The following is a 111,050-nucleotide window of genomic DNA, read 5'->3' as shown; positions in this document are numbered from 1 at the left end:
ACTGCTACTAACGGAAAATACCCAGCGTTGTCTGGCACAAAATATATTTAAAAACTTCTGAAAACTTTAAAACATTACATTCAAATGAAAATGCAACTAAATATTTCATTATTAAACCAAAGCGCGCGCCGAATCGATTATTTAAATCGCGCTAAGGAATCGAAAGGTCGGAGATTCCTTTCGAATCGCCCTATTCCCGTTTCACTTGCATGTCGCCAAGCCAACGCCAAGTTACCATTTCCAACACACACACATTCACACATTTCCCTTTTAGATATACCATACATAGCGTCACCATGTACTACTGTAGTGATAGCAGGTACAAGCACAATATGCACTGCTGTAATCATAGCAGGTACCACCAGCACAGTATGCCCTGCTGTAATCATAGCAGGTACCACCACAGTCAGTATGCACTGCTGTTATAGCAGGTACCACCACCACCACAGTATGCACTGGTAACATACCAGGTTTCATACTCTTAGTTATTTCGGCAAAGTCACGTAGGTAAAAAATGAAATTAAAATTAATAAAAATAAAACAATAAAAAACAAAAAATCACGACGTTTCGGAGGCATTCAAATCTAGAAACATACCAGGTATCACCACAGCAGTATACACTGCTGTAATCATAGCGGGTACCACCACAATATCCACTGCTGTAATCATAGCAGGTACCCCCACAGTCACTATGCACTGCTGTCTTAATAGCAGGTACCACCACATTCAGTATGCACTGCACTCGTGATACCAGGTTACACCACTGTCAGTATGCACTGCCTTTGTGATAGCAGGTTACACTACGGTCACTAGCCACTGCTGTAGTCATACCAGAAACCACCACAGTCCGTGTGCACTGCTGGAGTCAAAGCAGGTACCACCACAGTCGGTGTGCATTGCTGTAGTGATAGTGCATACCGCCTGTGTGTGCGTAAGTCCATGTGTGTGTGTGTGTTAGTCAATATGTGTGTGCGTGTGTAGACAACTAATTTTACATTAAGTTACTTATTTTAACAATAATAATGCCTGCGTCTAAGTCCATGTGTGTGTGTCGGTCGATGTGCGTGTCTGCGGTGATGTGTGTAAGTCTATGTGTCTGTGTGTGTGAGTCAATGTGTGTGCGTCGATATGTATATGTGTACGTTCATATGTCTGTGTGTGTGAGTCTGTGTGTCTGTAGGTCCATGTGTGTGCGTAAGTCCCTGAGTCCGGCAAAACAACCTCCTACCTCCTCGCGGTGCCGGACGGGCAACATTGTCGTGGGCAGTGCTGTGGGGGGAGGGCCAATGCCCATTGGCCTCTCCCCTCATGGCGTCTGTGACCGCCACAGTGGCTAAACGGGGGCTCTGGACGGGTGTGAGGGGCTGGTAACCCCTCCACCTTCAATTAACCACCACTAAACCACGAATTAAACATAAACCTGTAACAAATAAGCTTGTGCCGGAGGCCCCGGGGGGTCAGGCTTTTATGACGTCTCCTGGCCAAACCCCATTTGGCGGAGCCAGGAGATTGAATTTTCACCCTCGGGGCTCCTCCAGAAACAACAAAAAACCATTGCGGATGGCCACGTGGAATGTTCGAACGCTCACTGCGGAGGAGAGGCTGCCACTCCTCTGTCGGGAGCTGGACCGGTACCGCCTGGATCTCTGTGGCATTCAGGAGGTCTGGTGGACCGGTTCTGGCTCCTGCCACCATGAGGGGTGGACAGTCCTCTACTCGGGGCAGGAGACTGCCAAACAACAGGGTGTGGCTCTTCTTCTGAACAAAAGAATGAAGGGGGCATGGGAGCGTGGCGGTGAGGTGTGGGAAGCTGTAAGCCCCAGGATACTTTGGGCTCGCCTTCCCATCAACCAGAGGCGAGGAGTGGTGGTCGTGGTTACTTATGCCCCCACCGAAGACGAACATCCGTGGAGGGATGCAGGCAAAGCCGATGAGTCAGACGCTTTCTATGACCTCCTGTCACAGGTGCTGGCTAAAGTGGCCACTCGGGACAGAGTCATCTTGTTGGGTGACTTCAATGCCCGAGTTGGTCATGATGCTGGTACCTGGTCTGGAGTGATTGGAAGGCATGGGCCAGATCAGCTCAATAATAACGGTAGGAGGCTGCTAGATTTTTGTGCAGCCCATGGGCTTGTAATTACCAACACGCTCTTCCGGCATCGGCGCATCCACACAACATCATGGATACATGCCGGGTCCAAGCAAGAACATCTGCTGGACTACATAGTGACGGACCAGCGGATGCGAACCCATGTCCTTGACACCAGGACCTACCGTGGAGCTGATCTGTCCTCTGACCATCGACTAGTCATCTGTAAGATGCGCCTGCCTTTCTTCCACTCTGGTGGTGGGTGTACACCCAGGATCCCATTCCAACCAAAAGTGGCCTGGTCTCAGTTAGCTGATGAAAGTTGCAAGCGAGAATTTCATCATCGCTTGCAGCTGGGGTTGGCATCGTCCCCCACTCCACCTGATGTCGAGGGGAAATGGGCGAGGTTTAAGACTGTGACTCATGCAGCTGCAATGGCTGCTTTGGGTACGCGGTCCAGACCTCCCCAGAAACCCTGGCTGACAGAGGAGGTGTTCAGGTTAATTGAGAAAAAGCGTCAGGCCCACTCTCATCGCCTACAGCATCCCACGTCAGAGAATGAGGAGGTTTACCGCAGCCTTCGCTCGGAAGTTCGGAGAGCCGTAAGGCGCTGTAAGGATGGGTGGTGGTCGCGGGTTGCTGAGGAGATGGAGTCTGCCTCAGTGGCCCGTGATCACAAATCACTATTTAACTCCATCAAAAAAGTAACCTGCAGCGCCACACCTATTACCATCATTAGAGGAAAAAACGGTGATCCAATCTCCGACCCCCAGGAACAGGTTTGCAGATTTGCTGAGCATTTCTGTGAAGTCCTGGGGGAGGGAAATTCTCTCAGCCAGGAAAACATCATGGCACAAAGTGGTGATAACCCTGCTGAGGCTGCGGTGCCTCAAATATTGGAAGAGGTCACCCCCTGTGAGTGGCTGGCTGAGGTGCCAGCTGTTGAGGAAGTACTGAGGGCGATCCGGAGTCTGAGACCAGGGAAGGCATCGGGCAGAGATGATCTCCCAAGCGAAATGCTGAGGGAGGGTGGCGTTTGTGCACAGACTGCCCTATATGACATCATAACAACAGTCTGGACCACTGGACGGGTTCCGCAGGACTGGAAGGATGCCCTGGTGGTTCCCCTCTTTAAGAAGGGGGACCGTACCGACTGTAACAACTACAGGGGCATCTCACTCCTCAGTGTGCCGGGTAAGGTCCTGGCAAGGATTATTCAACATCGCCTTGCTAGGCACGCTGAGGAGAGGCTTGCGGAGCCCCAATGCGGTTTCAGGAAAGGGCGGTCCTGCACAGATGCCATATTTTCTGTCCGTCTGCTACAGCAGAGGTGTAGGGAATTCCAAAAAGACCTACATCTCTGCTTTATTGACCTGGTCAAGGCCTATGATACCATCAGTAGGACTGGGCTCTGGGTTGTTCTTCGTGCCTTCGGAGTCCCTGACCCTCTGCTCACGATCATTAAGGACCTTCATGATGGTGAGCGGGCCCGGGTAAAACTACGTGGCCGGGAGTCGGAGCCTTTCCCTGTACACCTTGGGGTGCGACAGGGATGTCCTCTGGCTCCCACATTATTTAACATCTATTTTGACCGCGTAGTTCGTGAAGCCTTCAATAGCTGTACCGGAGGAATTTCCATTTGGTACAGATATAATGGGAGGCTGATCGACGCCCGGGTGCGATCAAGGGATGGCTCCCTATTGGTCAACCACGTTATGTATGCCGATGATTTGGTAATAGCTGCTCATTCAGAAGAGGAGTTGGAGACGCTGCTGCTGAGACTGGAGCGTGCCACCAAGAGGTGGGGCCTTACCATCAGCCCCACCAAAACTAAGCACCTGCCTGGGTATTTTGTACCATCGGACACTCCACCCCCACAACTCCCAATTGGTGATGGGGCAGTTGTGGAGAGAGTGGAGAGTTTCCCATACCTGGGCAGTGTGCTTATGACCGGTTCCAGTCTATCAGCAGAGGTCTCACTCCGAATCAGTCGAGCGGCAATATCTTTTCATCGGTTGCGTAACGCTGTGTGGAAGCTACCTGGTCTGTCGCTCCGCACGAAGCTTCAGGTCTTCTCGGCCACGGTCATTCCCTCCCTTCTCTACGCTTGCGAGACGTGGACCCCCCTGGTGGAGCATCTTCGCCGGTTGGAAACATTTAGGCTGGCCTGCCTACGATCCATCCTGGGTTTAACCAGGCTGGATTGTGTGAGGAGCTCACAAATCCTTGAAAGATCTGGGCAAAGTCCCATCAGTGAGCTCCTCCGGCAGGCAAGGCTGCGTTGGCTGGGTCATGTAGCCCGCATGCCCAGCCACCGCATGCCTAAACAGCTTTTGTTCGGCCGGATCGAGGGGGCTAGACGGGCGCGGCACGGGCTGGAGAAGAGATGGAGTGATGTGGTACAGGAGGACGTGGAGCTGAGTGGACTTGCCGATGACTGGTACCAGCGGTGTCAAGATCGGCCTCAGTGGAGGAGGCTCGTGAAGGACGCTACTGGGCAGTTGGAGGCAGTCGCCCTCCAACAACAACGGAGGGCGGAGGAGCGACGCTCACAACAACGAGCGGAGCGCCGGGTGGCTAAAGCACAGCAAGTTGGCACAGTAGGGGGCACAGGTGGTGCATCAGCCAGTCATCTCGGTCATCTCGGTCAGTCGACCCGTGGCACCTGGGTCTGCCCCGTGACCTCCTGCCAGCGGGCTTTCGACACTTCACGTGGCCTCAAGGTTCACATGGCCTGGCACAAGCATCGTGGTGACGTCACCGCCACTTAGTGGCGAATGGCGGTTGTTGTTGTTGTTGTTGTAAGTCCCTGTGTGTGTCTCTTAGTCGATATGTCTGTCTTTCTAAGTCCAAATGTGTGTGTGTCGGTCAATGTGTCTGTCAGTCTATGTATGTGTGTGTGAGTCCATATGTGTGTGTAAGTCTATGTGTGTATGAGTCCATGTGTGTGTGTAACTCCATGTGTGTGTGTCTCAAGTCCATGTCTGTCTGTGTGAGTCTATATGTGGGTGCGTGCGTGTAAATCGATGTCTTTCTATGTGTGTGGGTCGATGTCTGTGTGTAAGTCGATTGTGTGTGAGGGTCCATGTGTGTGTGCTATCCTGCATCATGTACTGATAGCAGGTACCACCACAGTATGCACTGCTGTATTAATAGCAGGTTACACCACAGTCACTAGCCACTACTGTAGTAATACCACGAACCACCACAGTCGGTTTGCACTGCTGTAGTTTAAGCAGGTACCACCACTGTCCGTGTGCACTGCTGTAGTGATAGTGCATACCGTCAATGTGTGTGTGCGTAAGTCCATGTGTGTGTGTTAGTCAATGTGTGTGCGTGGTGTGCGTGTGTACACAACTACTCATTTTTTATTCAATTACTTATTTTCACAATAATAATGCCTGCGTCTAAGTCTATGTGTGCGTGTGGGTCGATGTGCATGTCTGCGGCGATGTGTGTGTGTAAGTTGATGTGTCTGTATGTGTGTGAGTCAATGTGTGTGTGTATGTTTCAGTCGATGTGCGTGTGTGCTAGTCGCTGTGTGTGCGTCGCTCCATGTGAGTCAGTGTAAGTCTATTTCTTTCTGTGTGTGTGTTTTGGTCCACGTGTGCGTGTGCGTCCATGTGTGTGTGTCTGTACATACATGTGTGTGTGTGCGTAAGTCCATGTGTGTGTGTCAGTCCATGTGTGTGTGCCTCTATGTGCATGTGTGAGTATATGTATCTTTATGTGGGAGTCTATGTGTGTCAGTCGATGTGTGTACGGCAATGCGTGTATGTGTGTGACAGTCCATGTGTGTGTGTGCGTCGATATGTGTGTGTAAGTTCATATGTGTGTGGGTCAGTCTATGTATGTGAGTCGATGTGTGTCTGTAAGTCGATGTGTGTGCGTGGGTCCATGTGTGTAAGTCCCTGTGTATGTGTCTTAGTCGATATGTGTGTCTTTGTAAGTCTATATGTGTGTTTGTGTAGGTCAATGTGTGTGTGAGACTATGTACCGTCGGACACTCCACGCGACGCTCACAACAATGAGTGGAGCGCCGGGTGGCTAAAGCACAGCAAGTTGGCACAGTATGGGGCACAGGTGCTGCATCAGCCAGTCGTCTCAGTCAGTCGACCTGTGGCATCTGGCTCTGCCCCGTGACCTCCTGCCAGGGGGCGTTCGACACTTCACGTGGCCTCAAGGTGCACATAGCCTGCCACAAGCATCGTGGTTACGTCTCTGCCGCTTAGTGGCGATTGGCGGTTGTTGTTGTTGAGTCTATGTATGTATATGTTTATGTGAGTCGATATGTGTATGTAAGTCTATGTGTGTGTGGGAGTCCATTTGTGTGTGTAACTACATATGTGTGTGTCTAAAGTTGATATCTGTGTGTGAGTCCATATGTGTGTGTGTGCATGTAAGTCGATGTATTTCTAGGTGTATGGGTCGATGTCTGTGTGTAAGTCCATGTGTGTGTCTGCCTTTTTCGCCGGGGCAACGCCGGGTACTTACCGCTAGTATCATATATGAGAAATGTTTCGAGAATCACTTACACATTAGTCATGGGTGAAATTAATGTATTTTTTCGGATGGTACAGAGAGGAAAAGAGAGCCATGAAGTGGTATTGTTGCAAATTTTGAGAAGTGTTCACTTTTTTTTTAAAGCACCCTGTATTTGAATTTCGCGAGTATCTTGCTCTTCCGCCCTACACCTCACCCAATCCGGTGAGCGCTTGCGATCATCCAAGGGCATGAGTAGAAGGATAATCTCAGCTCGGCAGACCTGTTCATTAACGCTGACGGCCTAAACGACGGGGAATTAATGGGGTCAAGTTTGGATGACAAAACCGTTCATGTATGTATGTTGAAGTACGTAGCAAACCATGCTTAGGGAAAGGAGAATAAACTAAAGACAAAAAGCAGTTCTAAATAAATTAGTTTTCAATTTAGATCTAAAAGTGCATCGCTCCAGTGGCTTCCTAATATCGGAAGGGAGAGCATTCCAGATAGCCGCAGAAGCGCATCTGAAAGCGCACGATGCAGTGGCCGTCGTTGTTCAATGGTTCGCCGAAAGCCGGTCTCTGTTGCTAGCAATGACGAATTGTTGAATGAGGTAAGTCTTCCGACGAACTTCAACATACATATATGAACCATAAAGGTGCCTAACTGAGGTACCTCGTGCAATGTTCATTTGGCACCGCGTAGCTTAGCCAACAGACACACGAGCCCAGCTATTAGGCTCGCTTCAGGCAAAGAGCACTTTGACCGTAACACTCCTGATAACAGAGGTGCAAATCAGGCGTGGCTGGTCTTTGTGCCGCGTGTGTCTGTGTGTTCTGCTTTTTCCTGCGTGCGCTCAGGCTCAAGTACCTCGTGCAAACCGTCACAGGCACTCACTAACAATGACTTCCCTCGACGGTCCATACATTGTAACACGTTGGCGGATTCTCGCGACCGAAAATATTACTTCGTATGAGATCTTTGGGTCAGATCGCCGCGTGTGTAAACATGCGCGTCATAACCCCGTCCGCCAGAATCGTTTATAAATCAGTCCATAGTAATTAATATTATTATTCTCGAAGGCTCTTCGTCTCTGCGTGCTTATCGTGGTGGGGGTGGATGTTGTGTCGTTCAGGTGGTGCAGGTCAAAGAGACATCACAGGAAACTTTCCGCCTGATAAAGACCCAACCATGGATAATTTCGGTGAGCCGAGCTGTGTCCTGGTGTACACTGCACTCACCTGTACACTGCATTCACCTGTACACTGCACTCACCTGTACACTGCACTCGCCCGTAATACCGCGCTCGCCCGAGAGCATTAGAGAACCCAGGCCTCAATGCACGCTTCGTCTTCTTCAACGGGCCACTGGCTTGACGAGGATGCTCGCGGCGTGTGAGCCTTGTAGTGCTAGAGACCGAATCGTAGATAGGTCAAAGTAGTGATGTGACTCAGGAAAAATTGCAACAGAATTCAACCATTCGCATTGAAGCTGGAAGGCTTTATTGATTCACGTATACAAAGTCCCCCAAAGTTCCAATGGTGGGAACATTTTACTAATTAGCCATAAAAAAGATTCAATAACTTTCGGTTACAGATATTAAGAAGGTTTGTAAAATGTACGTGAAACATATACTTTCGTGTCATGCATCATCGGAAAACCAATTGCATTCAATTTCGAATGCTGTTTACATTGTGTTGGTAGCATTTTATTTGTCCCAGTGATGATAATTTCCGTGTTTAAGTATGACTGTAAAACGCTATCAAACGTTGGTAATAATAATGATTCCTTTTTTGTGTTTCATTCTTGGTTTCGTTATCGTTCATCACTGATGTTATGATACCAGTGCCGGAGTAAGCTAGTGCGGGGCCTATAGCATATGTTATGAAGGGGCCCTAAATGAAACACACATATATAAAAACGCATAAATGTTTAACTTGCGGAGTAAAGTAATTGTTTCATTTGCTATACAGCCAGATAATACGACAAGTCCCTGACCTTAAACACCCAGTCGTTCATAGTAATAGAGCAAGTGCAGAATCACTGAACCGGAATTGATAGCTTGAAAGCATTTAGTGCGGGGCCCTTGAAAGTGCGGGGTCCGGATCATATGCTATTTGTGCTACTAGGATAATCCGGCACTGCATGATACGCCGTACTAAAATTTGTGTGTACGAATACTTTTTTTTTCTAAATTACCTTTCAAGAAAACCGAACGTTACATTATCAACCCGTTTGTTTAAACGTAGCAGTGTGCATTCTTGCTATGAACAATTCAGGAAATGAAAAGGTCCCTGTGACGGCAGGTCAAAATGGTTACAAACGGCTACACAAGGAGACAATGTGCACGGAACACCCGGTCAGCGTGTACGCACAGAATGCCGTCACGGTTATTGTCACCCCCCGTCAAATCCAAAAGGCATGTAGCTAGTAGTAGTCGTCTGTTGATAGAGGAAGGCACCGGCATAACATTTACACTCGGGTCCAAAGAATCAACGTTTTCCTTCAGGGAAGACTGGTTTATTGCGGTAGCCCTGCACAGGTGAACAGTAAAAACTTCAAAAGTAATAATAATAACCATTTGTAAGGCGCATTTCATCCATAGATCCTTATGCGTCGTGTATGGACAGCAGGAAATCAACAGAACCTGTAGGGAAGACGGCCAGAACTAGGGGGTGAAGGCCACATGTTACAATTATACAAACAGTTACAAACGGTTTAATGAGTTATCAAGTTTTACTAACCATTTCATAAATGCTCTATGTGCCCTCCACCTGCTGTACGGACAACATCGAGACGATAGTTGAATTCGTCCCAAAGCCTCTCAAAGTGTCTTCTTGCACTGAAGTCACCGCTGCCGTGATTCTGTTTTTGAGGTCATCCAGATCAGTCGCTAATTGTGGCACAAAAACACGGTCTTTGACGTATCCCCACAAGAAAAAGTTGCAGGGTATGATGTCTGGGGATCTTGGGGGCCAAGAGTGTAGCACCAAGTCTTGGGGTCCCCATACGTTGAGGCAGTGTGTCTTGCGAATGACTGAGGCTAGGGGCTCTTTGTGCGCTGTGAGAAGCATCTCGTGGTAATCATTTTAAACTCTATGCCCCGCCCTCTCTATACCCCGCCCTCTCTATGCCTCGCCCTTTCAAGTGGTAAGAGTTTCATTCATGGGCGGTTCGTGGTTGCAGAGATATAGCGATTTCAAATCAGGTCCATTTCTTCGAAACACCCTGTATAGCAATATATTCTAATCGTCTTGATAATTTACCTGTGACAGTAAAAGATTTGAATTAGTTTGTAAAGGTAACAGGGGGTCAATAGGGGTCGGTCTATGCTGGGCTGGCACTCACCGCCATAACGATTGTAAAGTGTCCACCACTGATCAGTCTGGACTTTCCACGGTGCTGGTTCTGGTCTGTTTTTCAAATTGATATTTGTTGATGGTGATGCACAGATGCTGAATGGAATGACGGTGATTGTACGTTTGACGATGATGATGAGGAATCCGGGAGAGAGAACGAATTCGGTTCCACCATGAGCAATTTGAACAATTGGATGCAACTCGGAGGAGCATCCGATGCAGAGTTCTTGAGTAAATATCACGGACAGAGCTAAGTGGAAGGGAAGTCCACGATCGCCAACGTCTTTTTAAAATGTTTTTATGACATGCCAGAAAGAGCTCGGTACAGAGCACAAACCGTGACGTGGGGTGGGGGGTACAGCAACTTGACTGTGCTTATGAGATAAGAGGAAGGGGGGGGGTATTGGGCTCACACGATCACTGACGTTTTTATGGAAGGGCATGGCTCACACACACGAGAAGAGACGACGACACCTTTGATGACGCACCGAAAGCTGCTGCCGATGCTGTTGATGATGACGACGATGATGGCGACGATCTCCCGGTCTGTCTCTCGAACGACGACGGTTATTGCGGCGTGTCTCATCGACACGCGCAATTGGCGCTCGCTAACAATCGCCTTCCTCCCGGGGCAGAGCTGGATGAGTACAACCAGTACGCGATGTGCCTGGCCAAGGCGCTCTGCTACGCGGCCACTCCCATCACCGTGGGGCTGTACGCGCCCTGGGGCAGCGGAGGAGGGCAGATGCTGAAAAAGATTCAAGGTGAGCGTGGTACTTAGATTGTAAATGTTGTGGCTTGGCTCTCCAACACACCGGTGTTGCTGTACGAGTGACGAATTGGCACGTTCTGTTTACGTGACAACCCTTACTAGTGAGTTGTGTCGGGTGGTGGCGGGTTTTAAAGACACATTTATATATTTACGCGATCTAACCAAAAAGAAACGCCATTGTGGATGAGCGTGGTAGTGGATGATGGTTGACAATGATGATGATGTTGAATGGACGAGTGATGGGCGTGCGTCCACCTGTACTCGCGTGAACGACGCTGACCATATCTGGATTAGCAGATCTTATTGGCAGGGTTGGCTACGCACGGTGCGAAAGAAGATGAACGTACATGCATTAACGAGGTGAATGTTTGGACCTCGCGACCAGCAACGCTATTACAGTCTCCCACCCAATAGAACATTAAAGACACAAGCCACATAAGTGCGATTGCGGACATGTCAGCGTTCTGGGATACAATTGCACGAATGACGCTTGATGAAATGAAATTATGATAGTAACTCAAACTGCGGACCGTGTAATAAACTCATAGAGACACCCAGAGATACACAAAGACCCACAGAGATACACTAAAGACAAAGCCACTGCCTAGTTTTGCTCATGCCTCTAGAACCACGGCTGTTTGTGTTAACAGTAGGGGAGCTACGATACTCAGTAGAATGAACTACGGAGACAACCACTGTCGTCTGCGCTCCTTCACCGGACGAATAGAGCCACGACACGAACTCTCTCCTGAAGCGCTCATCGTCGTTCCCAGACCTTGACATTGGCATCGAGCTCTTGAACTGATTGCCGCTGCCATCATCACACTCACGGATGTGTTGTCACCCTTCCCCCGGTACCTCCGATTGACACGGATGGCTATGTACAGTCAGTGCGAAAGAAGTTCAACAAACAGTCTGCATCAGCAGCAGCAGGCCATGCTTTCCCACCTGATGACGGACGCTTGTGTTGCGCCCGAAACGTCGTGATTTATTTAATACAAATTTTATACCTACGTGACTTTACCGAAAGAACCAAAGAGTATACATACAGTAGAATAATGCTATTGCTTTCCTTTGAACCAGCGCTCTACATGAGCTGTGCACTGGATGTCTTTTGTCTTACGCGGTGCAATTTAGACTTACGCACGTTCGCATGTCGCAGCGTAAAATATAATTTTTCTTTTAAACACAATCACAATTTGTACTTATACCGGAGGAATCCGATGGGCTATGCAGATCTTTTTCACAGATGTCCAGTAAGGTAGCTACGCTGACCCCGGGCTCGAGATGGCACGATGACGCGTGCGCAGTGAGGGCGCGGTTCTATGAGGGGTTTGCTCCTCACTGGAGCGTTTGTTGATTCTGGAATCCAAGAATGCATTCGGTGGAAGGGTAACCTCTGAACAATTCTCGTTGAGACATTTTCTCGGGCGCGTCAGAGCAAGGGGTGTATTTGTTGTTTGTTTTGGCACGATAATACCAACTTTTTGTTGTCGGATTGTTCAGAGTAACCTCGCAGTAAAATAGAAAACTTAGCTTCTGGTTGATCGATACCCCATAAGTTATATGTTTACTCATATCAAGTCTATTCCTGCTTCAAGGGTTTTGTTTCATTAAACACCCTGAAAGTAAACTTTATGTGCATTGCATCGAAACTGGGAGTGTAAATTACTCAAAAGACCTAAAACGTTATCAGGAGCATTGCCTATGCCTCGTAAATAACAACAACAACAACAATGATTGAACCCTCTTCATTACTCTCGCTCAGACTGCTTGATAAAGGGCTCTCAGCGGATCGCGGAAAAGGAATACAGGCGCACACAGACGCGGCCGCGCTCCGCAAACGGGCCGTGCGGCCTCCTCGCCCTCGTCTTCCGCCTGCTGTTCTTCATTCCCGTCGTGAGCCAGCGGCAGCGGGAACAGCTCAACGTCCGCTTCATCTTCGTCTCCTTCAACGCCTGGGAGTTCGCGGGGAGCAACCGGCTGTGGGCCGGCCTGGTGACGGCCCTGTGCGAGCAGGTGCGAAGCCAATTTCGCCCGCTGCCCACGAGCATCTACCGCGCTCTTGGCAGGAAGACGGTGCCGCGATTGGACGATAAGGACGAATATTGGAATCCGAAGATGTTCCTGTGCCTCCCTCTGTGGGCGATCACTATCATCTTTGTAATGATGGTCACGGCGTTCATCGTCGTCATCGTGGGCATTGGGTTTCCCAGCCACTACGGGGGTGACGTGGTGTCGGCCATCGAGGGCATAGCAGGGAGCGTGCTGGGCATCTCCACGTTGTTCTTCCTCAAGAGCTCCATGATGGTAGTGCGCAACCTGTTCTGGACGCAGAAAGATCAGGTGGAGAGGCTCATGGACAAGAAGGATTTCAGTGCCGAGCTAGGCTTCATGAACAACGTGAAACAGGAGGTGAACATCATCACCAATTTCCTTCGCTTCATGGAGGTGTTCGAACGCAGCAAGATTCGCGTGGTGCTAAATGTCCAAGACCTGGACCGCTGCGACCCAGAGAAGATCGTCGAGGTGCTGGAGGCCATGAGCATCCTCTTGTCCGACAAGGAGGCTCGCTTCATCTCCATCCTCTCCGTGGACCCGAGCGTCGTCGTCGAATCCGTCGAGCAAATTCGTACCAAGGGCGGCGCCAAGGACTTCAATGGCTACGAGCTGCTGAACCGCTTCGTGGACCTGCCATTCAGCATGCCGTCAATCAATAAGGGGATGAAGTCAAAGCTCCTGGACCACATGATAAAGAGCACCAGCGCGAGCGTGATGATGAGGAGCCCGGAGAAGGTCGTTTGCGTCGACGACGAGATGGATGTGGCAATCAAGATGGAAGAGTTGACACCTCTCAGAAAGGTCGGCAGCGCCATGGGCAGCACATTCACGCAGTTCCGGAGCCAGACTAAAGAGACCATTGAAGAGGCGCACAGTGCGCTCAGGGCACCGAATGGTAACCTTTGCAGTTACGTGGACGAGAACATTTTCACGATGCGCCGGATCATAAACACGGTTCCCGTGTTCATTAACCTACTCTTGGCCAACCAGGTCACCATGGGAACAAACATCACTCCTGAGAAGCTGTCGGCTTGGACTGTGCTGTCCACCCAGTGGCCTGGGAGGTTCAGCTGGCTAATACAATGTCTGGACGATAAAGAGGACAGGCAGGACATTGATGAGCAGAGAATCGTCAAGAAGGCGCAATCTTCAGATGGAGAGACGCCGCAAAGTCCATGCAGAATCACAGATGCGACCCCTCTTTGGGACATCTTCGAGGACTCTCTGCACGAGATGTGCGACCTCCTGAGCCAGATGGAGCGTCTCCTGAAGATGGATGGTGACCCCGATCAGTTTGAGAAATTCCTGTCCAAGGATTATCGCTTCACCGTGGGCGATTTTCGAATTCTGAACATCTGCACCATCAATCTGGACAGATCGCTGCAACGGAAGATGGAGCTGCTGCGTGGGAATTACAGCATCAAAATGCACCGTAATACGAAGGGAGCAGAGTGCAGGCAGCTGGGACGACTGGTCTCCGAATTCACGCGGATCCACAGCATGAGCCCCGAGGACGTGTGCAAGGAGGTGAGTTGGCACAGCTGAAAGTGCACTCCGCCGTCAGTGCGGCGTCTATGATCGGAATCGGATTGTTTATTTATACTGGCGAAATCCGATGAGCTGTAAAGCTCTTTTTAAATCCTTTATATTAAGTTCGCTTGCTTGCGTGCTTGCTTGCTTGCTTACGACCGTGTAAATCTTTCGGTCGTTTTTTAACCCACTTCCCATGATCCAATCGAGTTGACATTTTCCACACAGACTCGTTGTGCGTGACAATTAATGTTCGTGAAATTTTTTTCCAAAATTTTACACTTTATAGGACAAAAATATTATATTTAATTACCAATTGTTTAATACTGCAGACAATCATCTGACCCATAGGTGGCAGCCATCTCAAGCCAGAGGACGAGAGGACTCTAGCCGCCACGCATATAAAGGATTTAGAGTGAAAAACTTTGTTTTTACGGGTTATACTTATTATTTAACACAGTTGTCCAGAAGGGGCACGGGGTCAGGACGTTACAACAACAAACGATGCGAAAAACACGACAGTGGTGCACAGTATAGGGATGGTAAACAAATCAATTAATTTTCGATTTAAAGCTTTCGTGACTGCAGGGATTCATCTTCTTGGTTCTTTCGGTAAAGTCACGTAGAAGGGAAGTAATAAAATAATAAAAATAAACCTAATAAAACAATCAATTAATATATTTACAAATAAAACTAAACTATTTTTATCTCACTAGGTAAAGCCCACTGAGCTTTTATCTTATTTTTCAGAAGCGACCTGGCTACAAATGATCGCTCCACGAAGTGGCTTATCATGTGGACATTTATAGCAGCATGACCAATGGGAAGCAAGTTGGCCTGAAATTGGTAGGTGGTCTCCGCCTGGATTCTTACGGCAGCCTGATCAGTTCGACCTGTAGAAACGGTCTGACCCGTAGAAACGGTCTGACCCAAGCTGTGGTTACAAGAGTGTGACCAGTTCACAACAGCGAAGACACGGCCAAAACAAATGAACACCTCTTATCTCGTAGATACTTTTTGGTTTCTGGGAATTTACTTAGGGGCCGTCCATAAATGACGTCACGCACCTGGGGGGGGGGGGGGGTCAGACATCTGTGACGATGTGTGACGAGGGGGGGGGGGTGGAGAAATGTAACGTCACATCAAAATGCGCAACTTTAAATAAATATAGACAACACGTTCTACTTAATTAAATATACTTTTTAATTAATGTTTTCTCCTACAACATCAGAGTGCAGTCGCACATTAAATACGCACTACAATGACAATAGGTTAAAGCGATTTGAAGCATGTTTTATTTTTTTTGGGGGGGGGGCAGAGCTTTGTGACGTCATATTTGAGGGGTGGTCTGACTTTTTGTAACGCCGTGTGACGATGGGGGGGGGGGGGCAAAAATCGTCAAAAATCGCGTGACGTCATTTATGGACGGCCCCTTATCTCTCTAGGAGAACCATACTGAGTCGAATTACTTTTTTTAGGAGGTCCCTGCGTTGGGTTTAAAAAAAATAAAAAAATATATTCAACTAATTAATGCGTGTTTATACAAGTGGGAGGAAACCAGAGCACCCGGAGAAAATCCACCCGAGCGAGGGTGCAACGCTCTATCCCCGTACAAATGGAAACAGTGCACTTTACCGCCCTCTCCTGGCGAGCCAGGGTACGGCACCTCCTTGACGCCCACGGGAAAGGAGTTTTGCAACATCTGTCCGGTGATCCAGCAACCCTCGTTGCTGTTCGCACAACATTGGCTCACAGGCAGCCACGCGCCAGTATAGCGACCAAGCCCGGCTAACATACCTCGGATGTCTCCCAGGCTGTCTGATATGAGTGTTGCAGCCGTGTTAATGGGACACAAAGAAAAAACAATTGTTTGTTTAACACGTAGGCTGTCTGTTTGTGTAACACGTAAACGGTTGTCACGCGTTCATTCTGCAATACCCTCGAAGGTGGGGAGGGGGGGATGGGTGAATATTTGCACATTCCGACCGTAATCGGGCAACATCGTCCCCCGCCCGCAGATGGAGGCGCTGGAGCTGAGCTCGGAGCGGCTGGCCGACTACCGGAGCCGCGCCTTGGAGCACGGCGTGAGCGGCCGCGCTCTGCTCCACGGCACGGAGGAGGAGGTCAGGAGGGCGCTGGGGATGGAGGCGCTGGGCGACTGGGCCACCTTCCGGGACCATTTCCTGCGCCTCTTGGCCGACCACCAAGAGACGTCCCAAGACGCGTGGCACCGCGAGCTGCGCGACGTCTGGATGGCGCGGTGGCTCAAGTGAAGGGGGGTGGGGGGGCAGCACGGCGGTTGAGTTGCTGCTACGGCTCTACCCGCCCGCCCTGTCTTTGCACCCTTTGCAGCTGATGAGTGGGTGAAAATACGTGGGAAGTTTTGTAATCCACAGGGATGGGGGGTCCACAATGGCCAGTAATACATGTTGGTTAATATATATGCAAAATCTAATAATTATTTATATAGACTTGAGTCGTTCATGCAAATTACACCTCACACTCACTGAGGAACCACAGACCAAGTTAGAAGGATTCCAGCCGGTGAGCTGGCGCCAGAAATAGCTCTGAAGTTCTCTATATATTAAGATGTTTTCAGCCAATTCGTGTTTCTACATGTGGAAGGAACCCGGAGGGCCTGGAGGAAACCTACGCATGCGAGGGGGCAACACACTATTCCCACGCGAAGAGAGTTTCACAACATCTGTGTGAGCGATCCACCCAACCCTAGTTCCCATCAGTGAGCCGGATGACAGGCCACGTGCTTAGCAGAGGTCACAATCGGGTACTCGATACCCGTACCCTACCCGATACCCGGCTACCCGTACCCGGCCGGGTACGGGTACTCGTTTGCGACCCTGGAGCGGCCGGGTACGGGTAGGCCGAGAGTCACTGGTGAGTAACCGTTTGTCACTCATTTCCCAACGTCTTGTCTCTTCTCACAATTCAAGTTCCTAGAATCAACCCACCCGTGCCTGCAACATGGCTTCATCCCAGAGGTCGCAATCGGGTACCCGATATCCGTACCCTACCCGATACCCGGCTACCCGTACCCAGCCGGGTATCGGGTACGGGTAACCCGTACCCGGCCGGGTACGTGTACCCGTTTGCGACCCTGGTGCGGCCGGGTACGGGTAAGGAATCAAAACCCGTTTGCGACCTCTGGTGCTTAGCCAACACCACCCGGCCAGATGTGTGATGTAGGACCATTACCCGAAACGTCAAATGCAGAGTATGGTTTTAAGGCGACGATGTTATTAAATAAGTCGCGAAAAATAACAAAAACAGAGTGCAGCTTGTTCTTGGGCCTAAAAACCCATCCCAATGCTTAATGGTTCCCTGCAAATGACTGAATTGGGATCACACGTTGCAACATCGCCTGAAAAAGAATTGAGACTCGGTCAGACTCTCCTGGGCAAACAAGTGGAGCAGTAGATAATACAAACAATGACAATGATACGTCTTCTTGGTTCTTTCGGTAAAGTCACGTAGAATGGAAATAATGAAATAAAAAAATAAAAAATAAAACATAACAGGTCTGTCAAAAAGACAGACTCTGCCTTCTCGACAGACCTGTTCTCCACCTGAGGACGGCTGCTTGCGCTTGTGGCCGAAACGTTGTGAAAATAATTTTATTATGTTTTAGTTTAATTTTTTATTATTTTATTATTTCCATTCTACGTGACTTTACCGAAAGAACCAAGAAGATGAATCCCTGCAGTCACGAAAGCTTTAAATCGAAAAATGAAATGATAATAAAAACACGTACCTTTTCTTTTTCGTGCGCACAAATGTGTGTTTAATTTAATGGTAAAAACAAATACTCATTCATAAATAAGCACATTCCAATAGAGCAACACTGTCGAGATATATCTGATTATACGTACACATACTGTGCAGATAGTAATTATATGACTGTCTGATGCCCAATACTGGCAAATGGTAATGTAAAAAAAAAAATACTCCTTCAATTAACAGTGATATAACATTAATTAAAGCAACGTTAAATCTACATTTGAAGCTTTGGTGACTGCAGGAATCCATACTCTTTGGTTCTTTCGGTAAAGTCACGTAGGAAAAAATAAAATAAATCACGACGTTCGATTGCAACGCAAGCAATCATCATCAGGTGGGAACACCACAGCAAAAAAAAACATTTTTCACTTTTTTTTTCACACTTCAGCAAACAAAATTTTTTCTTGCTGTGGTTTTCCCACCTGATGATGATTGCTTGTCTTGCAATCGGGACGTCGTGATTTATTTTGTTTTATACCGACGTGACTTTACTGAAAGAACCAAAGAGTACGTATAACGTTAATCGCGTCCGTTTCCTTCACACTAACGAAGCGGGCACCGGGCGAAGTGCGATTCGGGTTCACGTGGTTACGCGTCTCCATCTCGAGACACCGACATCAAGGTGGTGTCACGGTGGCTAGGAGATTTTCACTGCCTCGCCTGGTATACAGGAGGTCGTGGGTTCGATCCCAACCCTGAGGCCTCTTGTATATTGGGAGTTATTGAATGTTCTCCCCGTGATCTCTTGGATTTTTCTCCAGGTCCTTCAGTTTTCCCCTTCACATTTAGAATCGGCGTTCGTGTGGAGTATTTGGCTGCTATAAACGACCAAGCGATAAGCCACTTTATTGAGATATAATTTGCGGTCGCTTCTGAAAAAGAGCTATATAGCTCAGTGGGCCTTACCTGGTAAAATAAAAACAAATAGTTTACAGGGGAATTTCAACAGGGTCGAGCCATTGGACGCGTGCGTAATGCCGGTCAAGCTATTCGGACGCAAGTTGTGATGTGGCGTGTTCACCGTGTCAGGTTCAGTGACCGTCCCTCCTCCACTGTGAAGCAAGAGATGTACGTATGGATGTGCATTGAACTTCTTTCATACCGTACGTAGCCAACCGTGCTAGTCAGGTGCGGTGGAAAGATAACAAAGTAAACACAAAAAAACTCTTCTAAAGAAATGAGGTTTCCATCTAGATGATTTAAAAGTGCATAGCTCCAGTGGCTTCCTAATATCGGAAGGAAGAGCGTTCCAGACGGCCGCAAAAGCGCCGCTCCATTGGAAGAGACAAAAAGCGGCGGCATTAACTTAAGTAAATACGACGTGGCCCTGACATCGGGTAGTCTCCGATCAATATTCTACTGCGGTCCTATTCGTACTGTTTTCTCGCTGAGAGATCGTGCGTACCTACGAAAGTATATTTTATACGTTTAATTCACCGCTCGCTGTCTCTTCCCGCAGAGCTGCGACTCTGCGGCTCCACGGTGATGGAGGCTCGCACAACCTGAACCACAGGAACACTCCAGTGTACGTCGCGTGTGGGGATTTTGCAATCGCTGTTACGATTAATCATTGTTTTTTGGGTCAGTTCGCCGCGTAAGTAAAACGTTGCATCGTAAACCCTCCACAACCTGACACAGCCAATTAATAAAGTTGTCACGTGGTGAATAAACGACCCATTTATTACTGAATAGGGGGTTTACGGCACGGATTTACGTCGTGATTTGAAGTAAATTATGAGTCGTCATAATTGCGTCTGATAGAAGCTTGACCTCGATTTGGCTGCTATAAATTTCCACGTGATGAGCCACTTCATTTGTGGCCACGTGACTTACGAGAATCAAGCTGATCGCTCGGTGGGCTTTACCTGGTAAAATAAAAATAAAATTTGATTTAAAGCTTTCGTGACTGCAGGGATTTTACCGAAAGAACCAAGAATAAAAGAAAAATAGTTTAGTTTTTTTTTTGGTGGTTTTCAATACTTTTCACTTTTATTGTGTTTTTGTACTGTTTGCTATTGTGACTTTTCGTCCCACTCCAACTGGACATCTCTGAAAAAGAGCTTTATAGCTCATCAGATTCATCCAGTATAAATAAAGATTCTAATTCTGAAAACCTCGTATGTTTTTATTTTTAGCGTGCGTGTGCGGTGTAATGCGTCACTGCACCTTCCAACACCGGGTCTCTTCCACAGAAACGTGTCACTATTATACATTGGGCATGTGTGATGAATCACACCTCCCCCCACCTCTCTGCTGCCTCCACAGCGGTGGTTCACAGGCAGCAGTCACGTGTAGTAGCAGTCGCGTGCAGCAGCAGCAGCAGCGCCACCGCCACCGCCCAGAAAGCAGTCGGCTTTTGTTGAGTGGCAGGCGGATGAAGGGGTGATGCGAGTGAATTGTTAAGTTCATTGTGCCGCGACATGTGGAGAGATGCCCGAATAAAAAACTTTATATGTATACGGTAAAAAGTTGATTGTAAAGTGTTCCAATTAAGCTCGCGTGGAATATCTTTCAAAGAGAAATACATATGCGGCTTATGGACTTTCTGTTTATCAATGTATGTATGTTGAACGCCTTTTGCACCAACTGTGCTAATCAGAGCCATGGGAAATTATACCTTTCGATTCGGAATTGCGCGTCAGTAAAATAAGCAAACATTTTTCGCGTAGTTTTTACCTCCCCGTTGGCATTGTTTCGCATTGGCTGCAGGCCTCGCATGAAGAATTCCGTTCACTCCACCATCCTCGACGTTAACATTTCACGCCATTTCTCATTTGCATCTTATTTGCATAAATCGCACGTGATCGATCCTTGCAGAGCACGGCTCGGTGCACGCACGTATCACAAACTTGATCATTATCGATCGATCGTGACCTTCCCACAGACGCACCATTATAGTAACAACAATAACAATATGCAGGGTGCTTCAAAATATGTTAACACTTATATGGGACTATCTTTTTTTAATGGCAAAAGAACGGATAATAATACACTGTAAGATGATAACAAATGTATGATATGAATAGCTTCAAGAAGTCAAAGAGTCTCTACTTCTTTGCCATCATTGTCAAGACACGCCTGGAATCTTCTCCAGGTAGTTTCCCAGAGCACATGCCTTGTATTGTTGCAAATTCTCAGAAGTGTTAACATGTTTTTGAAGCACCCTGTATTTACAGGAAATGTATTAATCCACTGCTGGATGAAGAAAGCTCCCCCCTGTGCCGTGTCGGGAAAAGGAGTTTTTCGGCCATACTTCTCCACGCTGGTCACTGCCCGTTGGTAAAGGCGCCGTCGCATGCCCACTGATTGAATATCGCGCCAAGTTGAACCGTCGATCTTAAATAATCAAGGCCAGCTTGAGAGAGAGGACAATGTTGCGGTGGAAAAATGAGTCAGGCCCTGCGAGGGACACCTCGCCAAGATGATCATGGTTGATGAAGAGACACGGATCAGATCAGAGACTCAGTTTCTTCAATAAATAATTTCCAGTTTGCTGGTAGAACGAAGTAGTCATGGAACTGGTAGGGGACATATCGCTACAGCGGGAGATACACAGATGACCTACTGGACATCTGTGAAAAAGACCTTCATAGCTCATCGGATTCCTTCAGTGTTAATAAAGATTTTGATTCTGGATGTTGCGTGCCTGGTGCAGAAGTATTATTTTCTGGATCGCTGAAAACGGAGGCCACGCACCGGCTGAAATTAAGCCCTGGGCCCGGAGTGGAACTCGCGCTCTCGACGAATTAGGGGTGAGCGTGGAGGATGTAGTCGAGCAGCCTCTGCGGCAGGGGCAGGGTGCGCAGCTGGCGCAGGCGGTGAGAGCCGACGGAGGCTCGCACGCTCACACGGCACAGGTGAGCGAGGGTGCGCGGGTTGTCTGAAACGAGAGGAAGTTCAGCGGACTGTGATCATCGTCGTCGTCGTCATCAGCAGCAGCAGCAGCGTCAGCATCATCATTGGCAGAAGAAGAATTGTCATCAGAAGAATTGTCATCAGTAGAAGCGTCGTCATAATGATTGCCAAGAGCTGAAGCCATCAACACTACCAATCACGAGCACTGTATCACCATGTATGTATGTCGAACTTCATTTGCACTGTACGTAGCCAACCGTGCTAATCGGGAAATCAGCGGAAGTAGACGCATAATTTTCAACAACAGCAGCAGCAGTATCAATATTACCAACCACTCGTATCATAATTATCATTATCAGCAGAAGCATATCACCAGTGTCAAACAACCAATACGGCTTGGGGAGGCCTTCATTCAGCTGTAGATAGATCACGGTCGACAATGATGATGATGGTGGTGGTGACGAATGACGAAAACCGCATTTCTGTGCTGGAAGGATGCTACGGCGCCGGAAGCGAATTGCCGGTGACAGCTTGGGAGAGGCAGCGAGGAGAGCCGCACCGCGGGCAGGGGACCTCACCCGTAGCCTGAACGATGCTCGCCCACTCGTCCCGATCGCTCAGCGACTTGCGGAGGTGGCGGCAGAGGCGGACGCTGCCCACGTAGTCGAGCAGGGCGGCCACGACCAAGGCCCCCTCGCTCGCTCCCTCACCCCCGCCAGAGAACATCTCGCAGAACTGGGGGCAGCGACAGCGGCGGCGAAGACACCGACAGTGACGACGACGACGACAACGACGACAATTTAGGATTCACGTGGAAAACGCCAGAGCGTGGATTTTGTGAACGAAATTAGCGACGAAAACTCTATCGACAGCGTCATCAACTCACGGCGCAGAGACTCCATTTACGATGCGTCTTCCGTCACGACTCTGAACGCAATTCGAATGGGGTCGGTCTGGTTCACGACGCGACTTTGGCGTGGATCTTGTGATTATTCTCGAGTATTTTTTGTGGATGTTCACCGATGAAACCCTGTTCAATGCGGCCGATAAAAGGATAAAAACACATCGGCAAGTGACGTGTCTTACCGTTTCTACTGCCTACAGGAAAAGACGGTCCAATTGTAACGTCGTAAAAGCGGGGACTGCCTGTACTGTAATATCAGGCAAGACTGACTGCGAGAGAGACTCAATGACATCCCAAGACTGGGACTCGATGGAAACTCCACGGGCTGTCGACCGCTGAGTCTGTTGCTAAAATATAAAATGTGGATTCAATTACTAAGACGGTTCGGGGGGGGGGGGGGCCGGGGGGGGCGGGGGTGGAGGAGGGGTGGGAGGCCCCAGCCCGTCCACTGGGGTCACCTGCAGGGGTCGCGCCTCTTCACGGCGGGGGTTCGCGACCGGCTCCAGGCGGCACCTGAAGCAAGCGGCGGCGTCGCATCCGGCATCCAGGAACATCTGCGCGGCACACGACGACCCACGTTCGATCATTCTCAGGGTGGATTTTCAGCCGGAGCTCAGGAACATATGCCCTTATCAACCCCACCCCCTCCACTGCTAAATTCCTAAAATAAGTAGAGAGTGGAGGGGGAGTTAGGGGTTTGTGGGGGAGAGTCTGTTGTAATATTCCATGAGTTATTAAGATCCAACCACGTGTGTCTTGAATTAAACGCCACTGTAGACGCACGGGGAAGAGATGGGGGGGATGGAGGAGTTCGAAAGCGAGCAACAGAGAACCGCTGATGACAGCTCGGAAACTTTAGAGCAAGAGACGACGGTGGGGCAGGGGGAGCAGGAGAGGGAGGGCGCCGTTGCATTACGCGGTGTGCGAGACGGAACGCAGTGGTGGAATCCGTCCTTAACATGGGCAGAGGCAAACACGCCGGGAAGTTCGCGAGCGCCAATAGCAGGCAGGGGCAGGAGCGATGCATGAGCCACTCGGAGGCGACCGGGTGACAAATGCGAGAGGGTGGTAGGAATGAGTTATGGTGCAGTGGCGTCGCTATTGAGTGTGCAGTTGCACAAATACTGGGGGGGGGGGGGGGGGGGCGCCTTACTGGACTGGCTACGAAGAGGGCTGAAACTGGACAAGGTGGGTGGAGAAAGGTGGGGTAGGGGGATGGATTTTTTGTGGAGGGAGGGGACTGAATTCCTAGCACCAGGGCCCATGCCAGCCACGCTGAGCCGCGGGGGGGGGGGGGGGGGGGGCTCGGATCAGCCGAGCCTCTCCGCCTTCAGCGGGACCTTCTCGCTGCACGTGCCTTGAGCATGGCCGGGTGGCCTCTCGCCAGCGCCACCACCACCGGGAAGGCGCAGGAACCTCCTCCACCTCCTCCACCTCCTCCACCTCCTCCACGCCCGCAACCCCCCGCTCGGGCCCCGGCCCCCCAGTCCGCGCCACCCTCCAACAACAGCTGCACGGCGCCGGCGTCGCCGAGACGCGCGGCCGTCACGACGGGCGGCTCGGGGTCCCCGCGGGGGTCTCCGTCGGGGTCCGCCCCGCCGGCCAGCAGCAGCCGGACGCAGTCCTCGCGCCGGGCGAAGACGGCGGCATGCAGGGGGCTCCGAGCCGTGGCCCCCCCACCGCTTCCGCCGGCCCCGTTCCCTGGCCCCCCGGCCCGGCCATCGCCATTGGGGCGGTAGCCGGCGGAGAGGAGCCGGCGCAGGGCCCCCGCGTGGCCCCCCAGGGCCGCGGGGAGCAGGGGGCTCGAGGGGGTCCGGCGCACGCACGCTCGCGATGTGGCGGGCAGCAGCAGGTCCAGCAGCCTGGGCGGACATGGAGGACAATCATCGCCATCATTGGCAACAGCAACTCAAGAAGAAGAATCAGCAGCAGCAGCATCATTGTTAGCATCATCATCGTCACAATCACCATCAGCAGCAGTTGCAACGCCCAGGACATTATCAGTCAGGCTCCCACAATTTGAGTTTATCATCGTCATTATTATCGGCCATGAGATCTCCACTGCTGGATGAAGACCTGCCCAAGAAGTTGCCATCTCTCACCACGGCCTTGCGCTGTAACGATCCGTCCATGATGTCGGCACACGAGCATTGCGTCGCTTCCATCTCCTCGGCAGAGGTGGAGCGATGGGCAACGGCAGAGAGTGAGGGGGACAACGACCGTGGCAGTAGCAACGGAGTGACAGGGAGCTGACTCAGCGACGGCGAGGGAACGACTGGAGAGTGTAGAGCCAGTGGCGCTGTGGTTCGCACGCTTGCGCTACGAACCGGGGCAGCCCGCTTGTGATTCCGACGCACTGCCGCGACTGGCCGGCATCGTGAAAGTATGACCGTAACAGCGCCATGTTTCACTCTCCACTCACTCGACGCAGCCCTGCCCGGCCGCTTCGTGCAGGGGCAAGACGCGCTGCATTGCGTCTTTGCCGGCTGCGCCCACTCCACGTTCCCGTGCCGGGGCCCGGACGTCCGCGGGGATGTTGGCGTCGGCCTCTCCGCGGATCAGCAGCATCTGGGCAGCGTCCACGTGGCCTCTGCGAACGGCCTCGAGCAGCGGCGTGCCCCCGTCGCTGGCCTGCGCGTTCACGGCGGAGCCTGTGGCCACCACGCAGAGGAGGAGGGCGGTGGTAGTGGTGGTGCAGCGGTTAGCGCGCTGCGCTACAAATACAGTCACCCGAGTTTAATTCCGGCTCATGGCCAACACCGGGGACGAATATTTGAACCGGTTTTGGGCCTCCCCTAGGTCGACTCAGCCTCAAACGAGTACCCGGTGCGGTGTGTGAATGTCGCCACAAAGGCGGCCGGCATGGTGCTGGCCACCCACCCCCTCGTGTGCCGTGCGGGCCTTCATAGGTGCTCGCTAACAGCACTTGGCCCAACAGTCTGTTAAGGCTATAAGGGGGATCGTTGTAATTGGTGTCGCCAGTGGCAGTGGAAGAAGTAGGAGCAGCAGCACAAGGCAGTATCAGAAACATCGTCATCATCATCATCATCAAGCAAGCATCATTGTCGTCAGTCGAAGCAGTATCAGTGGCAGCAGAGGAAACAACGTGATGAAATGTCATCATCAGTCATCAGGAGAAGCAAGAGCAGTGGAGGAGCAGTAGTGGAAATATCATCATCATCATCAGCAGCAGAAAGAGCATCATCATCATCAGCAGCAGACACACCGTCAGTAGCAGCAGCGGCAGAGACATCGTCACTCGTGATAGTTGCGGTGTCCGGGAATGGAACTCAAAACGCAGGTTCGCAAACGTTCCTGCATAAACCCTGCACTGCCTCTAGTTCCAAATACAACATGGACATCGACATAGCGTCTCCACGCGAGCGCATCTGTAGACACCGTACAGAAACAGCGGGCATATTTATTTGTAGGAAACAGAGAGGGAGAGAGAAGGTGGCCAGTCTTGAGGCTGAAGAGGAGGTTACGGGGAGGCGACGTTCTGGGGGGAGAAGGACCCAGCTCCTGTCAACTCCCAGTGGCGAGCCACTCCTCGTGACTCCGGATTGAGTCGGCTACCGATTCCGTTTCGGACCGAGTCCGTTTTCCAGTTGCGTGTGGGAGATTGGGATCGCGCAGGACAGACCACACCAAACGCCTCGAACATCAGCAGGCGGCGATTTTCGTTAAGGCTGATGGCAAAGTGGCGAGATGTTAACTTCCTCGCCTGATTTACAAGAGGTCGTGGTTTCGATCCCGACCCTGACGCCTGTATATTTGGATTTTGCATGTTCTCCCCGTGGTCGTGTGTAATTTTCTCCGGATTTTACCTCCACATTTAGATACATTCGTTTCGAAATTTGGCCTGCTATACATTTCCACATGATAAGCCACTTCGTCGAGCTATCATTTGTGGCCGGGTCGCTTCTGAAAAGAGCTATAAAGCTAATGGGAACCTTACCTGGTAAAATAACATCGTTTAGTTTAAATCCGCGACTGAAAAAAGAATTCGTATATTTAAAAAAAACGTGTGATCGATCACAAACGTCACCGCTATTTGTCGCGTGAAAAAACAATAACGGATCCGCTGACGTTCCGTCGCCTCCTGGTGGCCACCCACGGAGGTGTAAGCAACGTGGCCGCCGTTCTCACGGACTCAACTTCTTTTTCGATTTAAAGCTTTCGTGACTGCAAGGATTCATCTTCTTGGTTCTTTCGGTAAAGTCACGTAGAAGGGAAGTAATAAAATGATGAAAAGAAAACATAAAATAATTCTCACGACGTTTCGGCCACAACGCAAGCAGCCGTCCTCAGGTGAAGACCAGGTCTGTCGGGGAGACAGCGTCTGAAGTTGTCAGATCCATCCAACCCACCGGCATCGATGAGACACCGCACCGCCTCCACGTGGCCGCGCTGCGCTGCGTAGTGCAGCGCCGTGAGGCCGCGGCAGCAGCCGGATGCCAGCAGCGGCGCGCGGGACCCGGGACCCGCCCTGGGCTGGGGCTGGAGCCGAAGGAGGAGGGCGAGGAGCTCCGTAGAGCCGCGTGCCGACGCGGCGTGGAGCGCAGTGGAGCCGCGCGCGCAGCGCTGCGCCGGGTCGGCGCCAAACTCGAGGAGCAGCGAGGCGGCCGCGAGGTCCCCGCGCTCGCACGCTGCGCACACGACACGCGCGCGTGTGTGCGGCACGGTTTAGCTCGTTCGGTGCGGTGGAGGAGGCGGAGGGGGGTGGCGGGAGGGCGCAGGTTGGGGCGTGGATACCGTGCAGGACAAATTTGGGACATCAGCGGTGCTTTGCGGCAACAAGACGCAGCACACGCAACGTGCGACACGTGCCTTACGGACACCGCTTTGGCCAGACGTTCAGTTTCATTCGGTTATCACCTGGTTGTTAATAAAATATATAACTGTAGATCCTTTAGCAATAACTAGGCGGAGTCCTTTCATCCTAGCGGCACCTTCGTCTGATCAAATGAGGCCCAGGCATTGATTCGGCAACCCAGCGATTGTGTGCTGTCCTCTCCCCCAATGTTATCCTGGATTGCGCATCTATCGTTGTCATGGGACGAGATGATAAATCCATTAGAAACTCTGAGAGAGCAGCTCCAACCACCTTCCCGCGTGAGAGAATGGCGCGCGCGGAAGCGGGCATCACAGAACTGCTTCCGAGGACCCTTTAAAAGCGACGTCTGAATCGACGCCGTAGAGGGCAGCACCTCCCCAGCCACACTAGGAGTCATGTTCGTTGCATGGCAGTCAAGCCTTACCCCCCTCCCTCCTCACCCTGCCCTCCGCTTACCCCCCTCACCTCTTCGCACTCCCACCCTCCCCTACACACCGGAGTAGAGCGGGGTCTCCCGGTTGTTAGCGCAGATGTCCGGGTTCGCGCCCCCCTCCTCCAGCAGCAGGCGCATGCAGGCCACGTGACCTCGGCGAGTGGCGAGCAAGAGTCCCGTCTCCTCGTTGAGCGTGCGGCGATCCACCCAGCCTGGGAACTCTGGGAAAGGGGAGTGGGGGGGGCACAGAAGAGGAGAACGTGCGAGTTGCAGGGGGGGGCATTGGTGGTGTTTTGATAGTACAGAGGTAGACTGATGGCCTTAATCTAAGTTGTCTTGTGGTTGTTGTTGTTGTTTGACTTGCATCCCACTGCGATATTTGCACAGGGTTGGTGTACGGTGATTTTTCTGCAATATTTAGCTGTCTTTTCTTGGATTTTCTGTTTGCACATAGTCACTTTAAGATGTTTTCTTGTTCATGTTTATTTGTTTGTTGCGGTTGCACCCGATTCAAGAGCCGAATGGCTCACAGGGCTATACCTAATAAATTAACTTTGAAACTGTGAAACTTTGATTGCAGCGAAATTCATGTGCGGAGTGATACGCGAGTTGCACCGCCCTCTGCTAGGTAAGCGTGAGCCCGCTCCTCCCTTCCCGTTGCCCTAGTTAGTTGATTAAGTTTGTTGAGCCATCTGGCCAGGATTGGGCAAACCTGAGCGCACTTTTCACCCAGGCGACTGGAGGGCCCAGAACAAGGTGTTCGTGACCAACATTCAAATTAGCACGGACACATTTAAGAATCATTATTAAAGCAGGGACGAGTGCAAAAATAATAATAATTGTTTACACCATTGGTACCTCATTTGCGTCATCTGGTCCAACCCATGTGAGACTAGGCTCTAAGGAAAGCTGTCTCGGGTGTGGACCAATCAACTTCAAGGACAGTGCATACATTATCAGAGTTATGTTTTTTGTTTGCATTATGACTGCAGGTGTTGTGGTCAATGCAAACATGACTCCTCGTAAAAAAGGTGTCAGTTTCGTTGCCAGATAAAAGGGTAAAAAAAAAGTTATTATAATAATAATTGGTTTTACCCTTGCTAACAATACAACAGAAGGTGTTAAGATGTTCAAACACCAAATAGATAGCTACTGCAGGGCGCCAAGTGTGCATTAACCACACGTACTTGTGGCAATACATGCAAACAAACGTGCTCTGATAACAAAATAAATGTCGTCCAAGTTGACTAATTCTGGGTCACTGAGAATGAAAACGATGCTTAAAATTGTTGATTGGCTCTAGTTTTCAAGACATGCTACTGGGTCAGTATATACGACCCTTGCCTTGGGAATGGCGGAGGATAAGTGAGTTATAAAGGAAAGGGATCTCAATTTAAACCAGAAATTACTCAAATCCATCTTTGACTGGATCTATGAATAAATCTACGACTGGGTTTGGACAGTACTTGCTTTTTGAGCAAAACAATGAATGATGCAATCTGAAACTGGTATTGCATCATACATGATATGAAATTATGCATATAAGAAAATATATGCATCATTACAATTTGTATCAATTCTGACTTGTGAACACCTGACTTATTGTAAGAGAGGGTACAGCCTATTCTTATTTTTTTCTATCATTATTTTGACAATGGAAAAAAGGTCCCATAGATAGTAGGGCTGGGTGCGATCCTACATTTTTTCCCTCCACATTTTTTAGATTCAACATCACGCGTTTAGAGTATCTCTTGGTTGCTATCAATGTCCACGGGATGATATAGCCCCTTGGTTGAGCTATCATTTTGTGGCCAGGACTATTATGAAAAAAAAATAACAACTATATAACTCAGTGGGCCTTGGCTGGTAAATAAAAAAATAGTTTAGTTTAGAGTGCGTTCAGCATGCGGTTGGGGACGTCACAGGACAACGCAAGGCTCGCTGGGAGAACCGATCATGGGAGCCCACAACAGCGGCTTCCTCACTCCCAGCCGCGTGGACTTCTCTGGATCATGGGATTTCTCACGATTGACGCAAAACGTGCGTTATAATTTGCGTATCTTTCATCATCATTAGAATTTTCAGCAGTGGCAGCCATGGTCAGTCCAATGCTGCGATGTCATACTGATCCACCCAGCACACCTGCACACGAGCTGAGCTTATTGATCCATTTCCTTAAATCCATCTGTGCGGATATTTTGAGTGCTTTACCCCCCCTCGTATTCTCGCTTTCTGCTTCCTCCCGCATGCACGCACGCACGCCTCACTCGTGAATGAAAAATAAAAAAAACATCCCAACGTAGCAGGACCGGTCAAATAAGAGCCTTGAGACTTCGTGAATGTTTCCAGGACCAAGGTCATTACGATTGTTGTTCATGTTGACTTGTGTTTACGAAATCGGTGATAACCCTTTAACACGAGCGCAACCTGAGCCGAGCCAACAATATGAGCGTTTTTTTCTTCCTGCTGGCTCCTTTCAATGCTGATCGTACACAAAACAGTAACTTACTTTACTGGCCTCGCAAAATATATTAATCTGGCTCGGGGCCAGATCAGGGCCAGGGGGAGCGAGGTCACGGTGACACGACTCGTTCATCGCGCGCGACGTCAGCGGCACGGTTCAGCTTCTGCAGTGGAAAAATCAACCCGGCGCGTCTTGAGCCGCACCGGCCTGGCTCGGCATCGCCACAGCGTGGCTCGGTTGCGCAGTGGAAAAAGAAGTATGAGCCGACAAATATTTTAGTTTTCTGTTCCGTTACCGTTGAGGAGCAGTCGTAGGCATTGAGTCTCCCCTCGCCACGCCGCCACGTGAAGACTCATCCAGCCCGAGGCCTCCTCCGGCCCCTGGTCCTTGCTGCCGAGGTTCGGTTCCAGGTCTCGGCCCGGGTCCCTCTCCACCCTGAGCAGTCCTCTCAGGGCCTCCGCGTCTCCCGCCTCTATCGCGAGCAGGAGAGGGTCACTGCGCCTGCAGCCGCAGCGGGTAGTGAGGTCAGGTTAATACGGCTCGAGGCACGGTCCCCATCAGAGCTCGGAAGATGTGTCGATGAAGTCAAATAATCGACGAGGAATTGCAACTATATCTGTCATCGATTACGTAGACGCCTCACCCCCCTTTCAAAGATGGGGGGGACACACAAACATCCTACCTCCGAATGCGGGAAACCCCCAACAAGTCACGCCTAGCAGAGCTACACAGGGGTGCGGTCACGTGGCAGGCATAGCGGTTTAAGGAGCTTATCATAATCATTAGCAGGCGTGATCCATCCACTGCTGGATGAAGGCACGTGCGTGTGTTGTGGATGCATTAGGCTGCAGCGTAGTGTTTAGTGCACTGCTATGAACCTGGCAACCCGAGTTCGGTTCCCGCTCACGGCCACCAGCACCAATGACGATGATCTGAACCGGTCCTTTGGCATCCCCGAGGAGGACTCACCTTAAATAAGCACCTGGTGCAGTGCGTGTAAGCATCAGCAACAGGGGGAGACAAAGACGGCCGGGCGTGGTGCTGGCCACCCACCCCCTCTTGTGCCGTACCGGCCTTCATAGGTGCTAACAGCCCTTGCTCCGACAGTCCGTTGAGGCTGTACGGGGGTTCTTTGTGTTGTAGGTGGTCGCTCACAGCGCCAATGGTCAAATGTTTACATCCCAGTGGTAAACACGGGAATCCACTGGAATGCACATGCGTGTTGGATGAATGTCACAGTGGTGACGTCTGTTGCTACATCGTGTATCCCACGTCACCACCCCCCGGTGCTCTGTACACAAATACACAGACATGGAGCCCGCTCATGGCGTTGTTCCTTTGTGTGTGTGTATGCACGTATGACGTGCATCGATGTGCCACACACATTATCGAGAGATAGAGAAGTGCAGAGGGAAACAGACACACACAGACAGACACGCTCCATTTCCTCTTGCCCCACGTGCCACGCTGACAATGAAGCCACGTGCCCTCAAAGGCAAGATAGAGACAAAGATCCCCCGTATAGCCTTAACAAACTGTTGGGACAAGCGCTGTTAGCGAGCACCTATGAAGGCCGGCACGGCACACGAGGGGGTGGGTGGCCAACACCACGCCCGTCTTTGTCTCCCCGGTGGTGTTTACACACCACACCAGGTACTCATTTGAGGCCGAGTCTACCTAGGGGAGGCCCACGACCGATTCAGATAATCGTCAATGGTGTTGGTCGTGAGCGGGATTCGAACCCGAGTCGCCGGCTTCGAGGCGCAGCGCGCTAACCACCACGCTACCGGTCCCCACACTCATCACTCACGCACACACACACACATCACTCACGCACACACACACACATCACTCACGCACACACACACACCACTCACGCACACACACACATCACTCACGCACACACACACATCACACACACACACCACTCACGCACACACACACCACTCACTCACGCACACACACACATCACTCACGCACACACACACCACTCACACACACACCACTCACGCACACACACACATCACACACACACACACCACTCACGCACACACACACACATCACTCAGGTACACACACACATCACTCACGCACACACACACATCACTCAGGCACACACACAGACATCACTCACAAACACACACTCATCACTCACGCACACACACAGTCGCATTGTCACGCTTACATCACCCCAACGAAATCTTGTCCAGATTACTATGGCATGGTATTAGTTTTGTTTATATACCGTACGTTCAAAAATCGACAATATATGTACTAACAAACGTAATATTTTCAATTCTTGAAAATGATTGAATGTGTGGCCGACAAAGGACGTAGTAATACAGTTATTTAAGATGTTGTAGATGATTGAACGTGTATAAAGCAACAAACATAGCAACAAACATCGTACAACACGGCACTTCCACTCACTTTATATGGGGAGTCGTTTGGCACTCCGTGGGTGTTCGGGGTTGTGATGTATTGCTCTAAGATGTGTTTTCGGGTTTGCACGATGTCCCGACGTTTCGCTGCACGCCCTGGGAGCCTTATCAAGGACTCCAAGTTCTTGCTTATATATTATACACACACACGCGCTTCTACTCATCACGCTACACAAGCGTAGGATGCTGGCCACCCACCCCCTCGTGTGCCGTGCTGGCCTTCATAGGTGCTCGCTAACAGCACTTGCCCCTACAGTCTGTTAAAGGCTATTCAGGGGATCCTTGTCTTTGTGTGCTGGTGGCGGGGGGGGGGGCTCGACAGAATAAGTGGAGGGGGGGTCACTCGGGGTCACACATCCTCTCGGGAGATGGGATCAGCTGGTGGAGATGTCATCTCAACCAGAACACGCCGAGGATGTATTGTTTAATTTAAAAATGCAGCAGCGGCAGCTGCAGCAGTAACAGCGGCATCACTCTCTCGCCTCGTCGGTGGCTTTCGCCTCTCAAATGCAAAGCAAGTGTATGATACATGGCACTGTTTTTTGTTTGATTCTTTACATGATGTTCAAACATAAAACGTCGCAACAAATGATCATGCCACATGGAATAATTCATTATAAGCCTAAAAGCCCGTTCTCTATTTCGACAAGATTAAACTGAATGTCGAGCTAATTCTAGATTTGAAGTTTTCGTGACTGCAAGGATCCATACTCGTTGGTTCTTTCGGTAAAGTCAAGTTGGTGAAAAATAAAAATAATAAAATGAAAATAACTAAATTAAATCACGACGTTTCGGAGGCAACACAACTGTGGCTGTTCCACCTGATGACGGAAGCTTGTGTTGCCTCCGAAACGTCGTGATTTCATTTATTTATTTTCATTTTATTATTTTTTATTATTTTTATTTTTCATCTATTGTACGTGACTTTACCAAAAGAACCAAAGAGTACGAATGTTGAGCTGTAGTCCACCGGCCTCGTCTGGGCTCTCCGGACCGATACCCAGCACGGCGGTCCGCAGTTCGGATGGCCAATATGTCGACGGATTATAATGTTATAACTCCTCTATTATGATTTACATGCGGAGATATGCATCGAGGACTTCTGCTTTAAGTTAACATGCGTTAGTTGGCGCTGCTGCTCCTGCTGCTGCTGCGCTAACAACAACAACACTCAAAACATTCGTCAATAACAGTTTCATCCTTAAAAGGAAACATGTCATAAACAGTCGACGTTTCGGGCAATGGCTCTTCTTCATAGCACGTATGTTTCCTCTTCCCCTAGCACATTTACTATGAAGAAGGGCCATTGCACAAAACGTCGCCTATTATTATTTCTCTTAAATATACACTGTATAAATATATATTTTACATGTATATATTTGTTTCCTTTTAAGGGCCACAGTGTTATTGACGAACGTGCTGAGATGTTAGCGTACACACACACACATCGGCGCGCTCCGTGTTGCAGGGTTAGCGATGTAGAGGCGAGCAAGCGCCTTTCAGCGGCGACTGTCACTCAATCATTATGAATTGTTGTAATTGGGGGGGCGGCATGAACATTCTTGACAACCCCCGAGATCTCCATTGTCCAGAAACTAGGGATCGGTATTGATTCGGCCATGCGCGCGCGCGAGACGGAGTGTGGCATCGTCAGACCCGTAAGGCATCACGTCGGCCTGGAGGGAACACGTCTTCATCCAGCAGTGGCTAGATGATGGCCAACGAGGATACGCAACGGCGAAATATTGTCTCCCTACTTGAGAAACAACGCTGCACTCATAACGTCAACTCTCGGAGAGGGATGGAGGGAGTGGACGACTCAGAGGGGCGTCCTCTCTCTCCACCCTCCCTCCACAGATCAGCGGGAAAGGCAGCCAGCCGCGCGGTGTTTTCGGCCAATTACTGAGTGCTCACACGTGGGAGGAAACCGGGGCACCCGGAGGAAGAAAAAAACCCCACGCGTGCGAGGGTGAAACGCGTTATCCCAGAACAGAGCGAACAGGTGGAGCCCGCATTTGGCTGTCCTGCCGTCTCGCGACGAGCCCAGGGTGACGGCTCCTCATCGACGCCCGCGCACGGGAAGGGAATTCCGCGACATCACCGTGCGGTGGTCCACCAACCCTCGCTGGCTGCCTTCATTTTGGTCATTTGCCGATGCGAGTCACCACGTGACCCAGGCGTGCAGGGGACCCGCGCGGTGTGTATGTCACGTCGCACAGACCCGCTGTGTATGGGCGCGTACACAACAATCCAATTACATAATGGGCCTGAAAACGCCACGCGTTACGTGCCCGTCAATGACGGCGTGACAAAGATACCCCTGATGTAGCTTTAAACAGACTGTTGGGGAAAGTGCTGTAAGCGAGCACCTTTGAAAGTCGACACTGCACACGGAAGGGCGAGCGGCCAACACTTACGCCCGCCCGCCCGCCTATTGTACTCCGAATGGCAATGTTCACACAATCGTAGCAGGTACTCGTTTGAGGCTGGGTCGACCTAGGGGAGGCCCGGAACCAATTCGGATAACTGTCGCTGGTGTTGGTGGTGGCCTCGAGCGGGCATCGAACTCGGGCCCCAGGGGTTCGTAGCGCATTGCGCTTGCCCGCTTCCTCTGCATGCGCACGAGGACTTCACGGCGTGTGCACAGTTTGGTGAGCTTGTTCATCCCAAATGCCTCTCGCGTGCAACGAGTGTTGAGCTTTCTGCGGGGCAGCTGCGGTCTTGCTCGAGGACCAAACCACATATCAAAAACATCGGCCAGCACCAACATCAGACATCAGCAGCAGCCGCTGGCAACGCGATATACAACGCTGCTTGCTCAATACAGTCCCTTAAAGACGCTTATGTGGAGCTCGTGGCGCGAAGCGTCGGACATCATGCCGAACATCACGCGGTACAACCCGACAAAAGCACATTCTGGGAGCGACAACGCCGCTTCTTCACTCACCCGCAAGACTCGGCCGACGCGGGCGAGGTACATTCACCACCAGCCGCCTTGTCGCTTGGGAAGGCAACCTTCATCCTTCCGTTCATCACCATCACCTCCACCTCCTCCTCCTCCTCGCGTCCCCTGACCGATCGTCGCTCCTCGCTGCCCGTCACCGCCGCAGCGGCTGAAGGATGAGCCGCCTCGCCGCCGTCGTCGTCGTCACCCTGTCCTCGGCCCCCTGGGTTCGCTCCCGATGAGCGGCGGAAGAGCGCGAGGTAGTGAGTGTAGGTCATGCCGCTCACGCGGAGCGCAGGGCGCATCGCCTGGAGGGCGGGAGTCGGGGGAGGCGACGGTGGGAGCGCAGATGGATTGATGACGGTGGTAGTCGATGTGCGTCTTTGTGTCCGTGTAGCGGTGTCCGTGTCTGAGTACCTGCCTTTGTCTTTGTGTCGGGGTGTCTTTATTTGTGTGTGTCACTTTGCTTGTGTGTGTGTCTATTTGTGTGTCTGCCTATCTGTCTGTCTATGCGTGTGTGACTGCGTATTTCCCTTTGTGTCTATGTGTGGGTGGGTCTTTGTATGTGTCTTTGTATCTATATGTGTGTCTGCATGTGTGTGTGTATCTCTGCGCGTGTCTCTGTATCTCTGTATGTGTGCGTGTATTTCTCTCCATCTATTATTACGCTATCTGCGTGTGTGTGTATCTCTCCCTCTCTCTGTGTATTTTTGGCTCAGCGCAAGCTGGTTCATGCCGACAGGCGCTTCGAGGTATTGTAGCGTGTCACGGATTTCAGTTTCCATATAAAGGCAACGAGCGAGCGAGTGTGTGTGAGTGGGCGCGTGTGTGTGTGTGTTGGGGGAGCGGTGGCGCAATGGTTAGCGCGCTGCGTTGCGGACCCGGCAACCCGCGTTCTGATTTCCGCTCTTGACCAACATCTGTGACGAAACATCTGAACGATGTCACGGGTCTCTCCCAGGTCGCCTCAGCCTCAAATGAGTACCTGGTGCGGTGCATTAACATCGCCACTCGGGAGACAAAGGCGGCCGTGCGTGGTGCTGGCCACCCACCGCCTCTTGTGTTGCCGTGTCGGCCTTCATGGGTGTTTACGGCTCTAAGGTGGATCTTTGTGTCTGTGTGCGAAGCCTCACAAAGGGAGAATCAGTCCGTCCTCTAGGCTACGCGTGACAAACCGGGGTGTGCGCTGTATATATGGATCGGTGCGACCATCTATATACATACAGAAAGAAGACAAAGAACCTCCCGGATCGCCATTATTAACAGAATATTGGGTCCATACTCTTTGGTTCTTTCGGTAAAGTCACGTAGGTGAAAAAAGAAAAAGAAAAAATAAGAATATTTTTTTTTGGAAATAACTAAATCTCTTTCTTTTTTAATTCTTATTTTTTTCACCTACATGACTTTACCGAAATAACCAAAGAGTATGGATCCTTGCAGTCACGAAAACTTCAAATCTAGAAAGAATATTGGGTGTAAGTGCTGTTAGCGAGCACCTAAGACGGTCGCTACGGGCACCCGGCGACGGGGTGGTGTGGCCGGAACAGTTCCCCGGCCGTCTTTGTCTCTCTCCAGTGCTCATATCTACACCGCACCTCCCCCCCCCCACGCAAACTCTGGATTCACGTGTAATTGTATGAATGCCTCGTGAGACGACAGCATAGATAGAGAGGAGTAGACGCACATGTCGTCCTCGTGAGGACGGTAACGACAGAGAGAGAAAGAGAGAGACCGGCGATGCGGATGCGAGCGAGATGGAGCGGGATTGAGAGGAGCAGGAACCCTCGGCACGGTGCGTGAGAAGAGCCACGTGCATACAGGGATGCAGTTCGAGAGAGTAGAGAGAGCGACGCGTCGGGCATGATTAAGACGAGCAGAGATTGCGATCGGTTTGTTGTCGTAATTAGATTGTCACGATTCGAGGCATATCGCATGATTTTATTTTGAGCTGATATTTGATGCACCCCCCCCCGCCCCCCCCCCCCCCCAGGGCCACTGACCGTCTTGGGCCCTAAGCTTTTCGCTTAGTTTTGCTGGCGCCTCTCGAACCACGGATGTTAGGTCTGGATCGTGTGAACAGTAGGGGAGCTACGATATGCCGTAATGTAAACTATCGAGAAACCATCGTTAGTCTGCGCTCCTTCAACTGAGGAATAGCAAAACGACACGAACTCTCTCCCGATGCCCTCTCGTGGCCATCAGAGCTCGACATTGGTTATTTGGCAAGAATAGAGAGGGTGGGTGGAAGAGTGACTCGGGTGGATGGGTAGGTGAGTGGGTGGGTGGGTGAGTGGGTGAGTGAGTGGGTGAGTGGGGGAGCTGGAGAGTGACATGGGTGGGTGAGTGAGAGAGTGAGGTGGGTGGGTGAGTGAGAGAGTGACATGAGTGGGTGGGTGAGTGGGTGAGTGGGGGAGCTGGAGAGTAACTTGGGTGGGTGAGTGGGTGGGTGAGTGAGAGAGTGCATGGGTGGGTGAGTGAGTGGGTGAGTGGGGGAGCTGGAGAGTAACTTGGGTGGGTGAGTGGGTGGGTGAGTGAGAGAGTGCATGGGTGGATGTGGATGGGTGAGTGAGTGAGTGGGGGAGCTGGAGAGTAACTTGGGCAAGCGAGGGAGCGAGTGGGAGTGCGCCTTGCGTGCGTGTTGAGCGATGCCGCGCTACGCCCAGCTGAGGTCGTCGCATGAGTGTTGGCAAGCGCGGCTGCCATTGGCCGACGCTTCTGGTTCGATGAAAAGGCGAGCGAACGAAACGGCCTCGGAGTCGCACCGCTCCCATACCAACGGGGAGTCGCACCGCTCCCATACCAACCGCCAACAACGGGGGGACGCGGGACGCACGGGAGCGAGAGAGGAGGAGAGGGAGAGACGGACGCCGGCGAGCAGAAGACAAAACGACCCCAGCAGGTTGTCAATCGGCAGCATCTTCGGTCCGCATACGTGGAGAGCGCGCATCTTTCTGTGTGTTTGTTCGCGTCGCGAGAAGCGCTCACGGCGCGCGAGGGTACGAGATGTGCGGCAGTGTCGACTGCGCATTGATGAATTAAGTCAGCAACAGCAGCAGCAACAAGGCACCGCTGCCGGACACAGGACAAAGATACCCCGGATAGCCTGAGCAGACTTGCGGGGAAAGTTGCTGTTAGCGAGCACACGAGGGGGGGGGTAGGTGGGGGGGGAGGTCCCACACGACGTGGATGGGTGGCCAACTCCTCGGCCGATCGCCTTTGTCTTCCGAGTGGCACCAGGTACACATTTGAGGCTGAGTCGACCTAGGGTCGGCCCAGGACCGGTTTGGGATAATCGTCACTCGTGAATCTATCTGTGCGGAGCTTGCGTGCTATCTTCTCGACAGCGTTCTCCGTGTATACCACGGACTTGCGTGTGCAGTTGTACAGAACGCGTCCTAGACTCATGGGTTCAACTCCGTAGAGGCAACGGCGCCTTTACTGATGTTGATTCAGGGTAGACTTTAGTGCTGTTTTCAGGCTCGTTGTGAAGATATATGGGGCTGTGGCAGCGTTCGTCACTAACTTTTAGAGGGGGCACTTTCGCCAATAAGACATCATCAGTGTGTGAGGGCCGTCACGCATTTCAAAACCATTGCGGGTTTGACAGCACGATGATGATGATGATGATGGGGGGTGTTTTCACATTTGTGTATTGTCGCGGGCCTTGCAATGAAGCACACTGGGGGCTAGAGGCTATGGCCGAATAACCTCCCTGACTGCGTCCGGATCTCGGAAGCTCAGCAAGTTTTTAGCCTGGTTAGTACTTGGATGGATGGCCACTACTCCCGCCACCACCACCAGAGCTTTGCCGGGTGCTGGTGTAGACCGTGGGCCTGCGAGATGTGGACAGGGATATGGCAGTGCTGAGTGTCACTCCCCTCGTACGCAGTGCGTGGGGGTTCTGTGCGGTGTCTCCGGGTTTTCCTCGCCACACGAAGCCAAAAGTAAAACTAGAAACAATTTTATTTATTTATTTTACCAAGTAAGGCCATCACAAATGATAACTCAGCGAAGTCGCTTATCAAGTGGAAATCTGTAGCAGACACATCCTGAAAACGGACGTTGATTCTAAATGTGGGTGGGGGGAGGACCGGGAGAAAACTTCACGCGGTCACGGGGAGAACATGCAAACTCCAAATATGCGGGCGTCAGGGTCGGGATCGAACGCACAACCTCCTGTAAACCAGACGAGGTAGTTAACTTCATTAGTCATATTCAGAATATTTATTTACTAGCCTTTTGCCCGTCCTAAGACGGAAGCTGTAATATTAAAGATGTACATTTACGTGTTCTTGTGTGATTGTTGCACATAAATACATTTTTCTTAACTTAAAAAATGAAAATAAGGACTTTGGAATATTTCTGGGTCTACTATATTTCGTGTGAATCTCTTATCACTGTTCCAAAGGTTTCCCTGCAGTTGGCTATCCTTGATGAACACTTTGATCCGCTGAGGATTTCTAGATCTAGACAGAGCCACGTACAACTGGCCATGGGAAAATACGGGTCCATCGAGATAAATAGCCACATTATCAAAAGTCTGACCCTGGCACTTGTTGATCGTCATCGCATACGCAGGAATTATCAGAATGTGTCGTCGTTTCAGTTACGAAAGGAGGAGTGACATCATCACCTGGAGCTAGGTCGAGTCTCGGGATGAAGACGATTTCACCTCGGTTGCATTCCGATACAATCTCTGCGGTGATGAAGTTCTTTTGTAATGATTGACCATCAAACGCGTTCCATTGCAAAGACCGTTCTTCTTCGGATTCAGATTTTTGCAGCAGCATGATGATAACGCCCGTCTTCAGTGCCAATGTGTGTGGCGGCATTCCTGAAGGCGTTTGCTCGTGAAGAAATTCTGGAGGGTGATTCAATTCGTCCGCAGGATCTTCCGACACGATCGAGTCAGAGCTGTAATAAATTCGGAGATCTCCGGACAGCTGTGTGATGATGCTTCGGTTCATTTCGAGAGTGTCCCTGTTTGATAGGTGCCAAAATTGCTGTTTTCGCAAGCTCTTCGGCAGGAATGTGTTGCAAGTTCTGACCGTAAATTGCGGTGACCAGATCATCAACCGTTTTCATTCGAGGTGGAATTTCAATGGAACCTAACGGCACTCCAGATATCTCGGGCAAAGTTCTCAATCCAACTTTAAGCAGCCAATTGTTACGCTCATTTTGACCATCACTCCGAAGGTTTGCCGTGAGAGTCAATTTGGTAAAAAGCTGCCATAATATTACGCTGGATTTGATGCAGCACTCGGTGACATCAACACGGGTGCCTTTTGCTACAACCGGCAAAGTTTGTCTGAAGTCGCCACCGATTACGACGACTTTTGCACCAAACGACCGTAGAATCTGCATGATTTTCGCGCAACAGCTGATCGATGCATCGAAGGCTATGCTTTGTCAGCATCGTCATTTCGTCAATGATGATGAGCGAAGCTTGTCGTAGCGTTTCGCATTCTGGCGAATTCGGTCCCATCGACGAAGAAGATGTGTCGAGGAGGGGAATTGGAAGCTTGAATCCGCCGTGCACAGTTCGTCCGCATTTCAGTAAAGTCGCTGCGATTCCAGTGGTCGCAAAAGGAAGAGCGATTTGACCTTTAACACGAACAAACGAGAGCAGCGTGGAGTACCAAAACGTCTTTCCAGAGCCGCCAGGACCATCTAAGTAGAAAAGTCTCTTGTGGGCATGCTCATCGTCGACAGCTCTCATTATTGCTGTGAAAGCTTCAAACTGTTGCCCATTAAGGGAGCGAATTCTCGTTTCAGCTTCTTGTTGTTCTTGCACTGCGCCGTACAGCTGAGCTTCGATTGGATGTCCTATCGGTTGTGGAATATCAATTGATGCGTGCAGAGCCATGTTCAATGCAACAGTTTTGTCATGACGCCGTAGATAATCCAGCGACATGTCAAGAGAATGCTTGTTCCACAACTCGCCAGCGTTTGTTTAGTTTTATCATAATTTAGAAGCAAAAATTTGACTTACCGTTTGTTTCAAGTGCTGAAGAAATAAATAAAGACACGAAAATCACTTTGTTGCTGCGTAGAATTATTTATTTGAGAAAATTTCAATACAGAAACGTAAACTTTAAAAAGAATTTGCGTAACAAAAATGTTTCTCCGCTCGACCTGGGGGAGTGTAAAAATCCACCCGCTCATGATTATTTTATTATTAATGACGGGGGGGGGGGGGCAGGGGGTGCAGCGTGTGGAGTGACGTCACGCACGTTACACACATTTCTATTATAGTAGTAATACTGGATGCATCCGAAGACCCACAAAGCTCTTCTTTTCACAGATGTCATTGTTCCTCTATACATTCACCCACGTCGCAATTAGACGAATGCATACACGTAAGGGAATGATTTCCTTTTTTTTCAAATTGACCCAAACGTTGGGGGGGGGGGGGGGGGTGGGGAGGAGAGGTGCGTCTTACTTTCTGGTGCGTCTTATAATTCGGAGAAAACGGTGTTCCCGCAGAGCACGGAGCGCCGCGTCCGTGGCTGGCAGCCATGGACGCCGTGAGACGCGAGGAGGAGGAGGAGCGGGGTGAGAAGAGGGGCGATGTGGAGCCAGTGAAATTCCAGATCAGGAGGATCGAGCGACGGAACATCTTCGTGACGCAGCTCGGGGAAGGAAGGTGCGCGTGTTGTGCTGTGTGCGGAGGTCGGTGCTCAGCTAACAGCACTTGCCCCAACATGCTGTTAAGGCTCTACGGGGGATCTTTGTCTTTGTAGTGCGTCGTACCGTGCACCCCCCCCTCCACCGTGTTATCACCAAGCCACAAAGCAAGAGTTGGGGGGGGGGGTCCACGATCTAACCCGATCGATATGTTACCCTATTTTCATGGCTTTATTGACACCGTGCACAAGTTTGTGGTGCGTATTACTTTCTGCGGCGTCTTATAATGCGGACAAAACGGCAATAGGCGCTCGCTAACAGCACTTTGTTCTGGGCGGGGGGGAGGCAGTCGTTTGTACGTATTCTTGGGCTTGATGCACAAGCGCCCCTGACAAGCGATGTATGAAAGTATTATGGTGCCTGCTCTATACCCACTCAGCCCTAAACGAGTACCTCGGCACGACGTTCGAATATCGGCGCAACCGTGCGTGGTTCTAACCGCCGCTCTTCCCTTCACGTGGTGTGTGCAAGCCTTAATAGGTGCTCGCGAGCATCACTTACCACTTGCTCGGTCTGTAAGCCTGAACGCGGGGTCTTTGCCTCTATAAAGCTCCACGGGGGGGACTTTTGTCTTTAATTTTTGTACGTATGTGGAAATTGTCAGCCAGTATAAGGATGTCATCATCATCGGCAGCATCCTTCCTTCACTTGACACACGAGGCCCATATATAGACGCGCGAGGGCTTCTAAATTCAATGACATAATCACTAAGTTCCTATTCGCGACTTCCCATGAGGAAGAATGTATGTGCAGCAACGCTCTAGAATTAATCACGTTCGCCATGACGTAATGAGAGAGGCTGTCATTTACTAAAGCTATTACTATTTTATTTTTTATTTGACCAGGTAAGGCGCACTGAGCTATTGTAGCTCTTTTTTAGAAGTGACCTGGCCACAAATAATAGCCCAACGAAGTGGCTCTAAACACGTGATGTCGACTCTAAATGTGGAAGGAAAAACCGGAGGACCCGGAGAAAAATTCACGTGACCAAGGGGAGAACATGCAAACTCCAAAGATACAAGAGTCAGAGTCGGGATTAGACCTATGACCTCCTGTATCGCAGGCAAGGTCGTTAACATCTCACCACCGCGGCGTTATTGACACAGTCACGTGATGATTCGAGCAATAACGTCTCTTATTTGATAACATGACAGTTGTTAATGTAACGGTATTTTATAGCATGCAGTAACATCAAATACGACATGATTCCTTGTAAGATGTGTCAGTTTGGTCTTTTAACATCTTAACACCTGTTTTGTTTGCCAGAAAAAAGGGGAAAATATTATTATAATAACGTACATTTCTTATCATGTTACAGTATATTATCGTTCTTTTTCCATTAAAAATGATAGTCCCATATAAGTGTTCATATTTTTTGGAAGCATCCTTTATATCACTTTGCTCCAACAGTCTATGAACTACACGGTTGATCTTTGCTTTGTTTATGGATATAGTTATCTTGATCGTTTTCTTTTGCAGAGATGAAGATGAAAACATAAAAAGATTTCCAGTCGTCAAGGAGGTAGAAATCATCTATCCACCTCCATCATCTCCACTATCATCATCAACATCTCTACATCGTCATCGTCGTCTATATGCGGCAGTTACAATGAGCATCGCGTGGTGAGGGGTGCACCAATTGTGGTTGGCTTATGGAAATACTGTTTCCCGACAAAGGAATGTGGACTTTCCAACATTGGCACGGGCGAGTACCGACGGCATTATTTGTGCAGGAAATCACTTTTTTGTACAGGAAATCACTTTTGGCTTGCATACCAAATGGACCCACGATCTGATTAATGCTCAGCTTATCAGTTATATTTAGTTGCGATACTTCTCATTATTTTTTCACCATCTGCCTCCCCCCTCTCTCCCCCCTCTACCCCCCCCCCGCTACCCCCCCCCCAGGGCCCCTCCCGCCTACTCGAGGCCCCTGGGGCTGCCCCCCAGGAGACCCTGCTCCTGCGACGGGAGGTGGAACGGAGGCGCGTCGACGCGGAGCTGGAGGAGGCTCGCGGGAGGTTTCGCCGGCGCATGGAGGAGTGCGGGGCGCGCGGGCGCCAGCTGCAGCAGCGGCGCAAAGAGGTCAGCGAATGCCGGCTAATATGGGTTCGATTCCCGGCCGTGGTTTAACGTCGGCAGGCGGATGGTATCCAGAAATAGTCGTCGGTCAACTGATGCGGCGTGCAAAAATATCGGCACTGGAAAGACAAGCTTGGCGTTCACCAAGTCACCACCCTTGTGTGGCCGTGCCTGCCTTAATAGGCGCTCACTAACTGCACTTGCCCCAACAGTCTGTTAAGGGTACATTGTGGATCTTTGTTTTGTCTTTGAGGGCACACGGCTTCATTAAGGCACGTTGGACGTGGGGCAAGAGGAAATGGAGTGTGCCTATGTGTGTGTGGGGAGCGGTAGTGTAGCGGTTAGCGCGCTGCGCTATAATCCCGGCGACCCGGGTTTGATTGCCGCTCACGGCCAACACCGGTGACGATTATCTTAACCGGTCCGGGGCCTCCCCTAGGTCGACTCAGCCTCAAATAAGTACCTGGTGCGGTGTTTAAACATCGCCACTAGGGAGACAAAGGCGGTCGGGCGTGGTGCTGGCCACCCACCCCCTCTGGCCTTCATAGGTGCTCGCTAACAGCACTTGCCCCTACAGTCTATTGAGGCTATATGGGGGATCTTTGTTATCTTTGTGTCTGCTAAGGCTCCACGGGGATCTTTGTCGGTGTATATACACACGTGCATCTATGCGTGTGTGCGTGTGTGCGTGTGCACACGCACAGGAAGAGGACCGCGCGCTGCAGCTGCAGCAGGTTCTGCGTGAGCAGGACGCGCGCACGCGGCGTGCGCTCACGCGCCAGCGGAAGGAGCGCGCGGAGACGGAGGCGGCGCGAGGCGAAGCGGAGCGGCTGCGCGAGCTCCTGATGCAGCTGCAGCGCAGGTGAGGCCTCCTCCTCCTCCTGCTGCAGCTGCTGCAGGTGGTGACCCCTGAGCCCATGAATCCTCTGATCTGACTCCTGCTGCAGGTGAACCCTCTTCTGAAGCATCAGCTGTAGGTGACCTCTTACCTCCAGCCGACCTGTCCACTGATGAAGGTGACCCATTTTCTTGGTTCTTTCGGTAAAGTCATGTAGAAGGGAAATAATAAAATAATAAAAATAAAACATAATAAAATAATTTTCACGACGTTTTGGCCACAACGCAAGCAGCCGTCCTCAGGTGGAGAGCAGGTCTGTCGAGTAGACAGAGTCTGAATGAGTCTACTCGACAGACTTGCTCTCCACCTGAGGACGGCTGCTTGCGTTGTGGCCGAAACGTCATGAGAATTACTTTATATTATGTTTTATTTTTATTATTTTATTATTTCCATTCTACGTGACTTTACCGAAAGAACCAAGAAGATGAATCCATGCAGTCACGAAAGCTTTAAATCGAAATTTAAGGTGACCCATTGTCTGAAGTCTTCCTGTCTACGAAGCAAGGTGACCGCTTATCTGGAGAATAAAAAAGATACAATACGACGTGGATTTATTTCGCAATATCTAAATGCGTCCACATCTGACCATGCTGCACAGCAACAGTGGGCATGTGCGAATTGACAAGGCACTTTAACTTAATTTCAAGCGGTGGCAGCAGCTGTCACGTGCGTTATTTTATCTGGAATTGATTTTACCTGCAACAGCGGCACTGGCTCGGCACAGAACTACAAGCGAAGGGACGTCCCTCTGGTGAAACTCCACATGTGGCCCAATGTCGACCGAGTGTAGGATGCAGTGCGGTTACTCCGCAGTAGCCCACAGGAGGCTACCGAGCCCTTGATTAGTAATTTCTCCTGCACGGTACCCATTCTGCAGCTCTGTGCCCCCTGAGCGGCGATTCACGGGTTGTGAGCCGTTGGATTAAACGTTGACGTGTATCTGTTCCCTCCGCCGGGTTGCAGGTGCCAGAAGCTTCAGAGGGCCACGGGCAGGTGCAAGGTGTACGAGGATTTCCTCAAAGATGCTCTCGATCGCTTCCCCGAAGGTCTACAGCTCCCTCCAGCTGTCAATGTCCATCGCCATAATCACCATCACCGTCATCAGCCATGATCAGTGCACTATTGGATGAAGGTCTTTGCCAAGCGGTCGCCATCTCCTGATAGGCCCACAATGCCACGGGTGAGCGCCCACCTGGGCAGAGGTGGCAGGTGCTCATGTGAATTATTAATTGTGAAGTCATGGGAGCCAACCGACAACGTGGGTGGTCGTGGCGCATCGTGTTTCATCGAGTCCCGTTGCGCTCGCTGATGCGACGCACCAACGTGTACGATCCTTGCGCAGTGCCGTCTCGGGACACTGCAGTCATCTGGCACAACAGCACGCAACCACCTACGTTCAGAAACGGCAATACAGTATTTTCAACAAATTATTTCTGCAGTGGCTCTTGTTCGGAATGAACTCCACCCCTGCCATTCTAAACGCGGAATTTCCACCGGCTGTCACTGGAACGATGGTTGATTGGGCGCTTTGTAAATTAACGAGTTGATTAAATGGTTTTTTGATTCATGAAATTTAGAACTGAGTTGGCCCGTGGCCACATTTGTGGCAGTAAAGAATTGCTGCCTGCTGCACATGTTTGATTCTATGCTTTCGTAACCTTAAATGAAAAGGGTTCAGCCTATCTCGGCCCCTCTCCTTCCTTCTAGATTTGAAGCTTTCGTGACTGCAAGGATTCATACTCTTAGTTCTTTCGGTAAAGTCACGTAGGTAAAAAATGAAATGAAAATTAATAAAAATAAAACAATAAAATCACGACGTTTCGGAGGCAACGCAAGTTGCTGTGACGGTCCCACCTGATGACGGAGACTTGTGTTGCCTCCGAAACGTCGTGATTTTATTGTTTTATTTTTATTAATTTTAATTTCATTTTTTACCTATGTGACTTTACCGAAAGAACTAAGAGTACCTCTCCTTCCTCTCTATGCCCCGCCCCTTTTCTCTTTAGGCTCCTCCCCCTTCTTCTTTAGGCCCCGCCTCTTTCTGTGTCGGCCCCGCCCCTTCCTCCAGGACACAGACTTCAGCTTGTTTGTCCAGTGGTGGGAGTTGGGGAAGGTGGGGGGGTGTATGCACCCAGCAGTAGGTAGTGGTGGGTGTGTGTTGGGACAGCAGAGATGAATTCACCACCACAACCAAACTTGCTCTGAAAGTAGCGATATGCATGTTGAACTTCTTTCGCACCGTACGTAGCCAACCATGCTAATCGTAGGTGAGGGGTAAGGACAACTATATAACAACAGATTTGATTGTTTGACCGCATCGTGGTGGCGCAGGGGATGCGGGTGGCGATGGCCACGACACCTCCGGCCTCATCCGTCGCCACACGGGGCTCGAGGCGGCGAGGGTGGCTCTGCTCGGCCGCCTGGGAGACCTGGGACGTGATCTGGAGCAGGCTCAGCTCCAACTCGCGCAGCTCACACGCGGCTTCAGCCACACAAACATGGTGGGGCCACGGGGTGGGGTCACTGTGGGTCAAAGTGGGGTGAGGGTGGGATCACAGTGGGGTGATGAGGGTGATGGTAGGGTGGGGTCACGGTGGGGTCACACGGGTGGGGTCACGTGGGTGGGGTCATGGTGGGGGTGACTGTGAAAGTGGGATGAGGGTAGCGTCACGGTGGGGTTCTCGTCACACACAAATGTACCATCTCTCTCGCTCACTCATGCTCTTCATCCGTCTCGCTCTCTCTGTCTCTCACTCATGAAGGTGACCCACGGGGAGATGTCTGAGCTGCGCTCTCGGAGGGAGCGAGCGCAGGAGCGCTGCCGCGCTGCCGAGGAGCGGCTCCTTGCCCTGCGCCAGCACCACCGCACCCAGGTGCGTCCCCTCGCCCCCCTGCAGCAGAAACCATGCAGACGATCTGCCTACAACCATCAAGCATGACCTCTCCACTGCTGATGATGATGCTGCTGATGTCGAGAATCAACACTGATGTACATCCTGGATCTGCACAATAGGGCCAGGAGTTGGGCGCAATGCTGATGGCGATTGATAACCTGGCGGAGAGCTGCTACCTACGTCAATATGGCTCATTGCAGGACATGGACTCCTTCTCCAAGCTAGACATGGTCCAGGTGAGATCACACGATCACAGGTGTGTGTGAGTGGATGATGCAGGCGTATTGAGGTGCAGGTGTGATCACGTGATCCAGATGTGTTTAGACAGGTGTGTGCCCACATGGTACAGGTTTGAGCAAACGATGCAGGTGTGTATGCGATCACGTAATCCTGGTGTACTCACAAGCTACAGTTATGTCGATACACAGGTGTGGTCACATGATGCAGCTATAATTACATTGTGATTTCTTTCTTGGTTTTAAATTTCGAAAAGGTATCACGAACAAAATAATCATCAGTGGGACGATGGGACAGATCGTCAGGCTTCTGCTCGTGATGACCGTCCAGGAGGAGTTATTATGAAACGCTATTTAACGAGACACAAACCCTTAAATCAGGGCGTGGGCACAAAAACAGTTTTTAGCAGTGTTCTGCAAAAATAACATGGCCCTGAAACAAACGTCTGGGAGGAAGGAGTAAAAAAAAATAATCCTTGAAAATACCAAAACGACCCGCGCGGTTGATTGTAAATGTGCGTTCAATGATAATTAATGAAGTCAGTAAAACCCCCGGGCCCTTCTATTCGTGGCATTTCCTCCACTGGCCAAGGGTCCCCAGTGGAGGTGAGTACCATCATTATTGCCAGCCATGATCAATCCACTGCTGGATGAAGGCCTCTCCAAGTTGTCGCCATTACTCCATTACTCGTGAGCCTGCGATGTAACATTCCGTCGAGCTTGTGCGCAAACTGACTTCATCACTCCATCTCCGCGGGCGCGGAGAGGGGGTAAGGACATCCGCTTTGGCGATAAATATTCCTTCCCATCGTGACTCTTGCTCACAGGCCACCATCGCTTCTCTAGCAAGGTGTCCGGGCTGGTGGGCTATCTCATCGGTCGCCGGCTCAGTGCGCCGGACCCTATGCGTCCACCCGCCTGCCAGCTTCCACTGAAGTTGTCGTTGGCCTCTTTCGCGTAACGCAGGAGTGCTTGCTCGAGAGGATGGAGGTGCTGCGCGCCGTGCGCTCCGTCCGCCACGCCGCACCGTCGGCGTCCAGCGACCGCTCCCGCAAGACGGAGCCGTGGGGACCCCGGGCCCCCCGGAGCTCGGCCCCCGCGGGGAGCCTCCCTCGCCCGCCACTGCCCCCCGTGTCAGGCCAGAGTGGACGGTCAGGCAGGCAGGGGAGCACGCGGGCATTGCTGAAGATAACTATTCCTGCTGTGAAATAGGGCCTTGCCCTTGCGCGGTTACGCTCGCTGATCCTTCTGGGTGGGTTATCGTGGTTGTGCCACGTGGCTCTCCGATGTGTTATTGAGTTGTTCCGCGTGTGGTTCGGCACGATATTTAATTTCCTAAGAACGTAGAGCAAAACGTCAGATGATCGAGCCCGAAATAAACTTCATATGTCACTGAGCAGTAGACATAGAATTGTCAGCTCAGTGTTTTTTTTACATTTCAGAACTCTTAAGAGGTAACCGCGTGGCTGAGCGGTCAGAGGGCTGAGCTGGCACATCCAAACAAGAGCCACGATAGAAATAAATATTTGATACATTTCGCTGTTTCTCAGTATAGACGTGTGTGTTTGCGCGATGTTTTTCGTGATTCGAGAAGGTATTGGAATTGCAGAGATCGGCTATTTAGCATTTCCCGTAATGTTTATGAGAATGTGTTGTTGAGTTTGAGAATGGTCATGAACATTAAAGTGATCAGCATGTTTGTGTCTCTGACAAGAACACTGTAAATCTCATCAGATCTCACAAGTTTAGCAGCCTGGAGCGTGCTTTTTTTTCACCTGGATTGGTCACTACCCACCAGAGCTTCTTCCCAGGTGCTGTAGGTGCGAGGCTGCAAGGTGTGGCCAGTACTGAGTGTCTTCTCCTCTTATGCAGTGTGAGTGTTCTCCGGTTTCGAAGTAAACTCGTTACGAGTGGAATTTTGCGAAATTGACCCATTCCGGCGAAGAACCCGCACAGAATAACAGCGCACAACCTCCTGTAAACCAGGTGAGGTGGTTAACATCATTAGTCATCATCAGAATATTGATTTATTCTGGAGGAATCCGATGAGCTATGAAGCTCTTTTTAACAGATGGCTCTACTTTTGAAAGTAATAAAAAAAAGCAATGATCACTATCAAATACAACGCACGTGTTGTCATTACTCTTGAGTCGGAATTGATGAGGAATTATCAGGAAATAAACGCGCGAGATATAACGAACAGCAGAGAGATGTCAATGTTCGTGGATGAAGATGAAAAGCACAAGACGCTGACGATACGGCGATGGACCGTCGTCGGATCACGGCGCGAAACCTGAAAAACGGCGACACAAACCCAGGACCCACGGATCTAAGTCGGGCAAACCGGATCGTCCCGGTGTAACAAATCAAACTCACGCTCACTCACCCACTGATAATTTGCGGTAAAAAAACACAAGTTAGCTATGAAATAACAAAAATATTATCGTAAAACAAAACAACAATATAGATTGATATCATGGGACCTTCTTTGCCCATACCAAAACATGATAATAGGTGTTCCCCTTTATTCTGGCAACAAAACAGGTGTTAAGATGTTAAAACACCAAACTGAAACCTTTTACAAGGAATCATGTCTGCATTAACAACAATGCTTGTGGTTAGAATGCAAACAAAAACATACTCTGATAATATATATGGCATTGTCCTTGAAACTGATTGGTCCACACCAGAGACAGCTTTCTTTTGAGCCTCGTCTCAAACGGTGTTAGACCAGAGGACGCCAAAAGGCCTTTTAATATACAGTTTCAGTTTGGTGTTTTAACATCTTAACACCTAATACTACATTAAAAGCTTTCGTGACTGCAAGAATTACTCTTTGGTTCTTTCGGTAAAGTCACATAGAAATAAATTATTTTTCGATTTAAAGCTTTCGTGACTGCAGGGATTCATCTTCTTAGTTCTTTCGGTAAAGTCACGTAGAAGGGAAGTAATAAAATAATAAAAATAAAACATAATAAAATAATTCTCACGACGTTTCGGCCACAACGCAAGCAGCCGTCTTCAGGTGGAGAACAGGTCTGTCACGTAGACAGAGTCTGAATGGCACGCTCCAGGCTTGGAGCGACTAATCGCATATCTGCATTTCCCATAAATATGCTAAATTCCTCTTGATATGCAAATTATTTTGTCAAGACGCTCTACGCCCCTCCATCCCAGCTTAAATAGTCGCTCCAAGCCTGGAGCGTGCCATTCAGACTCTGTCTACGTGACAGACCTGTTCTCCACCTGAAGACGGCTGCTTGCGTTGTGGCCGAAACGTCGTGAGAATTATTTTATTATGTTTTATTTTTATTATTTTATTACTTCCCTTTTACGTGACTTTACCGAAAGAACCAGGAAAATAAATTATTATTATCTTAACACCTGTTTTGTTGCCATAAAAAAACGGAAAAACCTATTATCATTATAATATAGATTTAAAAAGTAAACGCGATTAAAAAAAAGTATGGTTGTAAAGACATTTGCTAAAAAAAAAATGTGTATAATATAATACAAATTAATATATTAAATAATCTCCCCCGCCCCCCCCGGCGAATCGTGCACACTCAGAGCCTCTTGACCAATTGACCAATTGGCGCACGCTCACACCCCCACCCCCCAGAGCGCGCCTCCTCTCATTGGCTGAGCGAGGCTTAGTGGGCGTGTCCCGCCCCACCCCCCCCACCCACCAACTCAGAGCCGAGGCCACGCGCGGGGCGGTGAGTTTGCCGCTCGCTACCTTGCCTCTCTCTCTTATCACATTTTAACTCCCTCTCCTCAGACAACATCTCATCGTTCATTGTTTAGAATCCCTTTTAAAGAGCGTCTTCAATATTTGTGCCCTCCCTCTCCACATCTCCTATCCATCGCCCACCCCACCCCCCCCCGATAACGCGGTTGTTTGAGACCCGCTTCGCCCCCCCCTCCCTGTCGCGGTCTGAGGCCTTTCATTCGCCGGGCCCGACCTCTCTCTTCCCTCCCCGAACCAACCGACCCACCCAGCCCCCACCTCTTGCCTGGCGCCTCGGCCGGGCTACGAGGCGACGGAGGCGGTAGAGCCGCTATCCGAGACGCGGTCGAGGGTTTGCGGGCCCGATTCCCCGGGGGTAGTTGCGGCGGATGGACGCTTTTGGGCCCCCGGGAAAATAAAATCCCTTGCACCTTTAAACCAACTTTCCTCTGTTTGCCGACCGACGTTTTGATGATTTTATTTGTTGATTTTATTTGTACTCGCACGAAAAAAAACCCTGTTTGTTGGGACCAGTTGCTGTTGGTGAATAAGCTGTGGAGTTCGGCGCGTTACACACGCGGACGCGCACGGACACACGTGGGCACAAAGAGACGAGACGTTTGTGAAGGCAATGTTTTATAAACTGTTTGAGGTGATGTGGTGTGTGATGTACACGTGCGTGCACGTTTCGGCGTAAAGATCTCCCGCGGCGGCCTGCAGACTGCGGGCCAGCACATTATATACAGTGTACTGTGCACTCGTACGTACCAGTGAGGTGAAGCATAGTCGAATAACCCCCACGACCAGCAGATGTTTGACAAAACGACTACATGTACACACAGACAAAGATCCCTCCTATAGATTTTCACAGACTGCTGGGACAAGTGCTGTTAGCGAGCACCTATGAAGGCCGGCACGGCACACGAGGGAGTAGGTGGGCCAGCACCACGTCCGACCGCCTTTGTCTCCCGCGTGACGATATTTACACACCGCACACTCATTTGAGGCTGAGTCGACCTAGGGGAGGCTCAGGACCGGTTCAGATAATCGTCACTGGTTTTGGCCGTGAGTGGGAATCGAACTCCGGTCACCGGGTTCGTAGCGCAGCGTGCTCACCGCTACACTACCGCACCCCTCACACACAGACATGCATACAACCGAAGATATTGCATGTCTCGTGTTATAGATGATTGGAGCAAGTGCTGTTAGCGAACACCTATTAAAGACGGAACGCTCAATCGCCTTTGTTTCGGTTGGTGATGTTTTCACGCAAGCGTCAGATATTTGTTTAAGGCCGAGTAGACCTAGGAGAGATCCATGGGAGGTTCAGATACCGAGTTCCACTGATGTATTCCAAGCCTGGGAATCGAACTCTATGGGCCCTTCTGAAGCACTGCCACCACCAATCCCCATCCATGTAGCAATACCCGCCATTCGCCACTAGGTGACGGTGACGGCGGCCGTGCCAGGCCAGGTGCACTTTATTGCCACGTGAGGTGTCGAAAGCTCGCTGGCAGGAGGTCACGGGACAGACCCAGGTGCGCCATGGGTGAGCTGACAGAGATTACTTCTATAAATGTGTTTGGGTCCCACCAATGCTGGATTATCCTAAGTAGCAAAAGAAGCATATGCTACAGGCCCTCACTTTCAAGGGCCCCGCGCTAAATGCTTTCAAGATTTAAATTCCGGTTCAGTGATTCTGCACTTGCTCTATTACCATAGTACTATACTACCTTAAACTTTTATGAACGAGTGGGTGTTTAAGGTTAGCGATTTGTCGTATTATCTGGCTATATAGCAAATGAAAAAATACAGTTACTTTACTATGCAAGTAAAAATGTGTGTTTTAATATTTGTGCTTTTAAAATATAGGGCCCCTTTATAACATACTACAGGCCCCGCACTAGCATAATCCGGCACTGGTCCTCACCATACGAATATGGAGTTTACAAAGTTGACTGGGCTCTAAACGAGCCAGCTCGAACACCTTTGGCAATTAGTTTATTTATTTAGGCATTGTGCCCACGTGCGGAGTTAAAAGCACGACCTGTTGTTGAATTTGAACAAAAAGCAGATGGATTTGGGTCATGCGTGTTGCTAGCAGACGCGGGGGGGGGGGGGGGTTAATGCTGGTGGTATGAGAGAAGAAACATGTAGTGGAAGAGCGAACTAAGCAGAGATGGATCGATGAACGGCGTGGTGGTGGTGGAATGTACAGTATTGTGAGTGACCGGTCGTATATGATGTACAATATGTAAACTTTTTGGTCCAGGGTTTAAAGAAGAAGAGATGGGGCATTTAAGTCTGAATTGGACCGTGCTGGATTGCTGCAGATGAAGCAGACATTTCCAGTCCAGTTATCTCAAACATCTTTATGGAAATAATATAATACCCCATTTATGTGTTGTTATGGAAAATGTTTAACGTGAAATATAGCGGTTAGCCATTGTGATGTTTAAAAAAACACATTTAAAATGTAGTTTGTGTATGCGGTTTTACAGCTGTCGTAAAAAGAATATTGGCATTTGCGCTAAGTGGGGGTCTGTGCCTATTAAAATCCGCTGACAGTTTAACTGCATCGTAAATGGACAGTATCAACCTCAAGATATGTGTGCAGAGTTTGAAGTCAGCTCGCCATCAGCATGTGCATTGTGTAGTTTGGTCCTGTACTTGCACGACGATCCTCTTTGTGTGGGGCAGAAAGTAAAGGGCTGTACTGACAGCAGTACAAGCACACAAGTAAAAACAATCAAATTTGTCAAGAGCACTGCCTTGCAACACAATGTTATACCGCATTCTCTACACCACTGGTTCCCCAACCTGTGGCTCGCGGACCCTTGGTGGTCTGCGAGGCTACTCTAGGGGGTCAACGGAATAGAAACAGAATAACATCCTCGCCAAGGAAATGTACAATTTCAAATAACTACGAGTAGCGTGTGATGGTCCGCAAAATGTTTGGATGTTGAAAAGGAGTTCGGGACATTCGAAAAGGTTGGGAACCGCTGCTCTAGATTATAAGATGCTCTTTTACCTCACCCCCTGTATGTTAAAGCAAGAGTTGGTGGTTTCCCATACAATCCGGTAGGTGTTTACATATGACCGGATTTGCATAACTTTATTGACACCGGGCATTAGTTAGTGGTGCATTTTACTTTCCGGAGCATCTTATAATCCAGAGAATACGACAGTAGCCTGGCTTCAGACTGTGGCCCTTCTCCCGGCAGAGAGAGGGGGAGAGGTCAGAGACCGTGGTATTTTAACCATTTAGTTGGATTTGGACTTTCCAGTGTGATACTGAAACAAACCAGTGTGCCATTAATATACACTGGGTGTCAAACGTGATCTCGTAAAAATAAGATGGAAATATGCAATCTAATTTAAATTGACGGTAAAATTACATAACCCTACTGCAAAACTGTCCCTTCGGAAGTGCGATGCAGATGCAGAATCCATTATTTGATGAAAGGAGCCATTTCATATCATGGGCTCCTCTAAATGGGAGATACAATTAAGCTGTGTCCATCGTGGCTGGTGTGCAAGACTGGTTATAATTTTGTCTCATCTTGGCATTCCACTGAGCTCGATATGATAGTGTGGTTACAAGCTACTGATGACCAAGTGAATCCCCGGGTGCTCCTGTTTGAGAGCAGCTGCCACAAGAAAACTGCATCGACTGGGGAAACAGTGTCCGTTATGCTGGCGGAGCAGCTGATATTGACTGCGGTTAAACGCCGATTGCCGGGGTAACGCGGCGTTTGAACGTAGGCTTGTCGCTGCGTGTTATCAATTACAACTCCGGGACAACTGGTCGCATTGCCGGATCTGCAGCAGAATGCTTCCCAGCATTTTGTCATCACTCTAAAGTCATCAAAAGCAACAGGCTATAACTGTATTTTGTAATATGTAAGCCGGGGTAACTTAATGGAGTCCGTTTGTTCCACCAGAATACACGTGATGCATTGGGTAGGCTTCAGTGATATCCGCCCAATGGTTTGCACCTCGCTGCTTTCACAGTTTGGTGAGGCATTGATCTTCCATTTATGGAGGAAATATCTACATCTTCCGTGCTTTGAACACAGTCGGGAGCAGTTCGCACTGTCACTGTATGCAGTAGTGGACGGTTTGAACTCACGCCAGGGATTGTATGCCTTGTATGGTGCTCCCGTAGCAGTACCCAAGGGTTGTTTTGGCTCCATCTAAGTGTGTGATTTATTATCGGGTTATGTCCCTTGTGGCATCTTGATCTTGACCATCAGTTTGATCATTATTGTCTTCTTCCTGCTGCTGCTGCTGTGTGATAAGGTGTTCAGCTGCAATCGTGCCGGGGGAGGACGGACGCGCAAAGACGAGACCTCATGGGGCCACAGACCCTCGGGCAGCGGCGGTGGCGGCTTCGAGGAGCGTGACGCCGGCAGCTGCACGACGATTGGTGGCGCTGCGCGAGCCACTGCGAGACTCCGCGCACTATGGCCGGCCTGCAGCTGGTCACGCCGGGGCCCTCGGCGGGGCCCCTGCTGGGCCTGCCCTGGCAGCAGGACACGGTCCACGACAACATATTCACCCCGAGGAAGTACCAGGTGATGCCTTGAGGCTAGCGGCGTAATTTAAGGGGGATAGGTCTTGGGCTTGCGAGGGAAGAGGCCGCAAGACCGTGGCATGGCCTAGGGCTAATGAGACCAAGTATGGGGGCGATGATGCAACTGGGGGCCCAAAGTGTCTCGGGGCAGTCCGCAGAAGAGCCCTTCTCGAATGGATCCCAGGGGGGCAGCACAGCAACTACCAGCAAAGTCGCACCACTAATTTCTGAACCTCCCCCGTGTTGTGTTGACACTCGTCGGGAAGTCAGAGGCCAAGCGGAGAGAGAGAGAGCGGCACCGCATATTTATTTGAACGATCGTCCTGCCGTTTCTTTCGGGCGCATGACAGGTGGAGTTACTGGAGGCCGCTCTTGAGCGCAACACGGTCGTGTGCCTCAACACGGGCTCGGGGAAGACCTTCATCGCCGTGCTGCTCATCAAGGAGCTCGCTCACGCCACCAGGGGCGAGGATGGCTCGCAAGCCAAGCGCACCGTCTTCCTCGTCAGCACGGGTAGGAGGGGGGCGGATGTCACATGAGTAGCGATGAAGGGTAATTAGTAAACACTATGGAAGGGTAAGCATCTTGGAAATTCAGAATAGGATGCCACAGGTTGAAGGCGGGGATCATATATGTTGGAGCATGGTTACAGTACTGCCCAGCAGCCTACAGACACCTGCGTTGTGCACTCTCCAGACTCGAATCCGCTTAGCTTCCGAGAGCCGATGAGGTTCCGGCAGACTCTTCAGTAATTAGGTTATAGGCAAATGATCATATCATTCATGAGTTGAAAAGAAGTTGTTCTTGGGCACCTAATTTGGTGCATGTATTGTCAGCTTAATTTTTCTGAAATCGAACGAGGACCCATGTTGTTAACAGAGAGAAGGTCCTTGCCTGTAATATTGGCAGTTCGCCAGCATTGATTCAAGCAAGCCTGGCTCTGCTGATGAGACGCTGGGTGTCAAAGCTGGTCTACAGTTGCTTGCCTTGAATCAATGCTGCTGAATTATGCCCCTAAAATGTGGAGAGATGGATATGTGAGGAGACCTATTTGTGGCTTTTTTATATCGACGGATCGGCGATCATTTCATCTGATGAATGGAGAGTGACTATTAGCGATCAGTTCTGAGTGCTTTAGCCATTCGGTTGCTTCGTCGGAGTGTTGGGGAAACTTCTGATTCAACCTGCTGTCAAATACACATTTGGGGCAGCGCGAAGTTACGTGGGTCCGTGGGTTGATGGTGCGGCGTTTTCGTGCCTGCCGTGCGCCGCTGGTCTTCAGAAGCGTGCATGGCGGAGCAGGCGGCGGCCATCCGCACGCACTCGGACCTGACCGTGGGGGAGTGCACAAGCCGCGACTGCCTGGACGCCTGGGATGACTCGAGGTGGCGCAAGGAGCTTGCGCTGCACCAGGTTTGTTGTCATCATCGTCGTCGTCCAAATCATCATCATTAGCCACTATCTATTTGACCGTAACTTGACCATGCTGATGAAAAGCGGTTTGTTTAATGTCGGTGAGCATGAATGTACGGCACAACGGTGGGTTTTGCTGCATTGCTCTCTGGTAGCAGCCACGGTCTCCTACGACGACCTGATGCACTTGGAGGTCACCCAATCCGAGCACTATTTAGGTTCAAGCCTGCTTTGTGTCCAAGTCGTAATGAAGTTTGCCGCATGCATTCCACGTGATTTCTTCATGGGCCAATCAGCGCAATTGAACAATAAATGGCGGGGAGAATTTAGATCAAAGACTAAACTTGAGCGATTAAATTTCTCTTGATTCATTGCCCGCGATGCATCGTTTTACCGAGTCGAGTAGTCCGTGACCGCGCGACGTTGGCGCCGCCCTCTTCCACCGCAGGTTCTGGTGATGACGTGCACCGTGTTTCTGGAGGCCCTCCACTGCCAGTTGGTGCCGTTTTCCCGCATCAACTTGCTGGTGATCGACGAGTGCCACCATGCCCTCACCGAGCATCCCTACAGGCACATCATGCAGGTGCGGACACTGTCATCATAACCATTATCATCATCATCACCACCATTGTCATCGTTGTTGTCTCTGTCATCATCATCAGCCGTGATCAGTCCACTGCTAAATTTACATAGCAGTTTCCTGAGTGGCGATGTTTACATACCGCACCAGGTACCTATTTAAAGGCTGAGTCAACTTAGAGGAGGCCCAGGACCGGTTCAGATAACTGTCACTGGTGTTGGCCATGAGCGGGAATCAAACTCGTGTCGCCTGGTTTTTAGTGCAGCTCGCTAACCGCTACACTACTGCTCCACAGTAGCAGTCTCACTTACACAGACACTCGTCGCTTGCTTACAAACCTCCCAACCTCCACCGTGAGTTTTTCCCCATTTACGCTGCCGACCATGACGATGCTCCCTTCCCTCCCTCACTCCCTCACTCCCTCGCTCCCTCCTTCCCTCCCTATCGCCGCCGCCGACAGCTCTACTGTGCGCAGCCTGAGTCGGAGCGGCCTCGCATCCTGGGCCTGACGGCCGCCATCTTGGACGGCGAGTGCCGCCCCGGTAGCCTCCAGCGCCGCATCCAGCAGCTGGAGCAGACCCTGCAGAGCAGCGCCGAGACAGCCACCGACCTCGTGGTGCTCGACCGGTGAGTGCCACCGTCGCCATGACCGCCTGCGAGCGAACCTCGCCCACTGTGGCTCCGAGGGTCCCTGCGCTGAGTATCGCACCATCCCTCAACCCTCTACTGCTGCTACCCATGCTTGTCGTTCCTCCATGTGCTTACTATTGTGCCACATGTACTGATTAGTGATTAGCATGGTTGGCTACGTATGGTGCGAAAGAAGTTCCACATACATACTGCCCTCCCCCCACCCTCCTTCCACCCTCTCCCCACCATGGTTGTCCTGCTTACTGCCCTGCCCCCCTTTGATAAATTAACGTACTAGGGCAAGTCCCTAAAAGGGACGCAACTTTATGGAAAAATTTCATTTAGATTGGTTGAACTTTATAAATGCTAATTCGGGACCCCATGTTACAGACGGACAGACGGACAAACAGACAAGCAGCAAGCGTTAAAAATACTTTCAAAGTTGCAGTCAAGCATGCCGCCTTTGCTACACGGGGGGTTGTAACGTGTGGTTGCCGGCGCCCGCCCGTCCTAGGTACTCATCGCAGCCCCACGAGGTGGTGCTGGAGTGTGAGGAGTACGCGGACGCCATCGGGCTCTACGCAGACCTGCGCCGCCAGCTGGAGGACGCCATCGCCTTCGTCACAGACTGCGCCACCAGCGAACAAGGCGAGCGGGACCCCCGGGCGCTACCGCTGCAGGTGGGGGTCGTTGGGCGCCACTCCGATGGGGGAGGGGGGTGGGGGATGGGGGGGGGGGGGCTGGCGGCGAGCTGTGGAGGCGTGCCGTGGAATTTTGTCCCCGGTGCCAGCGTGCGTGAGATGGTTGCGATCGGACGTCGAGCTGTTGCGTGGTACAGGTGACCCCCAACTTACGACGGCTCGAATTGCGACCGCCCCGCTTTTACGACCTTTCTTACACTAACGACTGCTATTGATCCCCGATGTGTAACATTGCGCCTATGGTAAATAAGGGCTTGACTTACGTCGTAGGTGCGGGGGTCACCTGTAGTTGGCGACAAACCCAGCGTGTGACCTCCCTTCCATGCGCACAGATCCTGTCGGAGTGCCACACGGTGCTCACGCTGCTGGGACCCTGGTGCGCCGACAAGGCCGCTGGCCTCATGGTGCGCGAGCTGCAACGGCAGGCGCGGCACGACACCTCCTCCATCACCGCCGTCTCGCCCGACGGCTCCGCGCTGGAGGCCTTGCCGTGCCTCGGCGACGGCAGCCCGCCCGCGCCGCCCGCACAGGGTGCGCAGCAACAGCTGCGGCGCCGCCTCATCCTGCTGGCCGACACGCAGCTGCGCCGGCTGCACGCCATGTGCGAGGGCCGTCTGCCCGCCGCCGCCGGCGGGGCGGGCTCCCTGCCGGCGCCGCTAGGACCACCGTACGTCACACTGAAGGTGGTGCGGCTCCTGGAGGTGCTGCGCGAGTACCGGCCGCTGGAGAGGCCGCAGGCCGTCGGGGTACGAGGTTCACGGCCGCGTTCAGTGTTGTTGTTGTTGTTGGGGAAATTTGCGACGGTAATGATGGCCAACCCTCCCGCTTCTCGCCACTCCCGCTCTGCCACACCTCTGTCCACTCTCTTAGTCAGCGATGACAAAGTGAACTCTGGACGAAAATCGTGGAGGGCGACGATGGCTACGACTGTCACCCACCAGAGACCACGGCACGACTGACCGTGACGAGATTAACCAAGTCTAAATGTAGACGCAGACTCAGATAATTTAGCAACGTTATGAGAGGTTGCAAACATGGGAGTTGACTATATATACATATTTATAGATTTATTTAATTCACTGGCCTGTTAATCATGAGGAGGGGATATGTTTGCCACTCGCACCAATATTTAATATTTATCGACTAAAGGTTCGACTGCTTCGACTGCTTCATCAACTTGACTTAGAGAAAGACCAGACTAATGACTAAAAGTCCACAGGTGGTCATCGATTCCCAGAGCTGGAGCTCGTGGAGTGCAGTCACCGCTGGTTGTAAATTTATCCGAGGTCTGCATCTGCTTCTTGGTCCCACGCAGGCCCAGGGCTACTGCTACCAGAGTGACGAGTGGTACAACAACCGCGGGCAGGCCACCTATGTGTCGTGGAGCGACTCGTCGGAGGATGAGGAGGAGGAGGAAGAAGAGGAGGAGGAGGAAGTGGGGCGGCCGGACGAGGACACCGGCGGTGCTGACGAGCGGGACGCCGGCAACTCCAACTTCCCATCGCCGTTCACTAACATCCTGTGTGGCATCGTGTTCGTGGAGCGGCGCTACATGGCGGTGGTGCTCAACCGGTGAGCTGCGACGTGTGGTTCAGCAACGTGTCGAGTCAGGAGACTGAGCTCAGTCGGTCACTCTTTCATCGAGCTGTTTGATCGTATGACTCGGCAGGTAACGCGAAAATATTTAGACCAAACAGTCGCGCCTCCTCTCCCACGTGTGCCACTGGAGGTGACCAACGGTGCTTGCGGACGTCATTATCATCAGCCGCATCACACTGGGCATGGGTTGCCGGGAGGTTTCCTGCTTTGGAGGGAGGCGGGTTGTCATTGTGGCCGTCATGATTTTCGATCCCGGGCGCAGGCTGATCAAGGAGGCGGGCAAGCAGGACCCCGAGCTGGCGTACATCAGCAGTAACTTCATCACGGGGCACGGCATCGGCAAGAACCAGCCGCGCAGCCGGCACAACGAGGCCGAGTTCCGCAAGCAGGAGGAGGTGAGCGCTGCTGGGTGAGCGCCTCGCTCGGCGCAGCACCCGTGCCCTTTCGGCCGCATGACGGCACCTCATCGTGATCATCCCACTGCCGGGTGAAAGCCTCCCCAAACCAATTCCGTCTCACGGTCCTGCGATAACAACAACCCACCGAGCACCTGCACATGAGCTGATTTTGTTGCGCGTTCCCTCCCTCGGTTGCCGCTCCGACATCCGTCTAGATCACCGGCCATCGTCCCTTCTTTAAGTGACACGTCCTTCTTGACGGTCTAAATTATATTTTTAACCCGCACGTGTATTCTGTAGTCCACGTGTTCCTTTTCCTGATTGATTGGGAGGAGGCGTTCCTCTGCCAGTGCCCAGATGGGTTGATCGTTCTTGATGATGATCGCGATTGATTGTTAACACCCTGCCCCGAGCATGACCGAGCGAAGCGGCAGTTTGCACGGCATTGGCGCTACATTATCTGGCGTTCCGTCATGGAGTTCGGCGCCGACACATCCCGTTTGCTCGCTGTTCCCCCGCGCAAACAGGTGCTGCGCAAGTTCCGCGCGCACGAGACGAACCTGCTGGTGGCGACGAGCGCGGTGGAGGAGGGCGTGGACCTGCCCAAGTGCAACCTGGTGGTGCGATTTGATCCGCCCGCCGATTACCGCTCATACGTGCAGTCCAAGGGCCGCGCCCAGGCACCCGTCTCCAACTATGTCATGCTGGCCGATGCCCAGAGGATGCCTGCCTTCCACCGCGAACTGTGCACCTACAAGGCCATCGAGAAGGTTTGCAAACCGCGCGTTCCACAGCCTGGCTCCCAAGCCCGAGCCATCGCTCTCTCACGCGGCCAAAGCCTTGCATTTGCGCCATCCACATCATGAGCGAGTAGTGGCGCCGCAAGGACCTGGTGTCTGGCGTGGCTAAAGCATCGCCCTGCTGTTTACACGGTGGGGTTAATAGGTGCTGCACAGCAAGTCCTCGCTTTAACGCGTGGTGTTCACGCAATGCTTTTTCGCTATGACGCGGTTCTTCCATGAGGGAACACGGAACACGCGCCGTTATTAACGCAGAGCGCGCACTGTTATAATGCAGAACTCGCATCTTTTTTTACGTGGAAGGTGCCCGTTATAATGCAGTTTCTGAGTGGTCGATGACGAACTACTTTCTTGAGCTGCGTGGCTGAGTGGTACGGTACAGTACACGGAATGATACAGTAACGCGGTGGCGTACCCTCAGTTATTTTTCCTACCATCTTACTGCGTGTACGTAGTACATCGTGTCTCACCAAACTTTATCGTAACATTATTTGTGTTTGCTTAACGTGGAATTTTTCGGAACGCATCTACCGTGTTCAATGCAAACTTACTGTTCGAGTCTCATTATGACCTCTGTTATTGACTTCCCCCGCAGCCTGACCTTCAATGTTCTCTGCACATGCTTGTGTGTGCCCCACTAGTCTGTTTGTAAATATGTCAATTTTTATTGTTAACATTGTACGTTTACATCCTTTGCGCACTATCTTTGGTCTGCACCTCGCATTGTTTTCCAACTTTGCCTGTCCCTCTGTATGGGCCACTTGCATGTCGTCGTCGTCGATAGCGCGCATCTCCCTTGCAAACTCGTTGGCCAATTGGCTAAAACTGTTTTTTCTGTGTAATGCTGAATTGATCGGTGTGCTTCCGCAGATCCTGCGCAGCAAGTGTTCCAAGTGCCCCGAGGCAGTGGAATGCGGCGGTGGCAGCGGCGGTGGCGAGGTAGACGCCTTGGTGGTGAGCTGCCAGGAGGACCTGCTGCCCGCCTATGCACCGCGGCAGGACGAGAGCGGCGCTTCCGTGACCCTCAACTCGGCCATCGGACTCGTCAACCGGTGGGCGACTACACGGCCCGCAGTGTCACCAAGCTTCCGCTGTTGCGTCTGTGCGCAAACGTGTCCCGTGTGTGTGTGCATGTGTCTATCCCCCAACGTGTGCGTTTCACGTTCATTTTCTCGTGAACTAACGGCTCGGATTCCCTGTTGTGTCGCTCGCAATTCCAGCTACTGTGCCAAACTGCCAAGCGACCCCTTCACCCACCTGGCGCCCAAGTGCAAGACGTTGGAGCTGCTGGACGGAACGTTCTGCTCCATGCTGCACCTGCCAATCAACTGCCCGCTCAGGGACCCCGTGGTGGTGCGTTCCCTCCCTCCCCCCACCAGGGTTCAACATCCTCACTTAACGTTAGCGTGGGACGTAGTTGGTAGCGGTTACGATTTAGGGGATTTATTTATCTTACAGGTAAAAGTTTCTGAAGTCTCGTCTAGAGAGGGGCTCTCTAGAGCTCCTTCTAGTTGAGGCCCTACCACCAGCATTTGCGCGAGCGAGCAATTGCAGGGCTGCACCTTGACTTTATTTACAGTTCATATTATCTTTATAAAAGAAAAATTACGGCAATGCTTGCGCGAGTACAAAGCGTCGTGCGTTCGTGCGTGCTTGCGTGTGTGAGCTGTGGGTGTGCATGTGACGGCCTTCATAGTTGTCCGCTAATAGCACTTGCCCCAAAAGTGTTGTTAATGTTATGCGGTGGGGATCTGTCTTTTTTTGTAGGGACCCTGCATGTCCACCAGGAGGCTGGCGGAGAAGGCCGTGGCGTTGCTGTGTTGCGAGCGGCTGCACAAAGCAGGTAGCTGCACCACGCAACACTGCGTCTGGTACCTGTCGTCGTGTTTATATCATTGATCATGAGCTCTGTATCATCAGCGATCTGCTGGACGAGGGCCTCCCCAAGCTGTGTCGATCATTGGGGTTGTTTGACTATACTTCACGCTGGTCAGTACGGATTTATGAAGGACGGGGGATACCGAGGGCCCATTCAGAGGTCTCTCGCTACTGATTTTAGGAATGGCGTGGAATTTAATTCAGATAGCTGGTTGTGTAGCTCGGTATGCTTACCATTGCCCCGCTGCTCCGGGTTAAACGATGAATACACAGAGTAAAAATACTAGCCCCCATCCTTCACATACGTAGAACAGTGGCGTAGCTGCCAGGTATGCAGGCGGTGCAACTGCACTGAGGCCCACAATCCAGAGGGGGGTCCAGGCACCAGGATAACAGACGGGGAAGCGTCATTTCAGTTTTTGCAGCAGGACGCCGCTGACACAAATGCAGCAGAACGTTGAGTAGGAATAGGAGACGCGCTTGCGACGGTCGCGGCAGCGTCCCGGTGCGTCTCCTCCGTCCGCGCGTACTTCCAGGTGAGTTGGACGACCACCTGCTTCCCGTCGGCAAGGAGACGGTGAAGTACGAGGAGGAGCTGGACTTGCACGACGAGGAGGAGACGGGGGTCCCTGGCCGGCCTGGCTCCACCAAGCGCCGCCAGTGCTACACCAAGACGGTACGTCGGTACGGCGAAGGTGAACTCGGGAAATCCGGCATTCCGGGGTAAGCCAGACGGTTACCCGAATTGTTTTTAATACAAAATCAATGAATCCCCCAAAAATCGCCAGTGAAGCTGTGTGCGCAAGGATGCGGCGTGCGTGCGCACTAAATGTTCTAAAGCTTTCTCTTCGATGCCATTTGCTCTACGAGGTGCTCTCATTTTCTCGCATCAACATTTACATTTGTTTTGCAAGCCTATCGGCAGGTCTCTTTGGCCATCCGCCTCCAGTGGGATTACATGGACAGCCAATAAGTGCAACGCGAGTTTTAAACATCGCATGAGCTGTTCGAGAAAGCGATGGGCCTGGCCAGGACACGTCGTGGCTGGAAGGGGGACTTGCTGGCGGTGGTCCTCAACTGATCATTGCAGCTCATGATGTTTGGGCAGCAGGGTGGTTCAGTGGTAACGCTTGTGCCTCAAAGCAAGAAGCACCTGGGTTCAATTCCCTACTTGGCTGCCTAATTGTGCAGAGTTTGTACGTTCTTCCCCTTTTTTGCGTGGGTTTCTTCCGGGTTCTTCCATTTCATCCCATAGCTAATGTTACATAACGATGAAGCTAGTATTGGCCAAAAATCCCAATTCTGAAAAAAAATTACTCAACTGGCATTACACGTAGCAAGATCACCCCCAGACTGCCAAAACTTGGCAGGACCCTCATGACAACCAGTCTTGAGACTCAGTGCAGCTCTCTTGGGTTAACGTGCATAACAACCTAAAATAATAATACTACTACTATGTGGCCACCCACAGATCCCGGAGTGTCTGAACAGCAGCTACCCGCGTCCTGGCAGCCCCTGCTTCCTGTACGTGGTGGGCATGGTACTGAGCACACCGCTACCGGATGAGCTCAACTTCCGCCGCCGGAGGCTGTACCCGCCCGAGGACACGGCGCGCTGCTTCGGCATCCTCACCGCCAAGCGCATTCCGCAGGTAGCGCCGCAGGGCACGCGAGGCGGGGTGGTGACACGCGGGCATCGCTCGCGTGCACTCTGATCCGGCTGCTTGACTGTTACATGACGATCGTTACTTAAGGTGGCACGGAGCCGGGGGGCAAAGTGCTACCGTGTGCCCACCTTTTCCCGTTGCTGTGCGAGTTCATTCGAAGGGATCTCGGAAGTAGTTCTGTGATATACGTTTGTCTTCAAAAGAAACGGCTTATCCCAGATGTCTCGTGGCTTCTCTCGCGTGGCCCCGTCTCCCTGACGTGCCTCCTCGTCCCACAGATCCCGTGCTTCCCCGTGTACACGCGCTCGGGAGAGGTGACGGTGGACATCCGCCTCTGCCGCTCGTGCTTCCAGCTGACGGAGGAGCAGCTGGCGCTGGTGACGCGCTTCCACCAGTATATCTTCTCGCACATCCTGCGCCTTGAGAAGCCCGACCTGGAGTTCCAGCCGGCGCTCGCCGAGGCGGCATACTGTGTGCTGCCCCTCGACACCGGTACCCGCTCGCTCTCTCTACCGCCATCGTCACGTGTTCATCGTAGTTGTGCGTGGGTTATCACCGTCATCGTCACGATCATCGTCGTCATTGTGCCAGCATTGTCGTCGTGATCGTCATCACCACCGTTGCGTGTTAATCATCGTCCTTGATGATCTTGTTATCGTCGACGTCATCGTGTATAATCGTAGTCTCCGGGATTATAAGATACTCCGAAGAGTTAGACGCACCCCAAACTGTTGGTCATTGTTAACAGAGTTATGCCGAACTGTGTCGCACGTACACACCTACGGGGTGGACATCCTGTTGGGAACTCTTCCTCTAGCCGACACTTTTCACCATTATCTAGAAATAATTATTGTCCTCTTGTAAATTAACATACAACTAGAAGCGATCGGTAATCGTGTAAATGGACAGACTGTGGTGGGGGACCGCGAGGACTGGAGTTGAGAAACATTGACATCCAGGCGTGAGACCACTGGGTGTGTGTGGGTGGAGGCTAGTGGGGGGAGGCGGTAGTCATCGCTTCTTAGCGCGCAGCACTACAAACTCAATTCCTGCTCATGACCTAATAACAGTGGTGGATATGTGATTCTGTCCTGGGTCTTCCCGAAGTCAACTCGGCCTCAAAATGTGTGCTTGGGTGCGACGTGTAAACATTCCCACTGGGGAGATGGAGGGTACCGGGCGTGGTGCTGGCCACTCACTCCCACGTGTGCCGTGCCGGCCACCCATCTTCTCGTGTGCCGTGCCGGCCTTCATAGGCGCTACTCACTAGCAGCACCTGTCCCAACAGTCTGTTCACGCTATATGGGGAAACGTTAGCCCCGGTCTCTATCCTCTCCTGCCCTGCCGCCAGTGGACGCAGGCGGTGACCTGGACATCGACTTTGGGTTCATGGAGGAGATCGAGCTGTCGGAGGCGCGGACCGGGATCCCCGCCAAGCAGTACTCGCATGAGCACCCCTTCTCGTTCCTGCTGCCCGACTACCAGGACGCCGTCATCATCCCGCGGTAACCGCCACCCGCTGACGTCGCCGACGCTGCTTAACTCTTCCCTTCCCGCTTTGCTTTGTATGTGTGTATGTCGAACTTCTATTGCACCGTAAGCATCCCACCGCGCTATTCGGAGGTGCGGCGGTAGGACAAACGAACACAACGCAAAGCATTTCTAAAGGAATCAGTTTTCAATCTTGATTTAAAGGTTCGTAGCTCCGGTGGCTTCCAATTAAGTGGCTTTGGCTGTGATCACGGCAGGAGCGCTGGTTTTCTGCAGTGTTAAAAACGTTCAAGTGACTTTGTTTGGCTGTGCTGAATGTACCCGTGCCTGCTACACCAGCACAGCTGTTTTCGCTGGAGGGGGTTCCGATTTTGAGATTCATTGGGGGAAAAAAAAAAAAATCGAAAATGAGGCCTAGATCACCATCATTTCACTTTGGTTTTGCACGATCCGTAAATAAAACATTCACCACATTCGTTATGATCACTGTCGCGTGCCACAGTGTTAATGGTCATTTGCTGTCAAATATGAGATGTTGCTGTATGTAGCTTATAACTTCTAGATTTGAAGTTTTCGTGACTGCAAGGATCCGCTCAAGTATGCGTACTTAAGCAGTTATAGGCATACTTAGCGGTTGTTCTTTCGCTGTGTTTGTCCCCACCTGAAGACGGAAGCTTGTGTTGCGCCCGAAACGTCGTGATTTTATTTAGTTGTTTTCATTTAAATTTATTTCATTTTTTACCTACGTGACTTTACCGAAATAACCAATGTGTATAGCTTATAACTTTTTAAAATTAGTCATTCATGGGTTTTCGGTGGCAGCATCGCAAATTCTTGTACGATCAAAATTGGACAATGAAAGGGAGACATTTTTTTTTGTCGCTTCTACAGATACCGGAACTTCGACCAGCCGCACCGCTTCTACGTTGCGGACGTGTACACGGACCTGACGCCGCTCAGCAAGTTCCCCTCGCCCGAGTACCAGACCTTCGCCGAGTACTACAAGACCAAGTACAACCTGGACCTCACCAACCTGAACCAGCCGCTGCTCGATGTCGACCACACGTCCTCCAGGTGCACCCCCGAGTGTGATTTTAACGCCTTGTATATATGGAAGTTGTTGTTGCTGCCCAGCCTGGTGTGCTCTCGGTCGATCTTTTCCACTGCCACGTCCGAGCTTTGCTAGCGCGGGACCCGCAATGGCATGGCTGGTTATCTGCTGGCTTTTTTCCATGCTGATCCGAAAACCAGACCGTTGATAATACTGGCACGACTCGTTCAGCGGCATGGTTCAGGTTCTGCAGTGGACAAGTTTTTTGTTTTTATTTTGGCCATGTGTCGACCTGAGAGGATATGGCTGCGAACCTCTGGCCTCACGAGACATGTGAATCTGGCGTGGTGCCATGCAGGGCCATGGATGGGGGTTCGGCATATTCATCTAACGTGTCGCGTCAGCCGGGACGCTTGAATGTGCGACGTCGACTTGTTTGCACTTGTATTACTTGTGGCATCGCTGGCACGACTCCGGTTCTGCAGTGGAAAAAGAACCTGGTGCTTCTTTGAGCCGCAAGGGACTGGCTCGGCAAGGTGCCGGTGTAGCTCGGTTGTACAGTGGAAAAGTTGAATAGTCTTGGAGGTGGCTGGGTAGATCTTCTTGGTTCTTTCGGTAAAGTCACATAGAAGGGAAATAATAAAATAATAAAAATAAAACATAATCAAATACAATTCTCACGACGTGACAGCGTCTGAATGAGCACCACCATGCATGGTGGTGCTCATTCAGCACCACCAAGCTTGGTGGTGCTCATTCAGACGCTGTCTTTCCGACAGACCTGTTTTTCACCTGAGGACGGCTGTTTGCGTTGTGGCCAAAACGTCGTGAGAATTGTATTTTATTTTTATTATTTTATTATTTTTCTTCTACGTGACTTTACCGAAAGAACCAAGAAGATGAATCCCTGCAGTCACGAAAGCTTTAAATCGTGGCTGGGTAGCTTACGCGCTCTTCCTCTCTCTCTCTCATGCTTGTCAGTGACACATTCCAACAGCTTGGTGCTTTTGCTTCCCCGTTTGTACAGGCTGAACCTGCTCACTCCCCGACACTTGAACCAGAAGGGGAAGGCTTTGCCCTTGAGCAGTGCGGAAAAACGCAAGGCCAAGTGGGAGAGCCTGCAGAACAAGCAGGTACGCTCGCCGGAGACATCCACACTGCAGCGAACGGTGACATTCACTTAGAACGTTGGCCTTGGTGATGCGCTGACATACAACTCGGTGCTGTAATGCTGTTTGACGTCTAGTAGCATGCGGTGTGCGTTGTGAGTGAGTGAGTAACGAATGAATGTCGTCTTATTCCTCTGTGCCAGCGGTGGGGAAGCAGCTATAGACCGTGCGTGCGCTCCAGATACGGCACGAGACTTTCCATCAAATGGCTCCGTGCCCATTCGAGGCCTACCACTTCGTCGCCGCGATCATCTTAGCTGCACTTATCGTGTGGTGTATTGTAGCTGTCGTTTTCATCATCACCATAATCGTACTCGGCCGTGATCTATCTACTACGCAGCAGCAGAAGCAGCAGCAGCATCATCATGAGCTGTCTCACTCTGCTTTGTGCCTCGTGCTCTCCAGATCCTGGTGCCGGAGCTGTGCGCCATTCACCCGATCCCGGCATCCATGTGGCGCAAGGCTGTGTGCCTGCCGAGCATCTTGTACCGCCTGCACTGCCTGCTCACGGCCGAGGAGCTGAGGGCGCTCATCGCCAGCGAGACGGGCGTGGGGCTGCACGCTCTGCCCACCTCCTTCAGGTGATGCCACTAAATTATTGTTTACACCCATATCCCATCGTACAAGGTGCCAGCAGGATAAGGATTTGTGTTGATTGTAGCAGCCTTTAGTGGCGAGGGCAGAGGTGGTCGGGGGACACATGAAACCATTACTGCGACTTTTATATTTGTGCCTTCCTCCCAATGCGGTTAGGGTTTTTTTTTTTTTACCCGCATAAGGTATGGGATTTAATGTTTACAATTGTACGCATCATCGCCTATATTTCCCCCACCGGCACGTCCTCGTGCAGTTACCGTTTATTACTCCGCCGCTCGCGCAATGCCCACCATGTTGTGAGCAGCGCGGAGCCTCGCCCTGCTCACGCGTTAACGATCGCCGCTGTGCTGCCCCCCGCGCCATGTCGCGCAGGTACCCGAACCTGGACTTCGGGTGGCGGAAATCCATCGACGTGAAAAAGCCGAACGCCGCCGCTTCCGTCGCCGACGAGGACGAAACGGACAGCGACGAAGGCGACGCGGCACGCGACCCGCGACACGACCTTTGCACTTCACCGGCGGCGGGAGCCGGGCTTGAGGCGAGCGACGCAGCTAGCGCGCCCGCGGGGCAACTTGCACTAAACGTATTGAAACAAGAACGTGGGTCTGCGGAAAACTGTAATGGCCAGCAAACGTCACTGCCAGCGTTCGATGCCAATAAGAATGCAGTACTGCAATCTACCTCAACACCTCCCCCCTCTCCTCGTGGTGCGAACGCCGTGCAGCCACCTAGCGCCACGCCAGAGATGAATAATTCGCTGGAGAGTGCCGGTCATTCGGATGGCACAAACGACTGTCTCGCTACCTCTCGACCTGCACCCCCGCCCGGCTCCTCCGGTCGGAAGAGCCCGGACGCGGCTGTGGGAGAACGGGGAGACCTTGAGCGCATGGAGGGTGGCCGCTTGCCGTCCGACAGCCCGATTTTCGTCGGTTCGCAACGATCGGAAGGGACGATAGAATTGATCGAACGAGACCTGCGTCGCGCCACGCTTAACGTCAAATCGGAGGCGGCAGAGTCGCAGGGCAACAATAGCCTCGCGGCGGCGGAAACCGCTATCCGCAATCTCAACAAACTCAACGTTACTTTCGACCCAGCGTTGTCCAACAGCCTCGGGAAGCAGCCACCGGACACTACAAATCACAGAAGAAACGAAAAGCAGATTCCCGCCATCATTGCGAGAGAAGCCCCGAGCAACAACGTCGCGGCGGTGACTCGGGCCGGCAAGGTTTTGGGCTGCGAGGGTAACGGCGGCGGCAGCAGCAGCAGCAGCAGCATCCACGAGGAGGAGGAGCACGGCAGCTCTGGCTCGGGCTGTGGCGAGCTGCCCGGCGAGCTGCCCGGCGAGCTGGCCGGCGAGCTGGCCGGCGAGCTGGCCGGCGAGCTGGCGCCCTCCTCGGTGGTGGCGTCAGCCGTGGGGCCGAACCCGGGGCTGGTGCTGCAGGCGCTCACGCTGTCCAACGCCAGCGACGGGTTCAACCTGGAGCGGCTGGAGATGCTGGGAGACTCGTTCCTGAAGCACGCCATCACCACGTACCTCTTCTGCACCTACCCGGACGCGCACGAGGGCCGCCTCTCCTACATGCGCAGCAAGAAGGTGCCTCGGCGTGTGGAGCCACTGAGCTTCTGCACGCACACGCGCGCGCACGGTCGGTGGGATAAAAGGTAGTGGGTACTTCCATGACGTGTGGCCAGTGTGGACGAGTTGACTACAGATGTCTATTTAAAGCTTTCGTGACTGCAGGGATTCAGAAACTGCAGCAGCAGCAGCAACTGCTGCAGCAGCAGTAACTGCAGCTCCCTTTGATGCTGTTAATCCTGCATAATGCACATGTATATGCAGTACTAATCACATTCCTGCATTTCCCATAAATATGCTAAATTCCTTTTGATATGCAAATTCCTTTGTCAATGCGCCCAGCTTATATATATGCTCCAAGCCCGTGTGCTGTTTCATTCAGACTCTGTCGCCTCGACGGACCTGGTTTTCACCTGAGGACGGCTGCTTGCGTTGTGGCCGAAACGTCGTGAGAATTGTTTTATTATGTTTTATTTTTATTATTTTATTACTTCCCTTCTACGTGACTTTACCGAAAGAACCAAGAAGATACAGATGTCTACTGGACCATCTGTGGAAAAATAGCTTCATAGCTCATTGTATTCCTCCAGTCTAAATACATATTCTGATTCTATCCTCCAAATGAGGGTTGGGGGGGGGAATGTGCTTGAGAGCTCCCTTTAATCGGAAGCACCCCCCCAACCCCTGTTCTGCAAGCAAGCTGTTGCGTCTGTACGTCGCCGCTTGCCGAGACGTTGGCCCTGCTTCCTCGGTGACCTCGTGGGCCCCGCGTGCGTGTCCACAGGTGAGCAACTGCAACCTGTACCGTCTGGGCAAGAAGAAGGGCCTGCCCAACAGGATGGTGGTGTCCATCTTCGACCCGCCCGTCAACTGGCTCCCGCCGGGCTACGTCGTGAACCAGGAGAAGAGCCATTTGGGGGACAGCGACACGGCCAATGACGCTGCTGACGTCGCCCAGGTCCGAGAGAGGCTCTTTTTGTTTGTTTTGTTTTAAGTTGCGCGAAATAACGTTCGGTAAAATGTACGGCCCTTTTTGTCTATCCGCTGCTGGATGAACGGGCCTGCGACCCGCGCGTTTCGGATACAGGGTCGCTCCCCGAAAAAAAAAATATTTTGGATGACGTTCGCACGCTGGTCAGGGTGTGCGGGATAGTGAAGTGGGTTGCCCAGGACCAGTTCAGATATTGCTCTCCGCTGGCATTGGCTGCGGCCAGGAATCGAACTCAGGTTGGCTGGTTCGTAGCATATTGCACTGACATCCTCCGTCGTAATCTTTGATTGCGTTTGGTTTTGTATTTGGACAGCTGTGGTGCACAGGCCTTCGAAGCAGCACTTTGCAGCGGCAGGAGTTGATAAATCTCGTAGATAGTTTTGTAAAACCCAAACTTGCCGGGTTAGAAACTATAAAACTTTATTTTACCAATGAAGGCCCACTGAGCACATGCAAACTCCAAATATACAGCAGGCGTCAGGGTCTGGGTCGAACCCACGACCTCCTGTGTACCAGGCGAGGTAGTTAACATCTCGCCAGAGGTGACTCATGACTCATGACGGTAACCTATGTGCATACGTTGCGCACGTCGCGCATGCACGTCGCGCATGCCACGCATGTCGCGCATGCCCGTCACATGTGCATGTGTTGACCCCTCTGCCCGCAGACCGGCAGTACCAGCAGCAGCAAGAACTCGGCGGCCGACAAAACGGACCCCTCGTCGGGCGACGAGGATGACCCGGAGTTCAACGAGGCCCTCGTGTGGAGGCCGCCCTCGGACGACGACTCCCTTCCCGGTGCCGCCGTGCCCGCCGCCGCCGCCGCCGTCGTGGACGACTCGGAGAACGACTCGGACGAGTTCGACCAAGAGCAGATCCGCTTCATCGACAGCATGCTCATCGGTTCGGGCGCCTTCAAGAAGAAGATCGCCGGTGTGGGAACCAGTGGCTCGGTCCCGTGGGCCGCGAATCGCATCGGGGCCCTCCCTCGCGATGCCGGCGCCGGCTTCACCGGCGGCGGCCGCGGCGGTGTCGGCGGCGGCTGCGGTCACGACGCCACGATGACGCCGTCTGGCGGCGAGTGGACCGACTATAGCTCGTGGGACGCCATGTGCTACCTCGACCCGAGCAAGGCGGCGGGCAACGGCGACGACGACTTCGTGGTGGGCGTGTGGAACCCGGCGGAGGAAAGCGGGGGGGCTGGCGCGGCCGGCGGAACGGGCCCCGCGGGGGAAGGACAACCGGCCTCTGCCGGGGCCGTCGGCGGGGCCCTGGGCAGGCCGTCGATCTCGTACGACCTGCACACGGAGCAGTGCATCGCCGACAAGAGCGTTGCCGACTGTGTCGAGGCGCTGCTGGGCTGCTACCTGACGAGCTGCGGAGAGAGGGCGGCGCAGCTCTTCCTTTGCTCCATGGGCCTCCGGGTGCTGCCGCCGAAGAACAAGGGTGAGACGGGCCTCTCCGTCGTGCCCCGCCGCGGACGGGGCGTCGACCCGCCGTGGCCGGCGGCTGTCGTGGGAGCCTCTGGCAGAATCGGCTTTGGCTCGGAAGCGCAGCCGGAAAAATCCGTCGTTCGGGCACTTTCCAGCTTGTCTCTTACCAACAACGCCGATGCGAGTTTAGCTCCAGACTCCCCCGCATGTGACAATAACAACAAGGCGATGGCAGGAGTTGTTGAAATGCCGCGGAAAGAGGAGCCGAGCCCGGCAGTCGGTGAATGCGATGCGGCGGCGACGGCGGCTCCTGCTGACGACCGGCGCAGCACCGGCGCAGGTGCCGATGCGGCGGTGCCAGGCGAAGGTGCCGGTACGGCGGTGCCGAGCGAATGTGCCGGTGCGACCGCGGAGAGAACGAAAGAGGAAACCGCTGATTGCGAGAGGAAGCAGGAGTACAGCTTTCTTGCCATCCCGCCGCGCTGCATGTTCCACAGGCCCGACGCGATGCAGATCCTCCAGCGTCTCATCTCCGGGTATTCTGGCTTCGAGTCGAAGATAAGCTACTGCTTCTCCAACAAGGCCTATTTGCTGCAGGCCTTCACGCACGCTTCCTACTACTACAACACCATCACAGGTACGGGGACCGTTCTCCTACGGCTGGCACACTTTCACACTTTTTTGGGTTAAATTTGTACGATTCTTTCTCTCCCCCCCCCCGCTCCACCCCATCCTGATTGTGGTGCGATCGTTGTCACGAAGCGTAGGTACCACTTGGCTCATAAAGCATTGGAACACTTGCATGTTGCGCAACATCCCACGGAGCCACCTCTTTCCCAACTGCTCTGTCGGATGAGCATCAAAACAAATTCTTTGTTGATTCTCACGGCTGTAAGTCTGCCAGAGTTACGTGCGGCATGAAACTTAATGTGACGGTTTTTGCGTGCGTTCGCTTGAGACCCATCAACTCGTTTGCACTTGAGAAGCCGGTTTAATCACGGGGCGACTTAAACGCCGAATCTGACCCAGGATCTCGGCGGTGCCGGCTCCAGCACTCCTTCCCGCCATCCGACGACCGCTTCTCCTAAACGGGGGGGGGGGGATGTTTTTTCAATCCTCGAATCCGAGTCGCAGAGGTCGCAATCGGGTACCCGATACCCGTACCCTACCCGATACCCGGCTACCCGTACCCGGCCGGGTACGGGTACGGGTACCCGTTTGCGACCCTGGTGCGGCTGTGTACGGGTAGGCCGTGAGTCACTGGTGAGTAACCGTTTGTCACTCATTTCCCAACGTCTTGTCTCTTCTCACAATTCAAGTTCCTAGAATCAACCCACCCGCGCCTGCAACATGGCTTCATCCCAGAGGTCGCAATCGGGTACCCGATACCCGTACCTGTACCCTACCCGATACCCGGCCGGGTACGGGTAGCCGGGTATCAGATAGGGTACGGGTACCCGTTTGCTACCCTGGTGCGGCCGGGTACGGGTAAGGAATCAAAACCCCTTTGCGACCTCTGCCGAGTCGTGACAATTCGAAACGGCCGTAATTGTTGCGTGCCGCGTGTCCGCCCCCCCCCAGACTGCTACCAGCGTCTGGAGTTCCTGGGCGACGCGATCCTCGACTACCTGATCACGAAGCACTTGTACGAGGACCCACGGCAGCACTCGCCGGGGGTGCTCACCGACCTGCGCTCGGCGCTCGTCAACAACACCATCTTCGCCTCGCTCGCTGTCAAGCACGACTTCCACAAGTTCTTCAAGGCCGTGTCGCCGGAGCTCTTCCTTGTCATCGACGACTTTGTCCGCTTCCAGGCCGAGAAGGACGAGATGCAGGGCATGGACTCGACGGTAACGCGCCCATACTTGGCTCGCTTGGCTTGGCTCGGCTCGGCTCGATCGATTGATCATTCGCTTTGCAGGCTTTTTGAGGTTAAATATCCGCATCAGAATGAGAATTATTATTGAGACTGGAGGAATCCGATGAGCTATGAAGCTTTTTTTCACACATTCAGTAGGGGCAGGTGAGCGAGTTACGTCAACAAACAATACAAAGGATGATATGTAGAGTGGAAAAATAGAGAAAAGGTAAGCAAGTCGCTAAAATCAAATATATATAAATATAAATAAAGTAATTAAGTACAGATTGCACATTCACATAAGATTTCTGCCGATTTGGCAACACCAAATGCAAACTTCGTCAAGACGGTAGAGCGCAGACCACACAAGGACAACACAGTCCCTCATTACGTTGCACATTATGAAATCATTAAAATATCATCATCATCATCATTAAATCTTGACTTAAAGCTTTCGTCACTGCAGGAATTCATGAACTGGTGACTGCGGCCAATGGCAGCGATTTTTTTATATCATGCTTCCCACGGACACAAAGCGGTGTTTGAGATAACAGCTCGGTGAGAAATTGATTGCAGATCAAGTACAACGTTGAGCACGTTACCTGTATGGAGAGCGTACGCAACAGATGTAAAAGCTAAACTGTGCTCGAGAGCTCGTGCTCGTGATGAAAAGCGCCTTTCTTAGCGTTCGATAGGAAAGGCACGCAACTGATGATGAAAGATGCCAGGCGTTGACGAGGACCCGCGTCGTGCACTCCGTCTCCCGCAGCTTCGGCGCTCGGAGGAGGACGATGACGAGAAGGAGGAGGACATCGAGGTGCCAAAGGCCATGGGCGACATCTTCGAGTCGCTCGCTGGAGCCATCTACATGGACAGCGGCATGTCGCTGGAGACCGTGTGGCGTGTCTACTACCCCATGATGCGGCCAGCTCATCGGTACACCCGCCCACCCGTCCCACCACCCCGCCTGCCCGTCCGCCCCCCACCTCGCTCGCCCATCCCCCGCTCGCCCACACCCCCTTCCACCTCTCTTGGCCGCACTCCTACAGAACCGCAGTTCTTGCCAATCGTCGTTGATCCAGCCTGCTGACGTGTCTAGGAGCGGGTGGAGGCAGGGTTGTAGAGGAGCCTATAAACTGGGCCCTGGGATGCCCAGTTTTGCATGATGTGTGCGGATGGTTTCGTATTGTCATCGTTTTTATCGTCGTCGTTATTGTAAACTTCGTCGTTGTTAAAAATCATCGCGACTGTCATTGTCACCACTTGTTGCCATCGCAATTCCAATCGTCAACGAAACCATCTGCTCGCGTCACCTGAGGTTGGAAAGCCTAACGTAGAGGTTTGTTGTTGCCTCCTCAACCTCGGGTATCAGCCACCCATAACCACAAACGTTGCGGTGAAATGGGTTTTTCACAGCATATATAACTATGCTCCCTTGACAAGAAAGCTGCAGAATCTAAGCTGCGTTGAACCCGATTATTATTGTTATTGCTGTTTGCTGAAGGCTTTCCCATTGTAGTTTCTAATGCCGTACTCGGTGCTTCCCGTTTTTGTTTGTTCGTACTTGCAGAGAAGTTCTCGGCGAATGTTCCACGTTCCCCAGTGCGGGAGCTGCTTGGAGATGGAGCCTGAGACGGCCAAATTCAGGTTTGTGTGCACGCGTGCCCACTGGCATCATCAGTATTGATTCGTACAAAACCCAACGTTTTAATATGCACGTATATGTTGAATTTCTTTCGCACTATACTTAGCCAACCGTGCTAACTGGAGGTGCGGGGGAAGGACAACAAACTAAACACAAAAAGCAGTTCTTAAGAAACGAGTTTTCAATCTAGATTTAAAAGTGCGTAGTTCAAGTGGCTTCCTAATATCGGAAGGAAGAGCGTTCCAGACGGCCGCAGAATCGCATCTGAAGGCGCGCGCTGCAGTGACCGTCTTTGTTCGATGGCTTGCATCCAAAAGCCACTGCATTGTTACACACCTAATATTTACCGTTTCATTCCTCGCCGCTAAACTGAACGTCGTCCGTGTTTGTTTCCCTGTTTCCCCCCCCCCGCGTGCCGAGCAGCCCGGCGGAGCGGACCTTCGACGGGAAGGTGCGCGTCACGGTTGAGGTCGTGGGCAAGGGCAAGTTCAAAGGCGTCGGCCGAAGCTACCGCATCGCCAAGTCCGCGGCGGCACGCCGCGCGCTACGCAGCCTCAAGGCCAACCTCCCACAAGGGCAGCCAGCCTTCTGATTTACCACCAGCCACCTGTCATCCATCCAGGCTCTCACTGCCTCCTCGTTCCCCCTCCCCCCATGCCCAAGTTGATGGAGATTTCCTGCTCCCCATTTTCCAGGTTAAAGGGAGTCACTGCCAGCTAGCTGCCCGCTCGCCAAAACAGACGAGTTGCGGTGGTCGTCCTTGAGCTGTGTGCCTAAGCCGTGTGTTTTGAGCTGTCCTCCAGAGTGAGTTTGTGAAGCTTCGTCAATTGGTGGCTGGGCCCTGCTGGCCGAGGTTTCCGAACCGGCCGAGGCCGACTGTGTGCAGCAAAGTCTGCAACAGGTGGAGCTCGCGCGACGACCAGATCTGACGTCGTGGTTACAGCTCGGGTTGTCGTGAGCAAGCCAAGCGGTGGTTCCGAGGACGGGCCCCGCTGCCCGGCTTGGCGCAAATGCACAATGCTAAACAAGTAAATAATCGGGTGTAACGGCAGCATTCGTCTCATACTTTTGAATGCAATTTCACTGCAGTGACGTCACTGGAGCATCCCCCGATTTGTGATTTTTTATCGTATTTTTTTTACTCCTTAACGAAGCTTCTGGCTTGTCAGTCAGCCAGGAACGCACAGCTTAAAGTGGTTATCTTCAACACCAGATTAATTTTTATTGTCGGTAGAGTTGCAAGTCTTCTCTCACCAAGCCTCCTGTTTGCTGATGCCCGGGCAGTTGATCTGAAATTTTGTGAAAAGCAGAACAGCTCCTGAGTCTCTAGGAATGTTATTTTTTTTACGGTGCTGGCTTGACACCAGACTCCACGTCATCTAGACTGGAGGGGACATCCTTCAACTGCTTAGTCTACCCTCATTAAGGCCAACGCATCCTTCCCACGTCCATACCACGTTCCCGTCATCTCGGTAGCGGTGGCAAGAGCGGTCGCTCGTGTTGGATCAAAGGTTAAAACCGGCGTGCACGTGCACACGTGGGTCCTACAGAAACGGAGAGGGACGAGGGTAAAGTGCCGAGCGACGGCGTACGATGCGGAACTGCGCTCGGTGCGTCGGGCTGTGTCGCGATCGTGTCCGTGTTCCGGTCGAGTGGAGAATGCTAGTCGTGGCCGGTGTGACGTCGCGACAGGGGTGGACGGCGGCACCACATGCAGGAGTTGGTGGTGGACATTGAGGGGCGGCGGTGGTTGGAATTTGGGGAAATGGGGATGAGGGGGAAGGAGGCTAAAGAGACGATTTTTCTTGAGATTCACACACACACGGGGGCGACAGTCCTATCTTATTTTTCTCCTTGCCAAACGATAACGGTGGCCCCGTGAGTGCCGTCACGCGAATGGTTTTCAATCCCGAGGTTCTTTGGCATCAGGTTTCATCCTCGTTCCTCTGTGACCCATTGCACTTGCATTTGACTTAGTGGCAGCGCTGGGAAGTCGACATTCCACAATTCGGGGGGGGCGGGGGCGGGGGGAGGCCTCTGAGAAGTTTAGCTTTGAAACCCCCTCGGTCTTTGGGCGTTCGCAAGGCAGGTTCGTCGGGCTCCCGTGTGTGGCTACGCATGGCCATGGGGAGGCACTGAAGTTCGCTTTTTCGCTGTTGTGTTCCTTTTGGTTTGTTAACGCATAATGTCCTGCAACTGATTTTGGGAAGGACCGCAACTTGTAATGCAAGCTGGCTCGTACGCAGCGACGGGGCATGACCTGGGCCCAGACCAATGCTCCCTTTTACGCCCTGGTGTGCAAGTACCGTGCGTGCAATATGTTATGGGGAAAACAATACGGCGCTTTTGTTAAAATCTTTTCACTTTTATCAGGCGATTCAACTTGTACAATATGCTACACTGATTTTGTTAAAAACTAAAAAATCTTTCTCGTAATTTAAAGTTAATATATGCATTTTTTTCTTTCTCAAACTGAAATATACTGTAATTGGAAATCTGTGTGCACGTAAACAATTTATTTTTCGCATGCGCGAAAGTAATTTTAATTTTCTCACCGATTTATCGTCAACTTCATGGGCTGCTCGGTAAATCTGTTAGCTCTGCTCCACGAGCCGTTGAATTGTTAGCGAGTAACGAGCCCGCAACGAGGTCAAACAAGGTCACCGGAAAATCGGCCTCCGCACGTGCACGCGGCTTGCGCATCTCCAAATCGCTCGTTTTTATTTTTCCTACGTTCTTAAATTCACTTAGAGGGGGGGAAAAAAATTATCCCCCTTTGGAATTTTATCACCACCCACCTCGGGGCACGGTCGGGAAAGAAATGCCTTAGTAACGACACTTCAAACAAAACTAGAGCAGCGCAAGCTTTACACGATTTAAGTTTTTGCACTCATTGCGCGCGTTGTGTTTGTTTCGTCTATTATTATTTAATGGGCTTTTGTGTTTCGCTGTCCGTGGTGCCGTTTCGCGAATGGCAGGTGGACGGGGCCCGGTGTGGTGGGACAGTTTGTTTTTCTGTCAGCTCCATCGCCGGCACGGAGCTGCCACTGCTGCCCCTGTGCTGGATGTTGCCGGCGCTCCACCCCCTCACCCCCCCCCCCCGCCCCCCCGCGGTCGATGGCCGATAAGGCACCTTTGCCCTGCGTCCTGCGCGACAGTGAGGTCCGAGCTGTCGACATATCGCGTCGGTGCGTGGGTGGGCCGGTTAGGTGGGGCGGGGGGGGGTTACCTGAGGGAGGGAGGCATTGATGGTTTCCAACATTTACTACCTCATCGCAGTGATTCCTTTCGCCGGAGTGCGCGTGTGCCGCCCAGTTTGTGGTGTCTCCGCAGCTGTGCCGCTCCCACCTGGAGCCGAGCGGCCGAAGCGAAGCTCATTTACGCACGAATCGGGTCGTCCTCGGTATCGTGGGTTCGAACTATGTCCGCCGGGGATTCCGAGATGGCGGCTGCAGGACTGGTCTGGCGAGCTCACGGTCGTCGCTCGCTTTTTTGCGCCGTCGTGGCGGACGGGCCTGCGTCGTCCTGAGATGTCTTTTTCCAATCTTAACAACAAGAAGTCTTTACAAAAACATTCACCGATCTTGAACGTTCTTAGCACTGGATGACAATGCGGTGGCGACGATAATGATGATGTATACTTATTTAAGAATGCCCCATTGGGCCTCGTGGCATCTTTATAGCAGATCTCGCAGGAGTGGAATGCTGCTGCTGGTGAGAAGCCCGGTCGATGCGCTGTCCGTTTACCAGCTGGTCGCCCGTAGGTGTCGGTGGGGGGGCGTGTGGACTAAGTTCTTGGTCCTCTCCAAGATTTGGGAATTCACATCACCAGCGCATATTCTCTTTATCGTGACAGACTTCTTAGAAGCGTCTCACCCCCAGTTTGGCGCTCGTGCCCTTTGAGTGCCAAACCCCCCCCCCCCCCCCCCTCTCAAGAGGGTGGCTGGTGGTGAGCTTTTCTTGGTCAGATTTCAGGCTTACACACTGCGTTCGACAGATTACCTTTAATGTATGTATGTATGTACATAGCTCTATATATAGTGATATTATTGAAATCACTCGTGCACACACGCGGGCCCATAAGATGCTGCATTCTGTGTCCAGACGATGCTCCGAACGATATTTTTGCGAGGTTTTTTGTTGTTGTTGAAATGTTCGGGGTCGGGCCTGGTGCTTGTGGTTCACCCTCTGTCAAATGCTGCATTGAAACACATCTACCTATTTTTTAGACACGTATCGTTTTTCTATCGTATTACTGAATAACTGGATGCAAGCGTGTGTGTGCGCGCGCGTTTGTAGGGGGGAGGGGGTTATGGAACTGGGAGACGGAGTGGGGGGGGGGGGGGTGAAATCCCAAGTATTTTAAACAAATAGGGCAGACTCGGGGAATGGGAAGCGTTTTGCAGAAACGGCTCGTGCAGCCCCCGGATGAAACTGATGAATAACAAACGCTTTGTCCCGGGTGACAGAAAACTTAGCAGAAGACAAAAAAAAATACAAATGACAACAGCAACAACAATTGCACTATGTATTTCAGAATGTGTGTGGTTTATTTTGTTGGGATCAGGTTTCGCCGATAGGTTCTTATTTAATAACGGCAGTCGTTCGTGTCTCGGCTCGGTTCTTCCTTGAGCCGCTCTCGCCCCCGGAGATGGCGCTACGATGCAGGGGCGTGAGGGACGGGTGGCAGGATGGGGGACGTGGGACGTTGTCCCGGTCCCAGTGTTTACGATCAAGGCCCCCCCGGTGCCAGCGACCACACAGCTCTGACCGCCGCGTGTCGGGCGTGTAGGGCAGGACGCCCGCAGCAACAGCAGTATCGGTCAAGCGCCGTGCGCGCAAACTCGTCACGGCTGTCTCGCGTCTAACCCATTCCCCACCCCCAACCACTGCCGCACGCAGCTTCTCGTGTACCGCAGTGGGACCATGCGTCGTTCCGTCGTGGATCTGAGTTGACGCCGTTTATAATCTCGTGGGGAGGTGGGGGGGGTGGATGATGGGTGCACGGACCTCGGGCTGTGCGGTGTGTCGCCCGGGGTGCTTCCGCTCAGGTTGCCCGCGACACTTCCTGGGGGTTTCCGTGAGGAGGTCCAAAAGAACGGCGAGGTAGCTCTATGTTGTGGACGCGAACCGAGGATGGGTGGTCCCCTGGCCTGTCCGAAAACAAACACACACACGAGTTTGAAGCTTCGTTATCGGTCAAAATGCCTGCGGTCATACAAGTGACGAATCTCGCCTGGAAATATGCCCGATCTCGTAACGTCTCAGGAGCTAAGCAGAATGTTGAGCCTGGATAGTGCTTCGAAGGGCGACCTGCATTCACAAAGACAAGTGTCGCAGGCTGCAGAGGGCAATGCAGCGATTTCCGGTGTTGTACTGTAGTATGCTCCCAGCACCTACATCCCCTGCCTTCAACCCGCACCGACAAGTGTGGGTTGACGGCACAGGGGGCTGGCTGTACGCTGAGGAAAAACGAATACTTTCGAGTGACTTTTATGTGCGCGCTCCGGTGTCATCACCGACCGACTTGATTTCCATTAAATTTTAATCCATCCGCTACTCTCGCATCACGAGGGCTATTTGATTATTATTCAATAACGAAGCTTCTGACTTGCGTTGGGACAGCCACAGGAGGTTTAACGTAGGTGTGTAACTGCAATACGAGAGCTGTTGCGTCCTTTTAATCGACGTTCTGGATTTTTTTTCGGAGCCGTTTTCCCTATGCTGGGAATTTTCACTCCTGGCTTAGTTGACGGTCGGTCTGGACCTGCAGGTGTTGAACCCTGACCACGGCTTCGGTTTGTGGGGGGGGGGGGTGGGTTGGTCGGTCCTCTTGTACCTCTTTTTCCATTGCACAATCAAGCCATGCCGTGGCCGAACCGAGCCAGCACGGCGCCAGGTTGTTGTTTTTTCCACTGCATAACTCGAGCCGTGTTGCTGACGTCGCACGCAACAGGAAAATTGAATAGCCTTGCCCCTGGACCCTTGGGAACTCGAGCCAGATTCAGATATCTAAGTGAGGCCGGGCATTTGCACGGATTGAGTTCTGACTTGGCTCTGCAAATTGCCAGTGGGGAAAACCATCCCCTACCCGCGGAGGGCATCGCACTGTGACCGGCGCGCATCGTTCAGATGTTCCAGTGGAAAAATTGCGTGATTTTATTTTGGCACTCATTCTTTTTCAAATACCTCAATACTATTATTGATTTGCATGCACATTGCATCTGGTGCTGTTTTGTTATTTTTGTTCTATTTTTGTTTTGTTACATGCTTGAATTCTTTTTTTTGCACTGCCCTCTCTTGAGTGATACCTCGACAGGCGCTGTTCACGATCCTAATCAAAGCAACTTCTCTGTTTCCTCTGCAGAGCCCAGCAAAACCATTGCCCCTTGGCTATAATCATTGTTATTATTTTGTATCATCACTACTATATTATTAATGCATATATTAACTTGTTTTGTGAAACCCATTTACCACTTGGTGGAAAATAATAAAAAAATGCAGCTTATCAAAAAGTTAGAAATTTTCTCGGTGCATTCCCACGGCAGAAAATAGCCGGACGTATTGAAATGTTCTGCGGTAATTTCGTAACTTTTCTCTGAACGATTCGGGATGCAGCTGGTGGTGAAAATGCAAGATTCTTTCAACGCAGTCGTTTGGAATGTGAAAAACTGGTGCTCGGCAATGTATCATTGCTCCACGTTCGGTTAAGTGCACTGCTGGTATGTGTGTATACTAACAGACACAAACACACGTTTGTTTTTATATATCTACGTGTTTAGTTTCGAGCACATGTATGTATTTGACACGGGACAAGGCTTTGGTTGCCTCTGTTCAGCAGCCGTTCTTCGCACGTGAATGGTCTTTGGTTCACTCTCCCGTTGGACGCATGATGGGGTGGCTCGGTGGGTCTATCGCCTCACTTACTTGAAGGTCGAGAGGGGGGGCGGGCGAGAGGAGTGGGGGGGGTGTCGGTGTGTGTGTGTCTTTTGGAGTGCGAGACGAGGGTTGAGTGCCACGTGCGTGCAGAGAGATTGTCAAGAGGCAGTTTGGAGCGAGGTGTTAAGGGGGTCTCGATGTCGGTTGCTCATTGCTGCTTTGTGGATGTTCTAGATGGGGTTGTTATCGATTATCGAGTGTTTTTTTGTAATGTTTAAATAATTAGTTGTTCTACAAGAAGAAGAACAAAAACTCTGCACGGAATCGATAGCCGAATCCGGTTGAGCGTCCGTCCGGTAGCGATCGTTTAATGGAGCATTCGCACCGTCGCCGCGGATTCCAGCCCTAATTAGTCCACTTGGCAACCAAACCCATGGGATACAGAACTTGTATATTGAAACTTACCGCACTTTGTCGGTCCACTGCTGGATGAGGGCGTCATCACACCGCCGTTTCAGAAATGTGGGGTGGGTGGGGGGGGGGTGCTTCGTTGACCATACTTGAGCAGTCTGCTCAGTACCGAATGTCTGGAGGTTTGTGAACCGATACATTTTGTCGATTTTTTTTCTCCCCATTTGGCATCGTCTTGTTTGCATGTGATTATCGACATCGCTTAGTTCAGGGGTGGGGAACGTCCGGCCCGCGGGCCGCATTAGGCCCGCGAAATCATTTGGTGTGGCCCTGCCAAGGCAACCGCAGGCGGGACTCGAAATTCAATAAATCTAGGAGCAAACCTGGAAAAGCAGTTGCGAGTAGCAACATCATCAATACCAGCTAACATCACATGCCTCGCCAAAGAGAAGCAGTTCCAGCCATCATCACATTAGGGGCGAGTTAATGAAATGTTTGACCGAATATAACAGGCACATTTTTAAGTTGACCATTTTGTATGTCCCGCGAATAATGTATAAATATCCAAATGACCCTTGGCAGAAAAAACGTTCCCCACCCCTGCCTTAGTTGAACACTGATTACGAACATCCCTACGTCGAGACCTAGAGCGAGCAAACTGGACAGCTCCCAAACGACGACGACGACGGGATGTCTACGCGTCAGTCTGCCTTTGACACGTCATGAACAAGCCAAGTGTCGTGTGTGTGTGTGTGTACTGCTGTAATGTTTTGCTTTGGTGGCGGCTGTGAATTTTGCATTTCCGCGTCGCCAATCCCATGACCCCCTTCCCCTCTCCCCCCCGTGCACGTTTCGTTCACGCTACGGCGGGGTGGGGGGGGGGGAGTCGTCGGTCCCCTAGCAGTCGAGAGGCAGAGGTCGCAAACGTGTTTTGATTCCTTACCCGTACCCGGCCGCACCAGGGTCGCAAACGGCTACCCGTACCCGGCCGGGTACGGGTAGCCGGGTATCGGGTAGGGTACGGGTAATCGGGTACCCGGTTGCGACCTCTGGTGAGAGGGCCTGGTGGGGAGGCTGGTGGTGTGCAACCTCGTTGCTCTTGCCCGTGTGATCGCCGTTCGTCCGCGTCAAGTCTGGTGGGGTTGTCCGTCGAGATGATTGTGCCTTTGCGTCATATGGTCGTGGAGAAATTAGCGTCTCTCAAAAATCGTCACTTTTGTCGAGACGTGTAGCTCTGCCCCCCCCACCCCCCCCCCCCGTTCCTAAGGTATTACATTACTTTGTTAAGTGTTTTTTTAGGAGATGCTATCATTATTATTCCTATTAATATCACCGTTTTAAATCGAATCGTTTGGAATGCAGGTTTTAGGGCTAAATTGTGGGCGTTGCGCGGTCATTTTTAGTCACAATTGTCACGTTTTTAGGGTCATCTACGTATCGAGTGTCATCGCGTCGCAATGTAACTCTGCTTTACTGCTTTCGACTTCACCATTCTTTGCCACTGCTGCTCCACGTGTGCCAGTGTGATTGAGCGTGTGGGCAGCGGTGAGCGCGCTGCGGCGACCCGAGTTCGATACCCGCTCGTAGCCAACATCGGTGACGAATATCTGAACATCAGCAGTTGGGGGGGGGGGTGGGGGGAGACAAATGTGGCCGGGAGTGATGCCGGCCAACCACCCCCTCGTGTGCCGTGTTGGCCTTCATAGGTGCTCGCAAATAGCACTTGCCCCAACGGTCTGATGAAGCTATACGGGGATCTTTGTCTTTGTGGATGTTGAGACCAGTCAAAGTAAAATCTTTATTGGCTTAAAATAAAATAAGGCATTTGGACAATTCTGACGTGCAGCTCTCGCTAAGATAGAAAAAAAAATCATGCGTGTGTCTTAATAAAAAATAATCCCCACCCTCGTATCGACTGTAACATGTTTATATTCTGTGTTTGTACGCCTTCAATTACTTGTTTTGATATATACTTACGTATATTAAACTCTGTTTGAAATGTAAGACGTTACACTCGGTGACGGAAGTGCATTTTGTGAAAGAGATGCGAAAATGTGCCGGTTCAACCTCATCCATTGCCACCTGCCATTGGGGGGAGGTCAGCAATGGGGAGTGGCTTACTGAGGGTGGGCGGGGCTTATTATTCAAATTTGAAACTAGACCCCACCCCCTAATCAGCCCAGACAACCGTTCATGCTGGCACTCTCGGTCGTTGAGGGGCCGTCCATAAATGACGTCACGCACCTGGGGGGGGGGGGGGGCGTCAGACATTTGTGACGAGGGGGGCGGGGGGTTGAGAAATGTGACGCCACATCAAAATGCGCAACTTTAAATAAATATAGACACAACACGTTCTACTTGAATAAATAGACTTTTTAATAAATGTTTTCTCCTACAACATCAGAGTGCAGCGCCACATTAAATACGCACTACAATTACAATAGTTTAAAGCGATTTGAAGCGTTTTTTTTAGGGGGGGGGGGGCAGAGTTTTGTGACGTCATATTTGAGGGGGGGGGGGTCTCACTTTTTATGACGCCGTGTGACGAGGGGGTGGGGGGTCAAAAATCGTCCAAAAAAGCGTGACGTCATTTATGGACGGCCCCTGATGAGAATATCACGATGCAACACACGCATCGTTCTCAACCGAGAACATTTCTCATTCGTATCGCGTGAAGTGTTCACGCGACCTCCTGCAGCCGCTAGAGGCCGCTGCATTCTCAGTGTCACCACTGCCCATTGTTGTATCGCAACAACAGCAGCAGGTGGCGACGGTGTCGGAGTCGGTGGGATGAGAGTGGGTGATACGCTGCGTCTCCCTCCACGTTCATGGCTGGGGGTGGTCGTGGGTGGTGGACAGAAATTGGTTACCAGCCCCCTGGGCTTGACCCGCAGCGGTTATTATTTGTTTGTTTTTGAACACGGTGATTTAGAGTGGATCAAAGTGATGAGCGCACTCACGTCAAGCGGTTATCGTGTACTCCAATCGTCATTTGGCCACATGGAGAACATGGGGACGCCACCAGCGATGTGTTGTGTTGCTTTATTCGGGTTAGGGGTGTTCGAGAAGATACCAGGAAGTTACGTCTCATTAGCAAATTGTAAGCCGTTTAGGGTGGGGGAGCATTAGTCTTCCAGTAGAAGAGCCTGGGGGGTGGGGGGGGGGACATTAGTCTGCCAGTAGTAGGGTCTGGGGGGTGGGGGCATTAGTCTGCCAGTAGTAGGGTCTGGGGGGTGGGGGCATTAGTCTGCCAGTAGTAGGGTCTGGGGGGTGGGGGCATTCATCTGCCAGTAGTAGGGTCTGGGGGGTGGGGGCATTAGTCTGCCAGTAGTAGGGTCTGGGGGGTGGGGGCATTAGTCTGCCAGTAGTAGGGTCTTGGGGGTGGGGGCATTAGTCTGCCAGTAGTAGGGTCTTGGGGGTGGGGGCATTCATCTGCCAGTAGTAGGGTCTGGGGGGTGGGGGCATTAGTCTGCCAGTAGTAGGGTCTGGGGGGTGGGGGCATTAGTCTGCCAGTAGTAGGGTCTGGGGGGTGGGGGCATTAGTCTGCCAGTAGTAGGGTCTGGGGGGTGGGGGCATTAGTCTGCCAGTAGTAGGGTCTGGGGGGTGGGGGCATTAGTCTGCCAGTAGTAGGGTCTGGGGGGTGGGGGCATTCAGTCTGCCAGTAGTAGGGTCTGGGGGGTGGGGGCATTAGTCTGCCAGTAGTAGGGTCTGGGGGGTGGGGGCATTAGTCTGCCAGTAGTAGGGTCTGGGGGGTGGGGGCATTAGTCTGCCAGTAGTAGGGTCTGGGGGGTGGGGGCATTAGTCTGCCAGTAGTAGGGTCTGGGGGGTGGGGGCATTAGTCTGCCAGTAGTAGGGTCTGGGGGGTGGGGGCATTAGTCTGCCAGTAGTAGGGTCTGGGGGGTGGGGGCATTAGTCTGCCAGTAGTAGGGTCTGGGGGGTGGGGGCATTAGTCTGCCAGTAGTAGGGTCTGGGGGGTGGGGGCATTAGTCTGCCAGTAGTAGGGTCTGGGGGGTGGGGGCATTAGTCTGCCAGTAGTAGGGTCTGGGGGTGGGGGCATTAGTCTGCCAGTAGTAGGGTCTGGGGGGTGGGGGCATTAGTCTGCCAGTAGTAGGGTCTGGGGGGTGGGGGCATTCATCTGCCAGTAGTAGGGTCTGGGGGGTGGGGGCATTAGTCTGCCAGTAGTAGGGTCTGGGGGGTGGGGGCATTAGTCTGCCAGTAGTAGGGTCTGGGGGGTGGGGGCATTAGTCTGCCAGTAGTAGGGTCTGGGGGGTGGGGGCATTAGTCTGCCAGTAGTAGGGTCTGGGGGGTGGGGGCATTAGTCTGCCAGTAGTAGGGGGGGGGCAATGATTGCTTGCCCCTCCCCGGTTGCTTGCCCCTTGGAGAAACACTGAACATTGCTGTTACGTTTTTGGTTGGTATCAATACTGTAATGTTTTATAGATAAGATTTCGCACCCACACACGTGAATATAAAGAAAAACAACGCACGATGTTTTATTGCGCACAGTTTTCACAAGTGACACTCACGTTTGTAAATTGTAAACGGCGCCTTTCCGTGCAAACTATTCCAAGACACAAATTAGCTCTGCAGGCTCAACGTAATTAAAAGGACGCTTCCCCCTTGCGACATCCCCTGCCTGCCGCGTGCTGGGCGGTACGCACAGGTTCCACAAACGTTCCTAAAACGTTCCACACGCGTCGCATTTAAACGGTGTCTTCCCCCCCCACAATCCACCACCCTCGTCATCACAAACTCCACGGCACCACCCTCGTCAACACAAACTCCACGGCACCACCCTCGTCAACACAACAAACTCCACGGCACCACCCTCGTCATCACAAACTCCACGGCACCACCCTCGTCATCACAAACTCCACCCTCGTCATCACAAACTCCACAGCACCACCCTCGTCATCACAAACTCCACGGCACCACCCTCGTCAACACAACAAACTCCACGGCACCACCCTCGTCATCACAAACTCCACGGCACCACCCTCGTCATCACAAACTCCACAGCACCACCCTCGTCAACACAAACTCCACGGCAGTATCCCTCGTCATCACAAACTCCACGGCACCACCCTCGTCATCACAACAAACTCCACGGCACCACCCTCGTCATCACAAACTCCACAGCACCACCCTCGTCATCACAAACTCCACGGCACCACCCTCGTCAACACAAACTCCATGTCACCACCCTCGTCATCACAAACTCCACAGCACCACCCTCGTCAATACAAACTCCACAGCATCACCCTCGTCATCACAAACTCCACGTCACCACCCTCGTCAACACAAACTCCACGGCACCACCCTCGTCATCACAAACTCCACAGCACCACCCTCGTCATCACAACAAACTCCACGGCACCACCCTCGTCAACACAAACTCCACGGCATCACCCTCGTCACAACAAACTCCACAGCATCACCCTCGTCATCACAACAAACTCCACGGCACCACCCTCGTCATCACAACAAACTCCACGGCACCACCCTCGTCAACACAAACTCCACGGCACCACCCTCGTCATCACAAACTCCACGGCACCACCCTCGTCAACACAAACTCCACGGCAGTATCCCTCGTCATCACAAACTCCACGGCACCACCCTCGTCATCACAACAAACTCCACGGCACCACCCTCGTCATCACAAACTCCACAGCACCACCCTCGTCATCACAAACTCCACGGCACCACCCTCGTCAACACAAACTCCATGTCACCACCCTCGTCATCACAAACTCCACAGCACCACCCTCGTCAATACAAACTCCACAGCATCACCCTCGTCATCACAAACTCCACGTCACCACCCTCGTCAACACAAACTCCACGGCACCACCCTCGTCATCACAAACTCCACAGCACCACCCTCGTCATCACAACAAACTCCACGGCACCACCCTCGTCAACACAAACTCCACGGCATCACCCTCGTCACAACAAACTCCACAGCATCACCCTCGTCATCACAACAAACTCCACGGCACCACCCTCGTCATCACAACAAACTCCACGGCACCACCCTCGTCAACACAAACTCCACGGCACCACCCTCGTCATCACAAACTCCACGGCACCACCCTCGTCAACACAAACTCCACGGCAGTATCCCTCGTCATCACAAACTCCACGGCACCACCCTCGTCATCACAACAAACTCCACGGCACCACCCTCGTCATCACAAACTCCACAGCACCACCCTCGTCATCACAAACTCCACGGCACCACCCTCGTCAACACAAACTCCATGTCACCACCCTCGTCATCACAAACTCCACAGCACCACCCTCGTCAATACAAACTCCACAGCATCACCCTCGTCATCACAAACTCCACGTCACCACCCTCGTCAACACAAACTCCACGGCACCACCCTCGTCATCACAAACTCCACAGCACCACCCTCGTCATCACAACAAACTCCACGGCACCACCCTCATCAACACAAACTCCACGGCATCACCCTCGTCACAACAAACTCCACAGCATCACCCTCGTCATCACAACAAACTCCACGGCACCACCCTCGTCATCACAACAAACTCCACGGCACCACCCTCGTCAACACAAACTCCACGTCACCACCCTCGTCATCACAAACTCCACGGCACCACCCTCGTCATCACAAACTCCACCCTCGTCAACACAAACTCCACGGCACCACCCTCGTCATCACAAACTCCACCCTCGTCAACACAAACTCCACAGCACCACCCTCGTCATCACAAACTCCACAGCACCACCCTCGTCAACACAAACTCCACAGCACCACCCTCGTCATCACAAACTCCACAGCACCACCCTCGTCATCACAAACTCCACAGCACCACCCTCGTCAACACAAACTCCACGGCACCACCCTCGTCATCACAAACTCCACGGCACCACCCTCGTCATCACAAACTCCACCCTCGTCAACACAAACTCCACGGCGCCACCCTCGTCAACACAAACTTCACGGCACCACCCTCGTCATCACAAACTCCACGGCACCACCCTCGTCATCACAAACTCCACGGCACCACCCTCGTCATCACAAACTCCACGGCACCACCCTCGTCATCACAAACTCCACGGCACCACCCTCGTCATCACAAACTCCACGGCACCACCCTCGTCATCACAAACTCCACGGCACCACCCTCGTCACAACAAACTCCACAGCACCACCCTCGTCAACACAAACTCCACGGCACTACCCTCGTCAACACAAACTCCACGGCACCACCCTCGTCATCACAAACTCCACAGCACCACCCTCGTCAACACAAACTCCACGGCACCACCCTCGTCAACACAAACTCCACGGCACCACCCTCGTCATCACAAACTCCACGGCACCACCCTCGTCATCACAAACTCCACGGCACCACCCTCGTCAACACAAACTCCACGGCATCACCCTCGTCATCACAAACTCCACGGCACCACCCTCGTCATCACAAACTCCACGGCACCACCCTCGTCAACACAAACTCCACGGCACCACCCTCGTCAACACAAACTCCACGGCACCACCCTCGTCATCACAAACTCCACGGCACTACCCTCGTCACAACAAACTCCACAGCACCACCCTCGTCAACACAAACTCCACAGCACCACCCTCGTCAACACAAACTCCACGGCACTACCCTCGTCAACACAAACTCCACGGCACCACCCTCGTCATCGCAAACTCCACGGCACCACCCTCGTCATCACAAACTCCACGGCACCACCCTCGTCAACACAAACTCCACAGCACCACCCTCGTCAACACAAACTCCACGGCATCACCCTCGTCATCACAAACTTCACGGCACCACCCTCGTCAACACAAACTCCACGGCATCACCCTCGTCATCACAAACTCCACCCTCGTCATCACAAACTCCACCCTCGTCATCACAAACTCCACGGCACCACCCTCGTCATCACAAACTCCACCCTCGTCACTACAAACTCCACCCTCGTCAACACAACAAACTCCACCCTCGTCAACACAACAAACTCCACCCTCGCCACCCAGCGATAGGTAGAGTTGATGAGAGTGTCGACGGGGACGGGACACGCGAAGTTCCGTGATTAAAAACCCGGCCCGCGCAACTGACGGCGCGACCAATGGCTCGGCAGGAGGATGAGAAATTGAGCAAGGGTACAGAAAAACCTCCTCCATCCAGCAGTGGATCTCGGTTGATCATGGGTTGATGATCGGGACATTTGGTGCTCGACAATCGTTAAAAAAAAAACCCAGAACAGAATTACAACAGAGAGTGAGAGGCATGTACATATTCTTAGGTTTTTTCGGTAAAGTCACCTAGGTAAAAAATTTAAATTAATAAAAGTAAAATAAAATAAAAATCACGACGTTTCGGAGACAACACAAGCTTCCGTCTTCAGGCATGTACATGTGATGCTGGCCACACCATCTTCTCGTGTGCCGTACCGGCCTTGATAGGTGCTCTTTAAACGGTACTTGTCCCAAAAGTCTGTACAAGCTAAATTTGAGGAGGAGGGGATTTTTGTCTGGGCATTTGAGTCTCACAACCACAAACATCACAAAACGATTCATATTGCAGCTGTCACTTCGCTTTGCCATACGCAGCTCATGCGCGCGTGTGCCCGTGTGTGTGCGCGCCTGTGCGCGCGTGTGCACGGATGCGCGCTTGTGCACACGGATGCGCGCTTGTGTGCACGTGCCCGCGCGTGTATGTTACCACTTACCGACAAAACGAACATCGAAAGCCGAACACATGTTGCGCATAATCCTGCCCGTGTGCTCGCCTCTCCTCCTCCCTCCCTCCCTCCCCTCTCGCCCGCTCACGTAACGGACTATTCCCTCGTCACACGCGCGTGGCCAGAATTTGACGGGAGTCGTCTTTTGCTCTTCAAGCCGCCCGGCGCGTTCCCACGTGGATGGCTTTTTCGCGAGGCGTCTTAACGGGGCCCAAGTTCCGAACCGCCACCCCCCAACCACCCATGGGAAGCCAAACTATGGTTGTCTTATAACATTATTGGGCCCTCCGTCATGATAATGTGGAATGGCCACCACGACGACGACGACGACGACTTAGATTATTAATCGTTTTCTTCCATTTGTTTATATCTCACAAGTTTGTAATGCATTGTATAGGACACGTACGGCTTATTTTTCTTCTCAATCCACTGCTGGATGAGAAGACTCCCCACAGCGGCCAGTGCCGGTCTTCTTCTTCTTCCTCCGTATGGCCGCTGATGTAGATGCAGAGCAACTACAACATTTTTACATTCGGGCGGTCAAGTCGACCGCCAATCGGTGCACGCACGGTGATGGTCTCTCATCCAGGCAAGAAGCAGGCTCCAATTCCCGCTGAGCTTGTGAGATCGGGGCGCATTCGGAGTGGTTTTGGTTATCGGTTGCACGGTGAACATTGATAAGCGTGGGTTTATTTTTGTCCAGGATACACCCCCCCCCCCCTGAAGTGTAATAGCATGTACAGCGATCGATAGGTATAGGAGACGTTATATAAATGACTCAATATATGGGTCAGCCTTGGGTGTATTGACTGCGTCGGCACCGCCAGTCTTTAATTTTAGCCGGAACACTCCACAACGATGGTCCTGATTTTATTTTGGCACGCCGCATCCATCTAGATTTATAGCGTCATAATCTTGCGCATATGATTACACGAACATAACGTACAAGGCTAGTGTTATTATTCATTGGCGGTACGCTGTACTCTAGTGGTAGTGCCTTACGCCGATCATCTTTCCTCAAAGCCATCCGTTATGGCAGCGTGAGAATTTAAGCCCTTGGTACAACACTCTCACCATCCCTCTTCTCCCATCTCTCTCGTTGCCCCCCCCCAGCTCCCAGACTCCACGTGTGTGTATGTGTGTGATAGAAAGCAGCCTCCCTCCACCCACCTCCTCACCCAGCACCTCCTCCACCACCACTTTCTTCCACACAGAGCAAGCTTGCGCTTGGGATCAAGAAAACCAAAATCAGGTGCCAATGCGACTGGGAGCCGAGCGCTTGGAGAGATATTTTTCCCTCTCTACTTATAATTCGATTCACTTCCTTCGTCCGTTTCTGAGTGTGTTTTTCGCTCTCTCTCTCTCTTTCCCTTTCACATTCTCTTCCCTCCCCCCCATCCACCCCCGCGTTTTGTTTCATGTTATTTTATTACCCGCGCCTGGCACGCACAGCGCTCCACGCAGAGCAGGGCCGGATCCCTGAGAGACCCGCAGATTGGCAAAGGAGATGATGCCCTGGCAGAGTGAGCGGTGGTGCGGGGGGGGTAGGGTGGGTGGGTGGGGGCAGATGGATCAGCCAATATCGATGCAGACAAGTCCCCGTGACGAATGGCCCAGCAACTCAGACTAACGATTATTCGCACGTGCAGCGGTAGCGGCAGCAGCAGAAACGGCAGCAGCAGTAATTACTCATTAGCAGGTGTCCCGCCCCTGAAGGAACCGAGCCAAATTCAAAACGCCACGCGTGTCTCATGCGCACGAGACAATAGTGGTAATTATTCTCACAGGGTAAAGCCGTGAGTCTCGAGACCGTTTTGCTAAGAGGCTGCTGCCGCTGCTAAATATTGAGAAAGATTGCCCGTTGTCGCCAATGAGTTTTTGTTTCTTTACACTTTGTTTGCGGAGTGGGTGAGGAGGGTGGGGGAGAAACCCCCTCCAACGTGTCAACAAACACACGATGGGGGGTACAACACTCAGCACCGTCATCTCCCGGTCACAGCTTGCACCACCCCCAGCCCCAACGCCTGAAAGAGCTGGCAGAGTTCTGGTGATAGTCGCCCATCCAAGGACGCAGCAGTGCTCGGTCAGCCCTGCTGCGAATTCGAGATGCGATCGGACTGGACACGCTGGAGGTTTTGTGGCCGCGGGGTTCGATTAACAGCATCACTCTGGCACAACTTTGTGTACCCCCCCCCCCCCATATGCTTTCCCACCTGATGACGGACGCTTGTGCGTGCGCCCGAAACGTCGTGATTTATTTTATTTTCTACCTACGTGACTTTACCGAAAGAACCAAAGAGTATGGATTCCTTGCAGTCACGAAAGCTTCAAATCAAGATTGGAAACAGAGTGATTTGCATTTACCTCTTCCAAGACATCTGGCCAGAGTGGAAGAGTTAGGCAACGCTGGGCTCCAGAGCTCCTTCTCGTGGAGGCCCTTCCGCAAGCAGTGGCGTGTGCAAGCAATTGCAGGGCTGCACCTTTACCTTTGTGTATACTTCTGTATGTTTACATATATGTAGCTCTCTATTTAACAAGAGGCAAAACAAAACTCGACGATTCGATGGGGACATCATTCATTGTAACCGTCAGGAACTTCGCTCCCTGGATAATGTTTTGGGGTGATGATGATGATTTTAATGATGATGGGCGAAGGGGGAAGATGGTAACGGAGGTGATGATGTTGATGATAGGTGGCGATGATGTTGGCGATGACGGAGAGGGGGGTGATGATGATGGTTACGATGTGGTGGTTGGGAATGAAGATGACCAAACGTATCTTGTGATGCTGCAGCTGCTGCGTTGATTCAACAACACAAACACCACAACACCACGCTCGCCAACAACACCGTGTCGCCTTAAAAGACAACACACAATCGGCGACGTTTCAGGCAACCCCCCTTCGTTCGCGCGTGCGGCTGATGTCGAGAGGCAGAGACAATTGCAGTCGCTTGTTGCATGTTGCATGTTGCGGTGGTCAAGGCAGAGATACCGGCGTCAGGAGGAGCAGCGGAATGGTGTCCCGCTGTGATGTCTCCTTCGTATATGTGGATCGGGGCATTGCTCCGTTCTACGTCGTTACGGTCTGTCGCACGCGACCGGAGAGTTTTTCATTTTACATTTGGGCATCGTCAGGTATACGCATCTACCTGCCGTGGATCGTGCAGCGGATGCGGTTTAGGGGGTGGACCATGAGCTTCGTGGAAGATCAAACTCCAGAGGGCATCTTTCTGCGTGGGCAATGAAGAAGGGCCATCGCCTAAAACGTCGCCGATATATTTGTGAACATCCAGAGACTGCACAAGTGTGGCACGTGATGCGCAGATGATGTGCCGTGCGTGAAAGCGTCACGGTGCCACACTAAACGGGTTTATATATATATTTAATTTACAAAGGGAATTTATATCGCAAACACGCATTTATTTTCCTTTGGGAAAATATTTCTACGAGATGGAATTTAGATATTTTTTTTTGTCATGGCTTGACCGCTGCAAATGCGAAGCACATGTGCTTTGTGTTCTTAGCGAATTCTCCTGGCGATGAAAACTTCTGCTTTGAAATAAAAGAATTACTTCGCAACTCAACGGCTGTGCCGAAATCGGCGTTGAAATATACCGCTCTTGGCCGAATCGCACCGTTGGTGTATGTTTCCCTCCGTCCGGCGGAACTCGCGATTCGCAGCGACCCCGTTGTGCTCTGCCGAACGTTCGCATGTGTCGGGGTACCTCCGTGGAAGCGCGGCCGTTAAACCCACAGGGCAATATACTCTTAGTTTTGTCGGTAAAGTCACGTAGGAAAAAAATGAAACTAAAATTAATAAAAAAATAAAATAATAAAAAATCACGACGTTTCGGAGGCAACACAAGCCGACGTCGTGATTTTTTTATATTTTATTTTTATTAATTTTATTTTAATTTTTTACCTACGTGACTTTACCGAAAAAACTAAGAGTATGAATCCTTGCAGTCACGAAAGCTTCAAATCTAGAACCCATAGGGGAAGCCAATTTGGCGCTTTTGCAAAGTGCACCCAAATTGGTATTATCTGAGCACGCCTCTCTCGCGTGTGATGGGCCGGCGGACGCACTTAGCCACGCCCCCCTCACCCCCCCCGCCCCCCGTCCACTCCACGCTCCGCCCCCATCATCGTCGAAAATGAATGTCAAGTTTCAAGTTGATTCTGGATAACCAGATAAGGACTCACTCGAGAGACCAGTACGGCACGGTATTGTTGCTACGTTTGATTCTTTATACATGTTGAGTTTGCAACAACAAGTTTATTAAATATATGTTGTCGAACATCGAACGTGTAACAACACGTATCCTGCCATTCCGTTTAAGTTTTTAATTTATTAGGTATAACCCTGTGAGCCATGCGGCTCTTGACTCGGGTGCAACCGCAACAAAACAAAACATGAACAAGAAAATACTAAGAACCAGGATAAGAGTTTCCGTTGCATCTGGGGCATCAACAAGTCAAGAACAAAGTTCGGCCGCCGTGTTTGTCAAGCCACTGTCAATGAAGGCCTCCCCCGCACCATGCGGGTCATGGGGGTCACTTGACCATACTTCACCACGCTGGTCAGTTTTCACTCGCAACTCCCATCAGCTGTAGCCGGGGACTGAACCTCAACTTGGCAAGGTTCATGGCGCGGTGCGCCACCGCCCCAACCCGGGAATGGATCAAGGATATTGAAATAGCGCGCGACAAATTAACTCCCACGGGATCCCCCTCCCCCCTCCCCACCACCGTCTACCCCCCCCCTCACTACCCCCTCTCCCCCCCCACCCATCCATCGATGTTTCCCAGAGCACGGAGCGCCCCCCCCCACCTCCTTCCCAAGGGAGAAGGAAGGCGGTTGAATGGAACAGGGCCCCGGGGGGGGGGGGGGGTGAGAGCGGACTCGGAGAGAGAACGCGGAACGGGGATGGGAGGGAGGGAGGGAGGGGGGTAAGGAGGGAGGGGGAGGGAGGGGGTAAGGTGGGAGGGGGAGGGAGGCAGGGGGGTAAGGTGGGAGGGGGAGGGAGGGAGGGGGGTAAGGAGGGAGGGGGAGGGAGGGGGTAAGGTGGGAGGAGGAGGGAGGGAGGGGGGGAAGGTGGGAGGGGGTGGAGGATTAAAAATGGGCAGCCTTGATTCTAAATGGGCAGGCTTGGCAAGTGTGTGTTGGTATTTTATGATTCGCCTGTGCCGTCACTGTGGCAATACCTCTGGTTTTTAATTATGGTGACGTTGGAGGAGATGGTGATGACTGGCAGTAGTGGTGGAGGAGGAGGCAGGGCGAGTGGGTGAGGTGCAGGGCGAGTGGGTGAGGTGCAGGACGAGTGGGTGAGGTTCAGGACGGGGGGGGGGTGAGGTGCAGGACGAGGGGGTGAGGGTCAGGACGAGTGGGTGAGGTGCAGGAGGGAGGTGAGGGGTGCAGGAGGACTGGACCAGCTCCCCATCGCTCCGTGTCAAATCCCCGACTCGCCGTCTCGCGGCGTTTCTCTCCCCGTGGCTCCGCCGGGCCCCGCCGTTTGGCTCGAGATCCGCCTTGGCGCTTTGCCTTGAGTCGCCCCAAGCGAGCGCTGACTGCGACTCTGCCGAGCGTGACTGCGCGGCCCCTCTAGCAGTGGTATTCTTCGAACGCTGGGGAGCCGGAAAGGCCCTTTGCACCAGCGTGGACGGCACCCTCGTGTTCACTTTCTGAAACGCTCGCTCGTCACCGTGGCGTGCGCGATGACACCACAACCACGTGACTTTTTTCTTTTGTGTTGTGTGCAGTGCTTTCAGCACCACAGCACGTAGATATGTAACGATATGTAACGTTTGTTTTCTTTCGTTTGCTGGTGACTGGTTTTCATATTGGAATCGCCTCCGGTGCTTTTGCTGCTGGCGGCAATAAAAGTTGTTTAAAAGTCTAGCAGTGGAGAGCGAGAAATCTGAGGCTTAAGGTCTGAGAGGCTCATTCACTCTCTCCGTGTAACTCTCTCTCTCTCTCTCTCCCTCTGTCTCCTCTCACATTGGTGATGTGCAGCGCGTCTTCTTCGAGCGCTGGGGAGCCGGACAAGCCCCTCTCTGCACCAGCGTGGACGGCACCCTCGTGGTGTTCACCTTCTGAAGCGCTCGCTCGTCACCTTGGCGTGCGCAATGACCACCACCACCACGTGACTTTTCTTTCGTGTTGTGCGCGGTGCTTTTAGCGCCACAGCGCGTCGATTTGTAGCGTTTATTTTCATTTGTTTCCTGGTGACTTTGTGTATTTCACATCGAAATCGCCTCCAGTGCTTTTGCTGCTGGCGGCAATAAAAGTTGTTAAGAAGTCAAAGTCTGTGGCTCTCTCTCTCTCTCACTCTCTTCCAATTCGTCCGACCTTGCGGCCCGCTCTCGAGAGTCGAGACTCCCGGACACCGCCCCGGGCACCGCCCCTCTCGCTCCGTCGCACGCGGAATTCCCCCCCCTCAACCCCCCAGAGCAACCCCCCCCCCCCAGTTCCAGTCTCCAAATCCAGCCAAGCCATGGGGATGATACGAACTCCCCCCCCCCCTTCTTCTCCTTCTTCCATAGACTTCACAGAGAGACCCGTAAACTTACACAGAGATCCATAGACTTGCAGAGAGACCCGTAGACTTACACAGAGATCCATAGACTTGCAGAGAGACCAGTAGACTTACAGAGATCCATAGACTTGCAGAGAGACCCGTAGACTTACACAGAGATCCATAGACTTGCAGAGAGACCCGTAAACTTACACAGAGATCCATAGACTTGCAGAGAGACCAGTAGACTTACAGAGATCCATAGACTTGCAGAGAGACCCGTAGACTTACACAGAGATCCATAGACTTGCAGAGAGACCAGTAGACTTACAGAGATCCATAGACTTGCAGAGAGACCCGTAGACTTACACAGAGATCCACAGACTTGCAGAGAGACCCGTAGACTTACACATAGATCCATAGACTTGCAGAGAGACCCGTAGACTTACACAGAGATCCATAGACTTGCAGAGAGACCCGTAAACTTACACAGAGATCCATAGACTTGCAGAGAGACCAGTAGACTTACAGAGATCCATAGACTTGCAGAGAGACCCGTAGACTTACACAGAGATCCCTAGACTTGCAGAGAGACCCGTAGACTTACACAGAGATCCATAGACTTGCAGAGAGACCTGTAGACTGACACAGAGATCCATAGACTTGCAGAGAGACCCGTAGACTTACAGAGATCCATAGACTTGCAGAGAGACCCGTAGACTTACACAGAGATCCATAGACTTGCAGAGAGACCAGTAGACTTACAGAGATCCATAGACTTGCAGAGAGACCCGTAGACTTACACAGAGATCCCTAGACTTGCAGAGAGACCCGTAGACTTACACAGAGATCCATAGACTTGCAGAGAGACCTGTAGACTGACACAGAGATCCATAGACTTGCAGAGAGACCCGTAGACTTACAGAGATCCATAGACTTGCAGAGAGACCCGTAGACTTACACAGAGATCCATAGACTTGCAGAGAGACCCGTACACTTACACAGAGATCCATAGACTTGCAGAGAGACCCGTAGACTTACACAGATATCCATAGACTTGCAGAGAGACCCGTAGACTTACACAGAGATCCATAGACTTGCAGAGAAACCCGTAGACTTACACAAAGATCCATAGACTTGCAGAGAGACCCGTAGACTTACACAGAGATCCACAGACTTGCAGAGAGACCCGTAGACTTACACATAGATCCATAGACTTGCAGAGAGACCCGTAGACTTACACCGAGATCCATAGACTTGCAGAGAGACCCGTAAACTTACACAGAGATCCATAGACTTGCAGAGAGACCCGTAGGCTTACACAGAGATCCATAGACTTGCAGAGAGACCCAAAGGCTCACGCGTTCCAAGTGTGCCTCTTCTCTGGTCACATCCTCTGTGCTTACATCTAGTTCCCCACATCCTCCTCACCCTCGGTCTCCGTATCCTGCTGTCCTGGGTATATGTGCCAGTCTATGGGTCTCTATGTGAGTCTATGTGTCTCTGTGTGACTCTGTGGATCTCTGTGTGAGTCTATGGGTCTCCGTGTAACTCTGTGGTTCTACGTGTGAGTCTTTGGGTCCCTGTGTGATTCTGTGGATCTCTGTGTGAGTCTATTCGTCTCCGTGTGAGTCTGTGGATCTCTGCGTGTGTCTATTGGTCTCCGTGTGACTCTGTGGATCTCTGTGTGAGTTTATGGGTCTTCGTGTGACTCTGTGGATCTCTGCGTGAGTCTATTGGTCTCCATGTGACTCTGTGGTTCTACGTGTGAGTCTTTGGGTCTCCGTGTGATTCCGTGTGAGTCTTTGGATCTCCGTGTGACTCTGTGTGTCTCTGTGTGAGTCTATGGGTCTCTGTGTGACTCCGTGTATCTCTGTGTGAGTCTATGGGTGTCCGTGTCACTCTGTGTAGCTCTGAGTGAGTCTACGGGCCTCCGCGTGACTCTGTGTATCTCTGTGTGAGTCTATGGGTCTCCGTGTGATTCTGTGTGTCTATGGGTGTCTGTGTCACTCTGTGTATCTCTGTGTGAGTCTATGGGTCTCCGTGTGATTCTGTGTGTCTCTGTGTGAGTCTATGGGTCTCCGTGTGACTCTATGGGTCTTTGTGTGAGTCTATGGGTCTCTGTAGGACTATGTGGATCTCTGTGTGAGTCTACGGGCCTCCGTGTGACCCTGTGTATCTCTGTGTGAGTCTTTGGGTCTCCGTGCGTCACGTTGACCCGTAGGAAGGGGGCTCGATGGGGGTGGTGGGGGGGGACTTGACCGAGGAGGGTCCCCTAGGGGTCGGCCCCTGATCCTGGATGGCGCTGTAGGAAGCTCCTGACGAGTGAGTCTTGAGACTCAGCCAGGGACCCCTCTTCCCTCGGATTAATGAAGAGCTCCACCACCACGGACATCTCCTCACCCCCCCCACCTCCCTCCCTCCGACTCCGAGTGGGGGACACCCGAACCGCGCGAGGGGGCAGCGAGGAGACGAACGGCCGCGCGTTTCTGCTGATGGCAACAAAAATAAAAAAACGCGCCGTGCCGTGAACGACGTTTTAATGCAGTTAACGTCCTCGCCCCTTTTTTTAAAAAAAACTTATTTATTTTACAACTTGGCTCCATAGCGGGTGTAACGATTCGACGATATTAAAAAAAATAAACACAAACCCCCACGTATTTATATATTTTTTCGCGCGACGATTGGATTTAAGAGTCGGGTTATTGCTTCCACCTCCATTGGGAGCGCGCGCGTACACTGACATCGACTTTCGCACGCTCGACTCGACGCTCGCTTGTAACCCGAGTCGATTAATAATCTATTCATAACGGTCGATGGAACGTTGCGCACTCGAGGCCATAACCATCTAATTTAGTAGTAACCGCCCTCAACCGCCACCTCCACCCTTCTTTTTCCTCGCGTTGTTCCCGCTGTGGCGCAGGGTCCGCTTTTCGGCATTGTCTTCTCCATTTGGCTCGGTCCAGGGCATCTTCAGGGGATGCGTTGACCGTCTTTATGTCTTCCTTTATTCGGTCCATCCATCGCTTCTTCGGACGTCCGCGTGGACGGCGGCCCTCTGGCTCAATACGCACGGCAGTCTTGGCCACTGATGACTCTTCACTTCGCATCACATGGCCGTACCACCGAAGCCTTGCCTCAAGCATCTTGTCCGCAATGGGGGCCACACCAAGTCGCTTCCGAACGTCTTCGTTCCTGACACGATCCCATCGAGTGAGCCCGAGGCTCCATCTGAGCATCCTCATCTCCATGGTGTGGAGAGCTTGTTCGGGTACAGTTGTGGCTGGCCAGCACTCGGATCCATAGAGTGCCACTTCCACCCCCCCGCGCTAATCGCGTAGATGGAACATCCCTCGCCGGTGACATGCCCTCGCATGGAACTGGCTCCGCTATGGAATGTTCCATTCCCTGTGGAGGGGCGTCGGCGGGGGGTGGCGGGGTGAGTTGATGAATAGTTCCACCTAACTTTTTTTCCCTTTGTGACGGCAGAAGAGCGTCTTCCCCGGGGCCCTATTCATGCTGGGCCCGTAAACAGTCGGGATGGCGGTGATGGTGGTGATGGTGATACAATGAAAAAAATATTCACACTTGACGCCAATAACTCCTGCATGTGTTGAGATGTAAGGCGATGACGTGCATCGATTTACTGGTTTATTATCGATGCGTAGGTTGTGATATATACGCCTCGAATTCCGTGTGGAAGAATTGATATCTTACATTGGCTATAAATATTAAACAAGTTACCTGCTGATGCTGCTGCGTTGGCAGTGGTGTACAAGCACAACCAACAACATCAACAACTCAACACACTCCGAGTCAACAACAACAACAACTCACCACGCTCCAAGTCAACATCATCAACATCATCAACAACAACAACTCACCACGCTCCGAGTGAATAACAACAACAACTCAACACACACCGAGTCAACAACAACAACAACTCACCACGCTCCAAGTCAACATCATCAACATCATCAACAACAACTCACCACGCTCCGAGTCAACATAATCAACAACAACAACTCAACACGCTCCGAGTGAACAACAACACCGTGTGGCCTTACAAGGAAACTAATATTATGGACGACGTTTTGGGCAATGACCCTTCTTCATAGTTCCACGAGTGCGATACATGATAGCAGTGCCGTGAAGAAGAGCCATTGCCCGAACCGTCGCCTATAATATTTTTTGTTTCCTTGAAAGGCCACACAGTGTTCTTGACGAATACTTTTTAGCAACGCTTACTGCTTTGGATGTAACCGACCGTCCGTCTGTCCCTCCAGCCAGCAAAACTAAAAAAATAACACAATATATATACAACATACAGCGACTACTCTACTTACGAACATTCGACTTTCAGAGATACGAACAAACCTGTCCGTATGTCCAGTTGCCTGTTCGGACCGAGAGTCGTAAGTTCAACCGCTGCACAATAGATGGCGGTGGTGGAATCTCCATCTTCAGAACGTGAAGAACCAGTGGCATGTACATCTGCAGAACGTGAATAACCAGTGGCATCTACATCTACAGAACGTGAAGAACCAGTGACATCTACATCTACAGAACGTGAAGAACCAGTGGCATCTACATCTACAGAAGGTGAAGAACCATTGGCATCTACATCTGCAGAACGCGAAGAACCAGTGGCATCTACATCTACAGAACGTGAAGAACCAGTGGTATCTACATCTACATAACGTGAAGAATCAGTGGCATCTACATCTACAGGAGATTATACAACGTCTAAAGCCATTCCCCCGTGTTTAGTGTACACGCCGTACAATGTTTTGAATCGACGGGAGTAAAGTTGGACTTACGAACAAATCGACGTGCGAACCGTTCCTCTGGAACTTAACTCGTTCGTAAGTAGAAGAGTCCCTGAAAGAAGTGTATTTCTAACTACATGACTTACTGAAAGAACCAAAAAGTACGGATTCCTGCAGTCATTAAAGCTTCAAATCAAGATTGTAGAATATGTTGTTTGTTTGACGTTCACGTGACCCCCTTCCTCCAGCCAATGGGTGCGTTGTCTTGTATATATATTTTTAACAATCGATTTTTGAATCATATGACGACAATTGATCGAATCGTCAAGTGGGATGGGATTGGGTGAATATTGAGAATTGAATACTTCACTCGCACCCCGGCCGTCAGTCGCCTCCTCGTAACTACTACTACTACCGTGGTGGCTGTTCAAGTGTTGTTTGTAAATGTGGAGGAGGGCAAACACCGGAGGGACCCGGATCAACACAAATGAACGCGACCACCCCGTGGAGAGAGAGAGAGATCGAGCGGGGCGCCCTTCACGACAAAGGGGGGGGGGGGGGTGGAGGAGAGGGGGGGATCTGCCGCGGAATTGTTGTAAACGTACAAGCGGTCGAGGCTGGTGGCTCAGTTTGTTGTTGGTGGTGGGGCGATGCCTGGCGCCACGGTGCTGGTGATTTGGGTGGGGGGGGGGGGTTTGGGGGCGCGGAAAGAGGATAACATCTTATCCATGAACGCCGATGTCGAAAAATAACAACAACAACAACAATAATTCAAACATTCCCGATGTATCCAGGAAATCCACTTTGAGTCCAATTACTATTTTATTCAGGAAGGTTCTGCGAGGTGGTAGTGCTGGCCACCCACCCCCTCGGGTGACGTGCCTGCATTCATATAGGTGCTCGCGAACGGCACTTTTTTCCCACCCCAAGTGTCTATTAAAGGCTTTACGGGGGATATCTTTGTCTTTGTACGTGCAGTGAACCCAGTATGAAACCCCGTGTGTTCAGGGGCTCGGGCCGCTATAGTTTGCCCCCGCCCGCCCGCCCCCCACCGTTCTCTGCTGCGCGTACACAATTCACATCTTGCGAACGTTCAAATCACATCAATGCGGGGTGCATTCTTTGCGCCGACGCGCTCGATATTTCATGGAAATGGCATTTGCGAATTTATTTAAAGCAGGAGCCGGTGACGCGTGAGTTGTCTTCCAAAACACGCGCACGTGACCGCACCGCGAACACGCGCACGCACGCGCACACACGCGCACAGGCGTACGCTACCCGCAAACACAGATGCATCCCACAGACAGACGCAGTTACACAAAGACGAAAGATTACTCCCCCCCAACACCACCACCATCGAATCGGCTTAACAGACTTGTGGGGCAAGTGCTGTTAGCGAGCACCTGTGGAGGCCGGCACAGCACGCGAGTTGAGTGCGTGGCCAGAACCACGCCCGGTCGTCTTTGTCTCTCTAGCGGCGATGTTTACACATCGCACCAGGTACTCATTTACGAGCGAGTCGACTTCGGGGGGGGGTGGGGTGGTGGGAGCGGAGGCCCAGAACCGGTTTAAATATTCGCCACTCTTATTCGTCGTGAGCGGGATTCCAACTGGGGTCGCCGGGTTCGTAGCGCAGTGGGCTAACCACTACGCTACCCCCCCCCACTTCCAAACTTAAACCACTGCGCACACACACACGCGCGCACGCACGCACACACACGCACACGCACGCACATGCACGCGCGCACACGCGCACACACACACACGCGCGCACACACACATGCAGACACGCGCACACACACGCGCACACGCGCACGCACACACACGCACACACACGCGCACACGCGCACACACGCACACACGCTCACACACACACACGCGCACACACACTCGCACACGCGCACACGCGCACACACACACGCACACACACGCGCACACGCACGCACACGCGCACACACGCACGCAAATTCACGCGAAAACTCTCACGCGTGCACGCGCGAGCGCGCACAGAAACACGTGCAGCCTCCGGGGATTGCGACTACCCAGCCCCCACCTACAAGCCAAAGCCCCCCCGCCCTTAGCCCCCCCCCCCCACCTAGCCCCTCCCTACCCCTCAACCCTCAACCCCCAGCGGGCCTCGGCTTTTGATGCGCGGCCCCGAGGGCTAATTGTGAGTGATTGCCCAGAGCGCAGCGCGTGCGCCCGCGCCTTTTATTTGAACCGAATGTGAACGCAGCCGCTTTCCCAGCGCATGCACAACCAGTGTGTGTCTGTGGGAGTCTGTGTGCGTGTGTCTGGGTCATGTAGCCCGCATGCCCAGCCACCGCATGCCTAGACAGCTTTTGTTCGGTCGGATCGAGGTGGCTAAACGGGCGCGGCACGGGCTAGAGAAGAGATGGAGTGACGTGGTACAGGAGGACGTGGAGCTGAGTGGACTTGCCGATGACTGGTACCAGCGGTGTCAAGATCGGCCTCTGTGGAGGAGGCTCGTGAAGGACGCTACTTGGCAGTTGGAGGGAGTCGCCCTCCGACAACAACGGAGGGCGGAGGAGCGACGCTCACAACAACTAGCGAAGCGCCGGGTGGCTAAAGCACAGCAAGTTGGCACAGTAGGGGGCACTGGTGGTGCATCAGCCAGTCATCTCGGTCATCTCAGTCAGTCGACCCGTGGCACTTGCTGGGTCTGCCCCGTGACCTCCTGCCAGCGGGCGTTCGACACTTCACGTGGCCTCAAGGTGCACCTAGCCTGGCACAAGCGTCGTGGTGACGTCACCGCCACTTAGTGGCGAATGGCGGTTGTTGTTGTATGTTGTTGTGTGAGTCTGCGTTGGGGCAGCGCAGCCCTCCTTAGTATAAATACATGTTAATTTTGATTCATATGTTTTTTTCTTTCTGACTTTATGTGAACGAAAAGACGCAAATTCGCCCATTTTTTCATTGAAAATAGGTAAATTTCTAAATATCACTGTCCTGGTCACAAAAGCAAAGTTTGTGGGGAATAATAGCAATTTTCTATACTTTTGAGGCATAAGCAATTACGAAACAACACTTACTACACAGGAGCAAAAATTGTGTTACATAGTGTTATTATTAAGTCTGGTGGCGAGCGCTGTTCTTTAAAAAGATATTATTTGGTGATGCTGCGTCGGCAGTGTTGCACGACCACAAATCCCACTCTGTCTCTCTGGCCTATGTTTCAGTGTCAGTTTAAGTTATTTGGTATAGCCCTGTGAGCCATTCGGCTTTTGAATCGGGTGCAACCGCAACAAACAAAAAACAAAAACATGAACAAGAAAACATCTTAAAGTGACTATGTGACTATGCGCAAACAGAAAAATCCAGGAAAAAACTGCAAAATCTTCCAGAAAAAAAGCACAGTACACCAACGCTGTGCAAAAATCCCAGTGGGATGCAAGTCAAACAACAACATCAACCACAAGACAACTTAGATTAAAGCCATAATTCTAACTCCGTACTACAAAAAACAAACATGGCCAAACCAAAAAAACTTTTCGAAATCACCAAAATAAAGCCATAAGCAATGTAACAGTGATCATAGGAAGTTTCACAATAAACGACATAAACAACATGTTCCACCAAACCATGTAGCCATAGCTGGCTGCATGAGTCACTCCACAACAGCAGGACCATTGCCCGAAACGTCGTCTATGATATATATTAATGTTTAAGGCCACACACTTTTGCTACGAATGGCGAGCGGGCGACGTTTCTTGTCTCTCTCTTCCCGTGAAACCAACGCTTGCCCCGTCACGACGTCAGACGGCGTTGTTTATCCACCATCAGATTTGAAGCTTTCGTGACAGCAAGGATTCATACTCTTAAGTTTTTTTCGGTAAAGTCATGTAGGTAAAAATAAATAATAAACATAATAGAAATAATAATGGAAATAAAATAATAAATCACGACGTTTCGGAGGCAACACAAGTCTCCGTCATCAGGTGGGACCGTCACAGCTAAATTTACTGTATTAAGTGAGGCAAACTTCCAAGAGACAAGCCCTTAAATACAACTTCTTGGTTCTTTCGGTAAAGTCATGTAGAAGGGAAATAATACAATAATAAAAATTAAACATAATAAAATACAATTCTCACGACGTTTCGGACGGCTGCTTGTGTTGTGGCCGAAACGTCTTGAGAATTGTATTTTATTATGTTTTATTTTTATTATTTTCGTATTTCCCCTCTACGTGACTTTACCGAAAGAACCAAGAAGTTGTTTTTAAGAGCTTGTCTCTTGGAATTTTTGCCTCACTTGATACAGTAAATTTGTCTGTGACGGTCCCACCTGATGACGGAGACTTGTGTTGCCTCCGAAACGTCGTGATTTATTATTTTATTTCTATTATTTCTATGATTTATTTTTACCTACGTGACTTTACGGAAAAAAAAACCGAAGAGTATCCACCATCAGGCTCGTGAAGCGCGCAATGACCTCATTTTTGCATTTGCGCTGAGACGAGTCGACCGAACGTTCACAGGCGGAAGCGGGGTGGATACCGACCACTGGAGTTTGGTGAGAATCCACGATTAGGACTGTGATTATGTGTTGGTATCCACGTCTTGAGGTTATCCCCTCGGCCACAGCTCCCCGCAGAGGGATGATAAACGCTCGCAGCGCTTATCACGCAAAGCCATTTCCATGGAATCGCTGTTGTTTGCCTGCTCCTCCTGGCTCAAGCTCTCCCTCTCGCGGGACGCGGAGAATACGAGCGGGGAGAATTGGCTGTTGGGAAACCGGGCGACTTGACTCTGAGCGACGCTCGCGAGCGCGCATCTCTGCTCATCGTCACGGTCATCACAACAATGATTCATCGATGTTTTTTAAAAATTCTTCTTCTTCCTTTCTAGCCGCTGCTGCGGTTCTCAAACCCTGGCCGGGTGGGGTGGGGTGGGTGCGGCATGGATACCGTGCAGGAGACATTTCGAATGTGCGTGAGCGCCACGTTATCCGGCGACGCACCGCACGCGACGACGCGGCATGATAGAGACGCCTTCAAACCAACGCCGCGTCACCTCGACGAGTGACAGGAGGTCACGGCACGAGACCCCCCCGGGGGGTTTGCGGGTCAACTGCCCGACCGACCGGCCACAGACTGCGAAACTCGCGAACGACGTTGATCCGAGTCGCGAACACTCAGCAGTGACTCGCAAACGGCCGTAAGTAACGCTTAGTCACGG

At 51.8% G+C, this 111,050-nt stretch overlaps 4 protein-coding genes across 7 annotated transcripts in view; 3 read left to right on the top strand and 1 right to left on the bottom strand.

The window, feature by feature from the left end:
* Nucleotides 1-20,810: 20,810 nt before the first annotated feature.
* Nucleotides 20,811-36,696, bottom strand: LOC133352747 (ankyrin repeat and SOCS box protein 2-like). 2 transcript variants are annotated; one of them, XM_061568600.1, is made up of 10 exons: nucleotides 36,384-36,696; nucleotides 35,970-36,274; nucleotides 30,877-31,082; nucleotides 28,180-28,338; nucleotides 27,218-27,496; nucleotides 25,270-25,498; nucleotides 24,205-24,709; nucleotides 23,306-23,401; nucleotides 22,522-22,678; nucleotides 20,811-21,968 (listed from the first exon to the last, which is right to left on the bottom strand). In XM_061568600.1, the coding sequence occupies exons 2-10, from the start codon at nucleotides 36,269-36,271 to the stop codon at nucleotides 21,835-21,837; spliced, it is 2,067 nt and encodes a 688-aa protein (XP_061424584.1). In that variant the 5' UTR covers nucleotides 36,272-36,274; nucleotides 36,384-36,696; the 3' UTR covers nucleotides 20,811-21,834. The 2 variants fall into 2 exon arrangements, with proteins under 2 accessions (XP_061424584.1, XP_061424583.1); XM_061568599.1 differs by having other exon boundaries at nucleotides 35,970-36,696.
* Nucleotides 36,076-50,877, top strand: CCDC197 (coiled-coil domain containing 197). Of its 3 annotated transcripts, none has more exons than XM_061568614.1 (10): nucleotides 36,076-36,226; nucleotides 42,453-42,612; nucleotides 44,133-44,175; nucleotides 44,562-44,738; nucleotides 45,440-45,597; nucleotides 46,597-46,679; nucleotides 47,965-48,134; nucleotides 48,396-48,506; nucleotides 48,647-48,763; nucleotides 49,730-50,877. In XM_061568614.1, exons 1-10 carry the CDS (start codon nucleotides 36,205-36,207, stop codon nucleotides 49,973-49,975), a joined length of 1,287 nt encoding a protein of 428 aa, XP_061424598.1. In that variant the 5' UTR covers nucleotides 36,076-36,204; the 3' UTR covers nucleotides 49,976-50,877. The 3 variants fall into 3 exon arrangements, with proteins under 3 accessions (XP_061424598.1, XP_061424600.1, XP_061424597.1); XM_061568616.1 differs by lacking the exon at nucleotides 36,076-36,226 and adding an exon at nucleotides 38,718-38,865; XM_061568613.1 differs by lacking the exon at nucleotides 36,076-36,226 and adding an exon at nucleotides 42,301-42,325.
* A 1,574-nt stretch (nucleotides 50,878-52,451) lies between these two features.
* On the top strand, nucleotides 52,452-87,909 carry DICER1 (dicer 1, ribonuclease III). Its single transcript, XM_061568628.1, is given in 29 exon segments — nucleotides 52,452-52,482; nucleotides 56,796-57,070; nucleotides 57,420-57,582; nucleotides 58,352-58,482; nucleotides 58,931-59,065; nucleotides 59,523-59,689; nucleotides 60,207-60,372; nucleotides 60,726-61,139; nucleotides 61,709-61,965; nucleotides 62,255-62,387; nucleotides 62,918-63,160; nucleotides 64,061-64,242; nucleotides 64,411-64,543; nucleotides 64,958-65,033; nucleotides 65,605-65,744; nucleotides 66,540-66,719; nucleotides 67,013-67,226; nucleotides 68,086-68,239; nucleotides 69,117-69,299; nucleotides 70,304-70,409; nucleotides 70,851-71,026; nucleotides 71,415-72,636; nucleotides 73,403-73,576; nucleotides 74,277-75,678; nucleotides 76,623-76,891; nucleotides 77,669-77,826; nucleotides 78,462-78,513; nucleotides 78,515-78,546; nucleotides 78,968-87,909. Coding segments are annotated over 28 exon segments (6,942 nt in total). The 5' UTR covers nucleotides 52,452-52,482; nucleotides 56,796-56,959; the 3' UTR covers nucleotides 79,137-87,909.
* A 23,025-nt stretch (nucleotides 87,910-110,934) lies between these two features.
* Nucleotides 110,935-111,050, top strand: part of LOC133352764 (homeobox protein goosecoid-like) — a 36,091-nt gene continuing 35,975 nt past the window's right edge. Inside the window, exon 1 of the mRNA XM_061568624.1 lies at nucleotides 110,935-111,029. The gene's annotated coding sequence lies outside the window, so the exon portion shown is untranslated. The remainder of the gene's footprint in view (nucleotides 111,030-111,050) is intronic.

This window comes from Lethenteron reissneri, chromosome 41 (genome assembly GCF_015708825.2).
Source record: "Lethenteron reissneri isolate LAM-NWPU_2019-01 chromosome 41, ASM1570882v1, whole genome shotgun sequence".
Lineage (NCBI taxonomy): Eukaryota > Metazoa > Chordata > Hyperoartia > Petromyzontiformes > Petromyzontidae > Lethenteron > Lethenteron reissneri.
Note: the sequence above shows the minus strand (reverse complement) of the source record. Positions and strands in the feature narration are given on the sequence as shown.

Coding starts and splice junctions, on each gene's coding strand:
- CCDC197 (XM_061568614.1), top strand. CDS start 36,205: ATGAGCGGCGGAAGAGCGCGAG. Junction 36,227..42,452: donor GAGCGGCGGAAGAGCGCGAG/GTAGTGAGTGTA, acceptor GTGTTCCCGCAG/AGCACGGAGCGCCGCGTCCG. Junction 48,135..48,395: donor GCTTCAGCCACACAAACATG/GTGGGGCCACGG, acceptor TCACTCATGAAG/GTGACCCACGGGGAGATGTC.
- LOC133352747 (XM_061568599.1), bottom strand. CDS start 36,271: ATGCGCCCTGCGCTCCGCGTGAGCGGCATGACCTACACTCACTACCTC. Junction 28,339..30,876: donor CCTACGACTGCTCCTCAACG/GTAACGGAACAG, acceptor CCCCTTTCCCAG/AGTTCCCAGGCTGGGTGGAT. Junction 21,969..22,521: donor GAGCATCGTTCAGGCTACGG/GTGAGGTCCCCT, acceptor CTCTCGTTTCAG/ACAACCCGCGCACCCTCGCT.